At 43.5% G+C, this 144179-nt stretch overlaps 2 protein-coding genes across 4 annotated transcripts in view; one reads left to right on the top strand and one right to left on the bottom strand.

The window, feature by feature from the left end:
* The window catches only part of PSMC2 (proteasome 26S subunit, ATPase 2), a 54510-nt gene extending 25212 nt beyond the window's left edge, over positions 1–29298 (top strand). The window contains exons 5-12 of the mRNA XM_073573634.1: positions 4644–4775; positions 5595–5667; positions 5780–5875; positions 7487–7651; positions 7759–7846; positions 25977–26179; positions 28420–28516; positions 28633–29298. Of these exons, the coding sequence (XP_073429735.1) occupies positions 4644–4775; positions 5595–5667; positions 5780–5875; positions 7487–7651; positions 7759–7846; positions 25977–26179; positions 28420–28516; positions 28633–28790 (1012 nt within the window). The 3' untranslated portion in view covers positions 28791–29298. The remainder of the gene's footprint in view (positions 1–4643; positions 4776–5594; positions 5668–5779; positions 5876–7486; positions 7652–7758; positions 7847–25976; positions 26180–28419; positions 28517–28632) is intronic.
* A 9875-nt stretch (positions 29299–39173) lies between these two features.
* On the bottom strand, positions 39174–116451 carry SLC26A5 (solute carrier family 26 member 5). Of its 3 annotated transcripts, XM_073573632.1 has the most exons (19): positions 116246–116449; positions 105133–105324; positions 101620–101759; positions 96829–96939; positions 95153–95337; positions 91654–91818; positions 84787–84939; positions 84215–84297; positions 75314–75461; positions 69958–70071; positions 67609–67686; positions 67151–67246; positions 63022–63128; positions 55079–55148; positions 54603–54695; positions 54401–54511; positions 49293–49517; positions 47667–47721; positions 39174–44928 (listed from the first exon to the last, which is right to left on the bottom strand). In XM_073573632.1, the coding sequence occupies exons 2-19, from the start codon at positions 105285–105287 to the stop codon at positions 44753–44755; spliced, it is 2265 nt and encodes a 754-aa protein (XP_073429733.1). In that variant the 5' UTR covers positions 105288–105324; positions 116246–116449; the 3' UTR covers positions 39174–44752. The 3 variants fall into 3 exon arrangements, 2 of the variants coding, with proteins under 2 accessions (XP_073429733.1, XP_073429734.1); XM_073573633.1 differs by lacking the exon at positions 91654–91818 and having other exon boundaries at positions 116246–116450; XR_012231722.1 differs by lacking the exons at positions 39174–44928; positions 47667–47721; positions 49293–49517; positions 54401–54511; positions 54603–54695 and adding an exon at positions 66703–66802 and having other exon boundaries at positions 116246–116451.
* Between the last annotated feature and the right edge of the window lie 27728 nt (positions 116452–144179).

Genomic DNA, 144179 nt, shown 5'->3' with positions numbered 1-144179 from the left:
ATCTGCCCTGTCTGGAAGCTTCCAGGGGGCATCCGCGAGAAGGTTGACAATGTCCGCGAACCAAGACCTTCTGGGCCAATTCTGCGATGAAAATGACTGGAATTCCTTCTGCTTTGATCTTCAACAGCTTGGGAAGAAGAGGCAGGGGAGGGAACAGATAGGGAGTTCAAACTGTGACCAAGGAACGGCCAGAGCGTCGGCGCCCACTGCCAGAGGGTCTCGAGACCTGGAACCAAACTGTGGGACTTTCCTGTTGAGGCGAGACGCCAGCAGGTCTACATCCGGGGTTCCCCATCGACGGCAAAGCAGATGAAACACCTCCGGATGTAGGGACCAATCTCCCGCCGTGAGACCCTCGCGGCTGAGAAAATCGGCGGCCCAGTTGTCTACACCGGGAATGTGTACCGCGGAAATTGTCGGAACGGAAATCTCTGCCCAATGAATAATCTTGGACACTTCTGCCAGGGCTGAGACACTTCGTGTCCCTCCTTGGCGGTTGACATATGCCACCGCTGTGGCATTGTCTGTCTGAATCCGGACAGTCAGCCCCCTGAGGAGCCTCTCCCAGTGGACGTGAGCCAGATGGATCGCTCATATCTCTAGGACGTTGATCGACAGAGCTGATTCCTGAGTCAACCATCGACCCTGAACAGTGTGATTGCGGAACACTGCACCCCAGCCGAGGAGGCTGGCATCCGTTGTTACAATCTGCCAGTGAATGGGAAGAAAAGACCGACCCAAGAGGATGAGAGGTGACGTCAACCATCAGTTGAGTGACCGCTTGACCCGGTATGAAAGTCGAAATGGGTGATCCAGGGAAAGGACAGACCTGTTCCCCCGATACAAGATGGCGTGTTGGAGAGGTCTGGAGTGAAATTGGGCAAAGGGAACCGCCTTTATTGCCGCCACCATCTTTCCCAGGACTTTCATGGTTGTTCGGAGAGATGGAAGTCGTATGATCTGCAACAATCGTACATCCTGCTGCAGTGAGCCAATTTTTTCTTGTGGGAGAAAAACCCTCGATCGCCGAGTGTCGAACAATAGACCCAGAAACACAAGACGTTGTGTCGGGACAAGACAGGGCTTCTTCCTGTAGACGAGCCACCCGAAATTGGACAGGGTGTCGAGGACGATGGTAAGACTTTGGCGAGCTTGATGAAAGGATGGAGCTTTGATCAGAATGTCGTCGAGGTACGGAAAGAGAAGGAGACCTCTGATTCTCAACAAGGCCATCAACGCCGCCATGATCTTTGTAAATACTCTGGGTGCGGTGGCGAGACCGAACGGCAGTGCAACGAACTGGTAATGTTCCTGGCGAATCGCACAACGCAGGAACTTCTGATGCCCGGAGAATATGGGAAGATGTAGATAGGCATCTTGAATGTCTATTGAACACATGAACTCCTGCATCTCCATGGAAGCGATTACCGACCGAAGAGACTCCATTCGGAAGTGACGCAGTCGGACTCTCTAGTTGAGTAACTTGAGGCCCAAGATGGGCGAACTGTCCCGCCTTCTTTCGGTACCACAAACAGGTTTGAATAAAATCCTGTGAAACGTTCTGATTCGGGAACGGGCACAATCACTCCGGAATTGAGGAGAAAAGCGATGGATGCAAAGAACCCCAGAACTAAGGCAGGATCCTTTGGAGGTCGGGAGTCGAAAAAACGATCCCGGGGACAAGAAACTAAGTCTATCTTGTATCCTGATGATACAACTTCCCTGACCCAAGTGTCCTCTACTGAGGCAAGCCAGACGTCTCTGAAGAAAAGGAGTCGACCTCCTAATTGGGAAGGACCCCCGGGGGTCCGTTGATAGACATGCTGATGTGGACCGTCCAGATCTGGACCTGGAGGATCTGACCTGGGAGGAGTGAGATCGCCAGGAAGGAGTGGGTCTGAAAGGCACCTTCTTCCTATCCTGGCATGCCTGCGGTCTCTGTTGGTTAGAGAAGTTCTCTGCCGTATTGAAGCGGCGGAAAGACCGAAAGGGCCGAGACTGACGTCTTAGCGGAGGTCTGCGAGGCTTGGACTGAGGGAGGAGGGAACTCGTGCCCCCAGTGGCGTCCTTAATAATCTGGTCCAGCTGGGATCCGAAGAGCCGCGCTCCCTGAAAAGGCAGATTGGAAAGGGACTTTCTTGAAGAGAAATCCACCTGCCAAGCTTTGAGCCAAATTGTACGTCGGACTGCCACCATGTTGCTTGACGCCTGAACTGCGCAGGACGCGGCATCCAAGGAGGCAGAGAGTAGATAATCCCCTGCATGGGAGATCTGGTTGGCCTGATCAGCCAAATGCCCTGGTTGTGCCTTATCTAGGATGCCCTTGCGGAGATCCTCTGCCCAAGTGGCTATGGCCTTCGCTACCCAAGTGAAGTGAAGGCTGGGCTTAGCACCGCTGCAGCCACTTCAAATGCTGACTTTGCTAAAGATTCTATAATTCTATCATTAGAATCTTGTAACGACGTCACACCTGAAATCGGGAGGACCGTGTTGTTAGAAAGTCTGGACACGGGTGCGTCTACCGAGGAGGAAGCAGACCAGTTATCGGTGAGCTCTTTGGCAAACGGATACAGCACGCCGAGGCACTTCCCTCTTTGAAAGCGCCTGGTCGGATTTTCTCTTTCCCTGGTAAGAGTCTTGCCAAACTCAAGAGTGGGAGGAGAAGACCCTGGAAGATGTTTCTGCCCGTCTGAACGAAACCTCCTGATCTGAGGATTTCGCAGGGGAGTCTGAGATTTCGAAGGTGTGGTGAATCGCAGCAATGAGGTTCTGTACTGTAACCTTCATGTCCGCGTCCTGGTCCGAATCCAGCTCTAAAAACGCTTCACCTGACTCGGGTGAGGAGGCACGGGAGGGCGACTGCTGGGAAGGACTATGTGGGGATGTGAGGCCAGGAGAGGATTCCGGCCGGAGATCCTGCCTGGGTCTTTTGCGGCTTCTGCTGGCTGGCTCAGATGGAATGTCTTGCGACCTGCTGGACCCTGCAGAAGTGTCCAGGGGCAACCTATCAAGAACGGCCACTAGGGACTGAGACACTCTGGTGAGGTCTGCCACAGATTGTGAAACAGACGAGGCCCAGCCAGGGATGGGGAATTCGCTTTCACGTGGCACAATAGATGGCTCCTGAACGGGGTCAGGGAAGTCTGCGATTGCAAGAGGGGCATGCGACGAACTGGACTAGAGTGCCCGTGGGGGCCGGCTACGCTCAGACTTAGAGTTAGACATAAAGATGGAACAGAAGGACCCTGAAGAAAAGCCGGAAGGTTGGGGAACAGAAAGGCAGAGGAGGGTGTCAGTCTGCAGTTGCAGAACTACTCACGGTCCGGTGTCCCCCAAAGCGCTGTACCAGGCTTGTGAGAATTGCAGGACCCCAGCAGGGGATAGCTGACATCTGTCTATCGTCTCCGGCTGACAGGCTGCAAAGATGGCGGCAGCCTGAGGTGGATGAAAAAACACGGTTCAGGAGGGCCAAGAAGGGCGGAGTTAGCCAACTGAACTAAAGGAAACCGCCCCTCTTACCCAGCCACAGGCCAAGAGAGGCGGTGGGAGGGCCTAGGAACGGGCGGGAGCGCAGCCGGCCTATGAGTGGGCGGGGGGTGTGGCCGCGACAGGCGCGAAGGCCTAAAATGAAGCCGGGGACTAAATTAGAGACGGCGGCCGCCTGTCAGCAATGGGCGGCGCGGAAGTGCCGCAACGCTGCAGCGGCCACACACAACGAAGATGCCGCCAGAACCGCGCCGGAAGATGAATCCCCCGATGAATACAGGCGGGGGGAGACGAGGCCCGCACCGCAGTCGGGGCCTAGGTGAAATGCGGCGACCGTCGAAGGCGCGGGCCGCATCCTGCAGCGCTGCCTTGGTGCCGCTCCAATGTATCCTTGCGGTGGTTTGCTCCGTGCGCCGCGCCTCTGCTCCAATAAAGGTACCTTCTTTATCCAACGCTGTCTGTTAATCTTTCCCGTGTCTGCGCCTCTTCCGACCGACAGGCTCTGGTGGGCGAGTGGGTGGGAGGCGTTTGGCAAGGACCATCCGTCGCTGGCCCGCATCTGCGCCAAGCTTCTGGTCCGCACGGAGAGCTATGAGGATACTGGGTGGCAGTACACGCCGTACTCATAGTCTCTTTGTGGGAGTACAGTTGTGACTCTTCACACTGTATCCCTCCGGAAACCTGAAAAGGAACGACGCACACTGAGGTAGATAAGGGTCTAATGAGAGACCCGTGTCCACCTCCTACTGACACTAAGCTAAACTGAGGAATTCCCTGCCGGTCGGTGGGGTGTACACTGCGGAGGAGGAGCTAACTTTTTTTGTGCATAGTGTCAGCCTCCTAGTGGCAGCAGCATGCAGCATACACCCATGGTCTCTGTGTCCCCCAATAAGGCGACCGAGAAATAACTTTTTACAACGAACTGTTAGGAACGTTATTTTCTTGTAGCATATTGAACTAGTCGTCTGGTGCATTTATCTTTGTAAAGCTTTCCCATTGTCTCCTTTCTCCTTTTCCATGGGTTGTCTGTGTTGCAATTGGATTGCATCTATCAGCACTTGTGACTTTTTTTATTCAGTTTTATTGTATTTACAGTTGATTTTTACCTTACAAACTAAGTACAAATTGTAATTGCATATTTATCCTTTTTTTTCCAGATGCACAAAAATAATAAATGCGGACTCTGAGGACCCTAAATATATAATTAATGTGAAGCAGTTTGCAAAGTTTGTGGTAGACTTGAGTGACCAGGTTGCTCCTACAGACATAGAAGAAGGAATGAGAGTTGGGTATGTTGTTTTTTTTTCTCTTTATTTACTGAGCAGTTAAAGCTTTATTTTTCTAATTAGTTAAGGCATTAAAAAAGGTCACACATAATCTGGCACAGATTGTTAAATAGCTTTGTAAGGATCAAATATAATCACAAAGCTTACAATAGCAACAATAAACACAATAAAAAACAACTCCTGTGAGATCTGAGCAGATCTCTGGGCAGAGAGAAATTCTGTGTTATTGTGTCTTAAAGTACTGTCACACTTAGCGATGTACCAGCGATCCTGACCAGCGATATGACGCGGTCAGGATCGGTGGTACATCGCTAAGTGGTCGCTAGTGAGCTGCCACTCAGACAGATCTCACCAGCGACATCGCAGGGGCCGGGGGTCGCTACTTATCTGTCACACTAGGCGTTCCTGCGTTCTCCCGCCCGGCTCCACGCTCGTCTCTCCACAGGAAGCGCCGCAGGAAGCTGACGACGAGAAACAGTCCTGGACGTTCTCGCGCAATCAGCGATAACCAGCGGGGGAGCCGGTCGTAGGTAAGTATCACACACAGCGATGTCACTAGCAATATCGCTATAACGTCACAAGTTATAGCGATATTGCTAGCGATATCGCTTGGTGTGACAGGCCCTTTAGATGTGTTGGTTTCATTGTACGCTGCGCTGAGGTTATATTTGAATCCTCGAAAAAATGGATTTAGATTGGACTCCCACAAATCTATAGAGTACAGTGGCGGAAGGACCAAAATACTATGTTCAGGAATTGGGTCTGAATGGCAAATTGACACTTGATTATCTGATATATTGTTCCCTATGTATCTATGTACAGTGTGGACAGAAACAAGTACCAGATCCATATCCCACTGCCTCCAAAGATTGATCCCACAGTGACTATGATGCAGGTAACTTTTTCCTAGGCTAAATATGATACAGCTTGTGTGGGCTCAGCCTCTGGCTTTATTTTACTTTTTATCACACTTTTTATTGCTATACAGTGTCTGTTTTCCTACATAGGTTGAAGAGAAGCCTGATGTTACATATAGTGATGTTGGAGGTTGCAAAGAACAGATTGAAAAATTAAGGGAAGTTGTTGAAACTCCGTTGCTCCATGTAAGTACTTGTATGGTAATTTCTGCTATGTTGCAGTTAACCTAAAACAAATCTGTTAGCTTACTCATAGACAGTGTCCAAGGTATTCTTTCAGTATTCTTAGTTCCCAAATGACATTTTTTTTGTTTTGCCTACTAGGACAGCTGACATGTAGCTGAACATGCTGTTACTATACAGGGTGATGTTATGCTGACAGTCACTTTTAGTCAGTGACTGTTCTAAAATGCTAGTGTGATATTTTGGATACTGTGGGTTTTTGTTTTTTTTTTAATGCTGCACAGTTGTGCTGTGATTTTCAAAATCTTTGCTGCAAAATGTGACGGTAGCCTTAATGTGATCTTCCTGTTTGAGTCTTCATTATACAATTAAGGCCTCATTAACACATTCGTGTTTAAACACATGAAAAAATGGTACCTGTGTCATCAGTGTTTTGGAGCAGTGTGCCATCAGTGTATGGTCTGCTTTTACCATCTGTGTGTCCTCATTGTATTTGACAGATGGATAAATGAATTACAAAGCGTCTCCTGTCTTTTGCAATGGTAAACACAGACCGCACACAGCTCCCATCTAACTGCTGTATGTGTTTTTCACAGACCGATAGAATTTTATTGACAGTTCATCTGTGATACTGGAAAAAAATGGACATGTCTCTCAGTTTTGCATGGAAACACATCATGTTAATCCATGGCAGGAGGTGCGGAGAAGCTGCCACGGACCTACCTGTCCAACAAGTGTACAGCATCGGTCCCTTGTGCTATTATAGGGGTTTTTTTCTCTGAAATGTGGTTTGTGTCAAACATCTGGCTGAGTTCATATAGCCAGGACCTGCTGATCATGGATTTGGCAGCATGTTTCAGGTCCTATTTAAAGGGGTTCTCTGAGAATGAGAGAAAATGGGGTCTCATAGAATTCAAACTGCAGCCCGTCCTAGTCATGTGTCAGGACGGGCTACAGACTGAATACATGCAGCTCCCAAGACCTATGTCTCAACTGACCAGCTGTATGAAGCATACCTCAGTCAGTGGCTGGGAGAATGGCTATGATATGTGAAGAAATAATATCTTTGTCACTGAGCACAAAGGGGGTTATCTTCAGCTCCATCCTCCTCAATATTTTAGTTTCCATTTGGGTGCAGTCAGTCTCTGATAGTACATCATGGGAAGGGGTTGATAATATTCTGTAGCTTTATATTTGCTTCTGAGTTTTTAGAGTAAAGTGCTGTATATGTTGCCCATATTTGGAGCCCAATCTCCAATAGCGCTGCTTTAGTTATATATTGGGTCATATGCCGACAGCTTTCAGTCACTTAGGAACAGCTAGCCTAACCCTCATTATTACTATCGGTTGTGGAGCACTGCAACTTCTTCCTCACACTGAAATGACAACAACTTGAAAAGTTAATTTGCAATTGTTTTACATGAAGCAAGGACATCAGTAGTCAAGGAAATATTACAGGTCCCCCCATGCTATATTATATCTGTTATTTGTGATATGGGACCTGTGATGCACCGTTCACAGGACAAAACCTGAGCACATCCTGACCTGTGTTTAAATAACTGCATTTTCAAGTTGTAGACATATGCCTATTATGCTGTATATCTGTTTCCACAGCCAGAGCGATTTGTTAATCTGGGTATTGAGCCCCCAAAAGGAGTGCTTCTGTTTGGACCTCCAGGAACAGGAAAAACTCTCTGTGCACGTGCAGTTGCTAACAGAACAGACGCCTGCTTCATCAGAGTAATTGGCTCCGAGCTGGTCCAGAAATATGTTGGAGAAGTTAGTTGCTGCTTTTTTTTTTCCTTTGCCATAATTGGATACATTTAGCGAGCCAAGTCAGTATGTTATTTTACTTAGTCTTTTCTATTCTTTTTGTTTCTCCATAGGGTGCACGAATGGTTCGTGAATTGTTTGAGATGGCCCGGACCAAGAAAGCCTGTCTTATATTCTTCGATGAAATTGATGCCATTGGTGGTATGTATTGCCAGTAATCTTATAAGATTGAAACATAACATGCTACGTAAATATGCTTTCTTCCATCTAGGCTTTATTTGAGAGTGACAATCTGGGAAGTAGTGCCTTTTGTCGTTATGACATTAAGAGCAGGTAGTAAGTGATGTGTGTAACTTTTCTCATAAATGAAAAAAAATGAAAATGAAACTATTTAAGAGCCCTGCACTCAGAAAATTAGATGTTTTCCTCATTACTAGTAGCTCAAAGGGCTTGAAAAGCCACAAGACACCCAAAACCTATCCAGTAAAATCCATGCTGTCAAAGCCAAATGGCCTTCCATTCAGGTTATTTGTAAATGACTTTTTCAGGCAGAATCCTTCTAAAAAAAAGTGCTGCAAAAAACAAACATAATGCACAGCAGTGCAAAAATGACATTTCTGTGCATGTTTAATCTTTTGTTACTACTTTTTCACGCTTCAAGATTTGGAAACCATGCAGTGGTTAAAAAAAGAGGCTAGATATAGTTTAAATTACAGAGAAAAATGCCGGCCGCAGAAGCGACGGCAAAATCACCAGCAAAGCCTCTATAGGAAAAAGACAGTTGGCTTTTTTTCTGAAGCAACATTATCTAGGAGAATCTCTGCAGGTCCACCAGTATTTTTACCTCCTTGCGGACATTTGCAGTAATAATACGTCCACGCACCCTGGGCCTATTTTACCAGGGACGTATTATTACTCCATGGCGATCGTGCAGGAACACAGGCTGTGCGTGCGCGATCACTGCCGGGTGTCAGCTGATTCTGACAGCTGACACCCAACACTAAGTGACATGGGCAGTCCTGCACGCTCCTAGCGCTTTAACCCCCTAAATGCTGCGATCGAATACGATCGCAGCATTCCGGGAGCCGGTGGAGCAGTGACAGCCCCTCTGCCCGTGAATCGGTGACCCCCCCCGCGGCGCGATGCGGAGACCCGTGACCCAATGTCATAGTGACGACATCTGGGTCACCAGGGTAGGAAAGTTGATGATCACATTACATGATCGGCAACTTTCTCTTTTAGTGCAGAGCTGACAGTTTGCATAGCATAGGGATGCTGCTGCATCCCCATGCTATACAAGTGATCAGCCTGCAAAAAATGATAGTTCCCTAGTGGAACAAAGTAAAAATAGTTATCTTTTTTTTTTTTTCTAGTAAAAATATTTAATAAAAAAAGATATTGTATCAATAAATGTATGAAAAAAAAATCTAAACAATAAAAGTACTTATATTTGGTATAGCCTCGTCCAGAATGACCTGATCTATAGAACTGTCCCACTAGTTAAACCCATTTAGTGAACACCATAAAAAATAAATAAATAAACAAGGCAAAAAAACCAATGCTTTATCATCATCATTGCCAAACAGAAAGTGGAATAAAACGCGATAAAAAAAGGATATAAATAAATGTGGTACCGCTGAAAACATCAACTTGTCCCGCAAAAAGCAAGCTGCCATACAGCTCCATAGCGATCAAATAATTATTTTTTCTCAAAGTTTTTGTGTAAAAGCACCAAACCATAAAATAATAAATGTGGTATCGCTGTAATCGTACTGACCCGAAGAATAAATCTGCCTGATCAATTTTACCACACGTGGAACGACATAACCCATCCCCACCCCCCTCCACAAAAAAAAATACTGAATTGCTGGGTTTTGTTCATTCTGCCTTCCAAAAATTGCATTCTATTCTAATCAAAAAGTCATGTGTCTGAATGGTACTAATAAAAACTTTAACTCGTCCCGCAAAAAAACAAGCCATCATATGACTCTGTGGACTAAAATATGGATAAATTATAGCTCTCAAAATATGGCAATGAGAAACAATTTTTTGCAATAAAAAGCGACTTTCTCGTTCGCCTTATTGGGGGACACAGAGACCATGGGTGTATGCTGCTGCCACTAGGAGGCTGACACTATGCACAAAAAAAGGTTAGCTCCTCCTCCGCCGTATACACCCCACTGACCGGCAGGAAGTTCCTCAGTTTAGCTTAGTGTCAGTAGGAGGTGGACACGGGTCTTTGATTAGACCCATATCTACCTCGATGTGCGTCGTTTCTTTTCAGGTTTTTCCGGAGGGATACAGTGTGAATAGTCACATCTGTAGTCCCACAAAGAGACTATGAGTACGGCGTGTACTGCCACCCCGTATCCTCATAAGTCTACAGCAGGACCAAGACCCCTAACATGGATGTGGCGTTCCAGATGGTCCTCGCTCCCCGTCTCCCACCCACTCGCCTACCAGAGCCGGTCGGTCGGTTGAGGCGCAGGATACTCTCCTTGAAACAGTACGCTGGATGAAACGGATCAGGAGGGTAAGTATGAGACCTGAGTCCCATTCTCCCCTGCGGGTTCCACGCCAGGCCACTCCATGGATTCTTCGGCAGCGGTCGCTGTGACAGTGCTGCGACGCCTCCGCGTCGCCTCCAGGCGGCCGCTGCAGCTATTTAGGCCCTGGCTGGTTATCGGACAGCGCTTCCCCCCCCCCTCTGCCGGGTCCTAGCTGTCCTCAGTAGCAGCCACCGCGGCGGTTCTGCGACGCCTCCGCGCCGCCCTGTGCTGACAGGCGGCCGCCTCTTCTAATCCAGGCCTCGGCTTCATCTGGGGCCTTGTCCGGCGTCGCGGCCACGCCCCCTTCTCCATTCTCGGGCGGGCTTCCCTCCCGCCCGCTCTAAGCCCGCCCACGGCCTTCTCCCCTCAGGTTGAGCGTCCCGGAGGCGGCGCCGTCCCTCCCACCCTACCATCTTAGCGGGCGGCACCATTTTTATCATCGGCGCCTAGCCCCGCCTACCTCCCTCCTCTGCATCTGCAGGAAAGCGCGCGCTTCCTGCTCGGCTCCTCTCTGGCTGCCGCCATTTTCGCAGCCTGTCAGCCGGACGCTGTTCCCTCAGCCGTGCCCCTGCAAGCCGGACGAACCGTGCATCTCCATTTATTGGAAGCTGCGATAGGACACCGGACCGTGAGTAGCTCTGCATACTGCAGACTGACACCCTCCTCTGCCTCCTGTCCCCCAACCTTCCGGCAAGGCTTCAGTGACTGTCCGTCAGTATGTCTAATTCTAAGTCTGACCGCGCTCGTCCCCCTGCCTCCTCTGGCACCTTAGTCAAGTACTTTGCGTGCTCTTCTTGCAATCGCAAACTTCCCTCAGGTCAGTCCACTCCCCTCTGCCTGGACTGTAGCAATCCAATCCAGCCCGACGCCGCTCAGGAGCCATCCATAGCCCCAGTGGTGAGTGAGCCCCCCATGCCGGGCTGGGCCTCCTCTCTATCACAGTCAGTGGCAGACCTCACCAAGGTGTCTCAGTCCCTAGTAGCCGTTCTGGACAAGTTGCCCTTGGGAGCTTCGGCGGGACCCAGCACGTCTCATCTGAGCCAGCCAGCGGCAGTCGCAAGAGGCCCAGGCAGGACCTCCAGGCGGAGTCCTCCCCTCGTCCTACCTCACCCCATAGTCCCCAGCAGTCTCCCTCTCAGGCCTCCTCTCCCGAGTCAGGCGAAGCGCTTTCGGAATCGGAAGGGGTCTTAGAGCTGGATTCGGACCAGGATGCGAACATGAAGGTTACGGTGCAAAACCTCATTGCCGCGATTCACCATACCTTCGACATCGCTGACGCCCCTGCAAAATCCTCAGATCAGGAGGTTTCGTTCAGACGGGCGGAAACACCATCCAGGGTGTTTCCCTTCCATTCTGAGTTTGGAAAGATTTTTACAAAGGAGAGAGAAGATCCGACCAGACGCTTTCAAAGAGGAAAGCGTCTCGGCGTGCTGTACCCGTTTGCTAAAGAGCTCACGGACAACTGGGCCGCTTCTCCCTCGGTGGACCCTCCCGTGTCCAGACTTTCTAATAATACGGTCCTTCCGCTGTCAGGTGTGGCGTCTCTAAAAGATTCTAATGATAGGATCATAGAATCTCTAGCAAAATCTGCCTTCGAAGCGGCATCAGCAGCGGTATGTCCAGTCTTTGCTTCTTCTTGGGCAGCAAAGGCCATATCCACTTGGGCAGACGACCTTCGGCAGGGCATTCTGGATAAGGCACGACCAGAGCATTTGGCCGATCTCGCCAATCAGATTTCCCATGCGGGGGATTATCTGCTTTCTGCCTCCTTGGATGCCGCATCTTGCGCAGTTCAGGCGTCAAGTAACATCGTGGCAATCCGACGTACAATTTGGCTCAAGGTCTGGCAGGCGGACTTGTCCTCTAAAAAGTCTCTGACCAATCTGCCTTTTCAGGGAGTGCGTCTCTTCGGATCACAATTGGATCAGATTATTAAGGACGCTACCGGAGGTACGAGTTCTCTTCTCCCCTCCAAGCCTCGCAGACCTCCTCCAAGGCGTCAGTTTCGTCCCTTTCGGACTTTCCGCCGTTTCAATACGGCGGAAAACCCTTCCAACCAGCAAAGGCCACAGGCACGTCAGGAAAGAAAGAAGGTTTCCTTCAGGCCCACTCCGTCCTGGCGGTCCCACTCTTCCCAGGGAAGACCGTCTAGATCTGGACGGTCTACATCCGCATGACTACCATCGGTCTCCCGTGGGTCCCTTCCAATTGGGAGGTCGACTTCTTTTCTTCAGCGACGTCTGGCTCGCCTCAGTAGAGGACGCTTGGGTCAGAGAGGTTGTATCAACAGGATACAAAATAGAGTTCATTTCTCTTCCACGGGATCGCTTCTTCCAATCCCGTCCGCCGAGGGATCCGGCCTTGGTCCCGGGGTTCGGTTCGGCCATCGCCTCTCTTCTCAGTTCCGGGGTGATTGTGCCCGTTCCCGAATCGGAACGCTTCACAGGGTTTTATTCAAACCTGTTTGTGGTGCCGAAAAAGGACGGGGCAGTTCGGCCCATTTTGGATCTCAAGTTACTCAACAAGAGAGTTCGCCTTCGCCACTTCCGGATGGAGTCTGTACGCTCGGTAATTGCTTCCATGGAGGAGCAGGAATTCATGGGTTCCATAGACATCCAAGATGCCTATCTACATGTGCCCATATTTCCCGGACATCAGAAGTTCCTGCGGTTTGCGATTCACCACGAACATTACCAGTTCGTCGCGCTTCCTTTCGGGCTCGCCACCGCTCCCAGAGTCTTCACGAAGATTATGGCGGCGTTGATGGCCTTGTTGAGGATCAGAGGTCTCGTTCTTTTTCCGTACCTCGACGATATCCTGATCAAGGCTCCCTCCTTTCAACAGGCCCGCCTAAGTGTGGCGATCGTTCTAGACACCCTGTCCAGTTTTGGGTGGATCGTCAACCGGAAAAAGTCCTGTCTGGTCCCTACTCAACGCCTTGTGTTTCTGGGCCTTCTGTTCGACACTCGTCGGTCAAGGGTATTTCTCCCACAAGACAAGATCCTTTCCCTGCAGCAAGGCGTGCGATCATTACAGATCACACGATTTCCATCCCTCAGGACAGCCATGAGGGTCCTGGGGAAGATGGTGGCGGCGATAGAGGCAGTTCCCTTTGCCCAATTTCACCCCAGGCCACTCCAGCAGGCCATTTTATCCAGGTGGAACAGGTCGGCTCTGTCTCTGGATCGTCCGGTTCGCCTTTCATGCCGGATCAAGCGGTCTCTCAACTGGTGGTTGACGTCTCACCTCATTCTCTTGGGGCGGTCTTTTCTTCCCGTTCACTGGCAGATTGTCACTACGGACGCCAGCCTCATCGGCTGGGGTGCAGTGTTCCGCAATCACACTGTTCAGGGTCGATGGTCGACTCAGGAATCAGCTCTGCAGATCAATGTCCTAGAGATACGAGCGATCCATCTAGCTCTCGTCCACTGGGAAAGGCGCCTCAAGGGCCTGCCTGTCAGGATTCAGACAGACAATGCCACAGCGGTGGCGTATATCAACCGCCAAGGGGGGACACGGAGTGTCTCAGCTCTGGCGGAAGTGTCCAGAATTCTTCAATGGGCAGAGACCTTTGTTCCAACGATTTCCGCGGTTCACATTCCCGGCGTGGACAACTGGGCCGCCGATTTCCTCAGCCGCGAGGGTCTCGCGGCAGGGGAATGGTCCCTACATCCGGAGGTGTTTCATCTGCTCTGCCGTCGGTGGAGAACTCCGGATGTAGACCTCATGGCATCTCGCCTCAACAGGAAAGTCCCACAATTCGTGTCCAGGTCTCGGGACCCTCTGGCAGTGGGCGCCGACGCTCTGGCCGTCCCTTGGTCACAGTTCGAGCTCCCCTACCTGTTCCCTCCTCTGCCTCTTCTTCCCAAGTTGTTGAAGAAAATCAAAGCAGAGGGGATTCCAGTCATCCTCATCGCCCCGAATTGGCCCAGAAGGTCTTGGTTCGTGGACATTGTCAACCTTCTCGCGGACGCCCCCTGGAAGCTTCCCGACAGGGCAGATCTGCTGTCTCAAGGCCCGATTTGCCACCCCAATTCTCGGTCGCTCAATTTAACGGCGTGGCTGTTGAGACCGAGGTTTTGAGACGGGCAGGATTCTCTGATCGGGTGATTCATACCATGATCCGCGCCAGAAAGCCGCCTTCTTCGCCCTCTATTACCGTACTTGGAAAGCCTATTTCTCCTGGTTTGAGACCAATGACATCGCGCCCTTGGTTTTTTCGCTCCCTTCTATTCTGGCGTTTCTGCAGGCAGGGCTGGATGCGGGGCTTGCTCTCAGTTCCTTGAAGGGTCAAGTTTCGGCACTGTCCATTTTATTTCAGAAAACGCTGGCCTCCCGGCCCCAGGTCAAAACCTTCCTCCAGGGTGTGGCTCACACGGTTCCTCCGTACCGAGCGCCCGTGGATCCTTGGGATCTTAATTTGGTTCTTCAGGTTCTGCAGGGTCCTCCTTTTGAACCTCTCAGGGACGTTTCCCTTTCCCTCCTTTCTTGGAAAGTGGCCTTTCTGGTGGCCATTACCTCCATCCGGCGCGTGTCGGAATTAGCAGCACTTTCTTGCCGCTCTCCTTTTTTGGTCCTTCATCAGGACAAGGTAGTTCTGCGGCCTCCGCCCTCTTTTCTTCCGAAGGTGGTATCTTCGTTTCACCTCAATGAGGACATTGTTCTGCCATCCTTCTGCCCGAGCCCAGCTCACCCTCGGGAGCGGTCCTTGAACAAGCTGGACCTAGTCAGGGCATTGAGAGTCTATCTAGCCTGGACGACTTCCTTGCGGAAGTCAGACTCTCTGTTCATCATTCCTGACGGGGCGAGGAAAGGTCACCCAGCCTCAAAGGCCACTATTGCGCGCTGGATCAGATCGGCAATTTTGGAGGCATACCGGGTCAAGCATCGAGTGGCCCCTCCAGGGGTCAGAGCGCACTCTACCCGGGCGGTGGGTGCCTCCTGGGTGGTGCGCCACAGAGCTTCCGCACTGCAGCTTTGCAAGGCTGCAACGTGGTCATCGGTTCACACCTTTGTGAAATTCTACAGGGTCCACACCTACGCTTCGGCGGACGCCAGCCTAGGTAGAAGGATTCTGCAGGCTGCGGTGGCGAGTCCACTGGCCTGATGGAAGTTTGTTTCCCACCCCAGGGACTGCTTTGGGATGTCCCATGGTCTCTGTGTCCCCCAATAAGGCGAACGAGAAAACAGGATTTTTTGGGTTGCTTACCGTAAAATCTGTTTCTCGGAGCCTTCATTGGGGGACACAGCACCCTCCCATGTTCTACAACTCCTGTTCTTATGTTTGTCGGTTTGTTACAGTTGAGTTGTTTGTTCTGTTCTCAATCTATTCTGTTACTTCTCCTACTGCTTTCTCACTAACTGAGGAACTTCCTGCCGGTCGGTGGGGTGTATACGGCGGAGGAGGGGCTAACCTTTTTTTGTGCATAGTGTCAGCCTCCTAGTGGCAGCAGCATACACCCATGGTCTCTGTGTCCCCCAATGAAGGCTCCGAGAAACAGATTTTACGGTAAGCAACCCAAAAAAATCCTGTTTTTAGTGTGTGACAGCAGCCAAACATAAAAACTCGATATAAATCTGGTATTGCTGTAATCACACCGCTCTGAAGAATAAAGTCGCCTAATCATTTATACCGCATGAGGAACGGTATAAAAAATAAAACCAATTCTTCACCTGCTGTTCAGTTGTTCATTCTGCCTCCCAAAGATCACAGTAAGGCTCGGCACACATTTATCCTGTGCTGAGCGCTTGCACCCGGGTTTCCGTGTAAATCTCTGAAATACATGATTCAGACGGAACCTCTGGCAGAAGATTCCCTATATTATTGCGGATGGAGGCCATGTGGACCCCGTAGGACCTGTGATCTGGCGGAGTCTGTCTTTTTAGGATTGCATAAAACTGCTGCCGGCCACAGTTTTGTATACTTCTGAAAAGGACACTACTAAACAGAGGCTAGACAGAGTCCAGAGTAACTCTGCTGCCTCATAACAGTGAATGGATCCCTGGGGGGTTTCATCTGAATCAGGTCACTCAGAGATTTAGATGGAAACCCCAAGATGAGTGGTCAGCGTAGAGCGCCGGATAAATGTGATCCCAAATGTTATGTGAAATGTTCCCAATAAAAGCTTCATCTCAAGCCACAAAATAAAGCAAGTCCCCACTCAGGTCTGTCATCTGTTAATGGAAATCTAAGGGGCTTTCACATTCCTGGTAGCACAAAGGCTCTGGAAAAGAGTAATGGCTCCTCACCCTCCAAAAGAAATTCCTCAAATTCTCTGCTCCTAAATCCAAATGCCCCCCTCCATTCTGAGCCCCACAGTGTACCTAAGCCACATATTGCCTCCATGTTTGGCATTTCAGAAGCGATGAGAACCCGCCTAACTTACGAATGCATTTCTCCAGAAGCACGGGCTGGGCATAACGTACTGGTCACTACAATGGCAGTTTGCAATTTTCACTCGTCAACATTCATTACTGTTTGTTTCTCGAAAATACCCATGAAGTCAAAATTGTCACTACATCTGTAGATAAATTCCCAAAGGACTATAATTTCCAGAAATTGGTCACTTGAGGGGGATTCTGCTCTTCTAGCAATTAGGAGCTCTGTTTATGGTGTCTGCAAACTGTTCTAGAAAAATCTGCGCTCCAGAAGGCAAATAGCTCTCCATTCCTCCCAAGTCTCTCCTTATGGCTAAGTAGTACTGTACAGCCAAATATGGGGTATTGCCACGTTCAGCAGGAATTGTGGGACAAATTTTGGTGCCATTTTTACCCACTACCTGTGTGAAAATGTAAAATCTGAGGCTAAAACATTTGGTGGTAAAAATGTACTTATTTTTCCTTGACTGCCCAATGGTATAAAATTCTGACACACCCATGGTGTCAATATGATCACCACCCCTAGATCAATTCATTTAGAGGTGTAGATTGTAAAATGGGGTCACTTATGGGGGGGGGGGTTCTCCTATTATTCTGGCAACTCATGGGCTCTCCCAATGGGTCATGGCAAACCATAACAGTAAAATCTGGCGCCTCTTGCCTTCTGAGCTTTGCACTGTGCCTAAAAAAAAAAAAAATATTTCCTGATTTACATTTAGGGTATTTGTGCACTCAGGAAAAAATGGACCTCAGTTTGTTGTAAAAAAAATGTCCTATTAGCACTTAGAAAAAATAAAAACTTTGGGCTAAAACATTTTTGTGGTTCAAAATAGGGATTTTTGTGTACTCACTGTAAAATCCTTTTCTCCGAGCCAATCATTGGGGGACACAGACAGTGGGTGTTATGCTGCTCGCCACTAGGAGGACACTAAGTAAACCAGAAAAAAAAGTTAACTTCTCCCCTGCAGTGTACACCCTCTCGCTGGATGAGATTTCTCCAGTTCGGTGAAAAAAGCAGTAGGAGCATAAACAGTCAACAATACCCATAACTATGTCAAAACCTAAGAATGATACAGTGAGCCAATAGGCTAAACAGGGTGGGTGCTGTGTCCCCCAATGATTGGCTCGGAGAAAAGGATTTTATGGTGAGCACACAAAAATCCCTATTTCCCCTACGCCTCATTGGGGGACACAGACAATGGGATGTCCTAAAGCAGTCCCTGGGAGGGGAGCATACATCAGCTAATACCCCATGTACCACTGACTTAACACTGTGGTACTGCTGATTACAGGATGCTTCTGCTGAGAGCTGCATCCCCAGAGGCCTGAGAATGAATTTGGTAATGTTTTGTAAAAGTATGCAGACTGGACCAAGTCGCAGCCTTGCAGACCTGTTCTGCCGAGGCCTGGTGCTGAATGGACCAAGAGGCGCCCACTGAGCGGGTAGAGTGCGCCTTAATCCCTACCGGGACAGGCGCATTCCTGACACAGTAGGATTCTTGAATTGCCAAGCGAATCCACCTGGCTAGCGTTGCTTTTGAAGCGGCTAGACCCTTCCTGTGCCCCTTTGGAAGTATGAACAGGGCATCTGACTTGCGGAAGGGAGCCGTCCGCGAGATGTACCCTAACCACATCCAGGGTGTGGAGGACCTTCTCAATGCGATGGACTGGTGTCGGACAAAAGAAAGGCAAAACAATTTCCTCATTGAGATGGAAAGAGGATACGACTTTGGGCAGGAAGGACGGGGACGTCCTGAGAACTGCCTTTTCCTGATGAAAGTTCAGGAACGGAGGGCGGCAGGACAGGGCTGTAAATTCCGAAACTCGTCTGATGTAATTGCCACTAGAAAGACCACCTTCCAAGAGAGGACTGTCAGTGGCACGTCCTGCAGCAGTTCGTAAGGAGCCTCCTGTAAGGCCCCCGAGAACCAGGTTAAGGTCCTATGACTCCAATGGCCTTCTATAAGGAGGCGCCACATGGGAGACTCACTGAATGAACGTCTTGACCTGAAGTTTGGTGGCAATTTTGTGTTGGAATAGCACTGACAAGGCCGAAATCTGGCCCTTGAGCGACCTAAGCGCGAGGCCTGACTTTAATCCAGATTGAAGGAATTCCAATATGGCCGGAATGGAAAACACCAGAGGGGATCGACCATGATCCTTGCACCATGAAAAGAAGGTTTTCCAGGTGCGGTGATAGATGCGCATGGACACAGGCTTCCCAGCACTAATCATGGTGGAGATCAACATCGTGAGAGAACCCAGCCTGTGCTAAAATCCAGAATTCAAACGGCCACACCGTCAAAGACAGTGCCCGAGTTCTGGTGGTAAATCGGGCCCTGAGAGAGTAGATCCATGCGATCTGGAAGTCGCCAGGGGACGTCGGCGACCAGTTGTATCAGTTCTGCGTACCATGCCCGGCGTGGCCAATCTGGCGTGACTAGGATCACTGGTACTCCCTCTGTTCTGATCTTCTTGATGACCCTTGGAAGCAAGGGAAGAGGGGGGGAGATGTACAGGAGCCGGAACCGGTGCCATGACAGAACTAGTACGTCACGGATCACTCAATCGGGCAATGAATCGAGGAACCTTGTTGTTTAGTTTTGAGGCCATGAGATCCACATCCGGAGTCCCCCAACCATGACAAATCTGCTGAAAGACTTCCGGATGAAGAGACCACTCTCCCAAGGCAAGGCCCTGGCGACTGAGAAAATCTGCCGCCCAATTCTCTACGCCCTGGATGTGGATTGCTGAGATGGGCGAATGGTTGGTCTCGGCCCAATGGAGGATGTGACTCTCTTCGTGCATGGCTATCCTGCTGAGTACCTCCCTGGCGGTTGATATACGCCACAGCCATAGCGTCGGATTGGATCCTGATGGGGTGACCTGCAAGGAGATGGTGGAAACTCCGTTGACCTAGTCTGATCGCACGTATCTCCAAGATGTTGATGGGGAGACGTGACTCTCGAGTTGACCAACGACCCTGTGCTGTGTGCTGACGAAAGACAGCACCCCAGCCCAGAAGACTTGCGTCGGTGGTTACTACCAACCATCTTACTGGGAGAAAAGACCTCCCTTGACTCGGGGAGGACTTCAGTGTCCACCACTTGAGGTCTTGTCTGACCCGCAGGGACAGAAGGAACCAACAGTCCATGGAGAACGGGTTCTTGTCCCAAGCTAACAGCAACGCGTGTTGTAAGGGACGGAGATGGAACTGTGCGAATGGAACTGCTTTTATCTCTGCCGCCATCTTTCCGAGAACTCTCATGCTGAAACAAATGGAGTGAGAAACCGGTTGGGAAAGGGTCCACGCTGCCTGTTGTAAGGCTTGGGTCTTTTCTGGAGGGAGAATGACCAACCCGCAGGAAGTGTCCAAGATCATTCCTAAAATCTGCTGGGCCGGTTTTGGGAAAGACTTTTCAAAGTTTATCTTCTAGTCCAGGCGAGAGTGTATTTACTGTTATATCCACGGATTCCTCGCAGGCTGGAAGAGACAGACCCTTGATGAGCAGGTCGTCCATATACGGTAGCACCACAACTCCCCGAGAGTGGAGAATGGCCATGACAGCCGCCATGACCTTGGTAAAGACCCTGGGGGCGGTAGCGAGTCCAAAGGGCAAGGCAACGAACTGGAAGTGTTCCTCGTGAATTGCAAAACGCAGGAACTGCTGGTGGGACGGGCAGATCGGAATGTGAAGGTAAGCGTCCTTGATGTCAATGGATGCTAGGAACTCGCCCTTTTCCATGGACGCGACAACTGATCGGAGAGATTCCATTCGGAATTGCCGTACCTTGAAAAACTGATTTGACAGTTTGAGATCTGGTATGGGCCGCATCGTCCCGCCCTCCTTTGGCACCACAAAAAGGTTTGAGTAAAACCCCTGTACCTTTCGTGATGAGGGACTGGAATGATGACACCGTCCCCTTGCAGAGCCTGAACAGCCCATAGGAAGGCTCTTGTCTTTTTCTTGGGGGGGGGGGTGTGAGGACCGGAAAAAATGTGTCGGGGGGCGAAAATTCTAGTATCTGGAGGACACCAACTCCCTGACCAACTTGTGAACGACCGCGAGCCAGGTGTGACTGAAGGAAAGTAGACGACCGCCAACTTTGTCGGTGTCCCCTGGATACCGCAACAAGTCATTGTGTAGAAGATCTATGGGGTCTGGCTCCCCTAGATCCAGATGCCCTTGGCCTGGGCTTCCAAGAGCGGTTAGGTCTGGATGATACCTGGGAGCCTCTGTCGCGCGGGGACCGACTTGATCCGGAAGAGAAGGTAGTGGAGGACCAATGGGAATTGTTGCGAAAAGGTCAAGCGCGTCGGCTGTTGGCTCCGAAACGGCCGAACAGCCTTTTGTTGAGGAAGGAATTTACTCTTTACCTTGGTAGTATCAGAAATGAGCTGACCCAGTTTCTCTCCAAAAAGACGAACAGTGTGAAAGGGCAGGGAAGTCAACGATCTTTTAAATGTGGCATCCGCCCGCCAGTCGTGGAGCCATAGGGCTTTTCTAATGGAGATCACATTAGCGGCAGTTTGAGCAGCGCAATTGACATCTAAAGAAGCATCCACTACAAAGTCCGCTGCATGAATTATCTGCCTGGCGACCCTGGTTGCCTCCGGAGGAAGATGGGTACCCTGGAAGGCAGTAATGACTTCTGCCCAAGCGGCCATTGCCTTAGTGACCCAAGTCGCCGTGAAAGATGGAAACAGCGCCGCTCCTGAAGCTTCAAAAACTGAGCGGGCAAGGTATTCTATTTGACGATCGGAGGCGTTTCTGACTGAGAAGCCCTCAGACGGATAGGAGCGTTTTAGAAGTAGGACGATACAGGAGGGTCCACCGAAGGGGACTGTAACCAATCCTTCATTAGGTCTGGAGCAAAAGGGTATTTAGTCTCAGTAGACTTTAGCCCTGTGAACCGCTTATGTGGCCGATCCCTATGTTTCTGGATGGCTGGCAAATAACCTGCGTACACGTTTGATCCTCTTAGGCTGTGTTCACACACAGCGTTTTTTTAGCAGTTTTTACAGCGGTTTTCACTATAAAACCGCTATAAAACCGCTAAAAATAAGCTTCCCAGTCATTTGTATGCATTTTGCACTTTTTGTGCACATTGATGCTTTTTTTTCCGCGCAAAAACAGCATGGCGGTAAAAAACGCAGCATGCTCATTCATTTTGCGGATATTTCCGCGGTTTAGGCTTCTTCCATGCGGTTTGAAACTGCTGCGGAAAAAAAGCATCAAAACCGCGCAAAAAAGCCGCAGAAAAATAGGTGCGTTTTTATGGGAAGGGATTCAGGTTTTTGAGCAGAAATTTTCTGCAACGTGTGCACTTAGCCTTAAATGAGATGGCGTGTGCTGGAGCGGGAATATTTCCCACATCCAACTCCAGAATCCTATTGACTGATTCAGAGAATCAAGCGACTCTTGGTCAGTTGGAGGATTCTGAGGGGCTGACGTGTCAGATTCGAATTCAGAGTCGTGCTCGCTGCGAACAATAGGAGAGGGAGAGCGAGAGACCGAACTCACCGGTGCTGAAGCACAAGCTTGACTAGGGGACACGTCATGGGTCCGCTTTCTAGCCTGACCATCTCTTGAGCGAGTACGGCCCCTGCTGGTGGACTGTTCCCCGCCGTCGCCAGAGCCCTGTTCGGTCCCAGAGGGAGTCTATGGCCTGGGTCAGTGACTCCACCGACCGTGACAGGGACGCAGCCCACTCAGGGGGACTAAACGCAGGAAGCCCCGCAGTAGCGGCGGCGGCGTTGGAGCGCAGGCCGGGTTGCAATCCGTGCATAACGGATTAGTCTGGGCAAGGTAGTCTTGCAAGTGGTGCACACGGTAAAAAATGCAGGGTGCATCTTAGCAGCCCGTTTAGCCTCCTTAGATTGAGACATAGCGCTCCTGAAAGGGTTAAGGGCAGATTCTAGACTGCAGCTGCAGGGAATGTGCCGGGAAGGGGTTAAGCTTTGTTCTGAGGGCAGATGCAGCTTATCTCGGTCCTGTACTGTGTCCCCGGGAGGAATAGCAGTGGCCCTGTGGTGTCACCCGGTATCCGGCAGAGTGCGCGCCTCACAGCCTATTTCCAGAGCAGGCTGAGGTAAATTTCATGGCCCCTGAGACTAGGATTGCGCCTCGTAAGAAACGAGAGGCGCCAAGGGGGGGGGCGCGGCGGCGCTATTCAAATTGCGGCCTAGTAGGCTGGAAAAGCTGGGGACCCCTTTTTTTGGCCTACCCGTGGTAAGGCTACTTTCACACTTGCGTTTTTTTGCGCTGCGCAGCGTGCACAGTGCAAACGCACATAAAAAAACGCATCATGCAATTGTGTCCGGTTTTTTGCAGTTTTTTGCGCTGTAATGCGCACGTCAGCGCACCCATAGACTATAATGGGTGTTTGGGAGAAAAAAATGCATTGTGTGTGCATGCATTTTTTGGGGACAAGTCGGGAGCACAAGAAATGCAACAGGATGCATTTTGTGCGCCCGAGCGCACACTACAAAAAAAGCATGCGCATACAAACGCATGTGTATGCGCACCCATGTGTAGTATAGGGAAAAAAAGCATGCGTTTTTTTTGCGCAAAAAACAGCGCAAAAAAACGCAAGTGTGAAACCAGCCTAAGCGCCGGGGGCAGCGCTTTTTAAATTGCGGCCTAGTAGGCCGGAAAAGCCGGGGACTAAATTTTCGGCCTACCCGCAATAAGCGCCGGGGGGGGGGGGCTGATATAGCAGAGCTGGAGTAGTTCTTAAAGAAATCTCATCCAGCGAGAGGGTGTATACTGCAGGGGAGGAGTTAACTTTTTTTTTATGGTTTACTTAGTGTCCTCCTAGTGGCAAGCAGCATAAGACCCACTGTCTGTGTCCCCCAATGAGGCATAGGAGAAATGTACAGTATATATGTACTCGTGTATAAGCCGAAAAACTGGGAAAACTTATTGACTCATACGATGCTCTGGTATATATATATATATATATATATATATATATATATATATATATATATATATATATATATATATATATATATATATATATAGTCACAATACAGTTACCGTATATACTCGAGTATAAGCCGAACTGGGAAAACTTATTGACTCGAGTATAAGCCTAGGGTGGAAAGTGCAGCAGCTACTGGTAAACTTGAAAAATAGAAATAGATACCAATAAAAGTAAAATTAATTGCGACATCAGTAGGTTAAATGTTTTTGAATATCCATATTGTATCAGGAGCCCCATATAATGCTCCATAGAGTCCAAGATGGCCCCATAAGATGCTTCATACAAAATACACCCCATATAATGCTGCAAAAAGGTTAATGCCCCATATGCTGCCCCATAAAGGTAATGGCTCCATAAGATATTCCATAGATTATGCTCCCATAAAATGCTCCATAGATTATGGCCCATATGCCGCCCCATAAGATACTCCATAGATTATGCCCCCATATGCTGCTCCATAATTTTGCCCCCATATGCTGCTCCATAGTTTATGCCCCCATATGCTGCTCCATAGTTTATGCCCCATATATTGCTGCTGCTGCTGCAAATAAAAAATAAGACATACTCGCCTCTCGTCGCTGGGGGCCCGGTGCCGGTGTCCTGAGCAGGCGGTGACAGGTTCTGGCTCATGACCCCGGCACTGGCGATATTTACCAATCCCCGCTCCATGGCTGCGTGCTGCTCAGTCCTCTCCTCCGCGTCCTGTCAGTGACGTTCAGGCAGAGGGCGCTGCGCACACTAACTACGTCACCGCTCCCTCTGACCTGAACATCAGACAGAGGACGCAGAGGAGGACAGCAGCGTGCAGTGATGGACCCGGGACAGGTGAATTTAGCATATACTTACCCCCTCCTGTCGCTGTCTCTGCAGCCCCCCTGCTTCTCCCGGTCTTGGGCTCCTTCCTTTAGCGGTCACGTGGTACCGCTCATTAAAGTCATAAATATGCGCATATTCATGACTTTAATGAGCGGTACCATGTGACCGCTGAAAGGAGGAGCGTGAGCCCGGGAGAAGTAGGGGGCTGCAGAGACCGCGACAGGGGGGGTAAGTATGACCTGACACCACCGCTCTCCCTCCCCCGCCGACCTCCTGGTATATGACTCGCGTATAAGCCGAGAAAGAGAAAATCTCGGCTTATACGCGAGTATATAAGGTAATTTATTCATTCTTCTCCGCTCAATGGTATAAAATTCTGAGGCACATGTGATGTCAATATGATCACTGCACCGCTAGTATAATTCATTGGAGAGTGTAGTTTGTAAAATTAGTTGACATAGAGGGGGGTTTCTGTCGTTATGGCACCCTCAGACCATTTCAGCAAAATCTGAACTCCAATATTGCGCCTCTTCTTTTGAGCTTTGCACTGTGCCTCAAAAGTAGTATTCACCCACATATGTGTTATCGGCGTAATCAAGAGAAATTGCACAACAAATTGTATGGTGCAATTTCTTCTGTTACCCTTATGAAAATGCAAAATTTGGGATTAAAATAATATCGCTTCATTGGGGGACACAGGTAACCATGGGTGTATGCTGCTGTTGCCAGGAGGCTGACACTATGCAAAAAAGGAAAAGTAGCTCCTCCACGGCAGTATACTCCCACCGACAGGCACCAAGTACCTCAGTTGGTGAAAAAAGCAGTAGAAGGAACAAGAACTCAACAATATGTACCAACCGAACAAGAGGCACGTAGGCCCAAACAACAGTACAATAGACAAATGGGGGTGCTGTGTTCCTCAATGAAGGCTCCAAGAGAGATTTTACGGTGAGTACAAGAAAATCTTTCTTTATCGCTTCATTGGGGACACAGGTAACCATGGGACGTACAAAAGCATTCTCAAGGGTGGGAAAATGAAAAAAGGAAACTCAGAGAAAGGACTTAGGTCGGCCAGTGAGCAACCGCCACCAGCAGTACCTTCCTACCCAAGCCTGCATCGGATGAGGCGTGGGTATGAACCCTGTAGAACTTCGCAAATGTATGTAAGGACGACCAGGTCGCGGCCTTGCAGATTTGTAATGCCGAGGCCTGGTGGCGAACAGCCCAAGAAGCCGCCACGGCCCAGGTGGAGTGGGCTCTCACTCCCGGAGGAGGCAGTTTTTCCTGAACGCGGTAAGCCTCCAGTATCGCCCAACGAATTCAACAAACTTCATAAACACAAATCTTATTAATCTGAATTTACCTTTGAGGAAGAAAGTGTCAGGAGAAAAAAAAACATCTAGACATTGATGGGATTGAAAAAAGCATTCCAAAGTAAAGTGTCAGACTTGAAATAGGGCTCTGTTAGGAGGCTCAAAATGAAGTTTGGCAATATGGCGTTACATCTGACTGATAATATTATGTATTTCCAATCAGTACTTTGTTCGTCTAGCAATATGTAGAAAATTCCAGAACTTGATAAATTCCTGTTTTGTTAGGTGCTCGCTTCGATGATGGAGCAGGGGGTGATAATGAAGTCCAGAGAACTATGCTGGAACTCATCAATCAGTTGGATGGATTTGATCCAAGAGGAAATATTAAAGTATTAATGGCCACAAACAGACCAGATACATTGGACCCTGCCCTCATGCGGCCTGGTAGGCTGGACAGAAAAATTGAATTCAGTTTACCTGATCTTGAGGTAAAGATATGAATTTGAACACTAAATCATAACTTTCTTCATGTTATCTACAGCTTTTGTAATTCAGTGTATTTTACAAGTTTTTCACGGTTTATCTTCTGCATGTTATATATAAGACAGTAACACAGAAGGGTGCGACCAGCATGCTCGTTCACTATTAGATGGGTCAGTTTACTTGACTTGTGTTTCAGCAGCTGGTGTGTTTCCCCTAATTGATCATTCAAAGTTTAATATTGATCAAATCAAAGTTGGAGACCACAGAAGCTACTTGAGACAGAGGCAATAGACAAACTGACATTAGTTTGCAAACAGCATTCTGCAGATTTCTATGTACAAAGATATATAAAAGCTACATAGCGAAAGTTTATTTTTTTCGAAAAACTTAAGTGATTTTTAGCATAAATTTGTACACTTGTACAATGCTAGTTAAAAGTTTAGACATGCCTGTTTATGCAATGGTTTTCCTTGTTCTTATTGGAATGTGCACATTTGAGATTCATGCGGATGGCAGCAAAACATACAGAAAGGAGTAAAAAAAAAAAAACTGGAAACAAACTAGAATGTGATAAATTTTCAGCTCCTACCCCCCCCCCCCCCCCCCCCCACGCACTTTTATTTAGTCGCTCTGTCTTGCAGAGCTGTGTGTATATCATTGACACATCTGCAGGTTCCTGTTAGCTTCCATCTCACAGTCAGTGTGGCAGTAGTGTTGTAATACAGCAGAACTGTGAGAGCTGCAGCCAATTTTTTTATAAGGAGATAACGTTCAAAGTTCAGTTCTACTGCCCTGTGTTAGCTACATGTCTCACACTGGTAAGGACCCCTTGCATTTAAAATTCTCTTAAGACAGATTCTCAGGGAGATCGTGTCTGCCCCATAGTTCTTAACAGCTCTTTTGCTTATTGCAGAGAAATCCATGTTTTTCTTAAGACATCACATCACAGATAACGAGGTATCATTTTATTCAATTTCTTATGACCTTCATGCCCATATAGACGGCTTAGGCGGGTATATCCTACTGACAGATACTACTAATTCATTAAAGGGTATCTGGCAAGTGTTGTGTGCCTCCGTGTGCTTTGCATCAAATCTTGCTTCAATCAGGGATTTCCAGGATAAGGAACACCACATCTCATCATAAATTAGACGTGCTGTGATCTCAGCACACTCTGCCCTCTGTGGTAGAGCAAGGAGAAACTGGAGTAAAAAAAACCTCCAAGGGTATGTGCACACGGTCAGTAATCGGTAGCGCTTTGGACGCAGAACATGTCCACTCCATCTAAAGCGCTGGCGGCTTTTGAACGCAGGTCCGCATGTGTTAATTGAACTGTGCGGAATCACCGCGTCCAACACATTGTACGAGTGACATTTATCTTGCGGAGACTGAGCGTCTCTGCAAGTTAAATAGACATGCTGCGGTCTGGAGACATGCTCCGCATGTCCGTCTCTGCAGGGAATCCGCGTCCAACCCGCAGCGTTAACTGACGTGTGCACCTACCCAAAATTACATTTATGCAAAACTCAAGTTGTGCAAAAATTGTGACTTTTCAAAGCAATCTACTCCAGTATTGCTTTGATGAATCGGGGCCCATGTTTTGCAACCTTTTTAAAAAGTTAGTATCTGAATCCTATATATAAGCAGTAAGCTTTGCCCACTTTTCACTTCTGTTTATTTGCACATTAGTTTTTGTTTTTTAATTCTGTGTAGCAGAACAGTGATAATTTGAGTAAAATGTACCAAAAAAGGTGCAAATACATTCATTAGGCTATGTGCACACACTGCAGATTGGTCTGTGGATTCTTATCTGCGGAACTGCTGGTAAAATGACCTGCGGATTGGCCTGCGGTTTGCCACCTGGACAATGGAATAGGTGGCAAACCGCAGCAGAATCCGCAGAAAGAATTGACATGTCAATTCTTTCTGCGGATTCAAAACCACAGCTTTTCCGAAGTTAAAAATCCGCAGAATGTAAATCCCATAGGATAACATGCTACTGTACACTCTCTACAGAACTGCTGCAGATCCGCAGCGTAACCGCAGCGTGTGCACATAGCCTAAATATTTGGTTTTTTTATAGGTCTTGACTACCTAAAATAGTGTGAAGGCTGCATTATATTGCTACTTTGTCAAAGTGTTTTTTACAGTTGAACTCGAAATCAGCCATTAACTGACTTTTTGGCTATTTGATTAAATACATTTCCTTTTAGTTATATCCTAACTAATGTATTTATTTTTTAAGGGACGAACACATATATTTAAAATTCATGCCCGGTCTATGAGCGTAGAAAGAGATATCCGATTTGAGCTACTGGCACGTCTATGTCCAAACAGCACTGGTAAGTTTTTGTTTTTTTTTACAAGGTAGCTTGGTAATGCTATGTATTCCTAAACACATTAATATAAGTGAAGCACAAAAATATGCCATACTAGGTTTGTGACCTTTTCTTCCTAGGTGCTGAAATCCGCAGTGTGTGTACTGAAGCAGGAATGTTTGCAATTAGAGCACGCCGAAAAGTGGCAACAGAGAAAGATTTCTTGGAGGCCGTAAACAAGGTTATCAAATCGTATGCAAAATTCAGTGCTACGCCTAGATATATGACCTACAACTAAACCTTTTCTGACAATATATTGCCAGATCACAGTTTGTGACCTAGTTAAAAAACTGCGATTTAAATCTTGCCTTTAGACATGTTGTGTAGTTGGAGAGTAATTCAATTTTGTGTTTTTTGTCCAGCATAAGGCATGAGATCGCTTTGTTTAGAGCAATTGTCTTCATTCCTATGTGGAAAAAAGTATGCATGTAAGTGGCTTCCCTTTTTTCCCCAATCTACTTGTTTTGAGCTGCATTGTTATCAGGATGTACTCATTTAAACACACAAGTGTTGCCCCTTTATGTAGCTAGTAGTAGGCGTCTAGAAGCCACTTGCATGCATTTTTTGTGATTCGCAGAGTTTCATAACTCTCTCCTGGATAAAATTAGCAAAAAACAAAAAGCCTTAACATTTAGTTACTCTAAGGTATTACTGCATTTGTTTGAAATAAAATCTGAAATCACTTTTTCTGTTAGAAATGTATACAGTTGACATTGTTTAACATCAATAAAAAGAACGAGAAAACATTTTAAGTTGTCAAATCATTTTATTTTAATTGGAGAAGTTATTTGTCCATATTCTCATCTGAACAAACAGTATCATCTATGAAGGCAAGTTCACTTGTATTTAACATAAAAATATATATCTAGAAAAATAGACTATTGGCAAATAACATAACACTAACATTTTCAAATATTTCCGTAAACACAATATTTAGAACATTTATTAAAACCTCTTTAGCACTTTCAGATGTAAGTAATATTGGCAGCTTGTGAGTGACTGAATTAACTGGTGGCGATTGTAGTCAGTGTTTTTACTTTAAATATAATTAAGAATCTCACTGCCGGTCCATGAGGCTTTTTTTTTTTTTTGTGCTATAAAAACATAGTGAAATTATGTTGTTAAGGATTCGGCCATAATAGTGACAGCACAGGTTGTGAATTAAAGCAACCATTCACCTCCCAAATGAAATGTCTCCCGAAAAAGAGAAAACTTACTCCTATGCTTATATAAGCATAGCTCCCATCTATGTCCGTCTCATTGTCACCCCAGCAGCTGTTTTCTACTTTGTGCTGGACACAGGAGAGTATTTCTTCTGGAAGCAGCACATCTTTGCTGATACACAAGTGTTAGTAAGATATACATTTGTTTCAGGAACGCATGTATTCATTAATATATTTTTCATTTTATCTGAACGTTGATTTAAAAAAAAAAAAAAAAAAAAAAAAAATATTCACCAATATAGAAGTCATATGTCTGTGATGATAGACCTATATCCGAATGTGCATCAGAACCATGTGTGTATGGGAACACATTTTATGTTTGTAGCACAGGATAAAGTAGATGAGAAAAAATTGATACCAGACCTTGGCCCCAAGTCACGTCCTTTTCTGTATTGCAGTATTAGTTGCAGTTTCTGGTGCCAAATTCTTCAAAATGGCACACGTAATTCATACATTTAGCACAAGGTCAAAAATGGTCTGGTTTCTATCTTGAACCATTTTTGTGACCTTTTTGGTGCCAAAATACTGGCATACTCAAAAATATACAACGCTGAGACGGAATTGATTTGCACCATATTTTGATCGGGAGAAAACTGACTACAGCATTAGACAAAAAATTAAAGAATAACCACCAGCAACCACATTAAATTTTGTTTGTGGGAAAACCCCTTTAATTTTAATCAATAGATCTTGGAATAATAACTTCCATAATTGGATGGGTTTTAAAAATAATGTTCCTGTGCTGGGATAATCTTATAAATTTGCCCCTGCTGTGTACTGTGTAATGGCTGTGTCTGACCGTACAGGGACATGGTCTGATCATACCACAGCTCCTGGGCAGGGGGGAAGCAAAAGAGTATACAGATATTACAGAATGGGATCACCGCTGATTCTTTCTTTGAAGTAAAACATTACTTAATAAGAGGCAGGGAAATGTTTTACCTCAGGGAAAGAATCAACTTCGATTTCATTCTGTAATGTCTGTATTCTCTTTTGCTTCCCCCCTGCCCAGGAGATGTGGTATGATCAGACCATGTCCCTGCACAGTCAGACACAGCCATTACACAGTACACAGCAGCGGCACATTTATCAGATTATCTCAGCACAGGAACATTTTTTTTTTTAACACATCCAATTGTGGATGATATTATTCCAAGATCTAGTGACTAAAATTAACTTTGTTCGTGAGAAAACCCCTTTAAGTTGAATTTAAAAGAAAAAAAAAGATGCAGCTAAGCTGTTTAGTGTTGGTTGGATGTACTGGGGTGTCTGTCCTTGTGGGGTGCTCTTAAATAGTGTTGGGCAGCCTATCTGATCTAATAATACTATGGGCGTTATCAATAGGCTGTAACCAGACACACTCCATCACACCTCTGTGTGACTGGCGTCCTATACAAGCCTCATCTGTGTGCATTTTAAATACTAAACCAACAACTGTATGAATAGAGGGCACCACCTAATATGTGGGATCAACTCGTAACATGTGAAAAAACAATCATGTAAGGCCGGGAACACACATGCGAGGAATACAGCCAAGTCTCTTATGTTAATCCGGCACTCGGATCAGAGCGTGGAGCCGCATAGCAATACATGGAACCGCACGCTCCGCTTCTGAGTGCCGGGTATTAACAAGCGAGACTCTGCTGTATTCCTTGCATGTGTGATCCCGGCCTGAAAGGAAGAAAAGGACACATGCTATGTAAACCTATATAGGGCGTACCTGAGGAAGCCACTGTTCGTGGCGACACGAGTCGGCATTTATTCCCTATTTCTTCGTGTCAATCATGACCATGCAGGTTTATAAGGCTCTATGAGGGCATTATTTTATGTCAGGTTCAAACTATCAGGCAATTCATCTGTCTGACTGCAGATTTTCTGCCTTGCAGTGTGGTTGGTTTAACAACACCTCGTTTTTACATGCATATCATTGATTTGAGCTTTACAATACTTCTCTATATCTTGGATTATCCGACATTTATGCATTAAATTTTTTTCCTATTGCCATCTATTGGCTTAATAGTATTAAATGTGTGCACCTAGCACCTTATGTACCATTTATTATATTGGTTTAACACGGTCAGTCTTCTGTATTGAACACTTACGTATTTGCACATTACAGTTGTATTTCTGTATTTAGACCCATTTCCCGCTTTCTGTGGCAGTGTTCAGATTATTACATGTTCTATGCATATTTTCGATCACAGTACAGGTTGTCGTTTCAGTTGGCCACACATGCAAATATTTCCCTTTTATATGTTCCCACTTGTTCTATTTGGTCCAGTTACATGGTTGCTTTGTTAGACGGGGTGAAGCTTTTAGGCTGTGTGCACACGCTGCGGATTGTGGTGCGGATTCATCCGAGCGGATTTTGTAAAATCCGCAGGTGAAACCGCAGGTCAAAAGACCTGCGGTTTTACCTGCGGATTGCTCTGCGGTTTTGCCCAGTGGAGGAGATGGCAAACTGCAGCAGAATCCGCAGAAAGAACTGACATGTCAATTCTTTCTGCTGGATTGAAAACCGCAGATAATCCGCTCGGAAAATTCCGCACTGTCTGCACTGCGGTTTTTGATTCCCATAGGGAATCATGGTACTGTACACCGCAACAAAAACTGCTGCGGGTCCGCAGCGGCCAAATCCGCTGCGGAACCGCAGCAAAATCCGCAGCGTGTGCACACAGCCTTATTGTGCGCTTATGTCAATCCTTGGCTTGTGTTTAATTTTTTTGTTTGCTGTTCATTCCAATAAAATTATATTTTTTTTCATTTATGGTGACCCTTTTTACTAGACAGTCACTCCCTCCATGAATTGGTAGGTGTGTGAGTGGTTTTCATCAGTATTTTGCACCTGTGTTGCATCCTGCTAGTGTGCATATGTGATCTGAGTTGATGTTGGTTAGGCTGTGTCTTTTTCTGTGATGTTTTTTAAAATTTTGTCCTATGTTAGCCGAAAAAAAGGCATAAATACACAAAACTAGACAAAACTAATGCAATGGCAATAATGAATCTGGGCCCTAATAGCTGAAAAAAACCAAACCGTAAAAATAGGGTGAGGACTGATAAAATGTGCGTCTTTACAACCTGCAGTTTATTTAGCCTAATTTAACTGGTTCCCAACCGCCAACGGTAGATAAACGTTGGAGCTTGCTGGGCTTTATGCAGCGCTGACGTTTATCTACTGTCAGCGTTTTTGTGCCCCCCCGGGACCCCCACATACCTTATAATGCGGGGATCCCGGCCACAATGCATGCTGCAACCCCTGACCTCAGAGACCTGATTGGTTCAGGTCTTAATGACGTCAGCGTCACAGCAGCCAATGAGAGATTGCTGGGAAACCTTGTTGTAGCAACGAGCTTTCCCTGGCGATCTGACTCATAGTAATGCTGCTTCTCCTCTGATCTCGCACAGACAGGAGATCAAAGGAGAAACAGCATTACTGTGTGACAAGCGCTGCTGGCAATAGCTGTGCCAGGCAGCGCTCTTGTCACAAAATAAAAAAAAAAAAGGTACTCAGGTTGGGGTTAAGGGTTACTGTGAGAGCTAGGGTTACTGTTAGGTTTAGTGCTATGGTTACAGTTAGGCTAAAGTTAGGGTTACAGTTAGTTGGGGTTCGTTTTACTGTTGGGTTATTAGGCTAAAGTTGGGGTTAGGCTACAGTTAGGTTTGGGGCTAAAGCTTGGGTTAGGATTGAGGCTAAAATTAGGGTTATGGTTGGGATTAGGGATAGGGGTGTGTTGGTGTTAGGTTTGTGGTTAGGGTTATGGTTGAGATTAGAATTGGGGGTTTCCACTGTTTAGGCACATTAGGGGCTCTGCAAACGCAACATGACACTGCAGACCATTCCATCAAAGTCTGCATTTCAAAACCGAGCTCCTTCCCTTCCAAGCTCGGCTATGCGCCCAAACAGTGGTTCCTCCCACATATGGGGTACCAGCATACTCAGGCCAAATTGGACAACAACTTTTGGGGTCCAATTTCTCCTGTTACCCTTGTGAAAATAAAAAATTGGGGGCTAAAAAGATCTTTTTGTGGAAAAAAAGATTTTTTATTTTCACGGCTCTACATTATAAACTTTAAGGAAACACTTGGGGGTTAAAAGTGTTCACCACACATCTAGATAAGTTCCTAGGGTGGTCTAGTTTCCAAAATGGCATCACTTGTGGGGGATTTCCACTGTTTAGGCACATCAAGGGCTCTCTAAATGCGACATGGCGTCCGATCTCAATTCCAGCCAATTCTGCATTCCATTCATTCATGTGAAACACCTGAAGGGTTAATAAACTTCAAGGGGTGCAGTTCTTAGAATGGTGTCACTTTTGGGTATTTTCTGTCATATTGACCCCCCAAACTCACTTCAAATGTGAGGTGGTCCCTAAAAAAAAAAAAATGGTTTTGCAAATTTTGTTGTAAAAATGAGAAATCGCTGGTCAACTTTTAACCCTTAACTTCCTAACGAAGAAAATTTTTTCCAAAATTGTGCAGATGTAAAGTAGACATGTGGGAAATGTTATTTATTAACTATTTTGTGCGATACGACTCTGATTTAAGGGCATAAAAATTAAATGTTTGAAAATTGCAAAATTTGACAAATTTCCATTTTTTTAACAAATAAACGCAAGTCATATCAAAGAAATTTTAGCACTATCATGAAGTACAATATGTCATGAGAAAACACTGTCAGTCACCAGGATCCGATGAAGCGTTCTAGAGTTATGACCTCAAAGTGACAGTGGTCAGATGTGGAAAAAATTGCCCCGATCACGAAGGCAAAAACAGGCTCTGGCACGAGAGGGTCTAATGAAGTATGGTAACTTTTTCTGGTGGTCAACGTGCCACTGTTTGTATCATGTGGAATTTCAGAAGAGTGTAAAGGGTTAGTCTGAAACCTAAAAGTAAATGTAATTTAATAGTTTTTAAAGATTTAATAACCCCATATATACTCATGTATAAGCCCCCCCCCCCCAATTTTGCTACAAAGAAAGGGGAAAATTGACTCGCGTATAAGCCTAGGGTTAATGGTGGTCCAAGAAGATGCTCCATAGATAAAACCCCCATATGCTGCTGCACAAGGGTTAATGCTGCCCCATAAGATGCTCCATAAATACCCCTTATTTGCTGCTGCAATAAAAAAAAAACATACTCACCTCTCCGTCGCTGGGGGGGGGCCAGGTGCTGGTGTCCTGAGCCCCCAGCACCGGCGATATTTACCCGTCCCTGTTCCATCGCCGTCCACCGTTGTGTCTCCAGGGTCTCTGCAGTGACAGAAGAGGGCGCACACTGACTACGTCATCACGCCCTCTGCCGACACAGCGGTGCACGGTGATGGAACCGGGACAGGTGAATATTGCTCTGCCCCCGTCATACTCACCCCCTCCTGGCGCACAGTCTTCTCTGCAGCGGCAGCCCCTGCTTCTCCCTCAGTCGTTTGCTTCCTGCACTCAGCTGGTCACGTGGTACCGCTCATTAAACTCAAATATGCGCATATTCATGCGTTTTATGAGTGGTACCACGTGACCGCTGAACGCAGACTTCAGAGGGAGAAGCACGGGCTGCAGAGATGTGCCAGGAGTTTTGAGAATGGTCTGACACGCCCCCTCCCGGTATATGACTCGCATATAAGCCTAGAGGAGGGGGGGGGGGGACTTTCAGGCCAAAAAAATAGGCTGAAAATCTCAGCTTATACATGGTAAGTGGTGGTAAAATTCCCTAACATTCACTGTATACTGCAACTTATTGTTCTGGGATTCTGAAACGAATCGTCACAGGAAGTGGGTAATACAAGAGGAACCCAAAGTTGCAGCACAGAGTGAATGGTACGGAATTTTACCACCACTTACATTACAAAAGTTATAAGTTTCTAAAGATTTATTAATTGAAATTTACTTTTGGGTTTCAGACTAACCCTTGCTGCAGATTTTAGTCTGCAATACCAGCGAGTTTATACTGCTGAATCTTTCTGCATCAAGTGAATAAGATTTTGTGAAATTTGATTTGCAGAGCTGCTCCTTTTCTAAGCAGATTTTATTTCTAGCCTGGAAAGTCTACTGTATCTACACCATTTTGAAGAAAATAAGTTAAGTTTTCCTAGGCGATGACAGTCAGCTTTTTTGACCTAATTACTTCCAATTATAAATAACACAATATAAAACATTAATACTAGTTCATCCACATTAGATTTCAAAATTTCAGTATGCAACTTTTGTAACATTAACCATTTTGAGGTGACATGAAAGAAAGTAATTGTCAGTTATACATTTTTCTAACCACACATTTTATGGAGACAGGGCAATGGTCCGAACAATGAATGCAATTGTTACCATCCACCTTTCTTGTCTCCCCTTTTTTCCTCAGACTGTAAGCTTGCGAGCAGGACCCTCATTCCACTTGGTATCTGTTATGATCTATGGGGCGGCACGGTGGCTCAGTGGTTAGCGCTGCAGCCTTGCAGCGCTGGGGTCCCAGGTTCGAATCCCACCAAGGACAACATCTGCAAGGAGTTTGTATGTTCTCCCCGTGTTTGCGTGGGTTTCCTCCGGGTACTCCGGTTTCCTCCCACATTCTAAAGACATACTGATAGGGAATTTAGATTGTGAGCCCCATCGGGACAGTGATGATAATGTGTGCAAACTGTAAAGCGCTGTGGAATTTGTTAGCGCTATATAAAAATAAAGATTATTATTATGTGTTTATTGGTATGCTGTAATGTATCGTCTGTGCAAGTCCTCTCTATAATGTGCTACGGAATATGTTGGCGCTATAGAAATAAAATTATGACCACACAATCAAGATTTCAGGGTACCGATGGGTATAAATAGCAAGCCCCCACACTCTGTTAACCATTTATATGATGTAGTCCCTATTGACAGCAGCATGTAAGGGGTTAAACAGATATTGACGGTGCCAACACTGATCATGGCTGATGCAGCAAGTTGTCAGCTCTAGGGTACAGCCGACAGCTGTTGGATTGTCACCTGTATGGGGATGGTATTCTATATCTCAGGTGAGTAAAAAGACATTTGCGGTCATTAAGGGGTTAAAGAGCCTTGGAAATTAACTAGGAATATTGGCCAAACCAGACAACCTTTCCCTCTAGATGGCACTAAAGTCAGTGTCCTCGCTCTGGAGGAGAGAGATTCTGTGTACTTTTTCTCTTGGATCCCCATAAAGAAATAAATCATGTAGAATGTATTCCTTTTATGTAACAATAAATGTTATATTAGTGTGTATTATACATTAATAATTGGCCACAGCGCTATGAAAGAATCAATCCTAGGCACATATTTCTGAACAGTTGTCTATTAACTGTGTCCAAAATATGTTTTCAAGGCATGAGCTTCAATAGTATTTTCCCATCATAAATTCCCATTACCTACAGTGTACATTGGTAAAACCTACATTTTCTACGCACTACGGCTACATGTAACATAAGGCTCTGTTCACATGTCCAGTAGTTTTTGGGATCATAAAAGCAAACAAAAGGTATACACATTCATTTCTGTGGAACTGAAATTGTCATGGATGAAATAACGGACCATCAGAGACTCCTCTAGTAAGAACGGATCATTTAGAAATGTAACAAAAAGATGCAAAACGGAAAACAACTGGGCATGTAAAACAACCTGTCACTATTATTAGGGTGTGTGCTCACGCTGCGGATTGCTCTGCGGAATTTTCCGCGCAGATTTGAGAAAAACCGCAGGTCAAAAGACCTGCAGTTTTTGTGCGGTTTTCCCCTGCGGTTTGCCACCTGTCATGGAGCAGAATCCGCACAAAGAAGTGACATGCTGCGGATGTGAAACCGCAGCAAATCCGTGCGGAAAATTCTGCACAGTGTGCACTGCGAATTTCATTTTCCATAGGCTAAAAGGGTACTGTACAACGCAGCAGAAACTGGAAACTGCTGCACACACCCTTAACGTGTAACTATTTGGCAGTTTTGCTGAGTAATGGAGAAATTGTTGTAAGATCGTCAGAATCCTTAATTAGATGTATTTTCTATTGTGAACATATGGTTGTTTATAAAAGTTGTTAAAATTGTCATCAAGATATTTTACTGAAAACAGGTTGAAGTAGTGCCCACCCTCTCATTTGAGGCTTTTTTTTTTAAGGGAAACAGTCGCTTTATGCTGTCCTTTCTGCAGTCAATAGCGACAAACCCACCCGCCTGCCCGTCCCTAAAGGTCCATTTACTATTAACGATACTCATCGATTATTTCTGCCAGTATAAAAATAATTGTTAGCTGCTTTTTCTTAAACTAGCTTGTGCTGCTAACAATATACATGGTGTCTCCATACTACAGTTTGTGTTGGGCCCTGTGAATGAGTACTGTGCCGCTTTGATGTAGCCTAGGTAAATCCTTCTGTAGTACTGTTACGGTGTGCCGCCAGCAATGCATTAATGAAATACCACAGATTGCAAGCTTTCTTACTATGGAAAGTGGTAGTGAGAAAGCGATCAGTGGCCATGACACTGGAGAACTTGAATCCTGAATATATCAGACTCTCACATTGCACCTATTATGGCTTTTTCACACGTACGTATTATATGGACTCTTTGTAACAAGTGTGCACATGGCTGATTTTCCACACAGACCAACTTTCTGCAAAGAAGAAAAATTTGCACCATGTATTATTCTGGTCCAATTTACAGACCAGACTAGTGCATGTAAATAACAGGCAGCACCTGAACTAAGAGCACATTGACGCAATCGCGTACACAATTTGTGGGCATTACTGGCCGGAGATTCAGTAGAGCTGACTGAACTTGACCTTAAACAGAGTTCCACAAAACGACTGCATCTTCACACACGTGACAAAACGGCAGCACAAAAAGGTTGAAAGATCCAAATATGGTGGACTTCAGTCTGTAGATCCAAGCCTCCAGCAAGTGGAAAGCGCAATAGAGGTGGTCACATGGCACTCCATAAGCGAGTCAGTTAAAGGGAAGCGGTCACTAGATATATCCTGCTCACACCACAGGAAGGATGCAGCAGAGAAGTTGCATGATTGCAGCCAGGTCTATTTTACTTTGGAATGCTGCAGCATACATAGTTTTAAGGGAATGTGTAGTGCTTTTTACATTATATAATTAATTTTTAAAACAAAATGGCATGTACTTTAACATGTATTTACTTATTCATTTTTTTTTCTGCAGCCGCTAAGGGCTGCCATTTTTATTTGTTGATATGTAAGTGTTTGCGCATGACACTTACACACTGAAAATACAGCAGCTCCTGGGCACAGCAGAGTGCGGTCTGTGTCCGACTACATCTCCTACACTGTTGCTGCCTCAGCTGTGAACTGCTCCGCTGAGGCCTGTATCTAATCCTAGTCTGTGACACAACAAGCAGTATCAACAGAAATGGCGCTGCCAGTCATCCTCGGACGCTGTCCACGTCACCATCACAATGGCTTTGACCTGTGATTCCTAACTACATTCTCCGTTATCCTTTTGCAAACGCCCGTAAGGAAGGAGTGAGCCGACTTTTACTGCAGTCATAAAGCAAGCTAGCAGTACATTAGATTTTCATGGCAAATTTCAGTAGCTGCTCCACCTAGCGTTTAAAAGTTGCAAATATCCAATGTTTACATTATTTTTCATATTTTATACCATTAAAAAAAGGTTGCTTTTTTTTAGAACACATTAATAATTTACATTTTATCAATTGCTGAAATTTGTTTTGATTACGCATTCCCTGTAAGAAGCTGGCTGCAGACTCTTGGGTAGAGACCAGACTAGTCTGATGTAGTCCCCGGCTGTTTTTTCCTCCTCCCGACTCCAGTTGATTGACGGGACTCTCACATATGTGTACAAGGGGTCATACCTGTCAATCAACTGGAACAAGATGGAGAAGCCGGACAAGGGCGGCACTGGACGTAGTCCTATAAGGATCATTATTACAATTTTTTTTTTTTTTTATGATGAGATGAGGATTACTGTCTATAATTTAAAGATATGTTGCTTGCTTTAGCTACCATATTCCTGCACCTCTTACATTCAAAATCATAGTGATCAGTAAACGGCTAGCTTAAAAAGATGACATGGAACACGCAAACTAAAGAAGCATTGTAAAAATAAATTGCAGCATTAACAACTAGCAGCTAAAGCTAAAAGGCCCATGTTGTCCCTTTTTGGGAGGCCCTTCAGAATATCAATCATCAATATTCTCTCTAAAGGTCCTACTGCCAAATTAACTTCATAGAAATAAAAGTAAAAAAGTTATCTTAAATATCATCTAAATAGACAATAGTTGTCGGTAGTATATGTTATTTGTACCAAGTCACGTGCTCTAGAGCATTTCTCCTTTATCCACATCTGACAAGGTCTTGTGCTAAATATTCACATATAATGCCACAAGCCAATAAGATGCACTTTTGTTTTTTTTGGTGGGGGATGGATGGTCTTTACATTATTGATCCAGCAACCCATATATGTTCCCAGAGGAGGAGCGTTAAACATGTACACACAGATTCGGCTAGGTTTACATGTAGCAGATTTGTAATAAGCAAATAAATACACAATGTTCGCCGTGGATTAGCCACAGGTTCATTCTATGGCAATAGAAAACATTTTGTGGCTTTCACATCCGCTTCAGGTTCTTTATTCCATGCAGATATTTTCCCAACTTCACATCCATTGCTAGCAAATTCTGTCAATCATAGGAGAAAAAAAATCTGCAAAATCCGCTTTATTCTAGGATTCAGTCACTAATGTGACCCCCTGGCATGTATGTATGGCGTATCAGCGACTTTATCAATGGATTTCTCATTCTTACAGCAACTTGTGTTACACTGGTACAAATTTGACTAAGATAAAGCCATAAATGTGAATTGATAGTACAGCCAAGTATAAAAAGAGGAAATCATTTTTATAGCATACACTAATTCACACATTGAGATCACAATGCAGCCAAAAAAAATTGCAAGCCTCACGCTCATGTAATAAATTAATACTACTGCTTTGCATATAATTCCTCTTTTTATACTTGACTGTACTATCAATGCACATTTAAATTAAAAGGAGCTTTCTGGATATTATCTCTTCCTCCGCCTCGGCTTCAATAATTAACTCACCCTCCCCAGGCCCAGCATTGTGACGCCTAGACTGCTGACACCAGTCACCAGCTATGCTAAGCAGCCAGTCACCACTGCATCCTGTCAGCTAAGACCTGTTTCACACTTCAGTTTTTTTCCATCAGTCAAGATCCGCCGTTTTCCTAAAAAAACGGATCCGCCATTTTGTTTGGCGGATCCGTTTTTTTCCCATTGACTTGCATTACTGGCGGATCTTGACGGATGGCCAACCGTCGGATCCGTTTTTTTGCGGATCCGCCAATTTTGTGGCGTCCGCCGACATGCCCTGACGGAGCTTGTAACATTTTTTTGGCTGAAGGATCCGCATTTTTGTACTGCGCATGCCCGGAGGAATGAATTTAACCCTGAAATCATTTCTGGCGGCCGGTAAAAAAATCTCTCTCTCGTCCCCGGACTGCGGTTCCTTTAAAATTCTTCAGCCAACGGATCCGTCAAAAAAACGGTCCGCTGTCATCCGTTAACTTCAGTTACCAACGGATCCGCTTTCCGCCATTTTGGTAGATTTGAACTGACTAGAAAAAACTGAAGTGTGAAACAGGCCTAAGACTGAGGCAGTGGAGGCCGACGAGGAGGGAAAACCACATATCCCTTTAGGAGTAGCCCAACATATTCAATTTTAAAATACGTTTGCAATATAAAATATATATATATATATATATATATATATATATATATATATATATATATATATCTATATATATATATATATCTCTATATGTTCACTGTCTACAAATCAAACAACTTCATTTCCACTAAGTATTTACACAATAAAAGCATTTCCCCATAATGCTGATCACCTAAATTTGGTTTATCTGCATATATTACAAAAACAACTGCCCAGTAACAAACCATATACTCATAATCCCTAGCATATGTAACAGGCACACATCAATACATACAGCTTACAAGTTTTTTTTTTTCCCCCAACATTATTTTCAGCCACATGAATACATTCTTATTTCCAAAGCGGTAACACAAATACGGAAAAAGTGTCCGGTTTTGGTGAGAAGAGTCACAGTCACGCGGTTTTAAGGCTTGTGTCATTTTTTTCTAAATTATCAATTAGCAGTAGATCTTGGGATACATTTCTACTAATAAAAAAAGCCACTTCAGAGCCAAAAATATAGTACAACAATATATCACATAATTGTAATTACCCAGTTAAGGATGTGCAGTATTAACCACCGCTGTACAACAGAAATAGCATGGGCATACCAGAGTTTAGTCTGGGAATATAGGTGGGAGATTAGATTGTCATCAGATGCCACTGCAAATTTCAGAATTTACCAATAAATTAGCAAGATTTCCAAAAAATGTTTACAGCCACTATTCAGAGTGTTAGCACAGAGAACGCCCTGTATTCTGGTCTTAATAAATCCCCAGCCATTCTGATACCCGATATTGACCATCTAGCTTTTAGTTTCCACTTTCATGAAAAAACTTATGCAAATTCTCTCATCAGAGATGAAGAGGACAATTTGCACATTTATTTCCAGAGGAGCATTGCAAGGCTTTAAAAGTCTCCTCACCTTGGTATGTCAGGCTTGACATGTCACTCTCCGCAAGGAGAAACGTTGGATCCACGTCAAAGCTTAGAAATGCAGCCTTCCCTTCTTCACCAAGGCGGCAAGCAGGTTACTTGGTTGAAGCCGCATAAAACACATTTACACAAACAGGTAAATGAATTTCCTCTTGTGTAAATAAAACCAGTAACTATGACTGTGGGAAACTATTATATAATCTGTTGGGGACTTCTAAGTTCACAGAGGTCCTATTTTCAGGACTCATCTGGAGGACACTGTGGACAGTGGTTACAAAGAGCATGTCTTGTGACTTGTCCTAAGGGTACCGTTACACCTAGCGATGCACCAGCGATCCCGACTAGCGATATGACGTGGTCAGGATCGCTAGTGCATCGCTAGGTGGTCGCTAGTGAGCTGCCACACAGGCAGATCTCACCAGCGACATCGCTGGGGACGGGGATCGCTACTTACCTGTCACACCAGGCGATCCTGCGTCCTCCCACCCGGCTCCACGCGTCGCTCATCATCACAGCAGGAAGCGCCGCAGAAAGTGACCGACGAGGAATGGTCCAGGAGCTTCTCGCGCGATCAGCGATTACCAGCGGGGGAGCCGGTCGGAGGTAAGTATCACATGCAGCGATATCGCTAGCAATATCGCTGCAATGTCACAAAATCGGTGACTTTACAGCGATATTGCTAGCGATATCGCAGTGTGTAACGGGGGCTTTACCCACATTACACAGACCACCTTTTCATTGGGATGGCCACTGTGTAAAGCTTTATTTCCACGTTAATGGTGCTGCAGGGAAGCTGAACACCAAGTACTGGATTTTCCATAGGTCCCAGTAGGGGGACTTTAGAATTATCAAACTATTTTTCTGACAAAAGGGGCCATCCCTTAGTGGAATAATGTAGAATGTAAAAAAACAACTATCATGACATAAATAAGTTGGACCTTCATCTATGTAATATAATATTGAAATAGGACTGACCTGTTCATCTGTTTAGCAAATCTGTGCAACTTTGGAGGAAGACTATGCTCCCACAAGGGACAGAGCACTCAAGGCTCAGTGAACACAGTGGAATGAACCTATATAACTAGAATTAACAGGCTGTGTCACAGAGGTAGAATCCAATTACAATGTAGTATTACATTATGGGACATATATTTTGGTAAAAAGAAATCTGTAATAAGGAGTATGTAGCTCCTGCCATTACTGTACTAGGCTTAGTGAAGTGCAGGTAAGGCCACGCATGGATGATTGCTGTAGCTAGCACACTCTGGGATCTGCCAGAAAAGAGGATCAGAATGGTGCTCAAACATATAATTAGGAATCCCCCTTTAAGATCTAGAGGACCCCAACTTCCTGAGCTACACTCAACCTCCCTGTAGTTTCCCATGTCACCTACAGAGATAAAGTATTGAAGTGCTCTGAGGCATAAAACATTAATGCTAAAAAAAAAAATAAGTTATCTGAACTACCTTGATAGCTAAATAACTTTTTTGCAATTATAAGATTAATTTTTAATTAGAGTTTTCTGCCGGGTTAAAAAGAGTGAAACTATATACGTCATCATTATCAACATCAATAATTAAGAAATCACTTTTAATGATGGAATAACATTTCATAAGCGTCTGTTCACAAGATCGATTGCTCTGACATCCAGTATAGTGAAGCATGGTGCTCTACTATCTCCATTAAAGAGACACCAGAAACCAGACAGGACTCATCACAAAACAACCGAGACAGTCAGAACAGATTCGCCACAGCGCTTGTTAAAATAAGACCATGCCAGTGTGAACAGATCCTTACATTACACCATTATTAAAAAGATTTACCCTATTTAGAAAAAAGCAGGGGGTATTTTATATTCTCAAGTATAGAATTATCAGGTTTCATTAAACTTTTAGCAGCTCCCAGTGGAGTTGGGGTTGTATTAAAAAGGCAGCTCATGTGTTAAAGGTATTTCTGCTATTTAAGAGTTTTTGTCCCCTCTCCCGAAAGCCCTTGACTTGAATCACATGTAGTACCAGAGGCACAGTACAGAACATTAAAAATAGGACATATGCTTTGAAAACAAATTAAAAGAGAAAGAACAAGGTGATTTCCACACCCACCATCGAAGCCTATCCTCTAATGTTAGAGTCCCTATTCTTACACAGTTTTTCTGTGTATATTCCATGGTGTGTAAGATTGAGCGATCAGCCCTTCGGATACAGCTATGAGGCTAATAGCACTAACGGATAGAGGGAGGTAGGAGATACAACGTCTTATTCTAGCTCAATTCTGAACATGTGGATTAAAATCTGAGGCAACATCTAAAAAGGATTATTGCACCATTCTCCTTTGTGAAAGGAAAGCTTAGATCTGACTTTGAGTGTCGGAGCTGAGGACTTGCTCTTCAGAGGAGGCAAGAGCCCATGAGGACGCTCTAAACCTGCAGTGGATCACAGCATCATGTATACTGAGGAACAGAATATCTCTTCTTATAGATTTATCAAAGAAATTCAACCTGGTCAAATCTTGAACAACCAGTCCTGTGACAGAAGCAGAAAAGCACAGAAGATTACTTTACTTGCATACACAGCCAGCATGAATTCTACAGGGACACAAGCTTATAGTAACTGTTTCCATTGTTCTGAACTCTCAAACAATGGCACGGTGTATGAATCTGTCTGGGGACATTCATCTACACCGACACACACCAGCACCCATGGAGATAAACCTGTATGACTGCATGAGGGACAATTTTTTAGCAAGAGAAATCCAGCTCAACGAACTTGTGAACATCGATGCGTTTCAGGTGGCTTCGCACCCTTGTTCATGATTAAGGGTGCATAGCCACCTGAAAATGCATCAGTGTCGCATTTCATATATTCCTGTTTAAGTTGAGGTGCCTTTGATATGGTTCTCCTAATGCAGACTACATTTCCCATGATGTCAGAGAATCATCACATTGGTCTTTCTTCCGATGCTGTCCACCAATGTGCGCATCAGAGTCTCAGTGCATGCTGTGTGATGTGTACAGAGCAGAGTCTCAATGCATCCTGTGTGATGTGTACAGAGTAGAGTCTCAGTGCATCCTGAGTGAAGTGTACAGAGTAGAGTCTCAATGCATCCTGTGTGATGTGTACAGAGCAGAGTCTGCATCCTCTGTGATGTTTACAGAGCAGAGTCTCTGCATCCTGTGTGAGGTGTAGAGAGCAGAGTCTCAGTGCATCCTGTGTGAGGTGTACAGAGCGAAGTCTCAGTGCATGCTGTTTGGTGTGTACAGAGCAGAGTCTCAGTGCATCCTGTGTGATGTGTACAGGGCAAAGTCTCAGTGCATGCTGTGTACAGAGCAGAGTCTCAGTATATGCTGTGTGATGTATACAGCAGAGCCTCAGTGCATCCTGTGTGATATATACAGCAGAGTCTCAGTGCATCCTGTGTGTACAGAGCAGAGTCTCTGCATCCTCTGTGATGTGTACAGAGCAGAGTCTCTGCATCCTAGGTGAGGTGTAGAGAGCAGAGTCTCAGTGCATCCTGTGTGAGGTGCACAGAGCGGAGTCTCAGTGCATGAGGTGTGTGAGGTGTACAGAGCAGGGTCTCAGTGCATACTGTGTGAGGTGTACACAGCAGAGTCTCTGTGCATTCTGTGTGATGTATACAGCAGAATCTCAGTGAATGCTATGTAATGTATACAGCAGAGCCTCAGTGCATCCTGTGTGATATATACAGCAGAGTCTCAGTGCATCCTGTGTGAGGAGTAAAGAGCAGAGTCTCAATGCATCCTGTGGGATGTATACAGAAGATACTCAGTGCATCCTGTGTGAGGTGTAGAGAGCAGAGTCTCAGTGCATCCTGTGTGAGGTGTACAGAGCGGAGTCTCAGTGCATCCTGTGTGAGGTGTACAGAGCGGAGTCTCAGTGCATGCTGTGTGTGAGGTGTACAGAGCAGGGTCTCAGTGCATACTGTGTGAGGTGTACACTGCAGAGTCTCTGTGCATTCTGTGTGATGTATACAGCAGAATCTCAGTGAATTCTATGTAAGGTATACAGCAGAGCCTCAGTGCATCCTGTGTGATATATACAGCAGAGTCTCAGTGCATCCTGTGTGAGGTGTAAAGAGCAGAGTCTCAATGCATCCTGTGGGATGTATACAGAAGATACTCAGTGCATCCTGTGTGAGGTGTAAAGAGCAGAATCTCAATGTATCCTGTGTTAGGTGTACAGCAGCGTCTCAGTGCATCCTGTGTATTGTGTATACAGCAGAGTCTCAGTGCATCCTATGTGATGTTTACAGCAGAGTCTCACTGTCTGCTTCACATCATGTGACCACACTGAGGAGTACTTAAAGGGGTTTTTCCTATGAAAAAAGTTAATTTTAATCAACAGATCGTGGAATAATGATAAGTTCTTCAATTGGATGTGTTCAAAAAATATTCCTGTTCTGAGATAATCTTATAAATGTGCCCCTGCTGTGTACTGTGTAATGGCTGTGTCTTACCGTACAGTAACATGACGTGATCATACCACAGCTCCTTGGCACGGGGAGAAGCAAATGATTTTTTATTTGAGGTAAAACATTGTTTAAAAACAGGGAAATTATTTACCTCACAAAAATAACCAGCTGTGATCCCCTGCTGTCCTGTCTGTATACTTTTTTGCTTTCCCCCCTGCCCAGGAGCTGTGGTATGATCAGACCAAGTTCCTGCACGGTCAGATACAGCCAATACACAGTACACAGCAGGGGCACATTTACAACATTTTATTTAACACAGCCAATTGTCGATATTATTATTATTCCAAAATCTATTGATTAAAATCAACTTTTGTTTGTGGGAAAACCTCTTTAACAGTGACTCAGGTGTTGAGCATGCCACTAACTTCGTCTTTAGGACTGAAAGAAAATATACTAGTATATTACTGTCCAGTTCTAGTCAGCTCTATACACAATGAATGGAGCAGTACAGCACATGCTTGACCACCACTAGTTTTCAACTGCTCAACATAGTTGTGTAATGCAGAAGAAAGGGGTAGAGTCGCATCTTGGCACTCCTGTTAGCAGTAGGCAGATGTGTGTCACCTATGCTGTAGATAACTGGTAAATTACTACCTTAGGAAAACCACTTTAATACAACTAATCTCAGGATAAAGAAATCATATCAAAATGATTTCATCATTTATGTGTGACTTATTGGGTAAAAAATAGACCACCACTAAATACAGGCAAGCATAAAAACTGGCACAAAACGTATGTATGTACTCAGAAATGATTGTGATCCATAGCTTACCATTACAACCAGATAAGAAAAGATCAACACCAATTTCCTTGTACTCTTCAATTATCTGCAGAACAGAGGACAAGACAGATAAACACAATATTAGGAAAGGAAACACGGGAATGTCGGGACAGTATTGTTTCAGCAGCAGAAAAAATATTTCCGTAAAAACATTACAAAATGCACTGCTTACAAGCTGCAATCGACAATATAAGTAGTTGATTGGCACTCAACAGTCTCAAGAAAACTCCAAATTTATCAGACCCGCAAATAAGCGAGTGTCCTGTATCCTGAGATCCCCACTGATTGCCCCAAAGTCTTCCTAGAAGTGCACAGTTTGGGAGAAAGGAATATAAAACTATCTGAGTACATACGCCAGTGGAGTGTGGATTCAATAAACGGCATAGGCCATAAAGTCTATAGCACATAAAAAAAATTTTCCGATAGCACAATTTCCACTGTAAACCCATATGCACTATTTGGATTAAAGGGATAATCATTCCAATTTTGAAAATTGCTAATTTTTAGAATTTTGTTGTCAAATTTCTGATATTTTTATAAATAAACACAAAACATATAAACCTAAACTTGACATGATCATAAAATATAATGTGTCGTGAAAAAGCAATCTCAAAATCACTGGGATATGCTGAAATATTCCAGAGTTATTGTCGCGTAGTGAAACATGGTTAATAGCATACCCAGTTGGCATGTTAATGCTAAGGAAAGAACCACCCAGTGGTGAGTCTCCCTTAAAACAAGCCACACCAACTGCAAATAACATAGGAGAACCAGAGAAAGAGTACAAGGTGATAATAGTATAAAAATGGTATATCAATTTTATTAAATAGAAAAACACATATGAAACATCACACAATAGGGTAACCATGGTGCACCAAGACATTACAGGCAGGACAGGGAAAGGCACCCCTGCATACATGCCACCGTTAGCTATGAAAGTGGCCAATAGGTATGGACAGTACCACTGGCGGTCTGATAAAAGAATTTCCACCATAAACGCCAAAAAAGATAGAGAGGCTTACCAAGGTAGTAGGGGCATGAGAGAGGTGATCCCAGGGCCGAATATATGTTTCATATATGTGTTTTTCTATTTAATAAAATTGATATACCATTTTTATACTATTATCACCTTGTACTTCTTCTTTCTCTGGTTCCCTGTAAAGTGAAACATGTAGGATTTGAAAGATTTCACTTGGTCACTAAGATTGAGATACAATGCCCACAGTCATGTAATTCAAATGGCAGCCTCTTCTCGTCACGTATCAGGATGGATTGTAGTCTGAGCCTGAGACCTGTGTCTCAATATATTGTAAACACATGTACCTCCATGAACCGAGGAGAAGGGCTGTGACATGAGATGAACTATATCTTCTTGTCTGAAAGAACACAGAGGACTGAGGTTGGAGGAAAAAAAACACCTTGGTACTTAGTCAGCCGAGGAGATTTGTTTCTTCTCCTGTCACAGACTTCTCTGGCAACTCAGGTATGTGTGGTTAGGATGTAGCTTTTCTGTCAGTTAATATACAGGTCTCAGGAGCAGTTTCTTCAGATTGCTGCAAACCATCCTTACACATGACTTTCAATGAAAAAAAGCAGTTTAATATACAAATAACTTACAGATTTTAGTGCTTTCACGCCCACAGAATCTATAAAGTTGACAGGAGTAAAGTCCAAAATTACAGAATGAGTGTTGATGATTGGATTCATGAAATACTCTAACTCTTCAGAAGGTGGTGAGTTGTGCAGATTTCTATCAGCTGATCCATTTTTCACATTTCCTGAGTCTGCGGCTGGATCATCATTCATCAGTTCATGTTTCACAGCCATCTCTACATCATTAGTCTGAAAAATACAAAATACTGACTGGCTAATAACTGTTAACGCATGGACTTGTACAATTTGTCCTCAGTCAATAGATGCGCTCCTGTGCCACCACACCAAGGTTCACTGTCCAAATAAGTTGTCCAGTGACATGTGACCGTGACAACCATATCGATAGTTGCAGAAATGTTGTAATTGGAGGTCATGTACTGCTGCAGCTGACAACTGGATGAAATATACCCCAACAATACTTCAGTGGAAATGTAAAAAGTATATTATGGCCTTTTATTTCTAGTCATTAAAGAACCCTTTTGTGCATTATGTCAGTGTTAGGAAAACCAGTTTACAACTTGTACATTTTCACAAAAGAATATATGAATGCACACAATAAATAATTGTCCCAAGATCTGTACTGTAACTGTATACGGGAGGCCGTGGGGGCTCATACTGTAGGCTCATACTGTATATAGGAAGTTATGTGGGGACTTACACTGTATACAGGGAGCTATTTGGGGAGCTCATACTTTATATAGGAGACTCATTGTATAGAGGGGATATGTGGGGGCGGTGTGTAGGCTTTTGCAGTATATAGGGTGGCTGTGAGTGATCTCATATGGTATTTAGAGGGGTGTCAGCATACTTAATTCTGCTCAATATTACAGGGAACCTGTCCCATGAAAAAAAATGCAATTAACATGCAGACATTGGGTTTTCTGCAGGTTAATAGCGTTCTAAACCTGCTTGTCACTGGCAATTAGGCACAGGCATGCTGTAGGGGAGTAATGGTAGAACTACACAAAGAAATGGCAATATGGAGCATAGGTAGATTAGTGAAGGAAGAAACCACAATGAGATCAGTTTCTGACAGACTGAGTTTTAGACATTATGTTAGAGACAGCTGAAGGACATTTATTATTTTGTAATTATGCAGGTGTGATGTCAGGAGTCGATGTGTATAAATGGGTGTTATCAGTATATAGACCAGGGGTCTCAAACTCAGCAGAGTAAATGGGCCACACATAAAAAAAATGTAAGCTGGCGGGCCGCATTCCTTTCATACTTAATACAGTCACAATTGAGAGCGGTATCTAAGGGGTTAAACAGCCACAATCGGTGCTAATACCGATCGTGGCCGTTCAAATAGGTTGTCAGCTGCGATGTACAGCTTACCTCAGTGGATGATAGTGTCAGCTCTGCATGTGAGCCGGCGCTATCATCTCGCAGTACACGCACATCCACAGTCACCAGCAAAATCCAGCAATGGGGGAAAGTCACGCCTCCGCTCTCTGTGCGCTGGCGTGATGTCATTACACAGTGCCAGAGGGATGTCATCACGCAGGGCCACAGCCACTACGGAGCAGCGCATTCCTCCTCTCTTCTAGAGTGAGCAGTGGTGTAACTGCAAAGTTATGGGCCCTGGTGCGATCTTTCAAATGGGGCCCCCCATGCCAAAATACATTCACATCTCCGCTCCGTCCACCTCGGACACGCGCGGCTCCGCTCCGTCCACCTCGGACACGCGCGGCTCCGCTCCGTCCACCTCAGACACGCGCGGCTCCGCTACATCCAACCTGTAAACCCCTCCTGACCCCACACAGAAACTTACCCGCATCCAGCACAGCAGATTGCAGACAGGAGGCTCCTGATCATGTGACCCCTGACTCCTCTCCCTCCTGTGACCTCATCCCAGGTCCGGTGCACACAGAACAGCCATCGCGCGCTCCTGAATGCGTGCCCTTCCCCCTTCTACCAGCCTCAGGGAATGAGACCTGTGGTGCACCGCGGGACGCACATGACTGCCTCAGGGGCCGCGTGTTTGAAACCTCTCATGTAGATGGTATTGAAATCCGAATCTACTGATGGTTTGTCCAATAGGGGCAGTATATAGGGAGAAGAGGAGAGGACCTAGAACTGAGCCCTGAGGTACCCCAACAATAAAGGGAAGAGGAGACGAAGAGGCGATAGCAAAATTTACACTGAAAGAGAGGTCAGTGAAGTAGGAGGAGAACCAGGAGAGAACAGTATCCTTGAGCCTGATAGAGCCAAGCATAGGGAGGAGGAGCTCGTGATCCACAGTGTTGGATGCTGCAAAGAGATCCAGGAGAATCAGCAGGGAGTGGTGGTCATTAGATTTAGCTGTTAGTAGATTAGAGGCTTTAGTAAAGGCAGTTTCAGTAGAGCATGTGGAGAAGAAACCAAACTGTAAAGCGTCAAGAGGAGCGTTAGCTAAGAGAAAGTGGATTAGATGGGAATGGACTAAACATTCCAGAAGTTTAGAAACTAAAGGGAGATTAAAGACAAGTCTGTAGTTAGCAGTCGTAATAAAGAGAAAGTAACCAGGTCACCGGTTTGCCAGGGGTGCACGGAACTCCGCCAGGACAAGCGTGGACCCAATGAAGAAAAAAAAAAAAAAAAAAGGGCTCCAGCTCCCATAAAAACATGGATTTTTATTTTTCCATTAAAAACATTTAAACAGTGGCATGCTCATGTGAGGCAGCTCAGGGAACAAGCGACGTGTTTCGATCATCAAGATCTGTGATAAAGATCTTGCTGATCGAAACACGTCGCTTGTTCCCTGAGCTGTCTCACATGAGCATGCCACTGTTTAAATGTTTTTAATGGAAAAATAAAAATCCATGTTTTTATGGGAGCTGGAGCGCTTTCTTTTTTCTCTTCTGTAGTTAGCAGTGCAGTTCTGGTTGTAAGAGAATGGTCAGCCATAATATACTTAACAGCCATATTCGCTCTATCAGCCATCCTGTGCAAAAGTTAGAAACCAGATAATTTCGCTTCTGAAAAGCTAATAAGATGTACTTTTGAAAGCCGTAGACAGATTGGAGACACAAGATGAGATCATAGCCATTAGCAGGTATAGTGGACATACACACAGGTTAACTGGATCAGCTGCATGGCAATGAAATAATAGAAAAATGGTAACATATGGTAATAAATAAGTGCATTTGTTGTAGTGATATTGGAAAATAGACCTGTGATGTGATTAATGACAGTGGCTAAGAGGAACATGGAGATTTACGAGTTCTAATAGAGTTTGGGGAAAAGAGCCTCAAAGTCATTACACTTAATCATTCTATGTTTTGTCCTTGAATATATGTTTTTCTCCGCAGTATGATGTTATCATGTATACGCCCTTTTGCTGGAATGTGCTTTGTCTCTTTGTCTGTAACATGTATATAAAGCCCCTGTTACTGTAGTTCTGGGCCACAACATTGCCATCCTGCTGCCAGGCCAGACTATCGCCAGGTTACAGTCAGACCATTGCCAGATATCCCAGCGCTACTTTGTCTGGACTCCTGTTCGTGCCTGTATGCTTTGTCTCACTGACTTTTCCATGTGCTGTTCTGCTGCAAAATTTCCGAATAAACTTTAGTCTCAACTTGATAAGAGGATTATCTACAAATTTTTCCTGGCTCTTCCAGCTCTCATTAAAGACTTTTACACTGGCTGAGGTATGTTTTTTTAAGTAATGGGTTTATGATGGCGTGTTTGAAGGAGGAGGGAAAGATACCAGATGAGAGATGAGAGAGTAAGGTTAAATGTTTTAGTTAGATGAGTGGTGGCTAAGGAAAGGGACTGAACGATATGTGAATGAATAGAATCACTGGTGCAGATAGGAAGGTGAGAAGATGTCATTAGCCGGGTAATATTTTCTTCTGTGACTGGTTCAAAGACAGAGAGTGAGCTAGATCAAATGCAGGAGGGAAGAGCATGTGTAATATTAGAGGATTGGGAGAAAATTTACTGTTGGATATGGCCATTTTTTTATTTGAAATAATTGGCCAGATCGTCATTGCTGAGGTTGGGGCCTGAACTCACTGACTGAGGGGGAAATGAAGAGTGTCAAAGGATCGTTTAGGATTTTTGGATAGTGAGCTGATGAGGGTGTTCAAGTAGGCTTGTTCGGAATGGTGAAGGGCAGAGTTGTATGTTTAAAGCATAAACTTATACATTTTCTCCACAGATGTTCAGCGCACCTGGAGCACTGCAGGAGAAAAAGTGTTTGCAGTGTGTGCCAGGGTTGCCGCACTCTATGCCGAGTTGCTCAATGTGTAGGAGATGCAGCTTCATCCTGGGCACTTTGCAGTGTTTCATTACAATGTTTCGAAGCAGAATCAGAACATGAGAAGGAGGAGATTTGGGCCAATGATGACTGCAAATTCTTCATAAGGTTAATAGTGGCTTTTCACGTGACAGGTTCCCATTAAGTTATACAATTAATATTAATATAAAATTATTTTATGTTAAACTAATATGTTAATGTTCATATTGAGCAGAATTAATTTTAGCCTATTGGTTCGGTGCTCCACAACAATCACGGTCTCTTATATGGCCCCTCAGAAAAATTAATTGCCCAACCCGTCTTTGGATAAATCTTAATAGAACTTTTTTTTTTTTTTTTTAAACACTTACATATTCAAGTCAGTAAAAAATTCAACAGTAATCTCCCCAGCTAAATTGGAACTCTTACTCAGAAAAACAGAACTACAATCTCTATAAAGACACATCAAGAAACCTATCACCAGAGAACGCTGGAACTTGTGAACATTCACTGCTTTAAACCTTCCACATCAGTGAGACATTCCAGAATAATTTACACACCAGCATATTTCAGTCCCTGCAGTCCTAAATAGTATATTGTACTATAACCAGTATGGTTGGCACTGAGATTTTGGAAGGCCATGTTATGTTGCTGCTAACATGTGTCAATGATTATGGCTGTTACAACGCAGCTACTCTCTATAAAAAGGGGTATCTCAAAATTGAAACGTATCCAGTAACTATGGGAAAAGGTATAACTTTGAATTTTGGGGATAACCCTTTTATTCCTCCAGGTTGCTTTAGACTTGTGTAGGAATAATCATTATCTTGGTATATCAGTGACTTACAAGCTTTAACACTGCTCTTCTTTCACTTTTACTTGATTTCTTCATTTCCTTGGCATGTCTCTTCAGGGCCTTTTTCTTCGCAATCAATATTGCACCAGGATCAATTCCAATCTTGAAAAAAATACATAATAAAAAATTCACAATAAAATATTTGCTCTCAAGTTGCAAAATTTAATCAATTTATAGTTAGTTATACATCTACCTTTTTCTTTAGCGCGGAGACATAAAGATCACTGTTGGCAAAGTATAAAGATGTGTTGGCCTGGAATATCTTTATTCCTGGATATTGTTTAATCTAGAAATAATAAAACATTAACATTTGCAAAAATTAAAAAAACAGTCCCTTTGGTCATTAATGCAGAGCCATAGAGACTATTATACAGCACAGTGTCATGGAGGCATTATTTATAGTGGAGGATGCTGCCATAATATGGCATCCAATGGAGCATGGCACATTTTTTTTGGTATGAAATATGGGGCATACAGAACAGTGTAGATTCAAAAACATCCATGAGTGCCATATTACAGTTCTGCAATACGGAACACGTACAAGAGATCCACGTACTACAGATCCATGGTATGGTGTCTGCATGAGGGTTAAAAATTAGACAATTTGAAATATTACGTTAATGACCGTTCTGGTTGCTCTAAGGCTGCACAAAGGAGTAACATCCATACCTCCTCATATTCTTCTATATCACAATATATATCCGTATTTGGAACCTGTCCAAGAATTCTGTACTGTGAACTGAAAAAAGAAAATGACAGCGTCATCTGAAGTTACACTAATATCAAAGGAAAATGAACAGTTCTCAATCCCAGAATATTCATATATGGCAAATTCAGAAGAACAGAACCTCTGTTACACACTGGTGCCCACCCATAAACATGTGTACTTCATTGACTGGTCTTAAGCTACAAAGTCTGAAGTCACTATATTACTGTAGACTTGCGCGCACTGCATGCTGTGAGGATTCTCCGCCGATGGGAGCAGGCAGCCATGTGACCGCAAGTATGCAATATGTGTCTTTCCGTCCACATTCCAACTAGACTGTTTCCGGCATTGCGCAATACACTTCTATTGAGTGAGGCTGCGCCCATCTAGTTGGAATGTGGCTAGGAGTATGCATATCGGTACTTATGGTCACATGACTGCTCCCAGTGCAAAAAAACATCCTCATAGCATGCAGTGCATGTGAAGTGAGAATTCACAAGTCTGCATTCACAGTCATAGTTTAAGACCGGACAACCCCTTTAGTGTTTATAGCGTCTTTTTTCTGGTAACTATGTCCTACATCATAGATTGCATGACTGATTCTTCACTTTTTGTGTATCTGATTTTCTACGCTGACAATTATGGTTTCTTGTCAGATAAAAAGGAAACTGCTTGGCACCACCATCTTGCATGATGATATACACACACATATATATTATATAGAATATGTATTTATTGTGGTGCAGTGACCACGGTGACAGCTAGGGGGCGCTGTATGGGCTTCCCAGGACATGCATATAGGCGTTTCCATTATGGTCATGGGGAAATGATGAGCGGCAGGTTTGTAAATGACCGATATGTATCACAGGGGTGGGTGCCCTGTGATGGAAGCTGGAATATGTATTGATCAGCAGAGATATACTGCTGAGGGTTTGTTGCTGTGTATGAGGGAAGCTTCCAGGTGACTTGGTGAGATGGGTGGGACCAGTCACCTACAAACCCACCCAGGGGCGTGTGTCTGAACGCCCAAAGTAAAGCCTGTGTGTGGCTGTATGGAATAGGACCTTTAGTGAGTTCATGATCATGTGATCCATACCTCACCTGTGGGTGTGGTTATGGACCATATAACATGACCAGGGTGGGTCACATGGAGAGTGTGTGTACCTGAATGGTGCAGACTGCAAGGTCCTGGAAGATCTGTGTTGGGAGATCCTGGAAAGAGGATTGGATCCCTGGAGCACTTGGCGAGACTTTGTAACCGGTGAGGCCAGTGTGTGTTGGACGGTCGTCCTGAATAAGGAGCAACTAAGAGGTAACCCCGGACAGGGGGAAATAACTGTGCTGATGCTATAGCGCCGGGTTGTTGGACGTAGCGCAGCCTGTGTGACCACAGGGCCAAGAGAGCGGAGCTCTACATTGAACATTCATCTGTGTGATATAAGACTGTTGCCTTTTATGGTTTATGCTGTATAATAAACCGTATGGACTATTTATGTGAAAAACCCGTGCCGGACCTTGTTAATCTCCTGCCAAGTGAGTGTTCCCCAACACGAACAATAGGCGCTACCTTACAATACAATATATTATATATACACATACAGTGGGGAAAAAAAGTATTTAGTCAGTCAGCAATAGTGCAAGTTCCACCACTTAAAAAGATTAGAGGCGTCTGTAATTTACATCATAGGTAGACCTCAACTATGGGAGACAAACTGAGAAAAAAAAATCCAGAAAATCACATTGTCTGTTTTTTTTTCATTTTATTTGCATATTATGGTGGAAAATAAGTATTTGGTCAGAATCAAGCAATCAAGATTTCTGGCTCTCACAGACCTGTAACTTCTTCTTTAAGAGTCTCCTCTTTCCTCCACTCATTACCTGTAGTAATGGCACCTGTTTAAACTTGTTATCAGTATAAAAAGACACCTGTGCACACCCTCAAACAGTCTGACTCCAAACTCCACTATGGTGAAGACCAAAGAGCTGTCAAAGGACACCAGAAACAAAATTGTAGCCCTGCACCAGGCTGGGAAGACTGAATCTGCAATAGCCAACCAGCTTGGAGTGAAGAAATCAACTGTGGGAGCAATAATTAGAAAATGGAAGACATACAAGACCACTGATAATCTCCCTCGATCTGGTGCTCCACGCAAAATCCCGCCCCGTGGGGTGAGAATGATCACAAGAACGGTGAGCAAAAATCCCAGAACCACGCGGGGGGACCTAGTGAATGAACTGCAGAGAGCTGGGACCAATGTAACAAGGCCTACCATAAGTAACACACTACGCCACCATGGACTCAGATCCTGCAGTGCCAGACGTGTCCCACTGCTTAAGCCTGTACATGTCCAGGCCCGTCTGAAGTTTGCTAGAGAGCATTTGGATGATCCAGAGGAGTTTTGGGAGAATGTCCTATGGTCTGATGAAACCAAACTGGAACTGTTTGGTAGAAACACAACTTGTCGTGTTTGGAGGAAAAAGAATACTGAGTTGCATCCATCAAACACCATACCTACTGTAAAGCATGGTGGTGGAAACATCATGCTTTGGGGCTGTTTCTCTGCAAAGGGGCCAGGACGACTGATCCGGGTACATGAAAGAATGAATGGGGCCATGTATCGTGAGATTTTGAGTGCAAACCTCCTTCCATCAGCAAGGGCATTGAAGATGAAACGTGGCTGGGTCTTTCAACATGACAATGATCCAAAGCACACCACCAGGGCAACGAAGGAGTGGCTTCGTAAGAAGCATTTCAAGGTCCTGGAGTGGCCTAGCCAGTCTCCAGATCTCAACCCTATAGAAAACCTTTGGAGGGAGTTGAAAATCCGTGTTGCCAAGCGAAAAGCCAAAAACATCACTGCTCTAGAGGAGATCTGCATGGAGGAATGGGCCAACATACCAACAACAGTGTGTGGCAACCTTGTGAAGACTTACAGAAAACGTTTCACCTCTGTCATTGCCAACAAAGGATATATCACAAAGTATTGAGATGAAATTTTGTTTCTGACCAAATACTTATTTTCCACCATAATATGCAAATAAAATGAAAAAAAACCCAGACAATGTGATTTTCTGGATTTTTTTTTCTCAGTTTGTCTCCCATAGTTGAGGTCTACCTATGATGTAAATTACAGACGCCTCTCATCTTTTTAAGTGGTGGAACTTGCACTATTGCTGACTGACTAAATACTTTTTTTCCCCACTGTACATACATACACACACATACAGTGCCTTGCGAAAGTATTCGGCCCCCTGGAACTTTTCAACCTTTTCCCACATATCATGCGTCAAACATAAAGATACCAAACGTAAATTTTTGGTGAAGAATCAACAAGTGGGACACAATTGTGAAGTTGAACGAAATGTATTGGTTATTTAAAATTTTTGTGGAAAGTCAAAAACTGAAAAGTGGGGCGTGCAATATTATTTGGCCCCTTTAACTTAATATTTTGTTGTGCCACCTTTTGCTGCGATTACAGCTGCAAGTCGCTTGGGGTATGACTCGTTCAGTTTTGTACATCAAGAGACTGAAATTCTTGCCCATTCTTCCTTGGCAAACAGCTCAAGCTCAGTGAGGTTTGATGGAGATCGTTTGTGAACAGCAGTTTTTAGCTCTTTCCACAGATTCTCGATTGGATTCAGGTCTGGACTTTGACTTGGCCATTCTAACACCTGGATATGTTTATTTGTGAACCATTCCATTGTAGATTTTGCTTTATATTTGGGATCATTGTCTTGTTGGAACACAAATCTCCATCCCAGTCTCAGGTCTTTTGCAGACTCCAACAGGTTTTCTTCAAGAATGGTCCTGTATTTGGCTCCATCCATCTTCCCATCAATTTTAACCATCTTCCCTGTCCCTGCTGAAACGCAGGCCCAAACCATGATGCTGCCACCACCATGTTTGACAGTGGGGATGGTGTGGTCAGGGTGATTAGCTGTGTTGCCTTTACGCCAAACATATTGTTTGATTTTGGTTTCATCTGACCAGAGCACCTTCTTCCACATGTTTGGTGTGTCTCCCAGGTGGCTTGTTGCAAACTATAAACAACACTTTTTATGGATATCTTTGGGAAATAGCTTTCTTTTTGCCACTCTTCCATAAAGGCCAGATTTGTGCCGTGTATGACTCATTGTTGTCCTATGGACAGACTGTCCCACCTCCGCTGTAGATCTCTGCAGTTCATCCAGAGTGATCATGGGCCTCTTGGCTGCATCTCTGATCAGTCTTCTCCTTGTTTGAGAAGAAAGTTTAGAGCGAAGACAGGGTCTTGGTAGATTTGCAGTGGTATGATACTCCTTCCATTTTAATATGATCACTTGCACAGTTCTCCTTGGGATGTTTAAAGTTTTGGAAATCATTTTGTATCCAAATCCGGCTTTAAACTTCTCCACAACAGTATCACGGACCTGCCTGTTGTGTTCCTTGATCTTCATGATGCTCTCTGTGCTTCAAACAGAACCCTGAGACTATCACAGAGCAGGTGCATTTATACAGATCCTTGATTACACACAGGTGGATTATATTTGTCATTATTAGTCATTTAGGACAACATTGGATCATTCAGAGATCCACAATGAACTTCTGGAGTGAGTTTGCTGCATTGAAATTAAAGGGGCTGAATAATATTGCATGCCCCACTTTTCAGTTTTTGACCTCCCACAAAAATTTAAAATAACCAATAAATTTCGTTCAACTTCATTATTGTGTTCCACTTGTTGTTGATTCTTCACCAAAAATTTACATTTGGTATATTTATGTTTGAAGCATGATATGTGGGAAAAGATTGAAAAGTTCCAGGGGGCCGAATACTTTCGCAAGGCACTGTATGTAGTCCATACACATAGCTAGCTGCTGTGATGATCAGTGGTGCTCTGTCATTATACTAAAAGTCACTGACAGTCCAAAGTAGTAAAAGCGAAGATGATGGCACTTACCATGTCATGGAAAAATCCCATGATATAAATAGATATGTGAGTAATATACAAACGATCACACAAAGGAGCGCTTGTATGAAACCCTCATGCTTGGCAAAATGTAGAAATACAAATAAAGAAGTACTGACTGACATCCCATATCGCTGCTTTACCTGTGTAAATGGACACTAAGCCTATATTCATACAACCAAAGAGCAAGTGAATTATACGGGCCATTTCATGGCAGAAATTCTCAGCCCAAATATGGGTCTCCTGACCCAAACTAACAGGTTCATATATGCCTATGATGTGTGTGAACTTAGAGGAGGGGACATTTATTTTTATTCTCCCTACAACAGAACAATGTCTATCTACCAAACATAACTGTCAATCTAATAATTGCAGATGATGTTATTTGCAATTGTATGACATCCAATAGAATATGGCATATTTCTGCATGAAATGGGAGGCATGTGGAGGTACATGTGATCTCAAAAACATCCGTAAGTGCCATTTTGCAACCCAGTGCAACTAGGAACATGAACAGAGCTTTGATATACTGTAATACAATAAGTGAGCAGCTGTCTAGCTACTAATCTGTGTTATCTACTGTATCACTACCCAAACAAATCCTAGTGATGAAGCTTACTCACCAATCAATAGTTTTTATTGCGTTAATGTTATAAAAAGTGAATGTACCTATCTACAGTTATCTGCAAGATATAATTAATGGCCACAGTGGTGACAGTCTAGGTGTGTACTGGCTCATGAGCAACATCCTGCCATTTACCATATGTCTAGATATGTCCCGTATGTTCTACTGGAAAGTAGAGACCACTAAAGGTACTGTCACACTAAGCGATGTACCAGCGATCCCGACCAGCGATATGACGCGGTCAGGATCGCTGGTACATCGCTAAGTGGTCGCTAGTGAGCTGCCACATAGGCAGATCTCACTAGCGACATCGCTGGGGACGGGGATCGCTACTTACCTGTCACACCAGGCGATCCTGCGTCCTCCCGCCCGGCTCCACGCGTCGCTCGTCCTCACAGCAGGAAGCGCCACAGGAAGCTGACGACGAGAAACAGTCCTGAACGTTCTCGCGCGATCAGCGATAAGCAGCGGGGGAGCCGGTCGCTGGTAAGTATCAGACACAGAGATATCGCTAGCAATATCGCTATAACGTCACTAGTTATAGCGATATTGCTAGCGATATCTCTTAGTGTGACATGCCCTTAAGGACTGGGTATTCTTTCAAATATTTTTTTTTATCCTCGTGGTCAACCCCATTACAACCCCAAGGTACATTTTTTTCCTCGCTTTATTGCAAAATCAATAAATATTTTTTTGTTGACAGAGCCATATAATGATTTTTTTTTTTTTTTTTTTGGTAGAACAAACTGTAGTTTTGAATTACACCAATAATTTTATCATATTATGTACTAAAATAGGAGAGAAATTCCAAGTGCAGTGAAACAATTAAAACACAAATAAAGCAATTATGTGATGACTGTATTTGGTGCAGTAAATACGCCTGGCCAACAAGATTTTTCAGGTCAGTACAATTGGCCATCTGCTCTCCAGTTTTTGGAGACGTTCAAAAACCTATGTGCATTTCAAAGAGAAAGCAAATCTGAAAATTTTCCCATTTTAATGTATGTGAAGACAATGTCTGAGAAAGCACTAAAACGCCAAAAAGAATGAACATATGCACCGCAGTGGCAAAAGACTGTGCAATTTGCCTTCTTTTAAACGGTTCAGGCTTTTAAAGCCGTGAAAAGACCTGACCATCCTTCAGGCGACTACGGCTATGTGCTCTTGACCTCTTTAAGACGCCAGCGCACTCACCAAGGTTTTCCCAGGTGAAGTCACTTTTGCCTTATATTTTCAACTGTAAAGAGCAAAGCAAAATCAATTATTTTAACCACGTCACAGTTTACGAACCGTGACGCGGTTAAAAGCAGTAACAAAAGACTGAACATGTGCACAGCAATGTCGTTTTTACATTGCTGCAATGATGATTTTTTTTTTGCTGCAGTTTTACTTCACATTTTCAGGTGGAAAAAGACGTTGTGTGGACATACCATAATATAGTTTTTGGAGGAATGTTTTTTTTCCTGAAGCAGCTTTGAAGATTTTTTGGAAGAGTTTATTTCCTGAATTATTCTTTGCAGCCTTTTGATGGAACAATTCCTAGTTCGGAGAGGTTTACTTTTTATATTTTTTTTTATTATAAATAAGTTTTAAATTATTTAACCTTTTCAATCAGTTCTGTCAGGGCACTTGATCCTGCAATAGCTTGACTGCCTACGCAATACACTGCAATACTGAGTTATTCAAGGTTGGACTTCATAGGCGTTCTAACGTTCAGTGGGCCCACGGATGCCCTAAAACACACTGGTACACACAGTGATCACATCACATGATGTGTTAATGGTTGTCAGAAATGACCGTTGTCTTGTTGGAATCATTTACATTGAACCTGCATTGTTGGTCGAATTCCCTGCGATTTTTTACAAAGTTGCTTGCAATTTTCTTTCCTAAAAAATAACATGACCACAACTTCATTGTTATCAATCACAGGCAACTACAAGTCTAAGGAAATTCAGAAAACAGCGTGCTTTATGAGGCTTATCTTTTCGACTTGGCTTCAGGATGTTCCTCGCTGCCAGCTAATAGGAGCGTCATTGCTGCCAGCAATGGCACTTGCAGAAGCTGCACTAAGCAGCAATGCCTGCTGTAAGTGAGAATGTTGCCAAGAGCTAATTTCTCATTTACTAAGCGTTCTGCAACTCAATTTTTTTTTTAGCAAAAAAAATTTTAAAAAGTTCAACAATACACAATAGTTTTAGCTGGCCGATTATCGTTACACTCAGAATTAAGCAAATTAAAATAATTGACCACTGTTAGCAGTTTCAATTGGCAAATAAAACACACAAGTGCGTGTACTGTTCCAAAACAAGAAATAGAAGGGCGCATAAATCAAACCTTTGTGTGCGGTAGATGACTGTTAGGATAGCAAATGCCACTGCAACAAGAAGACCATAGTCAAGACCTAGGGAAACCGAAGCCAAAAACGACACCACCCAAATTGCCTGAAAGTGCAAGAATGTATTATTCACCAAAGCAAAATTTACAAACAGAAAAGTTTTAAACATGGCACTAAAAAGTAATAGATTATATATATAAAAAAAGTTATGTCAGGTTTGACATGCAATGTTCATATTAAAAAAATATTTAATGTCAAAATGTATGATCATGCCAACAGTATATTCATATGTACAGTTGTGGCCACAAGTTTTGAGACTGATACAAATTTTGGTTTTCAGAAAGGGTGCAGATTTAGTGTTGTTAGATCTTTAAGTCAGATGTTTGTATGGTTACTGAAGTACAATTACAAGCATTCCATAAGGGTTTATCCTTTTCTTGATACATTTATCAACTTTATGTAAAGACTAACTATTTACATTGTTGTCCTTTAGTTCTCCAGACTTCTGCCCTTCGCCCTGGCAGCTGGATATCCGCTTCTGGGCCAAATCCTGGTTGAGGACAACACTCTTGCCTAATCAGTTCTTGGTTTATCACAATTTCTGTCTTTGGCCACCTGCTTTTTGAGGACTCACTACAGATTTAGGCTATTTTTATATGTACAGTATTGATCCGTTAGAACGAATCCAGCAGAATCCATTAGGATAAAAGTTGTGCTGACAGCTTTTTAGTCTGGTATTCACTAACTGATCTCTGCTGGATCCATTTTTTGCTTTTTTTTTAAATTTTAGTCATTGGGCAACAAATCTGTTAATATAGCATCCGTTGTCATTTATTTCTAAAGGAAATTGTGTGTGCGCCCACTCCATGGATGAAAAGCAACCCCACACATGAATTTTCACAGGATGCTTTACTGTTAGCATGACACAGGAGTCATGGTAGAACTCACCTTTTCTTCTCCGTACAATCATTACTCCAGCTGCCCCAAACAATCTGAAGGGGGCATCATCAGAAAATAACTTACAGCACTGGGATTGCACAGCAGAGGACTGGGGTAAAGTTATTTTCTCAACTGAAAACCAATTCAGACTGTTTGGAACATGCTGAATACCGATTGTCCGGAGAAGAAAAGGTGAGCACTATGAAATTTGAAGATTTTCCAGGCATTCTGGAGCAAAATGTTTTGGCCAGTGTCAGAAAGCATGGTCCGAGTTGCAGGTTATGGGTCTTCCAAACATAATGACCCAAAACACACAGTTAAAGAATGGTAAATAGCAATGCATTGGACTCGTCTGAAGTGGCCTCCATTGAGGCCTGATCTAAATCTTATTGGACATCTGTGAAAGGGGCTGAAACATGCAGTCTGGAGAAGGCACCCTTCACACCTGATACAGATGGAGCAATTTGCTCAAGAGGAGGGGGTCATAACACCTATAGACATGTGCAAACGTCTCATTGCACGTTACAGAAATTGCTTGTTTGCAGTGATTGCCTCAAAAGGTTCTGCAACAAAAGCAAAATTAAAGGGAACTGCTCAGGTTCCTCATACCCTCCAAACGAGGGTCATTGCAAGTTCCTGAAAATCTCGCACATGGGAGCACCACATTTCAGCAGAGTTAATGCACCTCTGTAAAGGGGGGCATGCTTCTCGCTTCAGAGGTGCACTGCGTATGATTAGAAGTGGAGAAGAGAGGCTCACAGTCATGCACAGTGCGCCACTGAGACCGGGAAGTGTACAACCAGCTACAGAGGTGCAGTGACACTGCCAAAATGAGCCATGCGAGATTTGCAGGAGCTGGCCTTAACACCTACACGGGCATGATAACTTGGAAAGAAGGCCAACGAGTCTGTAGAAACTAACGCTGTATTGACTAGTCAAAGCCCTAATTATCATTCGAAAAGTAGAGGTTAAAACTACTTTCCTTAAACACAGATTTCAGTGAATGGCATTACACAGGGGTGCATAGGTAGGGAAATTAGTCATACATAAGTTAATACTGCTGGGTTGGAGGGCAAGGCAGACCTGACAGGTTCCCTTTAAGCTAAGAGTGCCATCTTTTCTTCCAGGCCATTTGCATTAGATTTTTTTTATGTTTCTATTGAACCACAATTCTAAAGCAATGTGTGATTTGCATTAGTTGATATTCAGTAAGTTTAAATTGAAAACAACCATTGTCAGTATCAAGTTATTTCAGTGACCATTGTAGGCTTTTCTTACTTTAATAAAAGGGAACCAACAATTTGGTCCATGAGTGTTTTTATGTCATATTGTATAATGTTATTATTGCAAATGCTATTGTTCACGTAAAACCAGGAAAATGATTTAAATAGTTCATGTGATTAAATTATTTGCACAGTATCATTGGAAAGGTTTGTACAATACTATTTTTTCATTTATTAAATCATAAAGTATCACTTGTGAGATCTGAAGGTTGAACATGCCTACACTTCATATCATCTGTCTGTGAGCACAGTGCATGGTGTTCGATGTTACAATGTAACAATCGCTATTCAGCCATTTAACTCACAATCTTGATCTTTGTTCTATATAAACACTTGTCTGACATTTGCTACTTTTGAGTTTCGCTCTCACAGTTTAAATGATTGTCTGCTCGTTTACATGAACCCTTCCTGCATCTCTAAAGGTACTGTCACACTAAGCGATATCGCTAGCAATATCGCTATAACTTGTGACGTTATAGCGATACTGCTAGCGACATCGCTGTGTCTGATACTTACCTACGACCCGCTCCCCAGCTGGTTATCGCTGATCGCACGAGAACGTCCAGGACTGTTTCTCGTCGTCAGCTTCCTGCGGCGCTTCCTGTGGAGAGACGAGCGTGGAGCTGGGCGGGAGGACGCAGGATCGCCTAGTGTGACAGGTAAGTAGCGACCCCCGTCCCCAGTGATGTCGCTGGTGAGATCTGCCTGTGTGGCAGCTCACTAGCGACCACTTAGCGATGTACCAGCGATCCTGACCGCGTCATATCGCTGGTCGGGATGGCTGGTACATCGCTAAGTGTGACAGTACCTTAACGCTTAAAAAGAACCTGTCAACTTGAAAATGCAGTCCAATCTGCAGGCATCATCTTATAGAGCAGGGAACGCGGAGTAGATTGATATAGAGTTTTGTGAGAAAAGATTATAACCTATGTTTTTGCTCTTTATTTGATTTTCAGTCCAGTGAGTGCTCCTATCAGTCACTGACAGCATGCATTGTATAAGAGTGCATACAGAGATGGCTGTCAGTCGCTGATCGAACTGCTGAAAGTCACAGAAAAAGCAGTGAATTAAATAAATTAAACACAGGTTATGCTTAAGCTTTTCTCTTCTCAGCTCCCCCTGCTCTATAACATGCTGCTTGCAGAGTGGACTGCAACATCATGGTGGCGGGTTCTCTTTAAAAGTCTATCAAATATACACTGCAGTCATTCATAATAGCGCAGCCAAAACAAAAAGCAGTTTTCCATAAAGCAATGATTCAGGTGAGAAAATTGATTAGATCTTTGTTTTCCCCATTTAGGGCTGCTGCTTCATTTTTTGTCCACATCAGTTTCACATATTGGTCAAAATGTTTTGTGCATGTTAGTAACCATGTAAATCCTACCTGTAAAGTACATAAATATATACATAAATGCAAAACAATCTAAGGCAATACCAAGGAGCTTACATTCTAAGTACCTGAGGCAAAGGGAGATAAAGTGACTTGCCCAAGGTCACACGGAGCAGGTAATGAAACACAGTCCAGTGCTGTAGAGCCATTCCTCCTCCCTATGACAATCTGCATAAATAAATGTTAGTTTATGTGAGGTGTATAAAGCTCAGCTACATTAGTCCTGCCAACAAGTCAGTTCAGTAAATCGAATAAGTCAGGTAATTCCAGTTAAATAACTTTGTGTTCAATAATAACTCTCCATTGACACAACTAATGACCACAATATTCAGATAACTAATCCATGCAAAGTGCACTGAAAATCACATTAGTAATTTGGCAGCATGCTGAACCTTGGCTCACATAGTTAAATCAGTTTATTAAAGATACATTTCAGCACCAGCTCTTAGAGAGAAAGATTGTTAAAATTCAAATGTGGAAATTTTTCTTAGCATGCTAATTTATGTTCACACTTACCAGTTCTAGTCTACTCGTTCTCCATAATCGTGGGATGTCTGCAAACTGCTTGAACATTCCTTTTAAGTTCACCATCACTATAGCGGCTAACACTGTCTAAAACAGAAATATACGCCACTTTTCATTTTAGACCGTAGAAAAACTACAACAAATTCACTCTTTGCACATAAGTAAGACTAAGTCAGTAATGAAAATTAAATCCATTTAACCAGCAATTATCCCCAGGGAGAATGTCCTCCTTGCAATGGCTCTAGCTAATTGAAGGGCATACCGCTTAGGACTCTATGTCACTAGATAGGAGTTGTCTGAAGCAGACACGCCATACGATACATGCATTCTGGCAGCTCAAGTAGTTAACTCACAGGAAAACTGTTGTTATTTCTACAGTGGTACTTTCAGAAACAGTTAATCTCTAGTAATAAATGTGGCAGCACTAACGCAAGAAAGTGTTCACATACCTGGGGCAACGGTTCAAAGAGGTATCCAACGACCAATATGACCACCAGCACCATTAAAGAGGACAAGAGACCTGCAATCTAATTGTATATGCCAATTATTAACAAAATCACTCCACAAATATTACATACAAACCTTTTTTGTAAATTGCGTAACACAATACATGCTTGTTCAGACATTAAGTGGGTGGTCTGAAATTAAAGTTGATTTTAATCCTAAATGTCTATCCATTTAATGTAATAATCTGATCGCTTTTTGAATACACTTTAATCAAAAAGTTCCTATCATTCTCTCTCTCTGAATTTAACTGCTTTATTTTATTTTTTACTTCCATTTTGACGACATTTCATTTGAGAATCCCCAGTGCATGCCGAGATGATACTAAACTGGAAATCATCAGGGGGATGGGCCTGCAGACAGCTGCTTTCCCCACCTTGAAATGAAGCATCATTGGTGACATCGGTTTTAAAGGCTGGAGCTGCAGTCACTGCTCTCTCTGCTCGTGTTTTCCCTTTTTAATTGTGCACTGACAGTGCACTCTCGCCGACTCAACCCTTCTCATTATACCCGGCGAGGGAGCGCACGGTCACTGTGTATTGAAAAAGTAAATGTCAGGACCCTGTTGTCCTTCTGAGATTTGACCACTAGTGGGTGGCTATTATTTACTTTGCTAAATTGTGCTGTAATTCCACTCCTTGCCACTGGAGGCTTTTATTGTGTTCCTGCAATCACCCGTTAACAATATGGCAGACATTGAACCTGTGACAGCCATCTTGTTTCTTGTTTGGGCAAACTTAAAAGATACATGGAACATTTACTCATTGCTTGATTATTGGGTCTAGCAGTTGTCTATTTCCAGTCTCCAGCTCCTGAACTGTCTTACCCAGACTTTTCTCATTCATCTCCAGATTGTGTCTAGAACTCCCTTTGCTACGCCCAAGAACCTCTAGCACTGCTTGCTGTACCCTGCTTGTACTCCCTCTGGCCATCAGATTCCAGCTGTTCCACTCGTATCGTAACAATATCACGCAGTGTGCATGGAGCTCTTACTGAGCACATTGTGGCATTCCCATTATGGCAAGATGAGAAATGCCTTGAGCTGCCGAACATTTTAAGGTTTTTTTATTAGCTGTATCAGATAAATGTCACGTAATTCTAACTTTTAATTGATTAGTAGTACATCTCACATACTGGATCTTACAAGTTACAAGACAACATTTATATTTTCTCTGAAGTACAGCCGTACTTCAGAGTAAAACGCCTGGCTGTAATTGCAGAACCAGGCTCTGATTCATGCTGCCAGCGATTCGGGCAGACTAAATCTAAGAATTGGTTCTCTTTAAGGGGTAAAATCAAAAGAAGTGGTCAAAATTATTTGTATCTTGTTTAATTTATAATACAAAAAAATTAAAAGAATATAAATAAACTAAAAGCAAACCTTTTCAATAAGTAAGAAAGTTTAAAAATGGCATACTCTACATCAGGGGTCCCCAACCTGTAGCTCGGGAGCCACATGTGGCTGGCGGTCTCATGAATTGTGACTGTCTGCCAGCTTGATGCATTAGGTCCAGGTCTAGCAAACAGGTATGAACAGAACATCTCAAAAAGGTGAATTTTGTGAGTAGCCCTGCACAGGAGAGCAGATCTGGATGCACATATACTGGTCTTAGGGGTTTAGAGATGTTTTAGGTATGGTACGCAGGAGGATGGTACTGCCTGTTAGCGGAGGTGCTCAAAGCTGGATGTGACAGTGTGTTGGGAGTCCTTGATGGGAGAATACTGACAGGGGGGATTGCGGGAACCCTTGGATCTCAGTGTACCGCTTTGGAGTGATTTCTGTGGAAAAGCTTTGGTTATCATTATACCTGTAATGGGGACTTTGGTTGACACTACTTTGAAGGAGATGGGAGCTGGATGTGGCTCGCGACCCTCTGTCTAAGCTGAATGTGGCTCTCAAGGTCAGAAAGGTTGGAGACCACTGCTCTACATTATCTCGTCTGTGCTGCACATTAATATTTTTTACTTGTTTTTATGCAGAAAATATGTCACATTATAAAATATACCAAACCTAACTTAGTATTTGGTTAAAAAACAAAAATTGCCCTAAAATATTCTCAATAATAAATGTCCGCATTGTAGTTTTCAGTGTGACCGCTTCAGTTACTACTATTACAACAAGGACAGGGCCACACTTATATTCTCTCAGCACAAGAATGTTTTTTCACACATCGAATTGTGGAACTTATTATTATACCAAGAATAATTAAAATGTACTTTGGTTATGGGAAAACTCATTGAATAATATTGCAACAGGATTAAAAAGTTATTTCTCCAACATGAATGACACATACCTGTGTATTTCCCCCAGTGCTTTCCTGGACCAGACTACGAGACATTGAACAAGTTACAGCAAATGTTTGAAAGAAAGAGCCAAGAGAATTGCACAATCCTAGGGCAATGAGTTCCTGAAAATTGCAAACAGTTCAATGTGAGATTTCATGCACATAAAAAGGGAACTTTTAGGCCTTTTAGTGTCACCAAACTAATTGCACTGCTGGGTAGGGTAATTAAAGACAAGTTCGAGCATACCATCCTGGCTGCAAATAAATGAATCTTTATGTAAATGAAGCAGCTATTGGATAGATCCTTCACATTATTCCTTGCCCAGCGCCACCCCCATGGAACAGAAGTCTGTTCAGTGTTGCTGATAAAAGTAACATAGCGGTGCTGAAAAGGTGAACTAAGTACATGGGAGAGGCAACTGGCGAAAAATAATACGAAGGATCACTATAATAGCAATTCTGATAGTTTATCAATCTTGTTTCTATAACATGCACTGCACAGTACAAATTACTAGTTAACATAAATTGACTGTCCGGACTTAGCGTACAGGTTTGCAGTCACTTTATGTGGATTCTCCGGTACTGGGAGCAGGCGATCATGTGACCGCAAGTTTGTGATTTGCATACTGCCAGACACATTTCAACTAGACGTGTCTGGCTAAGCTCAATACACTTGAACTGAGTGAGGCTGCGCGCATTTAGGTGGCACGTGACTATATGTATACAAATCACATACTTGTGGCACCCACTGGCCCCAGAGAATCCTCACAGCGCACATACAGTGACTGCAGGCTTGTACTATAAAGCCGGACAATCCCTTTAATTCTGATGATCAGCCATTCCTAAATGCTACAGTGCTCTAGATGAAATAAAAAAAAAAAAAAAAGTACATACAGTCCCTCTCGAATTGATGTTGTTCCAGCAATGTATCTGCTGGCAATTTAAGTGAGTGCAGCAGGCTATTAGTAGCTGCAGATGGGCGCAGTCTTCACAGTTCAGCCAGACACAAGAGTGAAGGCAGCAATGATCACATGACAATGTCACAAGACCACCGGGAGACATAACACCGGCACTGCTAGAATGATGCAGATCTGGAGGGTATGTAGGGGTTTCTTATTTTAACAAGGGCACTTAAACATTTAAGAAAATTTTAGCCGGCAGCGGACATAAGTTAACCAAAAAACACATTTTAAAAATAAATAACTGTTTTGTGACTATATATATCATATATACACACAGACAAAAAGTTTGGACACACCATTTCCGGTGACTACCTCTTGAAGCTCATCAAGAGAATGCCAAGAGTGTGCAAAGCAGTAATCAAAGCAAAAGGTGGCTACTTTGAAGAACCTAGAATGTAAGAAATATTTTCAGTTGTTTCACACTTTTTTGTTATTTATATAATTCCACATGTGTTAATTCATAGTTTTGATGCCTTCAGAGTGAATCTACAATTTTCATAGTCATGAAAATAAAGAAAACTCTTTGAATGAGAAGGTGTGTCCAAACTTTTGGTCTGTTCTGTAGAGATTATATATACATACACATATATATATACATACATACATATATATATATATATATATATATATATATATATATATATATATATATATATATATATATATACACACACATATACACTCACTGGCCACTTTATTAGGTACACCATGCTAGTAAGGGGTTGGACCCCCTTTTGCCTTCAGAACTGCCTCAATTCTTCGTGGCAGAGATTCAACAAGGTGCTGGAAGCATTCCTCAGAGATTTTGGACCATATTGACATGATGGCATCACACAGTTGGCGCAGATTTGTCGGCTGCACATCCCTGATGCGAATCTCCCGTTCCACCACATCCCAAAGATGCTCTATTGGATTGAGATCTGGTGACTGAGGAGGCCATTTGAGTACAGTAAACTCATTGTCATGTTCAAGAAACCAATCTGAGATGATTCGAGCTTTATGACATGGCGCATTATCCTGCTGAAAGTAGCCATCAGATGTTGGGTACATTGTGGTCATAAAGGGATGGACATGGTCAGCAACAATACTCAGGTAGGCTGTGGCGTTGCAACGATGCTCAATTGGTACCAAGGGGCCCAAAGAGTGCCCAGAAAAAATTCCCCACACCATGACACCACCACCACCAGCCTGAACCGTTGATACAAGGCAGGATGGATCCATGCTTTCATGTTGTTTACGCCAAATTCTGACCCTACCATCCGAATGTCGCAGCAGAAATCGAGACTCATCAGACCAGGCAACGTTTTTCCAATCTTCTACTGTCCAATTTCGATGAGCTTGTGCAAATTGTAGCCTCAGTTTCCTGTTCTTAGCTGAGAGGAGTGGTACCCAGTGTGGTCTTCTGCTGCTGTAGCCCATCTGCCTCAAAGTTCGACGCACTGTGCGTTCAGAGATGCTCTTCTGCCTACCTTGGTTGTAACGGGTGGCAATTTGAGTCACTGTTGCCTTTCTATCAGCTCGAACCAGTCTGCCCATTCTCCTCTGACCTCTGGCATCAACATGGCATTTCCGGCCACAGAACTGCCGCTCACTGGATTTTTTTTCTTTTTCGGACCATTCTCTGTAAACCCTAGAGATGGTTGTGCGTGAAAATCCCAGTAGATCAGCAGTTTCTGAAATTCTCAGACCAGCCCTTCTGGCACCAACAATCATGCCACGTTCAAAGGCACTCAAATCACCTTTCTTCCCCATACTGATGCTCGGTTTGAACTGCAGGAGATTGTCTTGACCATGTCTACATGCCTAAATGCACTGAGTTGCCGCCATGTGATTGGCTGATTAGAAATTAAGTCTTAACACACAGTTGGACAGGTGTACCTAATAAAGTGGCCAGTGAGTGTATATATATACACACACACACACACACACACACACACCAGAGCATCGTATGAGCTCTTTCTCCAGCTGGCCCATACTACCAAAAACGGGCTATTGAAGCCACATCCCATCCCATTAAGATAACTGCTGATTGGAAAGGTTTCAGAAGACATTAGTAACAGCAAGATCTTGACAATTAAAAACGGTGAAGAACTGAAACAAATAGTACCATATATATTCGTGTATAAGCCAAGATTTTCAGCCCATTTTTTGGGGCTGAAAGTCCCCCCTCTCGGCTTATACACGGGTCATATACGTGGGGGTCGGCGGGGGAGCGGGGGTGTCAGAGATCATACTTACCTGTACTGCCGCCTCGCTCGCTTCTCCACTGTCTCCCTTCCTGTCTTCAGCTGTCACGTGGTACCGCTCATTACCACTCATGAATATGCGCATATTCATGAGTGTAATGAGCGGCACCACGTGACCGCTGAAGACAGGAAGGGAGACAGTGGAGAAGCGAGGCTGCACAGACCACGGCAGGATGGGTGAGTATAGGATATTCACCTGTCCCCCGGTCCATCGCTGCTCACCTCTGTCTCTGCTGCATCCTGTGTCAGTGACGTTTAGCCAGCAGGGGGCGCGGTGACGTGATTAGTGTGCGCCGCCCCTCTGCTGGCTGAACAGTCACTGACACAAGAAGCAGCAGACAGCGGCGATGGACCCAGGAGAGGCAAGTATGGCATTTTTTTTTTTTTGTAGCATATGGGGGCATAGTCTAAGGGGCAGCGTATGGGAGCATAGTCTATGGAGCCGCATATGGGGAATATTCTATGGAGCAGCATATGGGGGCATAGTCTATGGATTCCACCCTCGACTTGGGAAAACTTATTGACTTGTGTATAAGTCGAGGGTGGAATCCATAGACTATGCCCCCATATGCTGCTCCATAGAATATTCCCCATATGCGGCTCCATAGACTATGCTCCCATACGCTGCCCCTTAGACTATGCCCCCATATGCTACAAAAAAAAAAAAATGCCATACTTGCCTCTCCTGGGTCCATCGCCGCTGTCTGCTGCTTCTTGTGTCAGTGACTGTTCAGCCAGCAGAGGGGCGGCGCACACTAATCACGTCACCGCGCCCCCTGCTGGCTGAACAGTCACTGACACAAGAAGCAGCAGACAGCGGCGATGGACCCAGGAGAGGCAAGTATGGCATTTTTTTTTTTTTGTAGCATATGGGGGCATAGTCTAAGGGGCAGCGTATGGGAGCATAGTCTATGGAGCCGCATATGGGGAATATTCTATGGAGCAGCATATGGGGGCATAGTCTATGGATTCCACCCTCGACTTATACACAAGTCAATAAGTTTTCCCAGTTTTTTGTGGCAAAATTAGGGGGGGTAGACTTATACACGGGTCGGCTTATACACAAGTATATACGGTATTTTAGAAAGATCCATCAATTTTCAATACAGGATAATCAGTACTGGTGGAACTTTGAACAGACTTTATTATTCTATTAAGTCAATCTAATAGTATAATATACCGTATTTTATGGATTATAAGACGCACATTTTCCCCAAAAAATTTTGGGGGGAAATGGGGGTGCGTCTTGTAATGCATAAATACCTTACCGGTACTGTTGCTGCAGGCTGGGATGAGGGGGTGCCCGGAAGTGCAGCTGGGGTCTCCGGCGGTGCTGCTGGGGTCTCCAGCGCTGCTGCTGGGGTCTCTGCCAACATTTTGTGAAAGGCCAAAGCCCCCGCAGTTCCGTGGTTTCCTGTGCGGTTGACTCCGGGAAAATGTCTGCCGGACACACCCGCAGCACTGTCGGGCACCCGCAGCGACGCACTGCACATTGGACACCCCCTCATCCCAGCCTGCGGCCTTCAGCATCACCCCACTCCTGCCTCCTCCAGCAGCGACCCTGGGACCACGCTTCACCGCAGTCACTACTGCGAGTAAGCAATAGCAATAAGACACATGGATTATAAGAAGCACCACCATTTTATTAGAAAGAAATTTTTTTCCTCCTCGAAATTTGGGATGCGTCTTATAATTCGGAGCGTATTATAATCTAAAAAATACGGTACATGAGAGAAGGCGAAGTAGATCAATTCATTTTATTAAACATTTATTAAGTTAATTTATTAAATAAGTTATTGACAAATAATAATAAATAATCTTTATAATCTTTATTTTTATATAGCGCTAACATATTCCGCAGCGCTTTACAGTTTGCACATATTATCATCACTGTCCCCGATGGGGCTCACAATCTAAATTCCCTATCAGTATGTCTTTAGACAAATATACAAATACTAGCTCTACAAAATACATGGCACTGTACAGGACATTTCTTAATAGATGATATTTAGAAAAATCTCCAAGCGGAGGCTTCCCACTCTTATTAAATAAAAATCACAGTTCAAGACTGGCAATAGCTACTTTTTAAGGTCAAAATTCCTTACAGGTTCTAATTCAAAATATGAATATATATATTTTTTTTTTTTACACACCCACCTGATTTCCACTAACTGCATATCCATGTTTAAGTGCAAATATTTTTGCCATTGAAATGGTCATGGAGAATCCAACAATTGCTATGGCCACTGCATCCACAAAAACTGCAGAGAAAAGGCTAACATCTGGGAGTTCAGGGGGTCTAAACCTACAAAATAAAAATTCTATTTAAGGTTGATTACATTTTCTCAAAAAAAGTCGATGCATTTTTCAAAGAAGTTGGAGTGCTTGAAATCAGTAAATGAGCGGGGTATGGATTAGCTGCACAAATGTAAGATCCTTAGTAGAGCAAAGCGCAGATAATGGGCCAGACAAAAGTATTGGCACCCTCAGCCTAATACTTGGTTGCACAACCTTTAGCCAAAATAACTGCGACCAACCACTTCCGGTAACTATCAATGAGTTTCTTACAATGCTCTGCTGGAATTTTAGACCATTCTTCTTTTGCAAACTGCTCCTGGTCCCTGATATTAGAAGGGTGCCTTCTCCAAACTGCCATTTTTAGATCTCTCCTCAGGTGTTCTATGGGATTCAGGTCTGGACTCATTGCTGGCCACCTTAGAAGTCTCCAGTGCTTTCTTTCAAACCATTTTCTAGTGCTTTTTGAAGTGTGTTTTGGGTCATTGTCCTGCTGGAAGACCCATGACCTCTGAGGGAGACTCTGCTTTCTCACACTGGGCCCTACATTATGCTGCAAAATTTGTTGGTAGTCTTCAGACTTCATAATGCCATGCACACGGTCAAGCAGTCCAGTGCCAGAGGCAGCAAAGCAACCCCAAAACATCAGGGAACCTCCGCCATGTTTGACTGTAGGGACCGTGTTCTTTTCTTTGAATGCCTCTTTTTTTCTCCTGTAAACTCTATGTTGATGCCTTTGCCCAAAAAGCTCTACTTTTGTCTCATCTGACCAGAGAACATTCTTCCAAAACGTTTTAGGCTTTTTCAGGTAAGTTTTGGCAAACTCCAGCCTGGCTTTTTTATGTCTCGGGGTAAGAAGAGGGGTCTTCCCGGGTCTCCTACCATACAGTCCATTTTCATTCAGACGCCTACGGATAGTACGGGTTGACACTGTTGTACCCTCGGACTGCAGGGCAGCTTGAATTTGTTTGGATGTTAGTCGAGGTTCTTTATCCAACATTCGCACAATCTTGCTTTGAAATCTCTTGTCAATTTTTCTTTTCCGTCCACATCTAGGGAGGTTAGCCACAGTGCCATGGGCTTTAAACTTCTTGATGACACTGCGCACGGTAGACACAGGAACACTCAGGTCTTTGGAGATGAACTTGTAGCCTTGAAATTGCTCATGCATCCTCACAATTTGGTTTCTCAAGTCCTCAGACAGTTCTTTGGTCTTCTTTCTTTTCTCCATGCTCAATGTGATACACACACGGACACAGGACAGAGGATGAGTCAACTTTAATCCATGTCAACTGGCTGCAAGTGTGATTTAGTTATTGCCAACACCTGTTAGGTGCCACAGGTAAGTAACAGGTGCTGTTAATTACACAAATTAGACAAGCATCACACACAAATTAGAGAAGCATCACATGATTTTTCGAACAGTGCCAATACTTTTGTCCACCCTCTTTATGTTTGGTGTGGAATTCTATCCAATTCGGCTTTAGGACAATTCTTTTTGTGTTTTTTAATTTAAGACAAATTAAATGAAGATAATAATACCAAAGAATTTGTGCTTGCAATCATTTTCAGGAAGAAACTGAGTATTATCTGACAAAATTGCAGGGGTGTCAATACTTTTGGCCACAACTGTAGATGCATATACAGTGGGGGGAAAAAGTATTTAGTCAGTCACCAATTGTGCAAGTTCTCCCACTTAAAAAGATGAGAAAGGCCTGTAATTGACATTATAGGTAGACCACAACTATATCTTTTGGAAGTCACAATAATGTTCCAGCTTCAACTCTTGCAGCATAGAGACCTGTGTCACAGCAAACTTTTCAAAGCTGCCTGCATTACTTGCTGTTACTTGCTACCGACGGTCCTCAATGTATATCATAGTGCAATGCCCCTACAGTAATGGTAAGTGCCAGCATCGTAACAATACTAATGGAGAACAACTCCTGTCATTGTGCTAGTCATATACAGTAGGGAAAAAAGTATTTAGTCAGCCACCAATTGTGCAAGTTCTCACACTTAAAAAGATGAGCGAGGCCTGTAATTGACATCATAGGTAGACCACAACTATGAGAATCAAAATGAAAAAAACAAATCCAGAAAATCATCTTGTCTGATTTGTTAAGATTTATTTTTCAAATTATGGTGGAAAATAAGTATCTAATCACCTAAAAACATGCAAGATTTATGGCTCTCACAGACATGTAACTTCTTCTTTAAGAGGCTCCTCTGTCCTCCACTCATTACCTGTAGTAATGGCACCTGTTTGAACTTGTTATCAGTATAAAAGACACCTGTCCACAACCTCAAACAGTCACACTCCAAACTCCACTATGGTGAAGACCAAAGAGCTTTTGAAGGACACCAAAAACAAAATCGTAGCCCTTCACCAAGCTGGGAAAACTGAATCTGCAATAGGCAAGCAGCATGGTGTGATAAAATCAATTGTGGGAGCAATAATAAGAAAATGGAAGACATTTAAGACCACTGATATTCTCCCTCGATCTGGGGCTCCATGCAAGATCTCACCCCGTGGAGTCAAAATGATGACAAGAACGGTGAGCAAAAATCCCAGAACCACACAGGGGGACCTAGTGAATGACCTGCATAGAGCTGGGACCACCGTAACAAAGGCTACTCTCAGTAACAACCAACAACACCAAGGACTCAGATCCTGCAGTGCCAGACGTGTCCCCCTGCTTAAGCCTGTACATGTCCGGGCCCGTCAGTTTGCTAGAGAGCATTTGGATTATCCAGAAGAGTATTGGGAGAATGTCATACGGTCTGATGAAAACCAAAGTATAACTGTTTGGTAGAAACAAAACTCGTCATGTTTGGAGGAGACAGAATGCTGAGTTGCATCCAAAGAATACCATACCTACTGTTTCTCTGCAAAGGGACCAGAACGACGCATCTGTGTACATGAAAGAGTGAATGGGGCCATGTATCGTGAGTAGAGTTGAGCGATACCGTCCGATACTTCAAAGTATCGGATCGGAATGGATCGGCCGATCTTTAAAAAAAGTATCGGTATCGCCGATTCCGATACCGGAAGTCCCATTCAAGTCTATGGGACTTCCGGTATCGGAATAAGAAAAACCCTGTTTTTGCCTTGTACAGCCTCTCTGGGGTCTGTACGGGCCTTTCGGGGGGCTGTGCCGGCCTGCCAGGGGGTCTGTGCAGGCTCCGGTGGTCTGTGCCGGCCTGCCGGGGGGCTGTGCCGGCCTGCCGGTGGTCTGTGCAGGCTCCGGTGGACTGTGCCGGCCTGCCGGGGGGCTGTGCCGGCCTGCCGGGGGGCTGTGCCGGCCTGCCGGGGGGCTGTGCCGGCCTGCCGGGGGGCTGTGCCGGCCTGCCGGGGGGCTGTGCAGGCATCGTCCAATGGGACTACAAGTCCCATCGGGCGATGCCTGCTACCATGACAGTGATTGACACATTAGCCAATGATGGGACAGTAGTAGTCCCATCATCCGGCTAATGTGTTGAATGTAAAAAAAAAAAAAAAAAAATTACATGCTACATACATACAACATGCATACTACATACATGCTACATTCATACTACATAAATACTACATGCAACATACTTACTACATGCATGCTACATACATACTACATGCATGCTACATACATACTGCATGCTACATACATACCACATATATACTACATACATACTACATGCATGCTACATACATACTACATGCTACATACATACCACATATATACTACATACATACTACATGCATGCTACATACATACCACATACATACTACATACATACTACATGCATGCTACATGCTACATACATACTACATGCTACATGCATGCTACATACATACTACATGCTACATACATACTACATGCATGCTACATACATACTGCATGCTACATACATACTGCATGCTACATACATACCACATATATACTACATACATACTACATGCATGCTACATACATACTACATGCTACATACATACTACATGCATGCTACATGCTACATACATACTACATGCATGCTACATGCTACATACATACTACATATATACTACATGCTACATACATACTACATATATACTACATGCATGCTACATACATACTACATACATACTACATGCATGCTACATACATACTACATGCTACATACATACCACATACATACTACATACATACTACATGCTACATACATACCACATACATACTACATATATACTACATGCATGCTACATACATACTGCATGCATGCTACATACATACTACATATATACTACATGCATGCTACATACATACTGCATGCATGCTACATACATACTACATACATACTACATACATACAATACATTCATACAATACATACATAGACATACAGTACATATAACATAGAGTAACATACTTACCAATACTTGTCACATTGTTCCCCGAAGCCATTGTCTTTTCCGGAATAAATATTAACATAACAAACCACAAAAATACTCACCCACGATCCGAAGCAGTCCACGAGTGTGTCCCACGACGATCTTGGGTAGAGAACTGCAGCATCAGCTGATGCTGCCGTTCTCTACGGGCTGTAGGAATCCAATGACGGAAGGTAGGTATCCTTCCGCACTGTATTCCTCCGCCACTTAAAAAAAAAAAAAAGTCCCTAGTCTCACTTTATGCCATTGCTGTGTGGGAATTTCCCACGCAGCAATGGCATAAAGTGAGACTAGGGACTTTTTTTTTTTTTTTTAAGTGGCGGAGGAATACAGTGCGGAAGGATACCTACCTTCCGTCATTGGATTCCTGCAGCCCGTAGAGAACGGCAGCATCATCTGATGCTGCAGTTCTCTACCCAAGATCGTCGTGGGACACACTCGTGGACTGCTTCGGATCGTGGGTGAGTATTTTTGTGGTTTGTTATGTTAATATTTATTCCGGAAAAGACAATGGCTTCGGGGAACAATGTGACAAGTATTGGTAAGTATGTTACTCTATGTTATATGTACTGTATGTCTATGTATGTATTGTATGAATGTATTGTATGTATGTAGTATATATGTGGTATGTATGTAGCATGTATGTAGTATGTATGTAGCATGCATGTAGCATGCAGTATGTATGTAGCATGCATGTAGTATATATGTAGTATGTATGTAGCATGCATGTAGTATGTATGTAGCATGTATGTAGTATGTATGTAGTATGTATGTAGCATGTAGCATGTATGTAGTATATATGTGGTATGTATGTAGCATGTAGTATGTATGTAGTATGTATGTAGTATGCAGTATGTATGTAGCATGCATGTAGTATATATGTAGTATGTATGTAGCATGCATGTAGTATATATGTAGTATGTATGTAGCATGTATGTAGTATATATGTAGTATGTATGTAGCATGTAATATGTAGCATGTATGTAGCATGTATGTAGCATGTATGTAGCATGTATGTAGCATGCATGTAGCATGCATGTAGCATGCATGTAGTATGTATGTAGTATGTATGTAGTATGTATGTAGTATGTATGTAGCATGCAGTATGTAGCATGTATGTAGCATGTATGTAGCATGTATGTAGCATGTAGTATGTATGTAGCATGTAGTATGTATGTAGCATGTAGTATGTATGTAGCATGTAGTATGTATGTAGCATGTAGTATGTATGTAGCATGCATGTAGTATATATGTAGTATGTATGTAGCATGTAGTATGTATGTAGCATGCATGTAGTATATATGTAGTATGTATGTAGCATGTAGTATGTATGTAGCATGCATGTAGTATGTATGTAATATGTATGTAGTATTTAACATTTAACACATTAGCCGGATGATGGGACTACTACTGTCCCATCATTGGCTAATGTGTCAATCACTGTCATGGTAGCAGGCATCGCCAGATGGGACTTGTAGTCCCATCGGACGATGCTTGCACAGACCCCCGGACATCAGCACAGCCCCCCGGCAGGCCGGCACAGCCCCCCGGCAGGCCGGTACAGACCCCCACAGGGTGCACAGACCACCGGCAGGCCGGCACAGCCCCCCGGCAGGCCGGTACAGACCCCCACAGGGTGCACAGACCACCGGCAGGCCGGCACAGCCCCCCGGGCAGGCCGGTACAGACCCCCAGAGGGTGCACAGACCACCGGCAGGCCGGCACAGCCCCCCGGCAGGCCGGTACAGACCCCGGGCAGTCCACACAGCCCCCGGCAGGCCGGCAGAGACCCCCGGAAGGCCCGAAATGACGGCGCATCATGATGTGCACACACAGCGCATCATGATGACGTCAGGCTGTCAATCAACTTTGAACTTCCGATTCCGATGCCGAATTCCGATATTGAAAAAATATTGGAAGTCGGTATCGGAATTCCGATACAGCAAGTATCGGCCGATACCCGATACTTGCGGTATCGGAATGCTCAACACTAATCGTGAGATTTAAAGTGCAAACTTCCTTCCATCAGCAAGGGCATTGAATATGAAACGTGGATTGGTCTTTCAGCATGATAATGATCCCAAGCACTCCGCCAGGGCAATGAAAGAGTGGCTTCGTAAGAAGCATATGAATGTCCTGGAGTGGCCTAGCCAGTCTCCAGATTTCAACCCCATAGAAAACCTTTAGAGGGATTTGAAAATCCATGTTGCCCAGTGACAGGCCCAAAATATCACTGCTCTAGAGGATATCTGCATGGAAGAATGGGACAACATACCACCAACAGTTTGTGCCAACCTTGTGAAGACTTGCAGAAAAACGTTTGACCTCTGTCATTGCCAACAAAGGATATATAACAAAATAGTGAGAAGAACTTTTGTTAATGACCAAATATTTATTTTCCACTATAATTTGAAAAATAAATCTTGCCAACTCAGACAAGGTGATTTTCAGGATGTTTTCTCATTTTGACTATCATAGTTGTGGTCTACCTATGATGTCAATTACAGGCCTCTCTCATCTTTTTAAGTGAGCAAACTTGCACAATTGGTGGCTGACTAAATACTTTTTTTCCCCACTGTATATGACTAGCACAATGACAGGAGTTGCTATCCATTAGTATTGTTACTTTGCTGGCACTTTCCATTACTTTAAGGCCATTGCACTATGATATACATTGAGGACAATCTGCAGCAAGTAACAGCAAGTAATACAGGCAGCTTTGAAATGTTTGCTGTGACACAGGTCTCTATGCTGCAAGAGTTGAAGCTGGAACATTATTGTGACTTCCAAAAGACAGTTATATACCTTGCGAGACAGTGACAGGCATTGTTGTAAATGGTTGGTATGTGTCACAGAGGCGGAGGTCCTTTGCGCTGTAAGCCGGAAATATTGCGCTGGGACCTGTAGTTCCGCGAGTCTTGTTTTTGTTTATAAAAGGGGCTTACAGGGTTAGCTGGAGAGCTGGGCGGGACTGGCTAACCACACACACCTTCCACCTATGGGGGTGGTTTTCAGCTACATAATGTGACTGTGGTTTGTTCACATGATCTGTGTTGTAAGGTCCCGAAAGAGGACAGTTCTCTGTTTGTTGGAAAGTCCTGCGAGTAGACCAGATTCTTGAAGAGCACAGTGTGAGATCAGGTACCTGCGAAGCCTGTGACAGTTAACTGTGTTGGGGAAGCTACTGACCTTCTAAGGGTCTGGAACTGTTCGGGTGGGACCTTGCTGAGCAAGTCATCATACGGGACAGTGATCCTATTAAGGCAGCTTCCTTGGGCACCTAGGACTGACAAGGAGTCAGCGTGTGGAGCGGAGCTCCTGGAAGGTAACCCAGAGTATGGGGGGACTGTGTGCACTGACGAGGGTCAGTTAATGAACTGTGCGATCACCCATGGTAACTGGACAAAGTGAGGTCCAGCGTGTTTAGAGACTGCAATCTATTGTTGTGTGTCATGGAGGAAAACTGTCAAAGAGACATTGGCACGGCGTGCGGTCGCCCACGGTAACTGGACAAAGAGAAGACCGGCGTGTTTAGTGACTGCGACTTAAAGCCATGTACTATGAACTATGTGTTAGGTCTGTGACGTGTACATTGTGTCAAGTATAGCGTGGCACTACCATAAGGTGCACAAGTAGGTTACCCAGACCCAAGTAGATAATAAAGTAACTTGGTACTCAACTGAATAATCCTTTATAAATGAAAAAAAGGGGAGGTTTGGTCAAACGGCGGCGGATACCGCGTTCAGCCCTGCACACCTGAAACCTACTTCTACATGCCCCATATGGGCCTTTGGCTACCGGTCTTTGTACAGACATCACCTACAGGCAAACTAAACTACTTCAGCAATCCAGTGAAACCTCCCCTTTTTTCCCCCCATGGAACATATTCGTTTAAACGCAACTTATATTTTTTCCAATTGATTTACCAGCACAGCACACCTCAAGGGTAGCTTGAAGCTCAACATATACCTGCACCATATTTTGAAGCAGGAATCCACACAGAAAACTTTGTTTGTGGACTTACGTTTAGTCATTTTACCGTGATAGCAGTCGGCAGACTGACGAAGGCCGATTGTAGGCCGAAACGTCTTTTCTAGGACTGCACACAAATAAAAACTTCATTTATAAAGGATCATTCAGTTGAGTGCCAAGTTACTTCATTATCTACTTGTGATGTGTACATGGCCTACAGTGGTTTATGCTGAGTCTAAATAAACCGCAAGGACTGTTTATGCGAGAAAACGTTCCTGTGTGTCTTCATCCCGTTGCCAAGTGAGTGTCCCCCAACACATTCAGTAAGCACTATCTTACAACCGTGACTGAAGACCTAATATAATTTCACAGTCCAAGATGTCTTACCCAGTTGGGATATAGCCAACCACATCTACATCATAGGACTTTTGAAAATTAAGTCCGGCTGAAACTCCAGTTGAGATTATAACCTAGGGGAAAAAAATGAAACGTTACAAGTCTAAACATAAAAAATGCATTGCAGTCATTTCACTCCATTTCAAGACCATTAAAAAAAAAACCAGAATGCTTTTGGTATCTGTGTTTTAGTTCTACAAATTCCATCAATGTAGAAACGTGGGTCCAGTTTACAGCAATGGGATACACTGATACAGATATTTTGGCAGTCTATGTGAAGTCCCACTATTTTTCTGATCCTCTAATGGAGATTAATATTTTTAGGCATCACAACAAACAACTGAACGATTAAACATTGGCCACATGTCGCCAACTACTGTGATTGTTGAGAAGGGAATATCCCTTTCTTATACAAGTCTACATTCACCATGTCAAAGAAAAATATCTGGTCCAAAGAAGTGCTGTGAGGACATTATTTCTGCTGAACATACATGACACACTGTACACATTACTTCTGCAAGGAAACATTTAAATACAGATAGTTCATAAAGTCCAGTACTTACAACAATTATCTCCATTGGAATGGGAACTGGCAATTTCTTTTTAAATCGATCATTAATTTCTTTAGCACCCAGCAGCAATAGTATACATATAAGCCCGGTAATAAACGTGGCGATATTGGTTGACGGGATATTGGCTAAAACTGCTATTAAACGCTGAAACAGAAAAAAACACGTTAAAGGTATTCCAGACTCTGACCAGTGTAGGAATCGGACTAATGCATTATTGGTAGGTCAGCACAGAAAATCTAAATATATCCATACATTAAGAAAACGGTCAAGGTTAATGCTTCTGCTCTCCTGGACCTTGGTCACATCATTCGTGTTTGTGAGAAGGTGCTTTTCAGCCATAACAGGCATCATCCTGCACAAATTGAGGCAGACACCCAGATCCGTATGGGGCACGAAACATTAATGTTGACTATTTTCTTGATGTTTTTCTGGATATATATACATCAATTCTCTATGCTGACCTACCCATAGGGCTATTCTTTACTGCCACAGTACTTTTAGGATCTGCATCCCATCATTGAGCAGCACTGTATGTCGAGAGTGTTGAGTTTTCTTTAAGCCTGGAAATTTGGTGAAGGCTCCACTCTACTATGTTTAATTCTTAGGAACTCGTAAATGACAAAATATTTTTATTGGTAAGTATATAAATAGTCACATTAAACAAGGTTGATGTTATAAAAGGGAATGCATAATTAGAAAATGATCTACTCTGTAAATTGTTTATGTAAATGAATAGAAGAAAAAAAAACGAATGTAATAAGAAAAATAAAAAACTTTAACCTCTTAAGGCTAAGTGCACACGTAGCAGAAAATTTCTGCTTGAAAACCTGACTCCCTTCCCAGAAACCGCAACTATTTTTCCGCGGCGGCTTTTGCGCATTTTTTAAGCGTTTTTTTCCGCAAACGCATGGAAGCCAAAACCGCGGAAAAATCTGCAAAATTAATTAGCATGCTGCGTTTTTTTACCGCGATATGGTTTTTTTCGCGGTAAAAAACGCATTAATGTGCACAAAAAGTGCAAAATGCATAGAAATGACTGGGAAGCTTATTTTTAGCGGTTTTATAGCGGTTTTATAGTGAAAACCGTGGTAAAAAACGCTGTGTGTGAACACAGCCTAACGGATGCCAATCCGCATTACGAGGGCAGTCACTAAGGGGCCTTTTTCCTCAGCGCCATTTTAAAATGGTGGTGAGAAATACGCAACTAGTGCAGGTGACAACTGTGTATGATAGCTGACCCCGACTGGATTTGCAACCAATCGGGGTCGTTTAACGTCTTAAATGCTGTTGTCAATCGCAAAAGCCGCATCTAACTGGTTAAAAGGGGGTTAAAACATACCTTTTAATACTGTAGCCCCCCACACTCCCTGTGATCAAAATCGTGGGTTCCGGTAGTTGCATTGGTACCCGAAGGTCATCTGATGGCCCCTGGGCACAGTGGTCTGTTAGACCCTGCTAACATACCAAGAACTAACAGGCTAGGTTAGTGAAAAACGGACAGATCTCAGGAACTGCAGTACGCAAGTACTGCAACGAATGAGACCAGTGATCAAAGTAAGAAATATTCATGTCCCACAGTGGGACCAAGTGAAAAAGTTAAAAAAGTGAAATAAAATATGTAAAAAAGTAGAAAAAAAATGTACCCAATAAGCGTAAAAAAGCCCAGAAAACGCGTTTCGCCACTAAAAATGCAGCATTTGCATTAAAACAGATAAGGTACACATAACTGGCATTGATGCGACCAGAAAAACTCAAACTATAATACGGTCTCGGTATTTTGTTTTTTTTTTATAAAAAACATTTTTATGGTGTGATAGTAGCAAAACATAAAAATAAAATAAAAAGATAAATCTGGTATCGCTGTAATTGCACCGACCAAAAGAATAAAGCCATCTTATCACTTATACTGTGCAATGAAAGCTGTAAAAATAACAAAAATAAGAAGTATTCTAGCACTGCTGTTTTTGTTCATTCTACCTACCAAAATCAGAACAAGGCTCGGTTCACATTTATCCTGTGCTCTCTGCAGAGTGCTTATGGGGATTCTGTGTAAATCTCCAAAAATCTCTAGTCAGATAACCCCCAACCAAACCACTCACTATAATGAGGCAGATAGAGTCACTTTGGACTCTGTCTGGTCTCTGTTTGGTGTTGTAAAATTTTAACCCCCACTGTGCCTAAATGCCACATGTTTGGTATTACTGTAGTGGAGAGAGTCGAATTAACATTTTATTGGGTGCATGTCTCCAGACGCACAAGCTGGGCACAATGTATGTGCACAAAACTAGCATATTTGCAATTCTCCAGAAAAAAAAAACAATAGCGTGGATGTTACAAAGTGAAAACTCCTGTGGGGCCAAAATAATCCTTGTATCCGTAGATGAATTAAGTCAGAGGTGCAATTTCTAAAATAGGGTCACTTATGGGATTTTTCTGCTTTTCTTGCACCATCAGGGCTCCTCAAATATCATCTGCCAACTAGTCTAGGGCTCAAATAGTGATTGTTTGTTCTCAGCCCTGCCGTGTGGCCAAACTGTAGTTTCTGAGGACATATTGGGCCATCACCCCCACTATGAAACATTGTTTAACAAAAAAATTTGCAGCTAATAAAAAAGAAAAAACATTTTTACTTATAAAATGTTGTATTTCCACATTCCAATGTTATACATTTCTGTGAGGCAACTGTGAGTTCAAAATACTCACTACACTCCTAGATTCCTTAAGCAGTAAAGTTTCCAATATTAGGTCACTTGTGGGGGTTTCTGCTGTTCTGGCACCTCAGGGGCTATGCTAATGGCGCCCACAATGTATTCAAACGGAATATTCGTTCTGAAAGCCAATAAGTGCTCCTTACCATCCGATCCCTGCTATGTGCTCAAACAGTAGTGCACAACCACACATGGGGTATTGCCACATTCAGTAAAAATTGTGTAACAAGTTGTCCTATTTTCCCATGTGTCAATTAAAACTTTGAGGCTAAAGTAAAATTTTAGCGGAAAACACCTAAGTTCTTTGCTTTCAAGGTCCAATCTTATAACATGATGTGTTGTATTTTGTGGGTTTAAAATGCTCACCTCATGGGGTTTAGTTTGCCAAAGGGAAGGGGGGGTCATTTGTGAGTGTTTCTGCTTTTTTTGGCACCTCAGGGGCTCTGCAAATGCAACATGGCATCCAAATTCACGTTTCAAAAATTAAATAGCGCTCTTTGCTTTCTGAATTTTGCCTTGTGCCCAAACAATAGTGTTTAACCACATATGGGGTGTCACTGTATTCGGGAGAAATTGAAAAACAAATTATGTTGTCCACTTTCTCCTATTACCCCTTATAAATTTGGTGCTAAACAGTATTTTAGTGTAAAACATTTTTTTTTTGTTTTCACATCTAAATGTTATTAAGTTTTGTTAAATAAATGCTAGAGATGCAAGATTAATTCCTTGGGGGTCGCTGCTGTTTTGGCATGTCAGAGGCCCTGCAAATGCAAAATGGCATGCACAATTACAACCAAATTTACTCTCCAAAAATTAAATAGTGGTCTGTCTTTTCGATGTCCAGACATGTGCCCAAACACCAGGTTTGATCACATATGTGGTATCATCATTTTCGGAAGAAATTCTGTAATACATTTTAGAGTCCGGTTTCTTCTATTAGTCGTTGTGAAAATGAAAAATTTACAGGTAAAGCAATATTTTAGTGCAAAAAAAAATGTTAATTTTTCATTTTTTTTCAATCAACTTTTCCTTAATTTGTGTGGCACCTGGAGGGTTAACAAATTTCTCATCAGCAGTTTAGACCAATTTGAGGGGTGCAGTTTATAAAATGGTATCACTTCTGGGGTTTTCCGACATGTAGGCCCCTCAAAATTGCTTCAAAACTAAATAGATCTGTAAAACGTTTTATTTGTAAATTTCCTTGTGAAAAAAACTGAAAAAAAAATGCTGCTAAGTTTTTACCCTTCTAACTTTGCAACAAAATGTAAGGAAGTTTAAAAAAAAAAAAAAAAATGATGCTGACAAAGTATACATATGGGAAATTGTATTTATTACTATTTTGTGTGTTATGACTATCCGGTTTAGTAAGCAGCAAAAGATGGCAAATCACAAATTTTCCCAAAGTTTCATCAAATTTCAGATATTTTCACAAAAAAAAAACAAAAAAAAACAAAAACACCTTATCGATCTAAATTTACTGCTAACAAAGTACAATGTGTCACGAAAACACAATCACATTCAATTTAAACAAGAAAGCAAATACAGAAATTCTAGCTAGTGATGTTGAGAATATCTTATTTAAAAAATGATGAACATAGAAATACTATAAAAAAGAAACTACTCAGGTTTCACAATATCTGTGTTCATGAACTATGCTCGAATTGGAAGAGCTGACTAACCACCAAGTCTCCTGATCTGAGCTAACTGCTTCAAAAGGCATGTATTAGCTTAGCATAAAAACAGAGAAAAGAGAGAGTCTGTGCCATTTTACAAAAATTCTTTTATTTATCATTAAATACGACATAACATATGAGTATATGCAAAAGACACCACATAGTAAATCAGTGAGCAGAAAAAGTGAAAGAAGAGTAAACACATTACATTCGGTGACCTAAATACCCTAGATCATAGCATAGGTATCCTGCTACCACAATGAGGGCATGTGGGGCAAAGAAGCAGCTATTAGTCATGCTAGTCTTCTCTGTATAGATTTTCTCCCAGCAATAAAAGGCGTAATGCAACCCCAATATTCAGAGCTCCCTAAGTGTTACCATAAGGTTTAAGTGCTTCGCCTCCTGAAGGATACTTACACCGAAACGTACGTCGGGTCCGCGTTTCCTGCTCCCACAATCTGAAGCATGACAGGTAATTACCTGCTTATGGTGTGCAGTCATTTATTTTATTGCTGCGTCTGTCTTGCTATATACCTTTAGTTTTATATGTACCTCTGAACAGAAAGCTTCCCTGCCCCTCAAAATCCAGTGCTTTCCTAGCTTCTACTAAATTCTCAGTTTTACATACTACTGATCTGAAGCACTTAAACCTTATGGTAACACTTAGGGAGCTCTGAATATTGGGGTTGCATTACGCCTTTTATTGCTGGGAGCAAATCTATACAGAGAAGACTAGCATGACTAATAGCTGCTTCTTTGCCCCACATGCCCTCATTGTGGTAGCAGGATACCTATGCTATGATCTAGGGTATTTAGGTCACTGAATGTAATGTGTTTACTCTTCTTTCACTTTTTCTGCTCATTGATTTACTATGTGGTGTCTTTTGCATATACGCATATGTTATGTCATATTTAATGATAAATAAAAGAATTTTTGTATTTTTGTAAAATAGCACAGACTCTATTTTCTCTGTTTTTATGCATATGTTCATGAATCGCTGCTTCAATGCAATCTGTAAAAAAGGTGGTATTTATGCCATCTTTTATTGATTAATTATGATTTGGAGAATTGTTGTATTATATGTATTAGCTTAGGTCAGGAGACTTGGCGGTAGGGCCAGGTGTTCAGATGCAAGCATAGTCTGTGAACACAGACTGTGTGACACCGGCCTGAAAGGGAAAATGAGGGAAAATTAATGCACTGCCTGCAACGCGGAGTCGATAATTTTCTACTGCCCAAATTGAGACAGGATGCAGTCTTAAAAAAGGCTGAGTATCTGATCAGTTGCTATAAGCTCCCTGGCTCTCTATATTTTGTACAAAACTTCCTCCACTGCATACTGTGAAGGAAATTTCCATTTTTTTGGGATCGAGATTCTCACAGCCAATAAAATGGAGCAAAAGGCCTGTCTTGATGTTCATTATGGACCGTGGGATGAACCTTGGGATCATAGATAAAAAGTGCTGGAGTATTTGTTTTGCAGGCAGAGCAAATTAAAGGGAATCTGTCACCTATTTTTTGGCATATAAGCTGCCGGCACCACCATCAGGGGCTTATCTACAGCATTCTGTAATGCTGTAGATAAGCCCCAGATGTAACCTGAAAGAGAAGAAAAACAAGTTATATTATACTCACCCAGGGGCGGTCCGGTACGGGTCCGATGGGTGTCGCGGTCCGGTGCCTCACATCCTCTAGCGGTGACGTCCTCTTCTTTGCTTCCCATTGCGGCTCCGGCGCAGGCGTACTGCTCTGCCCTGTTGAGGGAAGAGCAGAGTACTGCAGTGCGCAGGCGCCAGACCAGGTCAGAGAGGTCCGCTACGGGAAGCAAAGAAGAGGACGTCACCGCTAGAAGATGGGAGGCGCCGGACAGGACCGCGACACCCATCGGACCCAGACCGCCCCTGGGTGAGTATAATCTAACTTGTTTTTCTTCTCTTTCAGGATACATCGGGGGCTTATCTACAGCATTACAGAATGCTGTAGATAAGCCCCTGATGGTGGTGCCGGCAGCTTATATGCCAAAAAATAGGTGACAGATTCCCTTTAAATGACAGAGGTCCACTATCCACACCCAATATGGGGCACTGTGCTCCTTTCCAACTGCATCTCAAGCAGAGATTTAAAGAGCTTTGGGTGGCTGCAATGCTGCAGGAATGGGGTTCTATACCAGCTGAGTGTTTCTTGAAGCCTGCTGGAAATGGATAGTTTACGCGTTAAACTCTAATATTTTAGTTGCATTTTGATATTAATGTTTAGCTAAATATTTTAAACATCAGATAAAAGGAGCACAAAATCATAATACTAAAATTCCAATACTATAAAATCGTAGGAAAATATACAAAGTTACAATACTAAAGGTTTTCACCAGCTGTAATCTATACCCAACAAAATACAATGTAATTCTGCATCATGAACTATAAGTATCTTGTTACACCACAGCACGTCACAGTACAGAATAAGATGAAACACCACTTACAAATAAGACTGCTAGAGGTCCGTCGTAACGTGAAATCTTTACTCCCAAGAGGTATCTCAGCTGAGATACGAAGACATGAACTGCTGCTGCTGTTGTGAATCCTCGTACCAAAGGTTCAGTTAGGTAGATGGCTACAAAGCCAAATCTAAGTATACCTAAGATCAGCTTGTAAAAAACACACGGCATATCAGTACATGGCCTATATAGTCACATTTTCTATGGCGACACAATTTTAATAGTTGATTTATGGTGCAATGATTCTACTATTGAATTTTCCTTGTTATTACAAGTTACAAAATACCTGAAAGGTATCATGAAGACAGCTGTTGCAACATATCCTACTTGGCCATATGAATGTCACAGAGGTTCCTCACCAGTACTCCCTCTATGAGACAGAATGGAGAGCGGCACTGGTCCAGCTCCACGTTTATTGAAGGCAAAATGTTGGATGCATTTTTTGTTCCTAATCTGAGACTACGATTTCACCAAAACTAAAAACAGAATGTGCATTCAAAATGCAATGGGGACTATAGCTTTTAATGTACATGTGGACTGGAATATTCTCTTCAATAAATGCTTAATTTTAATCACTTGTAAGCTGGACCTTGCGGTACTTTCATGACTTGGGATCCTAAGAAAAGAGCGACCAGAATGGTGACAGGACTGCAAACCCTGTCTTGTGAGGAAAGGTTGCAGGATTTGGAAATGTTTAGCTTGCAGAAGAGAAGACTGAGAGGAGACTTAATAGCTTTCTACAAATATCACAAGGGCTGTCACATTGTAGAAGGATCATCTTTATTCTCATTTGCACAAGGAAAGACTAGAAGCAATGGGATGAAACTGAATGGGAGGAGACACATTAGATATTAGAAAAAACTTTTTGACAGAGTGATCAATGAGTGGAACAGGCTGCCACGAGAGGTGGTGAGTTCTCCTTCAATAGAAGTCTTCAAACAGAGGCTGGACAGACATCTGTCTGGGATGATTTAGCGAATCCTGCTTTGAGCAGGGGGTTGGACCAGATGGCCCAGGAGGTCCCTTCCAACTCTACGATTCTATGATTCTAAGCAGAGCCATGGTGCATGCTCTGAGAGCTATTCCAGGTTGTCTACTGGGGGTGCATCGGGCTAGACCTGGGTGGTGCAGTGGTTCCAATCTATAATTCCTATAATGCTCACTGTAATATTGCGGGGCAGAAAATTATACAGGCTGCTGTTAGTAACTTTGGAGAGATCTCTGGTTTTATTTTTACTTTTAATTATAGTGGCTTTTTTAAACTTAACACATACATATAAATGATTCAAATCAATAAAGTGACCTAAATATCATGGTATCATACAGGAATAAATATCAACAGTGTGGCCCCCATATGTTCCTTATCAGAAAAAAAGGAGCCAAGGGGTCACACTCATTACCACTTCAATGAATAGTGTAAAAACATTAAACTTTATTAATTCAATTTTAAAATCTACACGTTTAAATTTAAATGTATCTACAGTCGGGGAAAAAAAAAAAAAAAAAAAAAAGAGTATTTAGTGCAAGTTCTTCCACTTAAAAAGATGAGGGAGGCCTGTAATTGACATCATAGGTAGACCACAGCCATGAGAGTCAAAATGAGAAAACAATATACAGAAAATCACCTTGTCTGATTTGGCAAGATTTATTTTGCAAATTACGGTGCAAAAAAATAAGTATTTGGTCATTAATAAAAGTTCATCTCGATATTTTGTTATATATCCTTTGTTTGCAATGACAGAGGTCAAATGTTTTCTGTAAGTCGTCACAAGGTTGGCACACACTGTTGGTGGTAAGTTGGCCCATTCTTCCATGCAGATCTCCTCTATTGCAGTGATGTTTTGGGCCTGTTCTGGGCAACACGGACTTTCAACTCCCTCCAAAGGTTTTCAATGGGGTTGAGATCTGGAAACTGGCTAGGCCACTCCAGGACCTTCATATGCTTCTTACGAAGCCACTGCTTCGTTGCCCTGGCGGTGTGTTTGGGAACATTATCATGCTGAAAGACCCATCCACGTTTCATCTTCAATGCCCTTGTGATGGAAGGAGATTTGCACTCAAAATCTCAGGATACATGGCCCTATTCATTCTTTCATGTACACGGATCAGTCGTCATGGTGGACCCTTTGCAGAGAAACATCCCCAATGCCTGATGTTGCCACCCCCATTCTTCACAGTAGGGGTGGTATTCTTTGGATGCAACTCAGCATTCTGTCTCCTCCAAATACGATGAGTTTTGTTTCTCCCAAACAGTTCTACTTTGGTTTCATCAGACCATAGGACATTCTCCCAGTACTCTTCTGGATAATCTATATGCTCGCTTCCAAACTTCAGACGGGCCTGGACATGTACTGGGGGGGCACACGTCTGGCACTGCAGGATTGGAGTCACTGGCGGCGTAGTGTGTTACTGATGATAGCCTTTGTTACGGTGGTGCCAGCTCTATGCAGGTCATTTACTAGGTCCCTCCATGTGATTCTGGGATTTTTGCTCACCGTTCTTGTCATCATTTTGACCCCATGGGGTGAGATCTTGCATGGAGCCCGAGATCGAGGGAGATTATAGGTGGTATTGTCGGTCTTCCATTTTCTTATTATTGATCCCACAGTTGATTTCATCACACCAAGCTGCTTGCCTTTTGGAGATTCAGTCTTCCCAGCATGGTGCAGAGCTGCAATTTTGTTTCTGGTGTCATTCGACAGCTCTTTGGTCTTCACCATAGTGGAGTTTGGAGTGTGACTGTTTGAGGTTGTGGACAGGTGTCTTTTATACTGATAACAGGTTCAAACAGGTGCCATTACTACAGGTAATGAGTGGAGGACAGAGGAGCCTCTTAAAGAAGAAGTTACAGGTCTGTGAGAGCCAGTAATCTTGCATGTTTTTAGGTGATTAAATATTTATTTTTCCACCATAATTTGAAAAATATATCTTGCCAAATCAGTCAAGGTGATTTTCTGGATTTGTTTTCTCATTTTGACTCTAATAGTTGTGGTCTACCTATGATGTAAATTACAGGCCTCTCTCATCTTTTTAAGTGGGAGAACTTACACAATTGGTGGCTGACTAAATACTTTTTTTCGCCACTGTATATGTCTGGCCACTGATCTGGTCGCATTGGACTGTTGTGATTTATTGAGAAGAGCTCAAAGTTCCTTTGCTATAGCACATGTAGAGAGAAGTAATATCAGATGAATTCGAAGCTAGTAAGGCCCCTGCCAGTGGTCACAATACATTTACTTAAACTCCCTTGGCATCTCTAAGTGGCCGGGTACTGGCAGTTACACAGAATACATGATGGGCACCATGAAAAGTTCATATCCACACAGCAATATTTTTTTCAAAACATTAGAATAGCAAAACTATTAATTTTGTATTGATTAAGCACTTTTGCTTGTGGGACAACCTCTTTAAAGCTGTTATACGAGTGCTAAAAATGTTGTGGCTGATTTTGGACAGCTCAAACACCTAAGCAGCAGAAGGGTACCTGAATTAGCCCAGAAAGCAAAGTGATGGCTACCGCTACTTTCACTCGCATTGCATCTCTTGCTTCAATGTTCTTTAAGAACTCTGTGGCATTCGTGACATTTGTTGCCACAATATCAAACTTGTCATCTGGGGCTAATCGCAATGTAACTCCGCCAATCATCAGGCTGATAACAGCAAATGTACCTGTAATGCAGCACAACATTTTCAAAAAGCTTTATTGATTTTTCAAGAAGTAACCAGAAAATATTACATTTAATGAAAAATTTCCAAACAAGACGATCAACCAGACAGCACGGCGATTACAAGATTTTGATATTAAAACAAGCATTGTAGCTAGATTACATCAGAGCCCGAGCTTTGTTTCTGGTATTATTTTAAAAATTGTTGTTTTTAAATGGCATCAAGCTCAGTGCTCTAGCGGAGGTATGAGTGAGCAGCACCTGTTAAAAGTGGAGGAGTAGGTGGGCATTTTTAATTTCCTGATTATGTGTCTGTACAGAGAAGGAGCGCTGCAAGAGACAAAGTGAAGGAGCGCTGCAAGAGACAAAGTGAAGGAGCGCTGCAAGAGACAAAGTGAAGGAGCGCTGCAAGAGACAAAGTGAAGGAGCGCTGCAAGAGACAAAGTGAAGGAGCGCTGCAAGAGACAGAGAAGGAGCGCTGCAAGAGACAGAGAAGGAGCGCTGCAAGAGACAGATAAGGAGCGCTGCAAGAGACAGATAAGGAGCGCTGCAAGAGACAGAGAAGGAGCGCTGCAAGAGAAAGAGAAGGAGCGCTGCAAGAGAAAGAGAAGGAGCGCTGCAAGAGAAAGAGAAGGAGCGCTGCAAGAGACAGAGAAGGAGCGCTGCAAGAGACAGAGAAGGAGCGCTGCAAGAGACAGAAGGAGCGCTGCAAGAGACAGAGAAGGAGCGCTGCAAGAGACAGAGAAGGAGCGCTGCAAGAGACAGAGAAGGAGCGCTGCATGTGATCCCTCAATTGTTCCAGTGACACCAATGGTAACAGATAAACATTATGCTAATCGACCCCTTACTAGTCGGAGAGGATAAATGATCACTGTTTATTACATATTGATGTTGTATTATTCTACTAAAGAGGTTGCAAGATTGCACAAGAAGAAAATTCAGGAACTTGTATGTTACTTCATTTTAGAGGGAAATGGTAAAAAAAGGGATGTTAAACTGTGTAGTTGTTGTGCATATGTTAGGGAAAAAAACCCAAGATAAGTAATGTAGAATATTCGAGCAAATTCAAGATATCACATATTTTACAACCCAGTAAGCATCAGCATGATTTCTTGCCCTGCAGCTGTTGTGTGCCATTACCCAAGTGAGTTTGATGATTAGCTATCACAATGTCCATATTATTATAGGTTACCGGTTCATATGTTTGGATGTTATCTAGCAATTTAGAATCATTTGACCTTAGAGAAAAAACAATTTTGCAATCTGTTTTATTTGTACATTGCTCAATTTGTTCTGATGTCTGTCTATACTGACTCTGAAAAGAATATGCCATCTAGGTCATTCTCACCAAATGCCATTCACCATGTGCAGCAAACAAGCGAGGAAGGCAAGACAAAACAATAGTTTAATACAGTAATAAAAGAATATGACAAACATGGAAGAGATACACACTTAACCACATATGCATCAGATTACTACAAATGTTACAAGTTACCTATTGATATATGTCTTGAAGAACCAAAGAAAGTGTATAGGAACACTGGATAAAATGAAGAATACAATCCAAATACAGGGGGTATTGATGCCAGCAGGGCATAGGCTAAACCTGAAACAGCAAAAAAACAAATAAAAAAGACACCACAGGTTTTACTACTGTAAAAACACAATCACAATTTTTAAATGATGAATTATATGGGTTGTTCGAAGATGGAGACCACAAACAAATGTGTTCTGGTAAGTAGCAGATTCCTATATACGTGGCTGCTGAAGCCCTCGTGACCAGCTGATATTGACAGGGAAACTATACATGGTCACTGTTATGTCTTAGTAAATGCTGCCTATTCCAATTAATAGAAATAATATTCCAATTAATTACAGTATAGTCATAAGTGGTTTCCAACCAGTTGGAGAAAACACTTTTTTTGTGCTTTAGATTTTTCTCTCTCTCCTTTAAGATGCTTCATAGAATATGCCCCATATGCTGCCCCATAAGATGCTCCATAGATTATTCCCCAATATGCTGCCCCATAAGATGCTCCATAGATTATACCCCATATGCTGCCCCATAAGATGCTCCATAGATTATACCCTATAATACTCATTAAAGTCATGAGTATGCACATATTCATGACTCAAAAGAGCGGTACTACGTGACCACTGAAGGAAGAAACCATGAAACTGTGGGAAAAAGCGGGGTGGATGCATACACGTGCCGGGGGGTATGTATGATCTGACACCCCTGCTCCCCCTCCGACCCCCTGGCGTATATGACTCATGTATAAGCCAAGAGGGGGACTTTCAGCCCCCAAAAATGGGCTGAAAATCTCGGCATATACGCGAGTATATACGGTAGTGTCATGTCCGCCATGTTTGTTATGCCGCAAGTTGCCTGGAGCAGTGTGCATGCGCTTCTTACCTCATGGCTGCACGCTGTTGCTGGGTAACCATCTGTCTCTGTCTGACTCTGCAATCCGCTGAACTCCTGGAACCCCTGATCATGTGACCTTTCCTATGTTCCAGCCCTGCTCTGGTTCTGCAATCCGCTGTACTCCTGGAACCCCTGATCATGTGACCTTTCCTATGTTCCAGCCCTGCTCTGGTTCTGCAATCTGCTGTATTCCTGGAACTCCTGATCATGTGACCTGCTCTATGGTTCTACCCAGGCTGTTCTAGCAATGCTCTCTATGATCCTGGAGGATCTGAACCCAAAGTCCCTCCCTGGTCCTGACCTGGAAGTACTGGTGCTATGGTGCTATATCAGACCGCCCCTCCCTATGGTCAGTGCCTGAGTATTGTGTTGCTTCCCTGCATGGCTGCTTGGTCGCACCCTCTATTCTGTGCCCCTGCACTCTGCCCTGTCGGGCGTCTCTACACACACTCCGTGCTTGTACTCAGTCTCTTGTCCCGTGCCTTGTCTTATGTTTGTCCGTGGTGCCATGTTTCATCCTTGTCCTGCTTGGACTTGTTGTCCTTCCGTTGTTCTCTGCTTTGCCCGTTTCTGCCATGTCTTGCCTTCGCTATACTCTGCCTTGTGTTCCTTCCTATGTTCTCGGTCTTTGCTTTTTCTGCCTCGCTCTCTTCCTATGGTGCTCTGTAGTGCCTCCTGGCACACGCACCATTCCTCCTCGCTTACCTTTTGTGCTCTTTTGCACATTTCTATGTCTAGTCCCAAGGCTCTGCCTTGGCCCGGCTCTGGGCTTCGACTTACGCTCCGCTGCTAGACTCTGTCCTCTGGTGCTCTCTATGCAAATTGTCTCTTCAGAGGAAGAGGACTAGAACTCTAGTGCCACCTATTGGAGGTAGCAATCCTAAAAGTCAATGTTGACCCTTTAACGAGCCTAGTTACATAACTTAGGATAAAAGCCAAGCCAGAATCTCCATTTGCAGACACTGTGTTTCGGGATACTGCCCCTCATCAGTGCAAAGTGGGAGATCTGGTTTGGCGGTGAGAGAGGCGTCTGACCGATATCCAAGAAGTATCATTTCTCCTTGCGGAGAATGACATGCTAAGCATGTCGAGGTGAGGAGACTTAAAGCCGCAATGCTCCTCTGGGAAATATGCTAATTATGCAAATTGTCTCTTCAGAGAGGAAGAGGACTGGTGCTCTCTAGCACACTCCCTGACTAGTCCCAAGGCTCTGGGCTTCGGCCTATGCTCTGCTGCTAGCTCTGTTCTCTCTCTGACCTGACTCTGTTTCTGCCTATGTTCCTCTCTGTGTTCCGCTCCCTGCCTTGCCGTATTTCTTGCTTTGCCTTGTCTCTCCATGTGCCCTTTGCACGCGCCTGGCCTTCCTAGCCTCCTGTTTGTGCATCAGCCGTGCCCGCCTAGCTGTGCCCGCCTGCTTGTGCCTCAGCCGTGCTCGTTGGTCAGTGACAGCTGTGTTGCCTGCTATGCCCCAGTCGGGTTCGCTGGAGTCTCACCCACCTGTTTGTGCTGCTGCGCATCCAGCTAGCCAGTGCCCCAGCCGTGCTCTCTGTGCTTCCTTGCACCTCAGACTGTTTCTGCACTGTGCTTTCCGTGCTTCTCTAAAGCACGCACAGTTCCTCGCCTGCTCCTTGGCATACCTCCCCGTGCTTCTGTAAAAGTATGCGCAGGTTTTGCCATGTACCCTGTTGTGCCCTCTTGCCCGCACAGGCCCTAACCCTGTTCTTGAACCTGACCCTGGCGTGCCTCTCTGCACGCGCAGGACTCTGTCTCGAACTCTGACCCTGGCATGCCCCTCGACATGCGCAGGACTCTGCCTTGAACTCTGACCTTGGCGTGTTTGTATACACGCACCTTGCTTATATGTTGCACCTGTCCCTGGCGTGCCCTCTGCACACGCAGGCCTCCGTCCTTGTACCTGTCCCTGGCGTGTCATCTGCACGCGCAGGCCTCCGTCCGTGTACCTGTCCCTGGCGTGTCTCTACACGCGCAGGCCTCCGTCCGTGTACCTGTCCCTGGCGTGCCTACTGCACGCGCAGGCTTCCGTCCTTGAACCTGACCCTGGTGTGACTCCTAGCACGCACCCTGCCTCGAACCCTGGCGTGACTCCTAGCACGCACCCTGCCTTGAACCCTGGCTTGCCTGCCGGATTCCTGAAACCTGACGACCGCTGCCAGAGGTCCGGAACCAGATGACTGCGGCCTAATGTCCGGAGCTGATTTCCGCAGCCTGATGCCTGGATCCTGTCGGTCGTTGCCAGTAGTCCGGAGTCCGATGCCATCGCACCTGCCTTGGACCCTGGCGTGTCTTCTTGCACGCACTCTGCCTTGGACTCTGTCGTGTTTCCCAGTACGCACCCTGTCTTGGACTCTAGCGTGTCCTAGCATGCACCCCTCCTAGGAACCCTGGTGTGACCCCTAACACGTACCCGGCCCTGGACTCCAGTATGTTTTCTGCACGTGTTATGTCTGGAACATTTGGCGTGCCCTTGCACGCACCTTGCCGTGTTTCACCGTTGGTGCCCTGCATCTGATGCTCTGTTGTTGCCACACCGTTTGTGCCCTGCACCTGATTCTCTGTTTTTGCCTTGTATCTGATTAAAGCGTGTAACCACATTTGCTGAAGAAACCCTGTGATCTCGCTTATGTTTAATATCCTGTTCGTCTTGTTGCCAGGCACTAAATAGTGTTTCCCTGAGCCGGCCGTCTGGTCCAGCTGCCGTGGTGGCTCACCCCCTTGGTCTTGCCCCTGACACTCCCTGTACAGGGGGTGGGATCTCACTAGGTCAGCTCGCCCTAGGTGGGTGGGTGCCATGGCCCAGAGGGTCCACTCTAAGAAGAAAAACGACTCAGCATAAGCTGATGCTCGTCACAGGTAGTTTATTTTTTTGTGGGAAGAGTTGTTATTTTGAATGTGGAAAAAATTCCAAGTGAGATGGAGTTGAAAACAAAACAGCATTTTTCTTTCATTTTGTTTTTACGATTAGCATTGCGAGCTGCAGTTTTTATTTTGACCAATTTGGTGTTCATATAGGACAGGACATGATCAAAATACAACGATTCTGCCACATAGGATTTTTCTCCATTTCAGGGTTCAAAATTGGGAATGTGGGATAAATATTTTTAATGTTCTATTAGTCCAGGCAATACTGCAATCATTTATATCAAATCTATAATTACTGGTATGTTTTATATTGTTTTAAATTATTTCTTACATTTTTAAATTGACCCCTAAAGACTTGAACCTGTGATCGCTTTATCGCCTATACAATCCACGGCAATACTGTAGTCAACTAAATTATTAAGGCATGCAGGGGGAGGAAAAGTGAACATATATATGCCTCATATATGGTCCTTGCTTGTAGTCAGTAATATGTTTAAAAACCTGTCGTGATCCTGTCCAAATGACGCAAGAAGAGTAGTGATCAAGCTGTAAGAAGCCGAAATACAAAAGGGGAGCTCAAAAATAGGGGCACAGAAAAATGGCTTTAAAGAGGGATCCACAGTTTGGTAAGGTGATCTAAGTGTCTAATTTTAAGTTTGCTAAATTTTACCCAAAGTTTATGAGAAAATTGTGTTTTTTTTCTTTATACAATGAACAGTTTATTCACATAAAGATAGAAAATGCCCAAGCACTCAGAACCGAACTTCTAGTACATTTGACTGGAGATTTCCAGACCTGTAGAAGTTAGATAAAGTAGTGATCAAGATGCAGACATTTTCCTGGCATCATATCGTACAGTCAGCCTCTCACCCACACAATGTGGTTTTCTGCAGATAACACGAAATATAACTGCAGAATGAAGGGAAATAAGTGAACTTTAGGTTGAGCTTTACTGTCCATTTACACAAAAGTACTAACCTTGAGGTAACTGCATGACTCCTGTACTCAGTCCAGATATTAGGTCTCCTAAAAGGTACTCCTTTACTGGATAACGTGGTAGCCATTTCAAAATTGGAAGAAAGCTGTATAGTTGAGTTTTTGCTTTTTTCACAGTACATCTGTAACACAGGATACATAGGTAACAGAGGGATGGCAAGATGTGATCAGAATGCAGACATCTGTTAGGTGATTCTTTTAGCAGGACCCTGGAGGAACTATGGCAGGCACCTGTGTCTAGCTCATGTATGATGGCATCAACTAGCCATGACCAGGATGCACAGTATGGCACTATTACATGGCTGTACGTTCAGCTTGAGCTCCCTCAGAACGTATTTTTATAAATACCGTACATATTATAATGTTTGATGGGGTTGCGGTCAAGGACTTTTTATAGGACACTATATCTACTCCACGACAAAATCTTTATCAACCTCGCTGTGTGCATAAGGGAATCTACAAATCTGACAAGTATGAAAAATCCCCACTCCATAATGACTATTACTGGATAAGGATATAGCCGCTTCCTGTGTACCTTCTAGGAGTGGCTGATTAAATAGGGAATAAGCAATTACACAAGATTATCGGCATATACTTACAAAGCTCATCACAGGGATTAACTGAAGAAACCAAACATTTTCTATAAAATAAGACATTAATGTATGTTGTGTATTTAGGACAGTCACACCAGGGGTCACAAGACATATTTCTTAGCAGATTAAAAATACTCCGCTTTGCAGTAATTCAATTTGCCAAGTTTTACAATTCTGACCAGTGTCACTTTATGTGGTAGCTCTGGAATGCCTCAATGGATCCTACTTATTCTGAGACTATTTTTTCGCGACATATTGCACTTTGTGATGGAGGTAAATTTGGGCCGATATTTTTGTGGTAGTTTAAATGTCGGAATTTTGGTGAAAATTTTGCAACGGTCTAACTTTTATGCCCTTAAACCAAATAGTTATATAAAAAAAAGAGAGTTAATAAGTAGACATGTGGTAAATGTTATTTTACACAATCATTTTTTTTTTTGTTTGGAAGTTATAAGGGTTAAAAGTTGACCAGCAATTTCTCAACTTTCCAACAAAGTCATTTTTTTTTTTTTTTTTTTTTTTTTTTTTAGGGACCACATCACATTTGAAGTGATTTTGAGGGGCCTATGTGACAGAAAATATCCAAAAAAAGTGACACCATTTTAAAAACTCCCTCAAAATCACATTCATGAAGTTTATTAACTCTTTAAGTGCTTCACAGGAATTAAAGCAATGTGTAAGGAAAAAATGAAAATGTTACTTTTTCGTTCAAAAATGTTGATTTAGCCCTATATTCTACATTTTCACCATACAATTGCTGTGCAATTTCTCCCGAGTACGCTGATGCCCCATATGTAATGGAAAACTACTGTTTGGGTGCACGGCAGGGCTCGGAAGGGAAGGAGCGCCATTTGACTTTTGGAGCCCCAAATTGGCTGGAATAGATAGCAGACGCCATGTCGCGTTTGCAGAGCGTCTAATGCGCCTAAATAGTGGAAAACTCTCACAAGTAACACCATTTTAAAAACTACACACACAAGGAAAATTATCTAGATGTGTGATGAGAACCTTGAACCCACAGGAGATTCACAGAATTTTACAACGTGAAAATGAAAAAAATAAAATTTTCTGGCAAAAAATATTTTGTCCCAAATTGTTCATTTTCACAAATATAACAAGAGAAAATGGACTGTACAATTTGTTGTGCAATTTCTCCTGAGTACACAGATACCCCATATGTGGTGGAAAGTTATTGTTTTGCACACACCAGGGCTTGGGAGGGAAGGAGCACCAACTGAATTCTGCAGCTCAATTTTGGCTAGAACAGATTACGGACGCCATGTCGCACTTGAAGAGCCCTTGACATGCCAAAAACAGCAGAAACCCCGACAAGTGACCCGATTTTGGAAACTACACCTTTCGTGGAATTTATCTAGGGGTGCACTGAGCATTTTTAACCCCAAATTTTTAATTTTCAAAAGGAATAATATAACAAAATGAAAGGTACAAATTGTTACGCAATTTCTTCTGAGTTCGTCAGTACCCCATAGATCAGACCTGCGCAAAGTGCGCCCCGCGGGCTGGACTGAGAAAGCCAGAGGGCCGGATGTGGGAAGGTGCGGATACACTCCCTGACGCGCGTTTCGGTAGATTCCTTCATCAGGAAAGGACGTGCGTCAGGGCGTGCATCCGCATCTTTCCGGGACCACCACTTGTCTTAGGTAATCTTTTTCATGCTGCATACGTTCAATCTAATCTGATACCTTTTACTGATGTTGGCCATTTTTAACCTTATGCATTAAAGCCATATCCACTTAGCTTAGCTTTTGTGATATAATAATAGTATTATTTAGTATTTTTGGTTTTTACTCTTGGGTTATTTTACACATTTTTTATTAAGCACTATTTTGATGTATATTAATTATTGTATTTTCTGGTTTAATTATTATTTATATGCACTATTTATAAGTATATTGGTACATGGCTCATCAGCATTTATTAGTAATTCTTTTATAATATATTCAGCATGTAAATTTATCTAAGGGTATATAAACACCTTTATCTAAGGTCATACACATTTATTTAATAATTTATTTATATAGAAATAATAATTTTTGTACTTTAGATTTTTAATATTTTAATATTTGTCCCAGCTATATTTTATCTATTTGTTTTTTATGTATTTTAGTTACTTGTGTGGTGCACCTTTTTATAGCACTTGTTTTGTTGCCAACACTTCTAAAAAAGGCATTATTTTGTATTAATTAAATTCTCCCGTCTGGATATTTATCTATTAATTTATTTATAAACAGAAATATATATTCTTTCCTGGTTTTCTAAACCATCTCCCAGTTTTTAGGTTTACAGGGTGGGAGTGGCAGAGGTTTCAGATATACAAGATCTACAATAGGTCTTCAGCCCACATATCATTGAGGGTGCTGTCAGACCCCCATCAATCCGATGTTGATGGCCTAATCTTGGTTAGATCATCAAGATCACATGACCAGAAAACTGCTTTAAATTTTGGATATATCAAACGCCATAAGAAATATAATGGTTAACAATGGTGTTAGCTCTTTCTTGTCCCATACACCATCCTTAATGATGGGCTTGCAGGAATAAGATGTGCCTAATTCATTAAAAGGCACATGCCACATAATGAATTTAGTGCATCTTAACACGGGCATGTGACTACGTGTGCCTCACCAGAAGTGTTACTCCAGTTATGGACTAGTGTAACATTTCTGGCTTAAAGAGCTCAACCACTTTGAACAAATTTGTCGGGCAGGAGTTGCTATACCCTGTCCAAGCTCAGCCCACTTTGGCAGAGCGGGCAGAAACGGACATGAAAACGCCAAAAATTTTTCAACACTTGAAGGTGTTTGTATGCCATAATTTTGGCAAACACCTTGAAGAACAACAGCCTGAGTATCAGGAGAGAGTAATAGTAAAAGATTATTACCGGCACGAGTGTGCTACGTTATGAAGTAGTGATGTTGGCTCTTTCTTTCGCAAATGTAAATGTTCTTGCAAATATTCCTGGGTGTATATGGGCCGATCAATGCAGTATTTTTGTCTCTGGCACAGACACTCATCTTCCCCTGAAGCTAGTTCCATGACACATTTCAGGTCCTTGTTCAGTATCTGAAGGTCACTGTAGAGTAGAGAGAGATCACATTTAGTTTGTTACATGAGTATACAAAGTTATCAAACATATCAGAAACAGGAAATTAATTACCTCTGGTGGAAGCAAAAGCACTATGGAGGGTAACAATGAGTGTGAAAGATTGTAACATATCACTGTTTAACCCCTTCATGACCAAGCCTATTTTGACCTTAATGACCAGGCCATTTTTTGCAATTCTGACCAGTGTCCCTTTATGAGGTAATAACTCAGGAACACTTCAACGGATCCTAGCGATTCTGAGATTGTTTTTTCGTGACATATTGGGCTTCATGTTAGTGGTAAATTTAGGTCGATAATTTTTGCGCTTATTTGTGAAAAAATAAGAAATTTGGCGAAAATTTAGAAAACTTCGCAATTTTCAAATTTTGAATTTTTATTCTGTTAAACCAGAGAGTTATGTGACACTAAATAACAATTCCCACATGTCTACTTTACATCAGCATAATTTTGGAAACAAAATATTTTTTTGTTAGGAAGTTATAAGGGTTAAAAGTTGACCAGCGATTTCTCATTTTTACAATATAATTTACAAAACCATTTTTTTTTTAGGGACCACCTCACATTTGAAGTCACTTTGAGGGGTCTATAAGGCAGAAAATACCCAAAAGTGACACCATTCTAAAAACTGCACCCCTCAAGCTACTCAAAACTACATTCAAGAAGATTATTAACCCTTCAGGTGCTTCACAGGAACTAAAGCAACGTGGAAAGAAAAAAATGGACATTTTAATTTTTCCAACAAAAATTTTCTTTTAGCATCAATTTTTTCATTTTCACATGGGCAACAGGATAAAATGGATCCTAAAATTTGTTGGGCAATTTCTCCTGAGTACACCGATACCTCATATGTGGTCATAAACCACTGTTTGGGCGCACGGCAGGGCTCAGAAGGGAAGGAGCGCCATTTGACTTTTTGAATGGAAAATATGCTGGAATATTTAGCGGTTGCCATGTCACGTTTGGAGAGCCCCTGTGTGCCTAAACATTGGAGCTTCCACACAAGTGACCCCATTTTGGAAACTAGACCCCCCAAGGAACTTATCTAGATGCATAGTGATCACTTTGAACCCCCAGGTACTTCACAAATTGATCTGTAAAAGTACTTTTTTTTTTTTTTTCTCCACAAAAATTTTCCTTTAGCCTCAGTTTTTTCATTTTCACATGGGCAACAGGATGAAATGGATCCTAAAATTAGTTGAGCAATTTCTCCTGAGTACACCGATACCTCATGTGTGGTAATAAACCACTGTTTGAGCGCACGGCAGGGTTCGGAAGGGAAGGAGCACCATTTGACTTTTTGAATGGAAAATTAGCTCCAATCGTTATCGGACACCATGTCGGGTTTGGAGAGCCCCTGTGCACCTAAACATTGGAGCTCACCCACAAATGACCCCATTTTGGAAACTAGACCCCCTAAGGAACTTATCTAGATGTGTAGTGAGCACTTTGAACCCCCAAGTGCTTCACAAAAGTTTATAACGCAGAGCCGTGAAAATAAAAAATATTTTTTTTTCCTCAAAAATTATTTTTAGCACGCTATTTTTAATCTTCACAAGGCTAACAGGAGAAACTGGACCACAAAAGTTGTTGTCCAGTTTGTCCTGAGTACGCTGTTACCCCGTATGTGGGGGGGGGAACCACTGTTTGGGCACACGGCAGGGCTCAGAAGGGAAGGAGCGCCATTTGACTTTTTGAAATGCAAATTACTTCTAATCGTTAGACGACACCATGTTGTGTTTGGAGAGCCCCTGTGTGCCTAAACATTGGAGCTCTCCCACAAATGACCCCATTTTGGAAACTAGACCCCCTAAGGAACTTATCTAGATGCATAGTGAGCACTTTGAACCCCCAAGTGCTTCACAAAAGTATATAACGCAGAGCCGTGAAAATAAAAAATATTTTTTTCCTCATAAAATTTTTAGTGCGCAATTTTTTATTTTCACAAGGGTACCAGGATAACTTAGACCCCAAAAGTTGTTGTCCAGTTTGTCCTGAGTACGTTGGTACCCCATATGTGGGGGGGGAACCACTGTTTGGGCACACGTCGGGACTCGGAAGGGAAGTGGTGACATTTTGAAATGCTGACTTTGATGGAATGGTCTTCGGGGATCATGTAACATTTGCAGAGCCCCTGATGTACCTAAACTGTGGAACCCCCTACAAGTGACCCCATTTTGGAAACTAGACCCCCCAAGGCACTTATCTAGATGTGTGGTGAGCACCTTGAACCCCCAAGCGCGTCACAGAAGTTTATAATGCAGAGCCGTGAAAATAAAAAATATTTTTTTTTCCCTCAAAAAAAAAATGATTTTCAGCCAGCAATTTTTTTATTTTCACAAGAGTAGCAGGATAAATTGGACCCCAAAAGTTGTTACACAGTTTGTCCTGAGTACGCTGGTGCCCCATATATGGGGGGGGGAACCATTGTTTGGGCACATGTAAGGGCTCGGAATGGAAGTAGTGACGTTTTGAAATGCAGACTTTGATGGAATGGTCTGCGGTCGTCTTTACGTTTGCAGAGCACCTGATGTGCCTAAACAATAGAAATCCCCAACAAGTGACCCCATTTTGGAAACTAGACCTACCAAGGAACTTATCTAGATGCCTGGTGAGCACTTTGAACCCCCAAGAGCTTCACAGAAGTTTATAACGCAGAGACGTGAAAATAAAAAAAAAACAATTTTTCCACAAAAATATTTTTTTAGCCCCCAATTTTTTTATTTTCCCAAGGGTACCAGGAGAAATTAGACCCAAAAGTTGTTGTGCAATTTTTCCTGAGTACGCTGATACCCCATATGTTGGGGTAAACCACTGTTTGGGCACACGTCGGGGCTTGGAAGGGAGGGAGCACCGTTTAACCATTTGAACGGAAAATTGGCTGGAATCAATGGTTGCACCATGTCGTGTTTGGAGACCCCTGATGTGCCTAAACAGTGGAAACCCCACAATTCTAACTTCAACCCTAACCCCAACACACCCCTAACTACAGCCCTAACCCCAACACACCCCTAACCCTAATCCCAACCCTAACCATAACCCTAACCACAAGCCTAACCCTAATTCCAACCCTAATTCCAACCCCAACCCTAATTCCAACCCTAACCCTAATTCCAACCCTAATGGAAAAATAAAAATAAAAATAATTTCTTTATTTTATTAGTTGATCCTGCCTATGGGGGTGATAAACGGGGGGTTAATTTACTTTTCATTCTATTTTGATCACTGTGAGAGTTTATCACAGTGATCAAAATGAATGAATGGAAATTGCAGCCAGCGGGCGCACTGCGCATGCGCCCGCCATTTTCCAATATGGCGGCGCCCATGGTCCGGGACCGCGGGACACCGGGAGCCATAACGGCACTCGGTGAGTACCGGGGGGTGGGAGGAGGGGAGATGACAGCGGCGGCACACCGCCGCTGTCATTCAGTGGCGGGGGGCAGATCACCCCCGTTAACGGGGGGGGGGGGGGCGTATCGCTGTCACCAGCCATGTCCGATGCCACAGCAGCGTCGGACATGGCTGGATTGTAATATTTCATCAATTTTCATTGATGAAATATTACTATCGCTCTGATTGGCTGTTAAAAGTGAAACAGTCAATCAGAGCGATCGTAGTCAAGTGGGGGCGAAGCCACGCCCCCTATGGTGAAGAATAAAGCCCACTGCATCTGCGGGTTGGGTGACCTTTCAGTGACCTAGGTCACCCGACCCGCAGGGGGGCTTTAAAGTCATGACGCCACATAGGCGTCACTGGTCAGATTGGCACCAGTTTTCATGACGCCTATGTGGCGTCATTGGTCGTGAAGGGGTTAAAACCACATTATTGCTACTACTGAGTTCACCTGTCAAGACAAGGCGACCTCACAGAGAGGTCAAACTACACAAAACACAGTGAATTTGTACAACTATTTCAAGGAGAAAAAGCCACGGTAGGCGAAACGTACGTTGGAGGGAGCCTTAGACGCACTGAGCCATTTATTACGGGTATCTATGATCTAGTTATTCCTATGCACTTTTCTGACTGTTTTTTTCAGCCTGTTCACATTATGCACTTTATCATTGTTACTACATTCATATGATTACTTTGCTATTATGGCCAATGTGTCTACTATGTATCTATCTCCTTGTGATATTATCTTATGGTAATTTATTATGTCCATTCGTTCTGCTATTCCCTTGTTTGTGTAATTTAATAAATTTGAGTCTTTATCAATCTGGACTCTTTCTTGGTTTATTCATTTTTTGAGAAGGTTATTAGGAAGGCAAACAGTAACAGAACAGGCACAGGCATCTTACAGGTAGGCAAACAGTAATAGTGCAGGCACAGAAATCTTACACACAGGCAAACAGTAAAAGCACAGGCATCTCACAGATAGGCAATAAGTAATAGTTCAGGCACAGGGATATTACTGGTAGGCAAAGTGTAACGGCACAGAAATCTTACAGGTAAGTAAACAGTAACAGCACAGGCACAGGGATCTTACAGGTAGGCAATAAGCAACAGCACAGGCACAGAGATATTACAGGTAGGCAAACAGTAACTGCACAGGCATCTTCTGTGTTGCCCAACTGGAGGATTGCAGCTCCCAGATAACCTATGACTTCAAAGCATATACAGTGTCTACAAGTAGTATTCAAACCCCTGCAGATTTAGCAGGTTTACACATTCGGAATTAACTTGGCATTGTGACATTTGGACTGTAGATCAGCCTGGAAGTGTGAAATGCACTGCAGCAAAAAAGAATGTTATTTCTTTGTTTAATTTTTTTTTAAATTGTGAAAAGTTTATTCAGAGGGTCATTTATTATTCAACCCCTCAAACCACCAGAATTCTGTTTGGTTCCCCTAAAGTATTAAGAAGTATTTCAGGCACAAAGAACAATGAGCTTCACATGTTTGGATTAATTATCTCTTTTTCCAGCCTTTTCTGACTATTTAAGACCCTCCCCAAACTTGTGAACAGCACTCATACATGGTCAACATGGGAAAGACAAAGGAGCATTCCAAGGCCATCAGAGACAAGATCGTGGAGGGTCACAAGGCTGGCAAGGGGTACAAAACCCTTTCCAAGGAGTTGGGCCTACCTGTCTCCACTGTTGGGAGCATCATCCGGAAGAGGAAGGCTTATGGAACTACTGTTAGCCTTCCACGTCCTGGACAGCCTTTGAAAGTTTCCTCCCGTGTCGAGACCAGGCTTGTCCGAAGAGTCAAGGCTAACCCAAGGACAACAAGGAAGGAGCTCCGGGAAGATCTCATGGCAGTGGGGACATTGGTTTCAGTCAATACCATAAGTAACGTACTCCACCGCAATGGTCTCCGTTCCAGACGAGCCCGTAAGGTACCTTTACTTTCAAAGCGTCATGTCAAGGCTCGTCTACAGTTTGCTCATGATCACTTGGAGGACTCTGAGACAGACTGGTTCAAGGTTCTCTGGTCTGATGAGACCAAGATCGAGATCTTTGGTGCCAACCACACACGTGACGTTTGGAGACTGGATGGCACTGCATACGACCCCAAGAATACCATCCCTACAGTCAAGCATGGTGGTGGCAGCATCATGCTGTGGGGCTGTTTCTCAGCCAAGGGGCCTGGCCATCTGGTCCGCATCCATGGGAAGATGGATAGCACGGCCTACCTGGAGATTTTGGCCAAGAACCTCCGCTCCTCCATCAAGGATCTTAAGATGGGTCGTCATTTCATCTTCCAACAAGACAACGACTCAAAGCACACAGCCAAGAAAACCAAGGCCTGGTTCAAGAGGGAAAAAATCAAGGTGTTGGAGTGGCCTAGTCAGTCTCCTGACCTTAACCCAATTGAAAACTTGTGGAAGGAGCTCAAGATTAAAGTCCACATGAGACACCCAAAGAACCTAGATAACTTGGAGAAGATCTGCATGGAGGAGTGGGCCAAGATAACTCCAGAGACCTGTGCCGGCCTGATCAGGTCTTATAAAAGACGATTATTAGCTGTAATTGCAAACAAGGGTTATTCCACAAAATATTAAACCTAGGGGTTGAATAATAATTGACCCACACTTTTATGTTTAAAATTTATTAAAATTTAACTGAGCAACATAACTTTTTGGTTTGTAAGATTTATGAATCTGTTAATAAATCCTGCTCTTGTGTGAAGTTTGAAGGCTCTAACTTATTTGCATCTTATCAAACCTGCTAAATCTGCAGGGGGTTGAATACTACTTGTAGGCACTGTAGTTGTAGTATGATAATCCAAGTATAAAGCAGCAGTGATTAAAAGAGGCTTATTAACTATTCCAAGTTTATTTTGTAAGCCTAAGCCCAGGAGAGAGAGTATCTGAGCCTAGAAATCACAAACTTATCAACTGGCCAATCAATGGAGGACCTTCTCACACTTTATAGAACCTGATAAAATCTAGGTGTCAGAAAACACAAGACACCATTATAGATTTTGGGGAGTGCATGCGGTGATTGATTACAGTGCTGTCGATGGAAGAAGGGCAAGCTACCCAACATAAGACAGGTGGTTTTACTGTTTTAATGCTACAAGCTTGAAGATGTGGACTACCAATCAGAATGAAATCAAGACTGCCATAAATAACGCACGGTAAACACATAAAAGTGGCCCAATCAGGAGGGAAATCCCAAGTAAACAGAGGTTGTTAGAACTACTGTCACACACAACAGAACAGGAAGCTTGGTCACGAGCTACACAAGTACTCAGGATGACTTGTATCCGCTCATAAAAGTGTTATTGCCAACAAACGTATTCCTCCAACTCTCTCCAGGATGTTCATTATATAATATTCTTCCTGACTGAAACAATCTTTCAGCGACGAGAGAGATGGCTGGATATATGAAGCACAGTGCCCTAAATGAACTTGCCCTAGTCATAGTGCCCAGTCAGTGCAATGTATGCTACAAGTCATTAGCCTGCTCCGTCATTCACTGTGTGTCAAAGCTGGGATCAGGAAACAGATCAGAAGGGAAGTACAGAATTTATTTCATTAAGTTACAGTAATCAGTCAGAAACATTACTAAATATACGGTATGTCTTTAAGCAACTTGCTTAAAGCTGTTTAATGTCCTATGCTCCAAAGCTAATCCTCTGGCAGCCACTGTGGGCCTTTTAACTAATGGTATACGAGTCTGGTATCTTTCCTGTGGCAATAGAATGCCATATATGCACATGACCAGTGCATTATTGCCCAGAGAAAATAAAATCTATTGTAATACCTTAGAGACTGCATACTGGACACTGTTGTATGAGAAAAAAAAAAAATAGAAGATCCGCGCTGCCACACAGTATAACATTGGACCGAGTGCTATCCGATATAACATCACACGGCACTCGTCCAATGTATACGTTCATGTGAATGAGCCATAAGGCTACGGTCACATTATCAGTATTTCGCATCAGCATTTATAAGCCAACTAGATGGTGGCCCGATTCTAACGCATCGGGTATTCTAGAATACGTATGTAGTTTATTTATGAAGTTTTCATAATAATGCACCCCCCAATCCTGATATGCATGGTCCCCTCACCGCCCAATCCTGGTAAGCATGGTCCCCTCACCCTCCAATCCTGGTATGCATGGTCCCCTCACCCCGCTTTCCCGGTATGCATGGTCCCCCTTAACCCCCCTTTCCCGGTATGCATGGTCCCCCTCACCCCCCTTTCCTGGTATGCATGGTCCCCTCACCCCCCCAATACTGATGTGCATGGTCCCCTCACCCCCCCAATCCTGATGTGCATGGTCCCCTCACCCCCCCCCCCAATCCTGATGTGCATGGTCCCCTCACCCCCCAATCCTGATGTGCATGGTCCTCTCACCCTCCAATCCTGGAATGCATGGTCCTCTCACCCCCCCCAATCCTGGAATGCATGGTCCTCTCACCCCCCCCAATCCTGATATGCATGGTCCCGTCACCCCCCTAATCCTGATATGCATGGTCCCCTCACCCCCCTTTCCTGGTGTGCATGGTCCCCTCACCCCCCTTTCCTGGTATGCATGGTCCCCTCACCCCCCTTTCCTGGTAAGCATGGTCCCCTCACCCCCCTTTCCTGGTAAGCATGGTCCCCTCACCCCCCTTTCCTGGTAAGCATGGTCCCCTCACCCCCCTTTCCTGGTATGCATGGTCCCGTCACCCCCCTTTCTTGGTATGCATGGTCCCCCTCACCCCCCTTTCCTGGTTTGCATGTTCCCCCTCACCCCCCTTTCCTGGTATGCATGTTCCCCCTCACCCCCCTTTCCTGGTATGCATGGTCCCCCTCACCCCCCTTTCCTGGTATGCATGGTCCCCCTCACCCCCCTTTCCTGGTATGCATGGTCCCCCTCACCCCCCTTTCCTGGTATGCATGGTCCCCTCACCCCCCTTTCCTGGTAGGCATGGTCCCCTCACCCCCCTTTCCTGGTATGCATGGTCCCCTCACCCCCCTTTCCTGGTAGGCATGGTCCCCTCACCCCCCTTTCCTGATAGGCATGGTCTCTGTTAAAATAAAAAATAGTTATATACTCACCTTCCGACGGCCCGCGATCTCCACTCCACGCGCCCGACTGCTCTTAGTTGTCAACTGAGAATGCCCCTCTGGCTCATCAGCAGAGAATTAGGGTATGTGCACACGTTGCGGATTCGTGTGCGGATTATTCCAAGCGGAATGTGCAGAATCCGCAGGTCAAAGTGCGATTTAGTGCGGATTTGGCATGCGTTTTTACACCTGCGGATTCCTATGATGGAATGGGTGTAAAAACGCTGCGGAATCCGCACAAAGAATTGACATGCATGTGCACAGCGGTTTTTATTTTCCATAGGATAACATTGTACTGTACATCACTTGCGGATCTGCAGCCGACCCGCAGAGGCAAATCCGCACACGAATCCGCAACGTGTGCACATACCCTTAGGGTAGTGAGCCACTGGTGGTTGGCAGCCTGACACTGCATTACTATCAGGCTACCAAGCTGTACTTACCACTGGGATAAGTCACCTCCACAGGGCTGCTCTTAACAGAGAGAACACGGTGTACTGCAGAGACATCTTCCAGCAGTGAGAACAGCTTAGTAGCCTGGTATTAATAGCACATTACGAGACTGCTGACCTGCGCTCACCACCGCTGTTAGGCCATGTGCACACGTTATGGATTCTGCTGTGGATCCGCAGCGTTTCAGGCTTTGCGGGTCCGCAGCAGATTTAGCTGCGTTGTACAGTACGCTACGGGCATCTGACCACAGTGTGTGATATGCCCCGCGTATCTAACCCCAGCGCGTGATACGCTCCGCATATCTAACCCCAGCGTGTGATACAGCAAGCAGCACCAACTAACAGAATTGGCACTGGAAGCTGTCCTTGGTGACATTGTTCACATCTCAGCATCACTCTGACCCGCACTGATCAGCAGAATGGAGCACTATTAGAATTGGGCAGTAGCGCGAATGCTCAACCGTTCCATTCATTCCCTTTGGAGTTGCCATGCGCTGCGCTATTTATGGCCGCCCCAGTGAGAATGAATGGAGCGGCAGTTGGGCATCTGACCTGCGACTTTATTATGTAACATGTGTAAAAGGTCTCTGTTGGCAATAACAATTCCCTATTCTGCCAATCGGTATGGGTCCCAGCACTCGGAACCCACTGATGAGAAAGCTATCATCTAACTTGAAGATAAATGATAGCTTGCTTTAAAATGGACAATCCCTTTTAAGACTTTTTTCCCCTAAAAACAATATTGAATTGTATGTATAAAAAAAATAACTTGATAACAGCATAGTGCTGAATATATATATCTAAAAATAATCTTTTTTTTTAATCAAAACTAGCTATAAATGTCCAAAGTTGGGAGAATAACAGAATGGGAGGAAGCATGAATTACATATGGAAAATTAATCTTGGCTGTCCCCCAGATATGGCATGTGTTACCATCATTCCACTTAATGGGTATTTCAGAGTTTTCTCTCGGGATTCCTAAGCGTCCCAGTGTGTCTGAATACCTATTTTGGACACAGCAAACGTGTGTGGGTCATTGCACTGTGGCAGACATCCCAAAAAATCTGTGAAGATTGTAAAGTGACCACTGGACGATGTACCCCAACATAAGGTGTTATCAGAGTCAGCTCCCCAACACCATCAGGCTAAACATTTCTTCCGCCCATTGGTATTATATGAGATGTAAATGTTTAGAACAATTCTATCATGACATATAAAGAGAATCCACATTCTGTAAAATAGCGGTCCCCAACCTTTCTTACCTTAAGGGTCACATTGAGCTGTGAGAGGGTTACGAGCCAGATCCAGAACCCCCTCCAAGAAGCAACATCAAGATCCTGCTCCCCCCACAGTAGTGACACCCAGAGGCCCCATTACTGGTATATTAACAGCCAAAACGATATCACACTGACGTATTATACCTAGATCCAGGGGTTCCCCTCTGCCCCCATTCTGGAATCAGGCACTCTCTCACCAACCCCAGTATAGGGGCATCACCATCTGGAGACCTGCTCTTCATAGCTGGTGATCATACAAAGAGGGCAGTTGTGGGCCACAGGTTGGGGCCCCTATAATAAGACATCGGGGGCTGTGTATGGCAGAACTGACGCCACCCTGGAATTTATAGAAATGGCGCACACACATACAGTCTGAGCCATTTTCCATGGTCCTGTGACATATCAATCACCACACTACACGTTCACACAATATTACAAAAGTGGCAGATGCCACAGCGATGTCTGCCATCGATGGTGCCCAGTGAGACATGCCCACACACAGGATAGATGGATTGGACCTGAGAAGTCTCACATGAAGTAGCAGTAAATGGCTGCAGTAATGCCCAGGTGTCACATCTGAGTGACTCCCCTTCCCTGTGCAGGAATGGCAGAGACACCACAGCAGCACCTCAGGTTCATGTCAGTTCTCTTACCTCAGTGGCAGGATGAGGTGTTTCCCCGTGTAATTGCCGCTCAGGAGCCGCTACTGTCTTCCACTAGTTACAATTTAACAGCAGCGCTCTCGGCAGCAGTCTCACTTGTGACTTGGACAACTATCAGCTCCTTGAAATGTGAGACGCCGATGATAGGGCACCAGTACGCCTGTGTAACTGACAGGCTCCTCCTGAGGGCTGACGGGTAATGTAGTCCTGTGCCACAATAAATTACCGTGCAACGCCGGCATAAGAACATCAATACCCATCATGCACCGCTGTGGAGGTAAAGGTTAGCCTGCGAGCAATATTCTGGCCCCGCCCTCGTTTCCAGTGTGTGATATACAGGAGTGCGTGTGTGGCTGTGTCACAGTGACCAGGCAGTGGTGGAGGTGACACAGAAGGGCGCGGGTTTGTGCTGTCACCGTCTGCTGGCAGTTTTGTTTGCCCTGTTGGAATTCAGGGCTGCTTTCACATATCAGTTTTTTTTTTACATCAGTCGCAATCTGGCAATTTTTGAAAAAAACGGATCCAGCAAAAAATGCCGCCGGATCCATTTTTTTTTCTCATAGACTTATTATTAGCGATAGATTGTGACAGATGGTCTCATGTTTTGTTCGCCGGATCCGTTGAAAAATTTTTGTCCGGCAGCCGGACACGACGCACAGAGTAACGTTTTTTGTATCCGTAGAAAAATCGGACAGCAACGTATCCGTCGCTGTCTGTCGTTTGCTGGAGTGAAACTCTGCGGGCGCAGGATCCGTCATCATCCGGCAAATGACGGATGCCGGCGACGGATCCATTTTTTCAACTGAGCATGCTCCTGACAGGTTAAAACACAAAACAAAGAATAGATATATACACATAGAATACATATATATACACATGTCATTGGGACACACATACATATATATAGTTATAGTACATAAAGTTCTACATAGCATAATAGCCGATAAATCAATTGCCGGCTTCAGTAAATTCATTCCCGGCAGGTGGTTTACTTATAGTAAACCATGTCATATCAAAACGATTTATGTATGTCAGTGTTTAATGAATTTAGTAGTTTGTGTTAGGAACAATTTGGAACTCTAGGGATTAAATTTAAGGCTATAATCGCGGAAAAAAATTGCATGGGCTCCTGTGCAATTTTCTCCACCAGAGAGGGAAAGCCAGTGAGTGAGGGCAGATAATAATAGCCTAGAGAGGGACCTTTTTTTTTTTTGCTCCCCCCGGCTAATAAAATCTGCCCCCAGCCACCCCAGAAAAGGCGCATCCTTTTCTGGCACTTAGCCTCTCTATTCCCATGGCCTTTAGCGGTAGCTCATGGATTAATAATAATAGGTTAATGTCACCTTGCTATTGAAAGGTGACATTACATCGGGTTAATAATGGAGAGGTGGCAATCCATCACAAGGGGTTAACTATTTTACAACAGGGACCGGTGCTAATGCTACCGGCCCCGATGTAAACCACTGAAGAATGAATGAATTCATCTCTGTGCAGGCACCCCGGCTGACTAGAGATGAACTGATTAGCGTGGGAAAGTTTCTGTACTTTTTCCCACACTGTCAGTTCACCTCAGGTCAGCCTGGAACTCCTCGCAGCCTCACCGACTACCGCTGATGTCACTGAGGCTGTGCGGAGTCCCCGGCTGACCTGAAGTGAACTCGATAGCGTGGGAAAGTTTCTGAACTTTTTCCCACGCTGTCAGATCACTTAATAACCTATTATTATTAACCCATGAACCACTGCTAAAGGCAATGGGAATAGAGAGGCTAAGTGCCAGAAAAGGCGCATCTTATAGATGCGCCTTTTCTGGGGTGGCTATGGGCAGATTTTTTTAGCCGGGGGGAGCAAAAACAATGGTCCCTCTCTAGGCTATTAATATCTGTCCTCACTCACTGGCTTTCCCTCTCTGGTGGAGAAAATTGCGCAGGAGCCCACGCAATTGTTTTCTGCAATTATAGCGTTAAATTTAACCCCTAGAGTTCCATATTTTTCGCAACACAAACTACTAAATTGATTAAACACTGACATACCTAAATCCTTTTGATATGACATGGTTTACTATATGTAAATCACATGTCATATCATGTCGGGTTCGGGAATGGTTTTACTGAAGCCAGCAATTGATTTATCGGCTATTATGCTATGTAGAATTCTATGAACTATATATATATATATATATATATACAGTATATATATATAGTGTCTCAATGAGATGTGTGTGTATATATATATATATATAGTATGTATTCTATGTGTATATACTGTATCTATTCTTTCTTTGGTGTTTTAACCTGTCAGGAGCATGCTCAGTTACAAAAAACGGATCCGTCGCCAGCATCCATCATTTGCCGGATGACGTCGAATCCGTTGCCCATAGGCTTTCAATCCAGCAAACGACGGACAGCGACGGATTCGTTGCTGTCCGATTTTTCAACAGATACAAAAAATGTTGCTTTGTGCGTCGTGTCCGGCTGCCGGACAAAAATTTTTCGGCAGATCCAGCGAACGACGGACAAAACGTGAGGCCATCCGTCACAATCTGTCGCTAATACAAGTCTATGAGAAAAAAACGGATCCGGCGGCATTCTTTTCTGGATCTGTTTTTTTTTCAAGAATTGCCGGATTGTGACCTGACTGAACGGCAGAGAGGTATGTATATTGTATGTATATTGTTGGTTTTTTATTTTATTTTTTTACAGAACAAGGGCTTTTTTTGGATTGGCAGAATAATAAATTTTGTCAAAAACTTTATGTATTTATTTCATTAAAATATTTTTTAATGTGTGTGTCTTTTGTTATCCTTTTACTATTCTAGGGTTAATAATGGATACGTGTCTTATTGACACCTCTCCATTATTAACTCGGCTTAATGTCACCTTTCAATAGCAAGGTGATATTAACCCACTAATATTGACCCATGAGCCACCACTAAAGGCCATGGGAGTAGAGAGGCTGTGCGCCTTTTCTGGGTGGCTGGGGGCAGATTTTTTTAGCCGGGGGGGAAAAAACAATGGTCACTCTCTAGGCTATTAATATCTGCCCTCACTCATTGGCTTTCCCTCTCTGCCAGAGAAAATTGCTTGGGAGCCCACATATTTTTTTTCCGCTATTATAGCCTTAAATTTAACCCCTAGAGTTCCAAATTTTTCCTAACACAAACTACTAAATTCATTAAACACTGACATACATAAATCGTTTTGATATGACATGGTTTACTATATGTAAACCATGTGTCATATCATGTCGGGTTCAGGAATGATTTTACTGAAGCCAGCAATTGATTTAGCGGCTGTTATGCTATGTAGAACTCTATGAGCTATAAATATATATATATTTGTGTCTCAATGACATGTATGTATATATACGCATATACAGTCATATGTTAAAGTTTGGGCACCCCTATTAATGTTAACCTTTTTTCTTTATAACAATTTTGGTTTTTGCACCAGCTATTTCAGTTTCATATATCTAATAACTGATGGACTCAGTTATATTTCTGGATTCAAATGAGGTTTATTGTACTAACAGAAAATGTGCAATCTGCATTTTAACAAAATTTGACCGGTGCAAAAGTATGGGCACCTCAACATAAAAGTGACATTAATATTTCGTAGATCCTCCTTTTGCAAAAATAACAGCCTCTAGTCGCTTCCTGTAGCTATTAATGAGTTCCTGGATCCTGGATGAAGGTATTTGTGACCATTCTTGTTTACAAAACAATTCCAGTTCAGTTAAGTTTGATGGTCGCCGAGCATGGACAACCCGCTTCAAATCATCCCACAGATGTTCAATGATATTCTGGTCTGGGGACTGGGATGGCCATTCCAGAACATTGTAATTGTTCCTCTGCATGAATGCCTGAGTAGATTTGGAGCGGTGTTTTGGATCATTGTCTTGCTGAAATATCCATTCCCTGGGTAACTTCAACTTCGTCACTGATTCTTGCACATTATTGTCAAGAATCTGCTGATACTGAGTTGAATCTATGCGACCCTCAACTTTAACAAGATTCCCGGTGCCGGCATTGGCCACACAGCCCCAAAGCATGATGGAACCTCCACCAAATTTTACTGTGGGTAGCAAGTGTTTTTCTTGGAATGCTGTTTTTTAGCCTCCATGCATAACGCCTTTTTGCATGACCAAACAACTCAATCTTTGTTTCATCAGTCCACAGGACCTTCTTCCAAAATGTAACTGGCTTGTCCAAATGTGCTTTTGCATACCTCAGGTGACTCTGCTTGTGGCGTGCTTGCAGAAACAGCTTCTTTCGCATCACTCTCCCATACAGCTTCTCCTTGTGCAAAGTGCGCTGTATTGTTGACCGATGCACAGTGACACCATCTGCAGCAAGATGATGCTGCAGGTCTTTGGAGGTGGTCTGTGGATTGTCCTTGACTGTTCTCACCATTCTTCTTCTCTGCCTTTCTGACATTTTTCTTGGCCTGCCACTTCTGGGCTTAGGCCTCTTTCACACATCAGGTTTTCGCCTTCAGGCGCGATCCGGCGCTTTTGACAGAAACCGGATCCGGCGAAATGCAATGCCGGATCCAGTTTCCCCCCATTGACTTGCATTTGCGCCGGATCGCGCCGGATGGCCATGCGTTTCATCCGGTTTTCGCCGGATCCGGCAATGTGTCCGGATCCGGCGTCTGGAAAAAACGTCTACTGTAACGTTTTTTGTCTCCGGCGAAAAAGCCGGACACGCCGGATCCGGCGCGTCCGGCTTTTTCACACAGTGGAAGCCTATGAGCGCCGCAATGCGCCGGATCCGGTTTTTTTGGTCTGAGCATGCTCAGTAGCCACAAGGGTCAATTTTAAAAACCGGATCCGGCGTAATCCGTCGAAAAACGGATAGAAAAACGGATGAACCGGATGAGACGGATCCGGTTTTGTCTGTCAAGAAAAAGACGGATCCGGCAGAAAACCGGATCCGTCACATCTGGTTTTACAAAACATTTGCCGGATCCGGCGTTCCGGCACAACGCCGGATCACGCCTGACGCCGAAAACCTGATGTGTGAAAGTAGCCTTAACAAGAACTGTACCTATGTTCTTCCATTTCCTTACTATGTTCCTCACAGTGGAAACTGACAGGTTAAATCTCTGAGACAACTTTTTGTATCCTTCCCCTGAAAAGCTATGTTGAATAATCTTTGTTTTCACATCATTTGAGAGTTGTTTTGAGGAGCCCATGATGCCACTCTTCATAGGAGAATCAAATAGGAGAACTGCTTGCAAGTGGCCACCTTAAATACCTTTTCTCATGATTTGATACACCTGGCTATGAAGTTCAAAGCTCAATGAAGTTACAAAACCAATTTAGTGCTTCAGGAAGTCAGTAAAAAGTAGTTAGGAGTGTTCAAATCAAGAAAATGATAAGGGTGCCCATACTTTTGCACCGGTCAAATTTTGTTTAAATGCAGAATGCACATTTTCTGTTAGTACAATAAACCTCATTTGAATCCAGAAATATAACAGAGTCCATCAGTTATTAGATATATGAAACTGAAATAGCTGTTGCAAAAACCAAAATTGTTATAAAGAAAAAAGGTTAACATTAATAGGGGTGCCCAAACTTTAACATATGACTGTATATATGTATTCTATGTGTATATATCCTTTTGATTCATGTCAGTGTGATTTTACTGTACAGCGCACTGAATTGCCGGTTTTAAAAAAACGGATCCGTCAAGAAACGGATAAAAAAACGAATGCGACGGATCCGTTTTTTCGCTGGATCCGACTGCCGGGACCGGTGAAAAAAAGGATCAGTTACATCAGTTTTTCACAATCTGAGATGGTACGTCGATCCGACGGATTGTGACCGACTCCAAAAAAATGATATGTGAAAGGGGCCTTAGGCAGGGTGACGTAGCCCCCCACATAAGGCATGGAAGGTGTCTGGCAGTTGTAGGGTTAGTGCCCTTTGAGGCTGCCATGGAAAATCAGCTCCAATTTCAGAATTTTGGACCTGGACAAGAATTTAGCTGCCAATCCTGAGCACAGTACTGTTACCGGCTGATTGTTGGGGGTCCAGTTTTGTGTCACATAGATTAGCACAGTCGGCAGTATTATTCCTGGCAGACCCCAATAGGGGACTCATTTGGTTGTGTAATAACAAACATGGCCAGTTGTTGTCTTTTGTTCCCGCTGCTCCCAAGTATCCTTTTTGTTTCTTATTTTAGATCTGCCGTACTGTTCCAGAGATCTGGTCTTCATATGGTGCTAGTTTTTATGGGTTTTACTAGAGATGCACGGATCGCTTTGCACAACCACGGTCCAGGTCCGTGCTCTCTGGCCGTGGACAGGAGATTCATGAATTTCCTGAAATTCCAGGTTCCCTTGTGCAGCATTTCATACCCTGGCCTGGTGTGGCACCATCTGTGCATGCGGTACACAGGTGACATCTCACCAGCCCCGGGTGATTATACGCTCAGTCTGGTATCTCAGAGGGTAAGGACATTTACACAGGAATATTTAGGTTAGTGTGTTGAGGCCATAGGCCAGTCTGAACAATTGCATTTTTAAGGCATGCTTAAAACTGTGGGGATTGGGGATTAATCGTTTTAGCCTGGGTAGTGCATTCCAAAGAATCGGCGCGGCACGTGAAAAGTCTTGGAGACGGGAGTGGGAGGTTCTGATTAATGGGGATGTTAACCTCAGGTCATTAGCAGAACGGAGGGCACAGGTAGGGTGGTAGGCTGAGACTAGGGAGGAGATGTAGGGTGATGCTGAGCCATGGAGTGCTTTGTGGGTGAGGGTAATAAGTTTATACTGAATTCTGGAGTGGATGGGTAGCCAGTGTAAGGACTGACACAAGGTAGAGGCATCGGTGTAGTGATTGGTGAGGAATATGATCCTGGCTGCAGCATTCAGGACGGATTGGAGAGGGGAGAGTTTGGTAAGAGGGAGACCGTATTCTACACTAGTGTGACTCCAGCCTTAGAGTAAGTCTATGAAGCATTTTTGTGAGGCTCCATAGTCTAAAGGGAATGTCAGATGGCCATATGACTCGGATGAGGATTGTAACGGAATGCTCAGACTAGCCTAGCGTGACAGCTGCATTGAAATTCATGCTGTTACACTCTGGTTGGGAGAGCCGTCAGCCAGTCCGAGCATTGTGTTACGATCCCTTTCTGAGTTCTACAGCCATCTGACTCTCCTCTTACACTGATGGAAGTAGCATTGCCTCACACAACAGTGTCTATGTGAGCCCACAAAGAAGAGGAGCGGCCATATGGGACAGGAATGGCGCTGGAAACCAGAAATGACAGCAATTGGTAAGTATTTTAATGCAGCTACACATAATTTTCATAGGTAATTAGGATGGATAATAAAAGTTTTGAGACCACTTCTTTAATAAAGCAGAAAACTACATTAGGGCTGGTTTCACACTTCCTGATAGTTCCGGTACCGGGCATGACAGTGTCTGTGTGTGATAGCAAGAAGCTGAAGAGGGGGAGAGAGAAAACAAGAGAGCACTACCTAAGCACAGTAGAATAACTTCAAAATAACAATGGAAAAATATTCAGAATTGAGAGTCCTCAGTGGTTGATACCTTTTAATGGCTAACTGAAAAGATGGTAACACATTGCAAGCTTTTGAGACTACTCAGTTCAATTTATCAGGCATTGACTAATACAAAATCTGAAGAATCACATATTTATGCACAACACAGCACAGAAAAAATGCAATAGATAAGACAAGTGATGTGAAGCAGAACTATCATTATAGGAGAAGGATAAACATAAATATTGGACCAGTTCATAGATAAGGAGTGAAAGTTTTATTGTCCTCTGATTGGGGTCTCGTTCTATGTTGTGATGGCCTCACAAGGTCTTAGGAGCAAATTCCTTAACTGATGTAACAAGACATAAATCCATGCGACACATTCATTTCTGCATTGAGAGTGTCAAGGGTCTTCATGAGCTTGTACTCCCAGACTCTTCTGTTCTCTGAGATGTGAAGTTATCTTTCAATACCAGTCATTTCAGGTCCATGGTGCTGTGATCAGGCTTACAAAAATGTTTTGCCACAGGTAGATCCATTCTTTTTTCTCTTATTGTGTGGCAATGAGAAATCATCCTTGCTCTCAGTTATTGCCCGGCCTCTCCCACATACAGACCCCCAGTTGGACATTTAGTACAAATAATTAAGTACATCACATTAGATGTGATGCAGCTGAAAGTACCTGGGATCTTGTAGTCCTGATGTGAATTGGGGATCTTTATCTTGTCCGTGGTCATTATAAATGGGCAGGTTTTAAATTTTTTCTGGTTGCAAGGAAAGGTTCCTGCAGCTGTTGAAGAGGACATGAATGTTGTGAGTTCATTTTCCCCTTCGTCACTGAGGTCTGGTGAACTCCCTATTCTGGTAAAGAAAGGTAATGAGCCTGATTATCAGGCACCTGAGCCTAATGAGGACGACTGGCTGAGTGGAGTCACGGACTGGATATAAGGCTGCCGACGCCCTTCTGCCCTGCGGGTGATTTCTCTGTGGACTTCTAGGACTCCAGTCTGATTCCTGCTCCTTTAAAGCTAAGTTTTCTGTTTTGCCTGTTGGCATTTTTGTTTTGTTTTTTGTTTTCCTTGCTTTTCTGTATTCTGCTATTCCCTGCTGGGGTGAGCTGAATCTCCTTTTGCCTGTAGCTCTGTCTTCAGAATATTCCTGAGTACTGACATAGCTTTTTTGAAGCCTAGCGTCTTCAGGGCCTTTTTCACTGTCAGTCTGTTGGCTCTTATTTTCATAGGGTTTTTCACGGATTGCAGACAGCAGCCTTCCTGTCCTTTTCTATCTAGTTAGATTGGGCCCCGTCTTTGCTCAGTCTATCTTTCTGTCTGTGTTAGTATTTTCATCTTGCTTCACGTCATTATATGTTGGGGGCTGCCTATTGCTTTGGGGTCTGCTCTGGGGCAGTTTCGATTTCCCTTTTCTTTCTTTAGGCCTATTTAATTCTCCGGCTGTGTTCGAGGGGTCTAGGGCATCGTAGGAACCCCCCACGGCTACTGCTAGTTGTGTTGATAGGTTCAGGGGTCTGCAATCTGATAGCTGCCAACTTCTCTGGTTTTCTGGACTTAGCTAGCATTTCTGTTTTTGCCTCCTACGGTGACTCAATCATAACACATGGAGCTTCTGACAATGATACTTCTTAGATTTGGGGCTGCCTAAAACACAGTAGTGGGGGGTCTGGGAAAATGGATTGTAATCGGGCATCTTTTTGTAGTAAAGGTTGTAATTTCCGTGCAGCTCCCCTTAGCACTTCCAGATTTGGTTTGTAGGTGACCCCTAGAGGCACCCGGTTATTCTCTTCTTTAGCTTTGTAATGTAGCAGGTGATTCCTTGACATTCTGGTGGCTCTTGTAATTTGGCTTTGAATTGTTCTTGGATGGTAGCCCTGATTCAAAAAGGTCTTTTTGAGGTGACCAAGGTGTTTGTCTCTATCAATAGGGTTGGAACATATACGATTGTATCTGATGGCTTGGCTGTAGATAATAGAGTTCTTTATGTGTTTTGGATGGAAACTGTCCCATTTAAGGTATGTTGGACGGTCGATTGGCTTCTGATACAGAGATATCTCTATTTCATTGTTCTTTAACTTAATGATAGCTTAATGATAGAGATGCCGGCATATTAAATATCGTAAAAGGATAAGGTAGCAATTATCTTAGCATATTTTGGTAGATTGATAAGGATAAGTACGATTACCAATGAAACCATTTAGCTGCCTCTTGTGTATGGGCTATCAGGGATTCCATCCGGTGAACTCTAGCCACCTCCCCAAACCATTCCTCTAGCGAAGTCTGGTCTAAAGACTTCCAGTGTCATGGAGTCACCACTTTTCAGCCTGAAGAAGGTGCCTCAATAACGATTTTTTAAAAGCATTCTTACTCATGGGAAACATAAATAGTAGAATTGCTGCAGGGCTTTTAGGGATTGACACCCCCATCATTTCTTTAATCACTTTAAGAACACCTTTCCAGAAGGCCGCCAAGGCTGGGCACGCCCACCATATATGCAACATCAACCCACATGGGCCCCACATTGCCAACACAAGTTGCATACTCCCGGGAATCATTTACAGTGGGGAAAAAAGTATTTAGTCAGCCACCAATTGTGAAAGTTCTCCCACTTAAAAAGATGAGAGAGGCCTGTAGTTGACATCATAGGTAAACCACAACTATGTGAGTCAAAATGAGAAAACAAACCCAGAAATTCACCTTGTCTGATTTGGCAAGATTTGTTTTGCAAATTATGTTGGAAAATGAGTATTTGGTTAATAATAAAAGCTTATCTCAAAATTTTGCTATATATCCTTTGTTGGCAATGACAGAGGTCAAACATTTACTGTAAGTCTTCACAAGGTTGGCACACACTTTTGTTGGTATGTTGGCCCATTCCTCCATGCAGATCTCCCCTAGAGCAGTGAGGCTTTGGGCCTGTCGCTGGGCAACACAGACTTTCAAATCCTTCCAAAGATTTTCTATGAGGTTTAGATCTGGAAACTGGCTAGACCACTCCTTCGTTACCCTGGCGGTGTGCTTGGGATCATTATCATGCTGAAAGACCCATCCACATTTCGTCTTCAATGACCTTGCTGATGGAATCTCAAAATCTCATGATACATGACCCCACTCATTCTTTTATGTACACGGATCAGTCGTCTCGGTCCCTTTGCAGAGAAACAGCCCCAAAACATGTTGTTGCTACCCCCATGCTTCACCGCAGGTATGGTGTTTTTTGGATGAAACTCAGCATTCTGTCTCCTCAAAACACGACAAGTTTTGTTTCTACCAAACAGTTCTACTTTGGTTTCATCAGACCATATGATATTCTCCCAATACTCTTCTGGATAATCCAAATGATCTCTTTAACAAACTTCAGATGGGCCCGGACATGTACTGGCTTAAGCAGGTGGACACATCTGGCACTGCATGATCGGAGTCCCTGGTGACATAGTGTGCTACTGATGGTAACCTTTGTTATGGTGGTCCCAGCTCTATGCAGGTCCTTCACTAGGTTCCCCAGTGTATTTCTGGGATTTTTGCTCACCATTCTTGTGATCATTTTGATTCCACAGGGTGAGATCTTGCATGGAGCCCCAGAACGAGGGAGATTATCAGTGGTCTTGTGTGTCTTCCATTTTCTTATTATTGCTCCCACAGTTGATTTAATCACACCAAGCTGATTGACTATTGCAGATTCAGTCTTCCCAGCCTGGTGCAAAGTTATAATTTTGTTTCTGGTGTCCTTCGACAGCTTTTTGGTCTTCACCATAGTGGAATTTAGAGTGTGACTGAGGTTGTGGACAGGTGTCTTTTACACTGATAACAAGTTCAAACAGGTGCCATTACTACAGGTAATGAGTGGAGGACAGAGGAGCCTCTTAAAGAATAAGTTACAGGTCTGTGAGAGCCAGAAATCTTGCATGCTTTTAGGTGACCAAATACTTATTTTCCACCAAAATTGAGGAGACACCGGATGGAAATTTTGGGCTGTTATTGGGGATAACGGTCCTAATGGGTCAATTAGGATTCCCTTTATACTGGGAATGTGGACAATTTTGAGTGTTTGCCTGAGACTAAATGGAACAGGGATGTTATTTCAGGCCAAAATAGGCCAAGTCCATGGTAGAGTGGAAACTGATGTATGACAAGACTCATAGGCCATAAATACCCAGAGTTTAGATTCTCTACAGTGCAGAATATCTAAGATTCTTGCATGGGCGGACGCCAGATAGTACTTTCGGCAGTTCGGCAAACCTATACCCCCATAATCCTTTGGAAGCACCAAAACAGTACTACGAATTCTTGGGCGTCCAGTCGACCAAACAAATTGACTGAATTTACGTTGGACCCTCATCCAGAAGGAGGATGGGATATATATCGGAATAGTTTATAGTAAATACAAAAGTCTAGGCAATAAATTTATTTTGAGGATGTTAACCCGGCCAAACCCGGAGAACTCTCCACGGTTCCAGGAACCAATCTGGACAAAAATCGACCAAATTTCAAGTCAAACAATTATGATAAATCTGACAAAATAATGGTGCCCAAGTAGTTAATATGATTATTTGAGGGCCATTTAAATGGAAAATTAGTTTTTAGAACATTCACCATTTACAAGGGTAGGGAAATATTTTATGGCTTCAGATTTTTCGAGATTGATCTTAAAATTGGACCAACAACTAAAACGTGCCAGCTCAGACATCAGGAAAGGAAACGAGGTATGTGGATCAGTTAAATAAACTAGCAGGTCATCAGCAATTGCAGAACACTTACACTCTGAACTCGCTATTTTGATTCCCCGTATTTCAGGATTAGCACATATGGCCTCCATAAGATGCTGTATTATCAGGATATACAACATTGAGGAGAGGGGGCAACCTTGTTGAGTACCATTCTTTATAATAAAGGGGGCCAAAAGGGAGCCGTTAATTTTTAGCTGGGCTGAAGGGGAGTGGTAGAGGGCTAAGACTTTTGAAGTAAATATAGGGCCCAAACCGATGTGGCTCAGAGTTTGAGAGAGAGAAGACCATGAGAACTTATGGAAAGCTTTTTGGCAGCAAGCGATAGGATCATTAAAGGTTTTTTTTTGAGTGTGTGCATAATTAATAATATCTATTGTTTTCAAAGTGTTTTCGCGTGATTCTCTTCCCAGATCAAAACCCACCTGGTCTGGGTGTATTAAGTGAGGGAGGTGTGATTTAACTCTATTGGCCAAATGTTTAGCATATAATTTTAAATCTACATTTAATCAAGATATAGGCCTGTAGCTACTACCTGAGTTGGGGTCTCTCCTTGGATTGGAGATGACTGCAATATGTGCCGTTGTGGAATGGGGAGGAAAGAAAGTAGACTCTGATATGAAATTAAATTATTGTAATATTAACGGAGGCAATTGTTCAAAAAATACTTTATAGAATTCAGCTGTGAAACCATCAGGCCCTGGACATTTATTGCTAGGGAGATCTCGGAGAGAGGATTCTAGTTCTTGATGTGAAAAAGGATTTTCCAGGAATTTAACTGTTTCAGACTCCAATTTTTTGGAGAGGGTTGATGTATTAATATAATTTCCTGTGTGTAGGACAGATGCAGGCAAGTTATATAGCTTTAAATAATATTAATGGAAGACAGCTGCAATTTCAGGTGTGGTATGAACCAATACAGGGAACATTTGTTTGGGTCTTTTTAGCATTAAGGGCTTTAGCTAACATTCTTCCCGGTTTGTTACCAAACTCGTAGAACCTACTCAGACCTAACTGAAATAAACGTTTACATAAAGAATCAAGTAATTTTTTAGCTTCTAATCTTGCTTTGAGAAAATCTCTGAGGCTTGCAGTGGAGAGCGCCATTTTATGAATTAACTCCAGATTATTGACTCTCTGAGAAGCTAGTTTGGTTGCCTGACCTCTGTCTTTTTTAATTCGAGACCCATGTTTGATAACTACCCCTCTAAGTACACACTTGAGGGCTTCCTATTTAATTGTGGGGGCTGTATCATCATTTCCGAGATCAACAATAAAGTTAGATATGGAGGCTCGTATGTCCGAGGCACATGAGGTATCTAATAATGACTCATTGAGACGCCAAGACCCTGATGTTTTGGTAAGGGATGGTACTTTTAGTGAGCAATATACAGGGGCATGATCTGATCAAAGTATACTACCAATACTAGAATATGAAAGCCAAGGTAAGGCATTTTGTTGGAGGAGGATATAGTCTAACCTACTATAAGAATCACACGAATGGGAGTAAAACCTATAATCCCTGTCTGATGGGTGCTGGAGCCTACAGATGTCATAAAGCTGCATTCGCAAAAAGGCTCTCCTGATAAGCTTGATAACCGCATAAGATCTACCTTTAGCATTATCTAACACCGGGTCAAGAGTAAAGGCCCCGTCTCACTAAGCGATCTCGGTAGCGAGATCGCTGCTGAGTCACAACTTTTGTGATGTAACAGCGATCTCACCAGCGAGATCGCTGTGTGTGACAGCGCTCAGCGAGCGGCCCCCCTGCCGGTATCGCTGATCGCTGGAAGAAACCTCTGGACATTTCTTTGGTCGCTGGTCTCCCGCTGGCCAGCACGCATCGCTGCGTGTGACAGGCGGGAGACCAGCGATCAGGTGTAAATAATAATAAAAAAATAAAAAATATAGTTATTCTCACCTTCCGACGTCCCGTTCAGCCATCCCGCCTCTCTCCATGCTCCGGTCCCAGTGATCCTTTGCACGAATGACCGCGAGACTTTGTTATCCCTCGAGACCGTGACATCTCGCGGTCATTCGTGCAAAGGATCACTGGGACCGGAGCGTGGAGAGAGGCAGGATGGCTGAACGGGACGTCGGAAGGTGAGAAAACTATATTTTTTATTTTGATTCTATTTTTTACAGCGATGGCAAGCGATGCCGGGCGCTCGGCATCGCTGTGCTGATCGCTGGTGAAGCTGTCTGTGTGACAGCTCACCAGCGATCACATAGCGACTCACTAGCGATCCTGACACCTTGATATCGGTGTCGGGATCGCTGGTAAGTCGTTTAGTGTGACGGGGCTTTAACATTTAGATCCCCACAAAATATTACGGCACCCTAGATTAAGGGAAGGGCATTGTCTACTATCTTATCAATGAAATTGGCTTGATCCTGATTAAGGATATATACATTTATGATTGTAAATAACTGGCCACTGATAACTAACACTAAAATAATATACTTGGCTTCCACATCCACTACACAGTTAATGACCTGATGTGTTAACGATTTGAGAATCGCTATAGCAACTCCTTTTTAGTGAGATTCAGGTTTATGAGTAAAATGCCAAAATGTGTAATATTTGTGTCTAATTGTAGGAGCATGGTTTGTATTAGTGTGTCTCCTGGACACATACAATATGTACCATTTTCTTGTGAAAATGGTGAAGGATTTGCGCATGTTTTTCGGGCGTGTTAAATCCTTTCACATTCATAGAAGCGATATTTAGGTCCGCCATTCATAACCAATATGAGATTCTTCATCTATAGATATCGTGTAAGATGGCGTAGCTTCCTGGTCCTCATTGTCAAAGAGATAAAGTGCAAGAAACTTTAGGGAAAATCTTAAAGAAAGAAATAACAAACACGAGCAGAGGAAAAGACTCTGCAAAAAAGACTATATAGGAAACAGTCCTAACCGTGAGTGTGTGAGCCTGCATTGGACACGTCAGAGGCTACCAGCCTATATGGGGGGTTACAGAGGCTAAACATCATATATAGCTACTCCTTAAGTCAGTTGCTACAAAAAAGTGATGATAATAATAATAGCAATCGGCGATTTAAACCTAACGGTTATAAACATGGTATGGGCACCACATGTCCTATTAAAACCCTCAGAGTCCAAAGGTTCCTTGGAAATTAAAAGAAAAGGGGGTCTTGTATGTTATTTTACCATGGACGATTCAGTCAAGTAGCATTTCTTGAATCCTGATACCCGGAATGAGGACTGCCACCAGCTCCCTGGAACCCTTTTCCAGGAGGTAGGCCTGGAAAAAATGAAGAATCGGATGAATATGTGGAAAGACCAATAGGTAACCTAAAGTATGCCAGTGGGGTATAACAACCTTAGGCAAATGCAAGCTGGATAGAAATGTCGGTAGATCTTCTGGTGATTGCAAAAAAATTACTTTGGCCCTCTTTGGACAGACAGAGAGAGGGGGAAACCCCAACGAAAGGGAATCTCCTTTTTCCGCAGGACATCCAGGATTGTCTAATTGCTGAGCATTGTGCCAGGGTATGGCTTGAGAGATCAGGCATAATTCTGATAGATTTGTTTTGGTATGTAAGATTGGCCTTCCTCCTTGCAGCTTGAAGAATGGATTCTTTAATGGCACAGAAGTGAACACAACAAATTATGTCCCTGGGGCGAGATTCATCCGGGTTTGGGGGGCGCAGGGCTCTGTATGCTGTATCAAATTCTATTGGGGTCCTTGGGGGACGTCTGAGGAGGTTGATGAAAATAGATAAAAGTACAAATGGGATATCTTTGGTACTGATTATTTCTCCTGTTTCTGTTTTCAAAATCATAGAGGTTTTGTTGAAGTGAGTATATTTGCAGGGACTGCTCTTGTGCACAGTGTCCTGTAAGATCTGTATAGCTGACACATTGTTCTCCTGAGTTTGGGTTATTACATCAACTCTAGAATTAAGAGATGAGAGGTCTGACCTGAATTGTGCAAACTGCTGTTTACACTCTGCCACCACCTGAGAGGTCAGGGCCTGCAATGTCACTTTTAGTTGGGATTGTCTGGAGAAGAGCCCTGAGATCTGCTAAGGACGCATAGATGTATTTGAGCGGTAGTGGCCTTTCTGCATGAGATTCATTTTGTGCTGTGGAGTTGCATAGATCAGGCTTGCACAAGGTTGATGTCCTGCCCACTGTAGCCATGGTCACTGAAGTCTGAGAATCTTGTTGAATTGGTAAAATGTCCGCAGCATTTAAAGGAATAGTGTCCACATTGTTTAAAGTATTCAGGACCTCCTTAGGTCTTTCTGCTGGACGTGGTGGGCATTACCTTATATGTTAGGCAATCCCCGCATGTTTATTGGCTGTCTAACAGGTGCAAAACATGTGGGGCTGGGACTCAAGCATGGCGCTCAAGCACCCACAATACTTGATCAAGTAATGAGTGTACACAAGCACCCAATGCTTGATCGAGTATCGAGCAATGGCGATCACGCTTGCTCATCACTAACCAGAACCCAACATTGGTTAAACTGAACTAATAGTTTTTACATGTGTTATGTTTTTAGAATGTGGGACTCCACAAGAAGAAAGAAATGAGGCACAACAGTGATCCTGAAGTCCTGGCACAATTTCACCATTTGTACATCTGTGACAGAGTCAAACTGCTAAATAATCCAGAATTTTGTTTAATGTCTGTTGCATAATGACATTTATGTCACCGCTATTTTCACGCAGGCACAGTAACAACGCGGCTGTTACTGCACCTCCGCAGGAATAGCGGTGATGTGTATGTCACTTGCAGTTCGTGGCCGCAAGGAATAGCCACTGCGCCTGCGTGGGAATTACCTCAGCCAGCAGTAAATTCTGACAGCCCCACATACACACCGTTTTTTTAAAAAATAGCCTCTGCGCCTGTGTGAGGATTACCTCAGGCAGCAGTAAATTTCGCCAGCCCCACATATACACCGTTTTTTTAAAAATAGCCACTGCGCCTGCGTGGGGATTACTTCAGGCAGCAGTAAATTCCGCCAGCCCCTCATACACACCGGTTTTTTAAAAATAGCCACTGCGCCTGCGTGGGGATTACCTCAGGCGGTGTGAGACATGTCCGCTGCTCCTGTCAGCACCACTAAGCATACACAGATGTTAATTTCACTGCACTCCCGATGCGATAGCATTGGGCCTTCTTCTAGTATATGGGGCAGCAAGGTGGCTCAGTGGATAGTACTGCAGCCTTGCAGCGCTGGAGTCCTGGGTTCGAATCCCACCAAGGACAACCACCAAGGACAACATCTGCTTGCGTGGGTTTCCTCTGGGTACTCCGGTTTCCTCCCACATTCCAAAGATATACTGATAGGGAATTTAGATTGTGAACCCCATTGGGGACAGTGATGATAATGTGTTCAAACTGTAATGCTCTACGGAATATGTTAGCGCTAAATAAAAAAAAAAGATTATTATTAGTATATATATGTCAGTGACACACATACTGTATATATATTATTAGATATATAGAAGAAAAGCCGGTATTTCAGCAGCCGCGGTATTGTAAAATCACAGCAGGAGCCGACAGGATAGAAGAGATGGATTACAGGTAGATATATAGATGTCAGTGACAAATACAATTAGTACAGTGTGTGTGCAAATTACCAGACATGTGTTTAATTAATAAAAGATTATTTTTCTGAAAAAATGGAGTGGGCTCCCGTGCAATTTTCATTAACAACAGAGGGAAAGCCGATGGCTGGGGGACGATTTTTATAGTCTGGGAAGTGGATAATACCCATGTAGCTTCCCAGGCTATTAATATCAGCTCTCGGCTATATAATTAGCCTTTACTGGCTATTAAAATGGGAGACCCTAAAAAAAATGATGTAGGGTCCGCCTGTACTTAATAACCAGCAAAGGCTATGCAGACAACTGTGGGATGATATTAATAGACTAGGAAGGGGCCATGGATACTGGCCCCCCTGGCTAAAAACATCAGCTCTCAGCAACTCTAGAAAAGGAGCATCTCTAAGCTGCGCCAATTCTGGCACTTAGCCTCGCTCTTCCACTTGGCCTGTAGTGGTGGCAAGTGGGGTAATAGTTGGGGGGTTTATGTCACCTTTGTCTGGTGACATCAAGCCCCGAGGTTAGTAATGGAGAGGCGTCAATAAGACGCCCCCATTACTAACCCCATAGTGACATTGTAAGAAAACACAGACTCTTTTAATAATCTTACAAACTCGCCTAATTCCAGCGAAGTCCTCGATCTCCTGTAATAAAAGTAAAATAATAAAACAACAATATACCATACCTGTCTGTTGTTCTGTCCCACGCCGTAATCCATATCTGGGGGAGAAATAGTTTTCAACCAGGACGGTGCCAAGATGCGACCGTCCTGGTTGAAAACCACTGGTGAATTAGCTGCTGGGAGATGAGATCTTGGGGGATGGTACTTGCGCAGATGGAGATCTCGGCACCAATATGTCAGGAGATGAGAAGCACCACCATTTTATGAAAAAACCCCCATTTTTCCTACTTTTCTCCTCAAAATTTGGGGTGCGACCTATAACACGGAGCATCTTAAAATCCAAAAAATACAGTACATGCATTTTATGCAGCATTTTTCCTGCCAACACTCTGGTTTTTGCGCCACAAATATCTGCTGCAAATACTCAACGTGTGCAGATACCGCTTATAAATGATTGAATAAAACTTTATCCAATGACAGAAACTCCTTAACCCCTTCATGACCCAGCCTATTTTTACCTTATTGACCTGGCCATTTTTTGCAATTCTGACCAGTGTCCCTTTATGAGGCTATAACTCAGGAATGCTTCCATGGATCCTAGCGATTCTGAGACTGTTTTTTCGTGACATATTGGGCTTCATGTTAGTGGTACATTTAGGTCGATAATTTTTGCGTTTATTTGTGAAAAAAATGGAAATTTGATGAAAATTTCGCAATTTGCACATTTTGAATTTTTATTCTGTTAAACCAGAGAGTTATGTGACACAAAATAGTTAATAAATAACATTTCCCACATGTATACTTTACATCAGAACGATTTTGGAAACAATTTTTTTTTTGTTAGGAAGTTATAAGGGTTAAAAGTTGACCAGCGATTTCTCATTTTTACAACAAAATTTACAAAACCATTTTTTTTAGGGTCCACCTCACATTTGAAGTCACTTTGAGGGGTCTATATGGCAGAAAATACCCAAAAATGACACCATTCTAAAAACTGCACCCCTCAAGGTACTTAAAACTACATTCAAGAAGATTATTAACCCTTCAGGTGCTTCACAGGAACTAAAGCAACATGGAAGGAAAAAATGGACAACATTTTCTTTTAGCCTCAAATTTTTAATTTTCACATGGGCAACAGGATAAAACGGAAATTTGTTGAGCAATTTCTCCTGAGTACACCGATACCTCTTATGTGGTCATAAACCACTGTTTGGGCGCACAGCAGGGCTCAGAAGGGAAGGAGCGCCATTTTACTTTTTGAATGGAAAATATGCTGGAATATTTAGCGGTTTCCATGTCACGTTTGGAGAGCCCCTGTGTGCCTAAACATTGGAGCTTCCACACAAGTGACCCCATTTTGGAAACTGGAACCACCAAGGAACTTAACTAGATGCATAGTTAACACTTTAAACCCCCAGGTGCTTCACAAATTGATCCGTAAAAATGAAAAAGTACTTTTTTTAAAAAAAAATTTTATTTTAGCCTCAATTTTTTCATTTTCACATGGGCAACAGGACAAAATGGATCCTAAAATTTGTTGGGCAATTTCTCCTGAGTACAACAATACCTCATATGTAGTTTGGGCGCATGGCAGGGCTCGGAAGGGAAGGAGCGCATTTGAATTTTTGAATGGAAAATTAGCTCCAATCGTTAACAGACACCATGTCGCATATGGAGAGCTCTCCCACAAGTGACCCCATTTTGGAAACTAGACCCCCAAGTCACTTATCTAGATGTGTAGTGAGCACTCTGAATCCCCTTGTGCTTCACAGAAGTTTATAACGCAGAGCCGTGAAAATAAAAAAAATATTTTTTAGCTCCCAATTTTTATTTTCACAAGGGTAACAGGAGAAATTGGACCCAAAAAGTTGTTGTCCACTTTGTCCTGAGTATGCTGGTACCCCATATGTGGGGGGGAACCACTGTTTGGGTACACGTCAGGGCTCAGAAGGGAAGTAGTGATGTTATGAAATGCCGACTTTGATGGAATGGTCTGCAGGCGTCACGTTACGTTTGCAGAGCCACTGATGTGCCTAAACAGTAAAAACACCCCACAAGTGACCCCATTTTGGAAACTAGACCCCCAAGGAACTTATCTAGATGTGTGGTGAGCACTTTGAACCCCCAAGTGCTTCACAGACATTTATAACGCAGAGCCGTGAAAAGAACAAATCTTTTTTTCCTTAAAAAATGATTTTTTAACCCGCAATTTTTTTATTTTCACAAGGGTAACAGGAGAAATTGGACCCCTAAAGTTGTTGTTCAGTTTGTCCTGAGTTGCTGGTACCCCATATGTGGGGAAAACCACTGTTTGGGCACTCGTCGGGGCTTGGAAGGTTTAATGATACTGTAGGATATGACATAAGGTTTCCCGAGTATTAAACTGCAGATGAGATTTTTGCCTGTCAGCAGCTGCGACCCCCCTTTTTCCCCCTCAGCTCACACACACAACCAGTCTAGCCTGAATTACCAGCGTGAGCTCCTTCCTGCCTCACCGGGGGGGTCCCTTTTCTCTGTTCTACCATCTGCAGCTACTTTTATAGACAGTAATGGGGATCTAATCATTTGGTCATAAAACACGGTGTGTTTATGGTAAAAACACGAAAATTACATTTCTGCGATGTGCGTCGACCTAGCTTCCTAGCCCATGTTTTTCATGGTCCAAGCACCCACAGAACCGGAGAAACGGATTTGTCCTGAACCGTGTAAAATAATTACTGCATGTTTGGTTTTGAATTAAGATAATACTATGTGCGTTTCTGTACGAGGTACTCTCTGCTAATTATGGCTATTAGAAGTTTCAGAACCAGATTCTAAATCCAAGAGCAGGGGGAGGACCATCGCCAGACAGCCCCTTTTGTGATGTCACTAGCACAAAGTTAGAAGGTATTGTCCCCTAAACCTTCATTCATTCTAGCTGGAGATTCCGTGCTGTTAGGATCTCCAATGCAGGGAGACGTCTGGCCCCACCTCCTCACATGGTTTGCCTACGACCATCTAAGCAAATGTAAGTTTAATTTCTGCTTTTAAACCTTTTATTTTATATTTGCATTGTACATATCTTAATGTCTCAACTTTGTAAAACCTTATCTTTGTAAACACTGCCCGTCTTTGGGAATAAACTCTAAAACTTATTAGCTCTGTCTCCATGCTCTAAAAAACGAATTTACGTGCCTCTAAGATAAGATAATTACGCTACTGATTTGGGTTGGCTTCAAACCCCTCTATTAAGTTTAAATATTAATAAGAGAAAATCTGGAGCTGGTGGCGGCGAAGTGTGGTCTGGGTTCTGGGTACTGCTGGCAGTGATGGAAGGTGTTTTATAAGCTAATTGTATTGCTGCGGCCAGAGCATTTATAATTCCTTCACTGCAGCGTACCGGGTAGCCAGTCCACACTGAAGCAGCCGGCCTAGGACCAGTTATCCCAGGTGTAGTTCCCTGACCTGAGGGTAAGGGGGGGCGCCGGAGAGCTGCGAATTACAAAGTGGAACTGAAAAGCGGGATATACATAAATACCTGCAGTTTGTGAAGTATTGTTGGCAGTGGTGGGACACGCAAAATAACCCCCCTACGTTAAATTGTTAGGGCAAGGCTAGCTTGCTGTTTTTATCACATTGTGGCAGCAGTGGGATAACTAAAATAAGCCCCCCTGTACATGTGATAGCCGTGTGCGGCCAAAGATCACATCCCCTGTCCGTGACATACCAGTGTCAGCAGTGGGATTGTGACAGAAGGGAAGTAGTGACGTTTTGAAATGCAGACTTTGATGGAATGGTCTGCTGGCATAATTTTACGTTTACAGACCCTCTGATGTGCCTAAACAGTAAAAAACCCCATAAGTGGCCCCATTTTGGAAACTAGACCCCCCAAAGAACTTATCTAGATGTGTGGTGAGCACTTTGAACCCCCAAGTGCTTCACAGAAGTTTACAACACATAACCGTGAAAATAAAAAAATCATTTTTTTCATCAAAAAATCATTTTTTAGCCCGCAATTTTTTATTTTCACAAGGGTAACAGGACAAATTGGACCCCAAAAGTTGCTGTCAAGTTTGTCCTGAGTACGCTGGTACCTCATATGTGGAGGGGGAACCATTGTTTGGGCACACATTGGGGCTCGGAATGGAAGTAGTGACGTTTTGAAATGCAGACTTTGATGGAATGGTCTGTGGGCGTCGTTACATTTGTATAGCCCCTGATGTGCCTAAACAGTAGAAACCCCCACAAGTGACCCCATTTTGGAAGCTAGACCCCCAAGGAGCTTATCTAGATGTGTGTCAAGCACTTTTGAACCCCCAAGTGCTTCACAGTTTATAACGCAGAGCCGTGAAAATAAAAAATCTTTTTTTAGCCCCCAATTTTTTTATTTTCTCAAGGATAACAGGAGAAATTAGACCCCCAAAGTTGTTGTGCAATTTTTCCTGAGTATGCTGATATGTTGGGGTAAACTACTGTTTGGGCACACGTCGGGGCTTGGAAGGGAGGGAACACCGTTTGACTTTTTGAACGCAAATTGTCGCATTTGGAGACCCCCTGATGTGCCTAAAAAGTGGAAACCCCACAATTCTAACTCCAACCCTAACCCCAACATAACCCTAACCACAACCCTAACTGTTGTGAGTTCATTTTCTGGTCTACCAGTTGTGAGTTCTCCTTCCAGGCTCCCTCTGGTGGTAACAGGAGGTAGTGAGGCTGATTTAAACAGTGGAGATCTGCCACCTGATAAGGAGGATGACGATTGGACCTCAGGAATCTCAGACTGGATTTAAGACAGCCAACGCCCTATTCTGGTGCTGGTGATTCCTTCTGGCTTGTCAGGTCTAGGTTCTCAGCTCTGTTCCAGTCAGCTCAAGCTAAGTTTTTCTGCTAATATTCACACTTGATTTTGCTGGTCTATTCAGTTTTTTTGTGTGGTCAGCCAGCCCCGACTGGGGCTGTGCTGAATTTCCACTCTTATTTATCTGTATTTGCCAATTTGCTTTTTGTCCCTTTTAGATTGACCTCTTTTTGCTCTGTCTCAGAATATTTCAGAGTGCTGATATAGTGGGAGAAGTCGTGACTTCAGGGCTAATTTTGTTATCAGAAGTGTTGGACATTAGTTTTGTAGGGTTTTTGGCAGACTGCAGACAGTGTCTTTCCTTTCCTATCCTTTCTAGTTAGTTTGGGCCCCATCGTTTGCTCAGCCGATTTTCCTGCCTGTGTTTGTGTTTTCATCTTGTTTCACCGTCAATACATGTGTGGGGGCTGTCTTTCCTTTGGGGTCTGCTCTGGGGCAGTTAGTTTTCCCCTTTTCTTGCTATAGGCTTATTTAGTCCTCTGGCTGTGACGAAGCGTCTAGGTTCATCGTAGGAACGCTCCACGGCTGCTGCTAGTTGTGTGGTTAGGATCAGGGATCTGCAATCTGCATAGTTACCAACCTCTCTGGTTTTCTGTGACTTAGCTTGTTTTGTTTTTTCCTCCTCGGTGACCTATTCATAACACCTAACCCCAGCACACCCCTAACTCTAATCCCAACCCTAACCATAACCCCAACACACCCCTAACCCTAATCCCAACCCTAACCCTAACGACAAGCCTAACCCTAATCCCAACTCTAACCCCAACACACCCCTATCCCTAATCTTAACCCTAATCCCAACCCTAACCCTAATTCCAACCTTAACACTAATTCCAACCCTAATTCTAACCCTAATTCTAACCCTAACCCTAATTCTAACCCTAACCCTAACGGAAAAATAAACATATATTTTATTTATTTTATTATTTGTGTCTACCTATAGGGGTGCTAAAGCGGGGGGTTATGTACTTTTTTTATTTTGATCACTGTGATAGGGTCTATGACAGTGATCAAAATGTACCTGTGATGAATGAATGAACCTGCTGGCTGCCGGCCGGCAGGTTCGGCGGGCGCACTGCACATGCGCCCGTCATTTTGGAAGATGGTGGCACCCATCACCGATGGCAGCGGGATACTGGGAGAAACAGTGGGCCTCGGAAGGTACCGAGGGTGGGGGGATCGGAAGACAAGGAGAGCGGAGGGAAGGGAAGGGGGAGCAGATGCTGACGGCGGCAGATCACCCACCATCAGACGGTGGTGGGGGCAGATCGCCCCCATCAGTTGGTGTGGGGGGGTCAGATTACTGTCTCCAGCCATGGCCGACGATATTTCAGCATCGGCCATGGCTGGATTGTAATATTTCAACAAGTTTCATTGGTCAAATATTACTATCGCTCAGATTGGCTGTTTCACTTTCAACAGCCAGTCAGAGTGATCATAGCCACGGGGGGGGGGAAGCCTCCCCTCCTGGGGTGAAGCACAAGTGTTCCTGTATCTGCGGGTCAGGTGACCTTACAGTCACCCCCGTCACCCGACCCACAGGAACGCGATTTATACCATGACGCCTACGTAGGCGTCATGGGTCATTTTGGCACAGCTTTTCATGACACCTACATAGGTGTCATGGGTCGGGAAGGGGTTAAAGTGATATTACATGTGCAAAGAGGCAAAAGGCCACGTAATCAAAGGGAGGTAGGTGTCACAGAGATAGCTGCTCTCTCTGTGATGCAATCTGGAGTATTTTCTTTAGTATATGTAAGCACTAAGATGTCGTTTGGTGCACCTGGGTCCGGGTTGCGGGTAGCTATGAGAGATGGGCGGGTCTGGCTATCCACATATCTCACCTCTGGGTGTGGTTACAGCTTATGCATTGGAGACTGTTGTTTGGCACATGGTCTGGGTGTTGCGAGGAAGAAGGACTCCTGTGTGTGTGGCTCCAGACCAAGCCGGAGTGCTGGACATTATCCCACACACAGAGCCCTGCTAAGGACATTTATGTTTTGTTTTTTTTCCTGCTCTAGAGGTTGTTTACCTTTTTGTTGGTGCTTCTGTGTTTGTGACGCATATAGACCCACATGAACTGTTTAAGGAACGTGCCTCCTGTCACACCTGAGTACAACCCCTACACATGTTATACTTCTAACACACTAGCTATGTACAGTTTTCTAGAAAAGGATTGTCTTCTGTAAAATAAAAATTCTGTAAAAGCAATATGATTTCCATATTTGCCTTTCATTATTTTCTGTATAGACATAATGATAAAAAGAACACTGCTAAGTCTTTTTTGTATCTTAATGTTAAGGGTTTGTTGTCAAAATTAGGTTTCACAAAGCTATTCTTGTAATACAAATAAAGCATCCATATCTGCCATGAGGAAGGGTAATATTTTATAATTGTGGAGTTGAGTTTAGATATTTACATATTAAACTCCATAAAACTTTATTATTCGTAAGCCAGCTACTCAGCAACAGCTTCATGAAATTCATGTTGCCAGATTAATTCTGAGTGTGAATTCATAACTACCACTTGAAACAATACCTTTTGTAAAGTGCCTGCATGTTTTCTGTAATGCTCAGATGAAAAGGACTCTCCCAAATTTACTTGCAAAACCAGCTCTTAGGATGAGTTAGCAAAAATGTAAAACAAAGACTGGTCTTGTCTGTCTTGAAAGTGTGAAATATAAGAAATAGCACTGTGTTTAATTACATTTTATTAATCAAATTGCATTATTTAAAGGTTTGTCCCTTATTTGGACAACCCTTTTCAATCATTATGTCCTTCTCAAGTAAAATGATAATACCTATACTCATCTCCTGTGCTGGCGCCGTTCCAGCAGTGTCAGCACTGGCTCTCCCAGGGCTCACATAACATTGCTACGTCATGCGATCCCTGCTGCCGCTTCACTGTTTCCTCCTTGCACCAAATCAGACATTTGGAGGGAGTTAGAGCTGCACCCGCAGGGATCATGTGACATTGGAGCCCCAGGAGAGCCACTGCTGACACTGATGGAACAACACTGGAGATGAGTATAGGTGTTACAAATATTGACTGAGAAGTGGCTGTCCGAGTAGTGGACAACCCCTTTAAATCGGTGATCTGAAACAAAAAATGTATGTTAACCCCTTAACGACATGCGCCGTACATGTACGGCGCATGTCATTTCTCTCCTTTTGATGTTGCCTCCAGCACAGAGCCCCCATCTTTCCGGGCACATGTCCGCTGTTTTGAACCTGCTACTGTTAACCTGTTAAATGCCGCTGTCAATCTCTGACAGTTATTTAATGTGATCATGCCGGAAGCACGTTACTAATCTTGCACATCTACGCCCATATCACATGTCCAAGGTTCGCAGATGGGTTGGCATGACAACCCGGGGTCTGCAGCAGAACCCTGTGGTTGTCATTGCCGGATTGCTATGAGTGCCGCAGAGCGCTCATCACCTGTGTGTAGCAGAGGCAATCAGAAGATCGCAGCTTCTAGGCTCCCATGGAGATTATTGAAGTAAGTGAAAAGTAAAAAAAAAATGTTTTTAAAAATATTAAAAAAATAAAAAAAATAAAAGGTCAAATCACCCCCCTTTCGCCCCATTCAAAATAAAACAATAAAAATAAATAATGCATATTTGGTATTGCCGCATTCGGAATCGCCTGTTTTATCAAGATATAAAAAGAATAAATCTGATTGGTAAATGCCATAACGAAAAAAAAGGTCAAAACACCAGAATTACATTTTTTGGTCGCCACTACATTGCATTAAAATACAATAATGGGTGATAAAAAGATCGTATCTATGTAAGGGGGTGGCAGGTCCCCTCAGTTGCGCCCTTTCCTCCTTCCATATGGATCCCCAGTGCACTTGATGTACTTTGTATATCGCCATACGCTGCACCTATATATTATTGTTTTGTATATGTTATGTGTCTGTAAATGCAATGCGTCCACTGTATTCAATGCTGTCTGTACATAGTTAGGGAAAGCGATAGCTAGCTGTTGTGGGCTGGACTTGCAACCACAAGGTGAGGGGGAAGCTGCTGCTTTCCCTCCAGATCTGCCTGGGACTTCGGACAGGACAGTCACATCTGGACACAGAGAATTAACAGGCTTCCAGGATGGGAGGTAACTGCTGCCCTGAAACACACGGAACTGCGGGAAAAGGACTAGCATTCGGCAATACGAGACTCCAGGACTCTTGGAGGGTTCCACACTGAAGTGGTCTCAGGCGCCCAGATTCCAGCGAGTGGATTATTGTAACTTTCAGCTCCTGCGTCCGTGGAGAGTACAGTCACAGCCAGCATCAGGGAGAGCAGTGATCCAGTGGTGAACCTTTGTTTAGCATCTTATCCTCATCAACCTGTTCCAATAAACGTTATCTGTTTTTCCCAATTGGACACAGTTGCCTCACCTACCTTTGATTTGCCTGGACAATTGCGGCTGGAGCAGGAACAAGGTACATCGTGGGAAAGATTTTGTTGGTCCCAACCGTCTATGTGCAAGGGACCAGGGGGAGTACACCCTGACAGTTAGCTCAGTGGACTTTATTTGCACACTGTGCCTTTAAGAGCCCGGCTTGGACTACAACCCCCCTGGTCGCCCTTTTTACATCTACACCAAAATAGTATCATTAAATTTTCAGCTTTGCAC

Source organism: Dendrobates tinctorius, unplaced genomic scaffold, assembly GCF_039654945.1.
Source record: "Dendrobates tinctorius isolate UK_male_01 unplaced genomic scaffold, ASM3965494v1 ptg000035l, whole genome shotgun sequence".
NCBI lineage: Eukaryota > Metazoa > Chordata > Amphibia > Anura > Dendrobatidae > Dendrobates > Dendrobates tinctorius.
The sequence above is the reverse complement of the archived record's forward strand: the minus strand, read 5'-3'. Positions and strand labels throughout refer to the sequence as shown.

Excerpts from the sequence above, each read along its gene's own strand:
- SLC26A5 (XM_073573632.1), bottom strand. The coding sequence starts at position 105,287 with ATGGAACTAGCTTCAGGGGAAGATGAGTGTCTGTGCCAGAGACAAAAA. Across the intron at positions 84,940-91,653 it reads GACCTCTAGCAGTCTTATTT|CGTTTAATAGCAGTTTTAGC; the intron begins GTAAGTGGTGTT and ends TTTCTGTTTCAG. Across the intron at positions 55,149-63,021 it reads GTCATCTACCGCACACAAAG|TTCACAGTACAGAATTCTTG; the intron begins GTTTGATTTATG and ends TTCTTTTTTCAG.